We start from the raw sequence: 144,179 nt of genomic DNA on the forward strand, positions 1-144,179 counted from the left end.
TGATTCCATAGCTGAAAAGTTCTGAACTTCCACTGGCATTAATGTAAGCTCAAAAACTGTGCGGCGGGTGCTTAATAGAATGGGTTTCCATGGCCGAGCAACTGCATGCAAGCCTCACATCACCAAGACCAATGCCAAGCATAAGATAGAATGGTGTAGAGCACACCGACACTGGACTGTGGAGAAGTAGAAACGTGTTCTGTGGAGAGACAAATCACGCTTCTCTGTTTGGCAGTCAGACGGGCGAGTCTGGGTTTGGCGGATGCTGGGAGAACATTACCTGCCTGAATGCATTATGGCAACTGTGAAGTTTCCTATCTACAGAGGTAAATACCCCAGGCTATCCACAAAGTTTACAGTTTCCTCTTCATTTCATCAGGATCTGGATAAGATAAAGAACATATTCTGCCTTCTATATACACAGGGACCACTCAAGCATCTTATCCATACCCAAGGTGGGGCGTGTGCATCACATGGCCAAGTTGTTGCTCTGGCTACAGACACACCTTATTTGCTATATTAATTATATATGAATTCTCTGTATCCTTTACATTTGAAAAATTAAATGTCCTTATCTTTTGACATATTTCTCTCTTCTTACTGCCATAACGTATATACCTGCAATAATACTTATTCAAAATGTTTTTTAAACTGTCCCATCTGGCTAGTGTGATTTTCTTTGAAATAGCAGTATCTCAGTCTGTCAGCTTTAATACCTGCCTGTAATATTCAAAATTGATCTTGCTAAAATAACATAATTTGTCATAACACACTTGCATATGTTTTTTTTTATTTAAAGACAAAGCAAACGTTAGGTCATGTTATGTTATGTTATGTTATGTTTTGAATACTATTTCCTAAAAGTTCCCTTACCTAAACCGGGCCCCTAGGCGGTGGGTGTGGGCTAATAAATGTGTTTAAAAAGAGAATAATAATTAATTAAACACTATTTTACATTGGTGAACTACAGGTCCCAGCAAGCCCAGGCTGCCATTAACAGTCTGTACATGCTGGTACTTGTAGTACTACAAGTACCAGCATGCCCATGGCTGCCAGGGCATGCTGGTACTTGGGGAACCACAAGTGCCAGCATGCCCTGACACCCTAGGCTGTGTCCTGTTGTGCACCAATGTAAATAAAAGACACCCTCGTTTCAGCCACCAACTTTATTAAAATATAAAATGAAGCCAATTCCTATATACCAACTCTGTTCTTCTTTCTTCTTTACAATTCAGTTTTTTAAGCTTTTAATCCAAAAAAAACTTTTAAAAATCCAAAATATCACCAAAAAATAAGTGTGAGAGCAACACTTTCCCAATTGCACTAGTTTTCTCCTGACAACACTCCTGTTCTTCCACCTTCTCAGAGAAATGTGAATAACCTCTGATGTGAAGAACATTGGAAAAGCTGGATGCAGCAGCAATGAAGTTTAAGAAGCCATAGTGCATATTTAATCTTGAAAAAGAGACATTTTTGCATCCCAAAATCCATGATCTTGTCTCCACTCACAGAAAAGTACTTTTTTTTATAGTACATTTATTGTTACCTTGAAGCACATTAAATCAATGGCATCTACTTTCTTCAGATCATATATTTGTCAAGACCATAAAATCCACCTCACATTTTATATACTGGAGGGGTCTGTGAAGATACCGGGTTTATCTGGCCCAATGCTACCCACTTCATACTAGCTGACCACCCACGGGTGCCTTCCTATGCCAGGAAAGTCTACCCAGTACCTTCTAGAATTCGTATAGTCACTCAGGCAAATGCAGTTATAAAAATACAACAGTATATTTATTGTCATACAAACAACACTAGAATATTATGTACACACAGTAAATAAATACCAAGCAGGTTTAGCACATTATCTGTCCCTTACACCAATAGCTTAAGGAGTTATAGTCACCTGGCTGTCCAGACTTCACAACCCATGGATCTCTCTCAGCTGCATATATATATACTAGTAGAGAACGACAACCCAAAAACTAGATCTTGCAGTCTTCATGAATGAAATCCCAGAAGGAACACCCTTCCCCCCTGGAGTCGTTCCTTATATCACAGGTCTAATTTCCACAGTCTTTCCCCTCCCTGGGCAAACTCCTGGGTCTATTCTTCTTAACCATTGGTCAGTGCAGGACTAGGGGGTTTGGACAGGGCAGTGAAGATGAGCTGTCCTTTCACAGAAGCCTCCTGCTGGGATGCAGAAAGAACGTCTGGACTAGTCCTAAGGAGAACAATTGATGCTAATTGGCTTCCCCTACTTCCAAGGAAAAGGTAGCAGTGAGCCCCTCCTAAAATTAACCCCTTACACTACTTTGTGATGTCACAGGGTCCCCAGCTGTTCCATGCTTCCTGTAGAGGAAGGAGGGGGGAGAATGAATGCAGCTCCAGCCATCTTACCTGTATCCTGGACACCACCTGATCTTTACAAATAATCCTCCTGGCTTCAGTTTAAGGACAATGAATAACATTACTGCAAGTCATCAATATATAATACACAATATACATATTTACATTGAACTACAATGTCCCCTTAACCACATGTAATTGGACAATGCAGTTGTAGTCTGGTGAGCTGGGGAACAAAATCAAGGACTATAAAAAGTACTATAATCCACATTATGTGAGAAACGAGACACAGAATGGTTAGCGTATCACACTCGTTTCGTCACAGGGTCTTAATGACTTTCTAGTTAAAACGGATTGCACAAACAAACCTGTTTTGAGAACAATGAACTGGCTTACTAAAAACCCTGGCATTTATAATTAATACTAGTAAATTAACATTTGTTATAGGCTCAATTGTGAAAGTAGTTGTATTGTCTGTGTTCTATAATACCCCTGTGTTCTGTTGCATGTAAGTAAAATGACACAAAAGCTCTAGGAGCAATATGTCCAGCAAAGGGTATCCATCAAAAAAGTAAAGACTGCTGATGGCCATAATTTACACCAACTCAAATGTAGCCCTTCTGACCATATACCTTCTCTAAGGCAAGGTTGCAATTGGATCTCAAATGGATTCCTAGTTTTAATACACTTGTCGATAACGGCCTTAATGAAGGCATAAAAATGAGCTGTTTCACCTAACTTGTTAACTTGAATGTACAAAATATGTTGAAAGTTCTCCAGTTATTAAATTAGAGAGTTATGTTTGCACTTCTAGTGATTCTCTTGTTTAAAACTTTCCCCCTTATTTGTTGCAAATGTGATGCTTGGTAATTGCTTATTTCAATAGTCCGTGCCTCAAGTCTTTTTCTGTGTAGCATTAGATACTAGCAAGTTTGGACACCTTATGAGATGTAATTTCCATCAGTTTTCTGATGAGCACTATATTAAGGATAAGTTTTCCACTGCAATTTTGCTAGTTGCATTTTCCTGATGTTGTAAATTTAAGTTAATATACTGTTTTCTTTATTATATGAACTATGCACACTCGCCAAGCTTTCCCTCTGAGACTGGTGGTTTTGGCTTTGATTAAACTGTATGTCTTGCTGTATGCCAATCAGGGTTTATTCTCTTATGATATTCTATATTGGCAGAAACCTATTATCAGGTCAATTGTGCTGTTATATGTAATACAACTATTGTGTCAGCGGCCTTGGTGACAGATGTTAAACCACAATAAGCTTTTATTCTTAATCAATTTGTTGGTTTTATTTTAGAACTTGTTGTAACAGATGATATATGCATGTATACAGATGATACTGACTATAATAGACAGTGGGGGTATTCAATTGTCAGCAAGGTTTTTTTTGCCCCGCAGCCTTAAAAAAAAAAATCTCCTGCAGATTTTTGACGGCAATAGTGTCACGAGCCGCAGCGGTACTCACAGCCGCCGTGGCTCGCTTCCTGTGCCCCCTGGCGTCCCGGCCGTCACTTTGACGACGAGACGCCATTTTCGCCTACTACCTGACCATTGCCAAGGCAACAGTAGGACGCTTTTGCACTGTAGCCCTGCGCCCCGGCAACAGGGGACAGCCAGGAGCGTGCGCAAAGCTAGTTAATAGCCTGGAGGCTATTAAGGTTGATTTAATTATCTAATAGGGGCCTGTGTGTAATACCAGAGCTAGGCTCTGATTGGCTGTGTGGAGTATTTAGGGCAGTGAGGTCTGCAGCCTCACTGCCGATTATAGCTTTTCTGCCAGTCTTGCTGACCTGCTCCTATTATGCTACTGCCTGTCCTGTGGATACTCTGTTTGATTCCCTGTGTATGACCCCCTGCTTGGATTATTAGACTCTGTCTGTTTTGCTCGTGATCCTGGCCCTTCTTGCCTGTAATTTGGACCTTGCTACCGTGCCTGTGACCCCGACCTCTGGTGTGTTTATCGATTACCCTGCTTGCCTGTGACCCTTGACCTTGGCTATCGTTTTGACTACCCGCTGCCTTCTACCAGTCTCCTGGCCTGCTGCTCTGGTCCTGCATTATCAACCCACACTACACTTGCTAAGTCCTGGGGGCATCCGAGTACCGGTGAGCGCGTCAAGCTCTAAGGGAAAGGCGGCTGCTATAGGTGAAGATCTCCACCATCCAGTTTGTGGGTTGGTGATCAGGGCCAGCAGCCTAACAAATAGCGACCGTTTTGAGCTAGCGCAGCGGGCAAACTCGTGCAATTCAAGTGAAAAAAGGGAACGCTGCCCACGCGCGTTAAACGTTGTTTGCGAGTTTTTAGGGGAGTGAAGGGGAGTTTTAACGCGGTCATGTATAACACAAAAAAAAGGTTTTGCATACATTTACATGCATTAGATTGCATTACACATTGATAATATCTACATTACAGTACTTTCTTTAGCATATTTATTAATTGAACTATATTTTTACCATAGAATCATCTATACCATGTTAAAACACATTACTACTTCCATATTTGTACCAAAAACATACATAAATATAATTAATTAGTGATTTTATTTATTTATTTTTTTCGTTCAATTTATTTCATTATTTTTTCACAAGAAAATGAACTTACACAAGTTAGGCATTAGTGATAAACATAAGTTTACATTTTTTTTCCACATTATTGCATGATTTAAAATACTTTTAAGAGTTTTTTTTATTTTTAACACACCCCAAAGAGGTGCGAGATAAAAGAGCATATTTTCCTGTGTAACTCGCCGCGTTAAAAAACCATTGAATAGCTTTTAACGAGGCTGCCTCTCGCACAACCTATACATTCAATAGACCTTCTACTGCAGCACGAGAGGACTGTTTCATGAAAAAAAACTGAGGGTTAAAAATGGAATTGAATCCCGGGTAAAGTTAACCTGCTTGAAAATGATAAAAAAATAGTGTTAAAATAACTTAATGCGGTCAAAAACAAAAACTTACTGACCATTGAATATCCCCCAAGGAGTATGACAAGCTTACGCAGTTAATGTACTTAAAATTATTATAAATAGTACCCCATAGATTGTAATCTTGCGAGCAGGGCCTTCTCACCTCTTTGTCTGTTTTACCCAGTTAGTTTCCTGTGTTTGTCCCCAATTGTAAAGCGCTACGGAATATGTTGGTGCTATATAAATAAATGATGATGATAGTTCATTGTGTATGCCCTACTTCCCATTCACTAGATCTTTTGCATACTCCACTATCTTATCTAAAATAAAGGCATGGAGACATATATAAAGTGGCTAAAGAAGGTCACAGTTTTATTAATTAAATTTGGTGGCGGAGAAAGAGCACTGCGGGACAGCCCCCAGACTGATACCCAAAATCAAGAGTGGAAATGGCAAACCGCTGTGCATCCACTTAAAACTGAACTAGCCCTTAAATGCCTGGCCGGTGCTAAGCTGGCTTCAGAGTGACTGCACTCAGTCTAAATTCACAATGCCCTCCCTTACTGAGCCGGACAAGGCACCTCCTCACTGAAGGTCTAAGAGCTACCGTTGCCTCAAAGGGGACAGAGACCTGCGGCCAATCAGGATAGTGCAGTGTGCATCAGCCGCTGATTGCAGTGCCTTCCTACCACGCTGCAACCCTACGGGCAATCAGCCCACCACCATCCATGACAATAAGACTCCTCAACTCGGACAATATCCTCTCGATGAAAATATCTAGCTACCCCATCTCTCCTAAAGATGTTCCCTGTCTACCGTTATTGCTGTGTGATCTAAAATTAATCACCCCCTAGGGACCTAGTCACTTTGCGAATGGCACTATTGAGTTTTCTTGCCATTTTTAGAATAGTCTTTTGTGGGATTGCTCACCTACAAGTTAGTCATGGGATTAAAGTGGACCAGTCTATTGTAGTGGCCAGCCATCTTATTCTAATAAGCTGCAAGCCCTCTCTAATTCGAATAATAAGATACAGACAAGGATTTTCCTTTGTCTGGATCATTACCGCCCAAATGAATAACCAAAGTGTCGGGGACACCCCACCTGTTTACTTTCTGAGTTAACCAAGGTAGGATATGGGGCCAAGAGAGACCCCGTCTACCTAGCCAAGTAATCTGGACATCATCTAATCTATCAAACCCAGCCTTAACCCTTGCATGCTTGGCCGACGAACATATGTATGAATGTTGAATGGCCGATGATCCCAATGCTTTTAGCAGCCGAGGTAAAACCTGCAGGAAAAGATAACGTGTTATACACAGGAACTTAGCCATTGAGGGTTGACCATATGTGCCCTCACTTAACACGACGAGCGGAGGAGCCTTGGGTAAGCAGGTGGGTGAAGGCAGGATGACGAGGGAGGGGGAGTGTAAGAGGAGAGGTGTGGAAAATAGGTGACTTGAGTAAGCGAGGTGAATAAAAAAAACAAAGTAGAGGGCAATTAGAACAAAAACCCAACACAGCACTTAAACTTTAGGCATAAAGTAAGTGTCACTCACCGGACCGTGAGTGCCTCTACACTGGTGCGAGGTTCTCCATATTTTCTACCTACACCTGTGTGGAATCGTGGCCACTCGCTATCCTGCCATCTGCGCATGCGCAGGACCCGCTATTAACTTCACCTGTCCATGGAGGTGATTGACAGATCAATCACCTCACCCTATTTGAGGCACCTGCAACCCTAGTTAGGGTCCTGATCTTGAAGTCTCATTCCCAGTGAACTTCTATAGGTGTGTGCAGATCCCAAACTGCTTCCAGCTTTACTCGTTTGTACAGTTTCCAAACTGTTTCCAGCTTTCTCATACTACAGCTTCCACGCTGCTCCCCGGCTTAACTCAGCGGCGGTTCCCACACCGCTACAACACTATCTCCCCGCTGATCGTGTCACAGCTTCCACGCTGCTCCCGGCTCCACTCAGCAGCGATTCTCTTACCGTTCCAACACTGGCACCCTGCTGATCGTGTTACAGCTTCCACGCTGCTCCCCTGCTCAACTCAGCGGCGGTCCCCATACCGCTACAACGCTTCACTTCTCAGCTGATTCCGGATCTACACAACTGGGTATGCTCTACTGACTATTGACTATTGCCTATTTTGCTCACATACCAGTTGCATCCATTGTTGTTTGCTGCACAGGGTACAGGTACCCATATAGACTGTGTTACCGCATTGCTTCATTTAGGACAAGCTTTCACTCAAGCTCGATATCTCCTCACGCTACTACTTGGCGTCATTGTGCATATCTGCTGTGACCAGCTTCTCCTCACTGCAAGGCACCTACTTTATACAGACTATTCATTGTACCTTCCATCCCTGCCTCTCAAGACATTGCTCTACTCGCGCTGTTCCCATACAGCCACAGTTTGCCTTTCAACTTCACTCTCCTGCATCTGGACAAGTCCTCACTCCTTCACACAGCAGTGGTACAACTTGCTGCACGCAGACCACTGACTTCCCTGCTACCTACCCGCACCTGGACAAGTCCTCCTATCACAGCGGTGGTACAACTTGCTATACGCAGACCACTGACTCTCCTATTACCTACCTACACCTGGACCCGTCTCCTCACCATAGCGGTGGTACAACTTGCTGCACGCAGACCACCGACTACCCTGCTACCTACCTGCACCAATTCTATTCTTCCCATCACAACAGTGGTACAACTTGCTGTACGCAGACCATTGACTCCTCCTCTACTTACCATCACCGATCCACGTCCACTCCTCGTGTCTACATTATCTTCAGTCTCCAGTTTACAGCTCCAAGTCATTGACTTCCTCAGACTATCTCTACTCTCCTGCTGTTGTGTCGCTCCAATCATTCACCTGCCTGCTTTGAGGTGCGTGCCATATCCCCGCCTCTCTAGCAGAGTTCCATCTGGTGAAACTCGGGTAGCAACTCCTAGTGCCCGTGACAGTAAGATCAGGCCATGACAGACCCAGGATTGGAACCAACAGCTAAGGAGATGCAGCAGCATCTGATCACTCGGGTAGAACAACAGGATGTTCGGCAGCAACATCTGTTCCAGTGTTTCCAGACTCTGGCCACCCGAGCAGTTCCTCCACAAAATGTTTCAGCAACTGTTGAACCTCCAGCGCCATCTCCTCCCCCAGTGCCATCCCAGGTGTCTACTGCTTCCATGCTACACCTGCCTACTCCCTCAAAATATGATGGAGACCCAAAAACTTGTAGAGGTTTCCTTAATCAATGCTCTCTCCATTTCGAGCTTCAACCTCACCATTTTACCACTCATCGTGCCAAAGTAGCCTACCTCATTTCCCTGTTTTCCGGACAGGCTCTGGCGTGGTCCTCCCCTCTGTGGGAGAGAAATGATCCCTTATTGGAGGATAGTGTCCTGTTCATCTCCGACTTCGCCAAGGATCACGCTCTGTGGCCCAGTACGTCATTCAGTTTTGAATACTTGCCTCTGAACTGCAGTGGAACACCGAGGCCCTGATAGCTGCCTTCTGGCAGGGTCTAGCAGACAAGATCAAAGACGCACTGACCACACAAGAGTTACCATCATCCTTGGACGACCAAATTTCCCTATGTCATAGGGTAGACATGAGATTCCGTGAGAGGGAGTCTGAAAGAACCAGCACCTCTTAAGGGTTCACTACTTCATCACCTCCAGTTCGTCATCTCCCTCCTCCAGTGGAACCCATGGAGGTAGGCCGCTCAAAATTAACATCTCAAGAGAGGGATCGACGAATTAAAAATACAATCTCTGCATCTATTGTGCTGACCCTTCTCACAGCTTGAACTCATGTCCCAAGAAGTCGGGAAATGTCAGGCCCTAACCTGTTCTGGAGAGGTAAGGTTAGGGGCCCTGGACTCCTCTCTATCTTCCATGGATGTCAAAGTGTGTGCGTTTGATGTGACTATTCTTTTTTCCTCCAAATCCTTTAGTTCCCAAGCACTTCTGGGCTCCGGCGCTGCCGGCAACTTCATCTCCAGTACTCTAGTGAACCAGTGGTCCCTACCAGTGGCCCCATTAAAAACCGCCATAGCTGTCACCGCTATAGACGGCTCTCATATTGTCAATGGACTTATCACTCACTGTACGTCTCCGTTGATCCTCCAAGTCGGAGTTCTACACCAAGAGAAAATCTCTTTTCTGGTCCTTCCGGTTACTACCAGTCCCATCGTCCTTGGTCTCCCATGGATTCAGCTTCACTCACCACAAATTGATTGGAATACTCCACAAGTCACATCCTGGGCTCCGGATTGTCATCACAGATGTCTAACCCGAGTGGTTCCACTTAAGATCAATAAATCTTCCTTAACACCTGGCCCTCCGGGCCTTCCTCCACACTACGCCCCGTTCACTGATGTGTTCGATAAGGCTCGGTCTGAACGTCTGCCAACTCATCAGGCATGGGATTGTCCCATAGACCTGCTACCTGGCAAAAACCCTCCTAGGGGTCGTGTATATCCTCTCTCATTACCAGAGACTCAGGTTATGTCTGAAAACATCAAGGACAATCTACATCGCGGATTCATCCGACCTTCCAGCTCTCCCGCTGGAGCGGGGTTCTTTTTCGTTAAAAAGAAAGATGGGACCTTAAGACCTTGCATTGACTATCGGGGGCTCAATGCCATTACCGTTAAAAACCGGTACCCGATTCCACTTATCACCGAACTCTTCGACCGTATCAAGGGTGCCCGGAAATTCACCAAACTTGATCTCTGTGGCGCTTACAACCTAATCCGGTTCAAGTCAGGTGATGAATGGAAGACAGCGTTTAATACCAGGGATGGCCATTACGAATATCTGGTGATGCCTTTTGGACTGTGTAATGCCCCTGCTGTCTTTCAAGGATTCGTGAACGAGATCTTCCGGGACCTATTATACGTATGCGTTGTAGTCTATCTGAACGACATTTTAATCTTCTCTCAAGATCTGTCCTCCCACCATCAACATGTGGCAGAGGTTCTCTCCAGGGTACGGAGGAACCTACTATTCTGCAAATTAGAGAAATGCTCCTTCGACTTATCCCAAATTCCATTTTTGGGATACATCGTATCCGGAGTAGGACTGGAGATGGATCCGGATAAAGTTAATGCCGTTCTACTTTGGCCTCAGCCAACTACTCTCAGGGCTATACAACGCTTCCTAGGCTTTGCCAATTATTATAGACGTTTTATCTTGAAGTTCTCAGCTATTGCTTCTCCTATTGTGGCCCTGACCAAGAAGGGCGCAAATACTAAACACTGGTCCTCTGAGGCCCTTCAAGCTTTCCAAAGCCTTAAAAAAGCATTTTCTACCGCTCCTGTTCTTCGGCAGCCTGACGTAAACCTTCCCTTCTTTCTCGAGGTGGACGCCTCCAATGTCGGACTAGGAGCTATTCTCTCCCAAAGATCTGAGCAACAGAAGTTCTATCCTTGTGGAACCCATGAACTGGAACTATTCAGGGCGGAGGGGTAACAGGCGAAAAGCTGACTCTATTTTGATTTTACCCATTGCTTTCTTGGGGACTACCCCTATTGGGGACACAACTAAATTGGGAATAGGTAGGTTGGAAAATGGACCTAACATCTGACCTAGCCTGAGTTCTTTAGCTTTTTTATTATCCAGGACCTCTAAATTCTGTGTAAATGGCTGCGAATATGCAGAAACCGTTGACCCATCTGGGGAATGATCGATAACTTTCTTCACCCATGCCATGTTTGTCGCAAGCTGCTGCAAAACTCTTCCTGCCTTCATCTGTAAGGGTGAACATATCTATGTGCGTCCCCATTTTAATTTGATCCTTGGCACTTTGCCTAATGTCACACATTATAGCTTCATTCTCAACTTGCCCTAAATCCCCAGCCAGTAGAACTATATCAGGGCCTAGAGCACGCAGGAGCTTATTGGTTTGCTTCCCCAGCAGTTGTGTCTACAGAATTTTAATCAGTTTACGTGGCCTTTGATCGAAACCGGGTGAGTCCTCACTAGTGGTTGATATAGGCGGGCTAGTGTTACAAGATTTGCGTGTAATAGGAAGGTTGCTTTCACTTACTGGCCTGGGTAATTTGACCTCGGACACCACGCCTCCAGCTGAATCACCAGCATTCGTCTGCTCTTCTGCTACCTCTGATGCCACTGGTAGGGCTTGAACTCCTTGGACAGATGAGGAAATGTCTGTTGTAGCACTCCGTTCATCTGTGTATAAGGCCGAGAGCTGAGGTAAAGCTGTCTCTGCAGGCGGATGCTGGTTCTACAAAATTGAAAATAAATGCATGTTAGTGTCGCTTCGTGTGTGGGTAAACTGTATTGAGGGAATGTAGAGGAGGTGACAGGTCTACTGCGTGCCAGAATAAGGGGATATGGTACATATCGTTCTGTGGCGGGACTCCATCCTCTCCTTGGAGTGGGGGGAATAATGGACTGCGATTGGGTCGAACTAATTTGGTGCCTGGGAGAGTCAAGGAAATCTACTGATGTAAAAGGCCACTGAGATGGGTTATCCACACTGTTGTGATGATAGTCAATGATATATTCTGCCGCCTAGTTATAGCGGGAACTGAAGCGAGTGTTGGTATTTACTGAATCGGTTTCCTGCCTTTTCGTAACCGCATTGCCCTGGCTGTGTTTGTTATTATGCCATCATTTATTTGAGACAAAGGAGGGGGCGATAATTGATGATGCTGACTATGGCTATAGGTTTTTCTGTTCGGGGGTGTAGGGGGCATTGTAGGGGGAATAATGCCTCACAGACAACTTCCTTTGTGGCATAAACCTTTGAGTGTCATACGTGGCATGTTCTTCCCATGTCGCTTGTCGCCTTCTTTTGGGGGGAAAAACCTCTGCAACACAAAGTTGTAAGTTATTGGCTATGGGACGGTTGATATAGTGCTCTATGTGCTTGAGGAGGACTCCTATAAAATTGTGCGCCCCATTCGGATCCACTGCTACTATTTGGCAAAAATAGGCTTGGGAGAAAAAACAACTGATGGGGGGCCAGCTGGGAAAGTACATTTAAATGTGTTTGTTGACAGCATAGGAGGGGCTAATGGCACTGCTAACACTGTGCCACCTGTGCTGTGAGGCTTACCCTGGTAGCCATGCCTGGCCATGATCACTGCAGTTGTTGATGTGATCAGGAGGGGTAGTGTGGATTAAAGGGTTGCCCAGTACATTTGTTAACCTAATGGGGGATAAACTGCCCCTCGCAGCAAACCTGCATCTGGTGCCAACAGCAGCTGGAGCTTCAGAGCTGGGGACCACTTCCCGCTCTGGTGAGCGTGATCTGAGGTTCTTTGTGAACCACCAGGTTGCTCATGAATGAAGGATCTGCAGCCTCTCCGACCGCTGACAGGTAAGCACTGGGTGGGGACCTCTCCAGGCGCTGTTTGCTGGTGAGGGGCACTGGGAATGTCCCCAAAAGCACCAATATGGCTAATAATGGGCTGGTTGCCTCCGGGGCTAGGCTGGCGGCCATTACCGGGGGGGAGATTGTCCAGCCTCACAAGACGGGAGGCCATTTGTTAACCACAAATTAGATATATCAACATTAATTAATTAATTAATTACTTATTCATTCCAGTCCAAATCTCGACAAGAATATGTTTAACAAATATCATGCCAGTCCTTTTGTTAACATGCCAACGGCATTATCCTCGCATGACTCACAATGATGTTGATAGTCTCAACTTGGTAAAGAACACCTAACTCAAATAAAGTCTATTTTAGCCCTAAAGGTTCCTTTGCCGTTTCAGTTAATGCCATATATAAGAATTAAGCTAGGGTCTTGTCAACGCCATTGCCGGATCTTAAGACTTTTCATTTTAGACCTGTTTGAGTCTCTACTAGGTTCTTATATTCCTCAATTATATTTGCAAAATCACTTTTAGCTTTAATGAGCACTCATGTGTCATCCTTGTGACATCATCGATAGGTGGAATGAAATACCTATAGCCACAAACAGATTTTACTTCCATTGGACACACACTCATCTCTATGTACTAGGGCTAGTGGTACTTCAGTCCTAGTTGCTGATTTTTGGAAAGGGACAACAGGTTTGTTTACCCTTTACACAACCCTCACATGCCAGTCTCTCAGGATTATTGACAGTGATCCCTGTGACCATTCCATCAGCTAGTTTCTGATTATTATTATTATTTCCCAAATGACCCAGTCTCTTATTGCACAGTTCCATGGATTGGTTTTTATCTGAAACCAAACATAGACAAAGAACAAGTATGTGTTTTAGGGGCACTCAAAGGATGATAGGGATATTATAACATTTAAATTTTATTAGATATACATTAAAATAATCTCACATAGTAAAACGATAATAGGAGTAGTGAAATAGTAAAAACTTGAAATGGAAAAAATGACCAAAATACACTATATCTGGTAAAACTAGCAGACGTACTGCCAGAGCGCGCTAACTCTCCTAGAATAATATATAAGTTCTCAACGAGTGCTGGGTTAGGGATCTACCTAAACATCTAACATTCATAATACAATGTAAGGATTAATAAACTCTAAAGGTTGATTTCATCAAAATAAAGTAAAACACTTTATAGGAATTCTCAAATCTTATAGCAGCAGAACTATATAATCAAAAAGTGATAGCAAAATCGAGCAGACTGGACCAATAATGGATTGAGAGTATCGTGGTATAAGGCAAAATACTCTCCAATCTCCCTCTAATGGAATGAGACGGCAGGGCAGCCTCTGTAAATTGTTAATATGTTACAGCTGGTCAAAGCACTACAGCTATCACAGCTGCAAATGCTTACTTAATGCATAAAGTGGTCCGTGAATAGCCCACTCTGTATAACTAAGGCACTAAATATTGCCTCGATCTAAAGATACAGAGAGTTACTTCACTTAGAGAAATATAGTGCAGGGTGACTGTTAAGCACCATAATAGGGGTTAATTATGAAACTGATCTGTAGTTCCCCAATTATAACTGTGAATGTATAATAGACTATCTTTTGTCATTAGATAACGAACCATTGGATGAGAACAAACCTCCCAAAAATAAAAAGAAATCTACTTTTACTCCCGATTTGGCTATTTGTCCTCAAGTTAAGACATACAAAGATCTTGTATCTAGGGATTTAAATCGATTGTATCAACAAAAACAATATAGAGTCAAGGCTAAATACAATCTTACTGAGGGTGAATGGAAGGCATTTAAAGAAATTGAGAAGTGGGATAACGTAATTATAAAACCATCCGATAAGGGCGGAAATGTAGTTCTATGGCCTAGATCACAGTACATAAAGGAAATTTATCGTCAGCTGAATGATACTGACTGTTACAAACGTCTCATTTTTAATCCGACAGCCGTAATTGGCTGAGCCGTAACAGTTGAGATATGATAAACTACTGCATGATGCATATGCAAGAGGAATTATCTCACGTACAAATTTTGATTTTTTTGACAGTATATCATCCTAGGGTAGCAACATTCTATGTTCTTCCAAAAATTCATAAGAACGAAAGAAACCCTCCCGGCAGACCAATAGTCTCCGGTATTGGAAATCTAACCGAAAATGCTAGTAAATTCATTGATGCGCAGCTAAGAGAAGTTGTCATCAGCCTTGATTCTTACATAAGAGACACTTCTGATGTTTTAGCAAAGATCAATAATGTCACTGTTAATGATACAACAAGATTGGCATATTTTGATGTGGAGTCTTTATATTCAAATATAATTCATGAACAGGGCATACGGGCAACTGAATACTTTCTGAATATGAGAACCATGGATGATATGAACGATTTCATTCTAAATCTACTAAGATTTGTTTTGACCTGCAATTACTTTATTTTTGAAGAGAAATTTTATCTTCAAATTAGGGGAACCGCTATGGGCAGTGCGTGTGCACTCACATATGCCAATCTTTTTCTGGGGTGGTGGGAGAGGGAGAAGGTTTTCACTGAAGAGAACCATTTTTATACTAGCCATATTGTTCTATGGCTTAGATATATTGATGATGTTCTGGTCCTCTGGGACGGTGAGGAAAGTTTATTTTCAGAATTTACTAGCATTTTGAACACAAATGATCTTAATCTTAAGCTGACATCGGAGATACATAAAGATCATATTAATTTTCTGGATTTAACTATCCACAAAACAACAGATGGACATCTTAGCACTGATGTCTTCAGAAAGAAAACCGCGACTAATAGCCTTCTTCATTCATCTAGCTCCCACTACCCGGCAGTGATTAGGGGTATCCCCAAAGGGGAGCTCCTTAGGATGAAGCGCAACTGCTCTGAAGAACAGACTTTTAATACAAGAGCGGTTGAACTCAAGAATAGATTGGTTGCGAGAGGATATAGCAAGCGTGTCATACATAGGGCCGAAGTATCAGTAAACAAAAGAAATAGAGAGGATCTTATTTACCCATCTTCCAAGAATAGGACTCAGAATTTAACAACTCGTCTTATAGGCTCATTCTGTACTGAATGGAGACAGATTGGAGAAATCTTTCAAAGACACTGGGCAGTACTTAAATCGGATGACGATCTTGACAAAATCATGGGAGATAAAATATCTATTTCATGGCGCCGCTCCAGGAATTTGAGGGATAGTTTTGTACATAGTGCCTTACCCCCACTACCTAGGATCTCTAATAGACCCACTGGATTTTATAAATGTGGTAAATGCCAGGCGTGTCAATATATGGTCCAAACTAAGGAATATAAAGATCGCTACTTGAAGATGTGGAAGATCAAGGAATTTCTTAATTGTGATTCCCCAAATGTGATTTATTGTCTTATCTGCCCATGCAATTTACGTTATATTGGCATGACTAGCAGACCCTTAAAAAGAAGGGTGCTGAAACATGTAGGGAATATTAGACGGGCAGAGAGAGACATACAAAATCTAAAACAAATCACAACAGTAGCAAGACATTTTAAAAAATGTCATAATGGAAAACCACTTGGACTTCAGGAATTCGCCATGGAACAAATCCATATGGGTCTAAGAGGGGGTGATCTTAACTTGGAATTACTAAAAAGGGAGACAAGGAAGATCTTCTTGATGGATAGTTTGGCTCCTAGAGGGCTTAATGACCATAATAACTTTTCAGTATTTTATAATACCTATAACCTTTTTTGTCATACTTGGTATTTATCTTGATGACTTAATTTACACATCTCTCACACCTTTCCACCAATGCATTATTTGTATTTCTTGGAGCAGTGAGAATGCTCCCTTACTATGCGTTATTTATGTTTCTCAATAAGAGACATACTCTATTAGGGTTTCACTTTAATCTTTATTATTTATTATATGAATTTACAGCCATTATAGTTTGAATATTTTTACTTAACACAATACACAATTTTTCTTGATCATTTTCTAGTTATTTTACAATGATCATTCACTCAACGCATTACTCAACACCTACTTGATCAATTAATAGTTTCTATTTTATAATGGATCTTATTTGATAAGTATTTTTGTTTTAATTAACAATATTTTTTTTATTTTTTTATTTTATTATTTTTTATGTTCTGTGCTGGTATTATACTTAATACATAAAAAATGATGGTTTATAGAATAAATTTACCATTTTATTCTTCTCTTATGACAATATAATCATCTCATTCTCCATGTTCATTCTGTGTCTGGGTTCTGCCTTTGTTTATATTGTTACCAACAGTCAATTACTTATTCATAATATCAACATCCTAATATCATACTTACCGTTAGAACAATGTTATCCCAGTTTCACAGTTTAATCCAATTACATTTTCTTTTGTTATGATAAAGAGACTCAGAACACGCTGTTATAAACGGGTGTCCTGTGTTGCCATAGTGATCAAACAACATGACGTCAGTGAATGGGTGGTCCTAACACTATAAAAACCCTATTGGATCATGTGGTCTGGTTGCCTTGAAAAAGCTGAGTCTAGTGAAACGCGCGTCGGCGATACATGCGCTGACTCTCCTCTTTTTCTATTATTAAACACATACTATGGGTGCTGACTTAATTTAACTTGGAATCTCTCTATAGCAGCCATTTGTGCCTGTTCTGATGTGCCTAATCCAGCGTGGCAATCTATTATACATTCACAGTCATAATTGGGGAACTACAGATCAGTTTCATAATTAACCCCTATTATGGTGCTTAACAGTCACTCTGCACTATATTTCTCTAAGTGAAGTAACTTTCTGTATCTTTAGATCGAGGCAATATTTAGTGCCTTAGTTATACAGAGTGGGCTATTCACGGACCACTTTATGCATTAAGTAAGCATTTGCAGCTGTGATAGCTGTAGTGCTTTGACCAGCTGTAACATATTAACAATTTACAGAGGCTGCCCTGCCGTCTCATTCCATTAGAGGGAGATTGGAGAGTATTTTGCCTTATACCACGATACTCTCAATCCATTATTGGTCCAGTCTGCTCGATTTTGCTATCACTTTTTGATTATATAGTTCTGCTGCTATAAGATTTGAGAATTCCTATAAAGTGTTTTACTTTATTTTGATGGAATCAACCTTTAGAGTTTATTAATCCTTACATTGTATTATGAATGTTAGGTGTTTAGGTAGATCCCTAACCCAGCACTCGTTGAGAACTTATATATTATTCTAGGAGAGTTAGCGCGCTCTGGCAGTACGTCTGCTAGTTTTACCAGATATAGTGTATTTTGGTCATTTTTTCCATTTCAAGTTTTTACTATTTCACTACTCCTATTATCGTTTTACTATGTGAGATTATTTTAATGTATATCTAATAAAATTTAAATTTTATAATATCCCTATCATCCTTTGAGTGCCCCTAAAACACATACTTGTTCTTTTTCTATGTTTACATTCAGTTTTATGTGTGGGTGCACCTTTTCCAGAGAGATAGACATGTTATTAAAAGTTTATCATTAAGTCCACCTCCTGGATAATATGGGATTGTCCTAGTGCGATATAACCGTTCTGCTATTATCTGAAACCATCATCGCACAATGCTGTTCAGCGTCTAGGACATATCATTGGTTGCACCAAATTGCTGTTGCAATAACAGTCCCTCTTTGGTTTTGCACCACACATTTGCTTTCTACAAATTTGACTCTGTTACCTTCTCTCTCAAGAACACTTATGGTAATAAGGTTGGTTTCACAAATCTGGTACATATGGAACATCTTGTCTCCTTTTCCTTTTACAAATATGTGTTCACATGATTTTATTGAAGTAGACCACTCTTGGTTGCAGCTGAAGCGTCTAGTCCTTTTTGTGACTGCCTGTAATGTTTAATGCTGACTCATTTGGCTTATCACCATTTTTATGCGTATTATTTTGCACCTCTCAGCCTGCATTCTGATGCTTTGTGTCCCATTTTGTGATATTTAAAGCATTTGTACTTGGGCTTTTTTGACTTTTATCTTTTGTGAATAATGCAGAACTTTCAGTATTAGTGTCAACAGCAATTCGTTGTTGGATTTGCAGCAGTTTAGTCCTTACAATTTCTGTAGTTAGCTTAGTATCATTTGACTCTAATGCTACCACCAGGAAATCGAACTCTGGTGTTAAATTCTACAGCTTTGCTATTGCAACCTCCTCATCATCCACCTGTGCTCCCACACAGAAGTACAAGAGAGTCCCCTTTTAGACGAACGCAAGTAAATAGTGACAGTGTTGCATTCGTGCTTGCACTTACCTGAAAGAGTTAATGTGGAGTGTGGGTCTGGCCAGTGATGCTGAGGGGAGGTCTTTGTGGCTTTGTAGGAGATGCAATTTCCTGGGTGAGTCACTCGGCTGGCAAAATCCGGAGAGAGAAGACGTCTGGAAAGATAAGGACATTTTTTTACTTTATCTGTCCCTGTCTTTAATGTCCTTTTGCTTTCTGGTATAGTGCTTTTTCTGTCTTTTTTCATTTCTTTTCGTATAGCCTTATCTTCATTTTGTTTTTTACCCCAATTCATCGTTATATATATATATATTTTTTGTTTTTTCTTTGCTTATATTTTTCTCTCGCTTTTCCATCCCCCTTCTCTGCCCCCCCTCCTGCTTTTGTAATCGGTGCCCATCTCTGTCCCTAATATGCCCCGTCCTAGAAGGACCGTTGTGAGGCCTGCACGCCTCCGCTCCCCCTCCCCAGGCGACGGCCGTCGCCATATTGGAGAGGAGGGCACGGTCTCGGGCAACAGCGGGTCTGCCGGGGGAGGCATGGCCAGTGCCTCCCGCCGGCGTCAGCCTGCATTGGTGGCCAGTGATTCCTCAGCCTGCCCAGGGACCCGAGGCAGACGGGGGTCCGTTGCGCGTGGTGCGGCGGTTCAGAATGATCCCGTCCTCCGGCGAGGGAGTTCATTCCCGTCGCCGGAGACGGGTTGTCGGGCGGGGGGGCGCGGAGTAGTGCTGCGGGGGTGGAATACATAGGCAGCAGGGTGGTAGACAGTGAGAGCGGTGGGGGGGGCAGTTACCCCCCCCCCCCCGCTGCGGCAGCATGAGGGCCTTACCCACGCCAGGGGAGCCATTAGCCCACCAGGGGGAGCAAGGGAGAATAGATTTTGCAGCACAGGGGTGGTATTGCCATTAACCCCCCCTGTGCTGGCAGCTAGGGAACAGGGTAGGGAAGTACTTTGTCAGGCCCCTCACCAGTTTTATTTCTCACCTAGCCCCTTTCTGACAGGCAGTGTTAGAGGGTCTGAATGGGGGGCTCAGTCTCAGACCCAGTCCAGGCCTGTACGCAGATCACTTTACACGTCCCCTTCGGGTCGGGAGGAGGCAGCCAGAGAGCGCAGAGCCTTTTTTGCCTGTAATAGGGAGGAGGACATGGGGGCTTGGAGTCAGGGCCCTATTGGTACACAGAGGGGGTGGGAAGCCCGGAGCCATCCGGGCCGGAATTTTAAAGCAGCGGGCCAGGTGGGCTCAGCCGGCACGGTCGGCGAGCGGGTTGATCCATCAACAGTCATCCCCTCCAGAGGATAGGCAGATGAGGGAGAGCAGTTACCAGAGGTCCTCGGGACCAAGGTATATGGGGGCGGACAATTTTGGCCATGGTCCCCACCCTGACGTGTGACCAGCCAAGTTTTTGATTATGGTCATGAAGATAGGGAGGTGGTAGCGCAGCGGTTGTTCCCGGCTGGGGGCAACGAGTCAGGGGGTCAGGGGCGCAGAGTTCGGAACCACTGGAAGGTAGCATTTTAGGAGGGGACTGGGGCCTGAGGCCTGAGACGGACGATTTAGGATACCGCGGTGGGACCCGATTTAGGCCTAGCGCTCCGGCGACTTTTGTTGATAGTAGTGTAAACACACCAGACGCAGGTTTTGTAAGGAATGTCTCTGTTGGTAGGCTCGAAACTAACAAAGGTGTTCTTTCAGCTTCACAGAACCAGCAGCCGGTGGTTCAAGGTACAGAAAGTCGTGCGGTGGAGTCGGGGTCAGCCGCTGGTGGATCTTCAACGGCCACGGTTGATCGGGCAACAGGAGACGTTTCAGCAAGTGTGGAGGAGCGGCCGGCGGTCGGGCTGCCGGCGGGACCCGGGCCGGAAGTGGAGGTCACAGAGGAGAGAGGTGAGAACATTTCTGCTAGTACACACAAATCACGTGGTGTTAGCCCCCCGAAGTCTACAACGAGCGAGGAAACCTCGGGTTCTGGTAGCAAGCCCCGCAAACTGATTAAACTATTTCAGACACAATTAGTGGGGAAGCGGACCGCTAGGCCCCGACATAGTGGCGCGAGCTGGGGACTCGGGAAGAGTGGAGAATGAAGCTCTACTTTATGGCATTAGGCCTAGTGTCAGAGACAAAATCAAAAAGGGGTATTACGTTGATATGTTTACCTTGACTGATGAGGGCAAAAAAGGTCTTGAGGCTGCGATGGACAGGAACGGTGAAGGCGAGGAGAGCTACAAAATATTCCCTAGGTGGGTTAAAGGTTTTTGTGTGTTTGCAACCCTTTACACGGATTTTAGGCCAGAAGAACAGGTTGAGGCATGGAAGTATCTACACCTAATTACAGACGTTTTTCTTAAAGGACGGGCCGGTTGTCTGGAGGAATTATGATGAGATGTTTCCTAAAAAGATGATGGGTCGGGAGAAGTTGCCGTTAGGTTTTAAAGACATAGATACGTGGATGGACCTCATGAGGCCAAGTAGTCAGCGACAAGGGGTTTCGCAAGGGAGGAGGTTTCCTGGGGTGGGGGAGGGCGCAACAAACCCTCCCCGGCAAAGGAAAGTGCTTCGCTTTCAATTCAGGGTCTTGTCAGAGGGGGGGGCGGCCTGCAGATTCCGCCACTCCTGCTCCACCTGTGGTGGGTTCCACCCCGCATCAGAGTGTGTTAGAACCAGAGTTGGGGGTGGGAGAGGACGTGGGGCTGCTACAGCAGCTCCGGGTCAAGGCCAAATCCCCATTTAAGCTTGAAGTTCTAGATAAGTGGCTGTCACTTTATAGTGACGCAGAGGCCGCAGCCATAATTCGGTAAGGATTTCATTTTGGATTTAGAATTCCTATTTTTAAAAAATTAAATTTACCATGGCCCCGCAATCTGAAATCAGCGTTTATATTCCCGGAGATTCTGGACGAAAAAATTGCAAAGGAAGTTCGGTGAGGCAGGATGTTAGGGCCTTTCTTAAACGTACCCATTCCAAATTTGGTAGTTTCCCCGGTGGGCGTAGTGCCCAAAAAAGCAGAAGGGAAGGTCAGACTTATTCAACACCTATCTTACCCATTAGGCGAATCAGTAAATGCCGCCATTGACGCGGCAGTCAGCGCTGTCCAATATCAGTCATTTGAGGAGGCCCTTGCCCTAGTCCAGGAGTGCGGGGAGGGGGCCCTAATGGCCAAGATTGACATAGAGTCAGCTTTTCGTCTGCTGCCGCTCCATCCGGAATCGTTTCAGTTTATGGGCTTTAGACACCGTGGCGGTTTTTATGTCGACCGCTGCCTGCCCATGGGCTGCTCAATTTCATGTGCCCTTTTCGAGAGGTCTGGCAGCTTTCTCCACTGGTGCATTCAGGCTGGAACGGGACACAGGGGGATTGCTCACTACCTAGAAAATTTCTTGATTATTGGTCCTGACAGGTCCAGCAGTTGCTTAGAGGTGCTGCAATCAGCTCAAGCCCTTTTTACGGTGATGGGAGTTCCCATTGCCAACGATAAGACCGAGGGTCCTTCCCATTGTTTAGCTTTTTTAGGCATTGAGATCGACTCACAAGTAGGTTGTTGTAGGCTCCCGGAGGATAAGTTGAAGAAAATGGGAGAGGCGATTGCGATGGCGCTTAGCTCTCCCTACATGTCATTGAAAAAAGTTCAGTCACTTCTGGGGCTTTTTAACTTTGCCTGTAGAGTGATTCCAATGGGCAGGGTGTTCTGTCGCAAATTGCAAAGAACCATAGTGGGTAAGCGTAAACCCCATGCAGCGGTCCGGCTGTCACAAGAAATTAAAGATGATCTTCAGTTATGGCAGAGGTTTCTTAAGGAGTTTAACGGGAAAAGGATTTGGCCCACCCCCCGGTAAACAACGCTACCCTTGAGCTTTTCACGGATGCTTCGGGTTCGCAAGGCTTTGGAGCTTACCTGGGCGGGCAGTGGTGTGCAGAAGCTTGGCCAGAGTCGTGGCATCATAGCGGATGGGTTAAAAACTTGGATTTGTTGGAGCTATTTCCGATTATTGTTGCCGTAGAGCTATGGGCTGTCGCCCTACGGGGCAAGCACGTTGTTTTTTGGTGTGATAACCTAGGAGTAGTTCAGTCCGTTAATAGCCAGAGCGCATCTTCCCCGCAGGCGATAGCGGGATGCAGTGATGGAGTTCATGTGGTTGAAGTTTTGTGAAGGAGCATCTAAGGCTAGTATGTCTTCTACACTGGCGGGCATTTCGTTTATGTCACGGCTGAATGGCACGGTAGACATAACTAAAGGCTTTTTGATATCTAAGGCTCTGAAAGGATGGGCAAAGGAGAGACCGACCTCTACTGACACGCGCCACCCGATTACCATGCAGATTTTAGCTCAGCTTATGAGGATTTTAGTGGATGTGGCTCGGGACGAGTATTAGGTCCTGCTTTTTCGTACTGCTTTTAGCCTTGCATTTTTTGGGGCTTTCAGGGTAGCGGAGCTAGTGGGGCAGGCGGCAGGCCATGTCTCCGCAGGTCTGCTTACTGAAGATGTGGTCATACGTAAGGATAATCTAAGTGTTAGGATAGCCCGATCAAAAATGGATCAGAGGGGGAGGGGTTGCTGGTTACAATTGCAGGCCCAAAAAGATAAAGAATTATGTCCAGTCGAATTAACCACCCAATTTATTCTAATTAGGCCTTCCGACTCAATTTTCCTGATACATAAGGAGAAAGCACAACTTACCAGATATCAGTTTAATGCGGTCCTGAAACAGGCGATAAAGTTGCTAGGCCTTAACCCTTCGTTTTTCAGCTCACATTCCTTTAGAATTGGTGTGGCCACCTCCGCGGTCTTGGCGGGGACTTCGGTGGAGGCTATAAAATCACTTGGGAGATGGAAATCTTCGGCTTATCAGAGTTACATTAGGCCTAATGGTTAAAGTTGATTAATGTTACATGTGAATGTTGTGGTTATTTGCCTTCTGTGTTTCTCTTGCCTATTTCTCTCTTTATGCTTTCATTATTATTGTTTGTCACTGTCAGATAGCGCTAGAACCTTATCTTCATGGTCGTTTGTTTGATCCTCTATCCCCTACCTTGTTACTCAAGGCTTATCTGCTCATCGTGTAGAGCAAGGGCGCGAAGGGCTTTCTCCCGTTTTTTTTCTCCAGATACCTGATTAGTGGTGTGCCTCTGGGGTTTCATCGGGTTTCACCTTCGTGTGAGTAACTTACCCTTACCCAAATCCATTCCTCCCCGTTTACTTTTCCTTGCCAGCTATTCTCCAGACCCGTTTATGGGCTGCCTTCGTCAAAATTCCTATGTGCACCTTTGTGCTGTGTGTGATGGTCCTGTAAGGATTGCAGTTATTGACTCTTGTCTCTTTTTTGGATGCTGGGGTTACTGCGAGAGATGTGTGGATCATCGGGCACTCTTATATTTTCTGGGCAGCTAACCAGACGGGGGTGCAGACGAGGTTTACCAGTATAGGAGATAGACGGATTTTTTGGCTAAGGTAAACGGGGTTTAGTATGGGGAGGTCTCTTGCCCTGGTTAAGACAGCTGATTGAACGGTGGGGAGCCCCTGACATATTAATTATTCACCTTGGGGGGAATGACCTGGGTAATGGTAAGTCCCTTGAGCTAATTATACAGGTGAGAGAAGACCTTCACTATATTAACAAGACATGGCCATCAATTACTCTAGGCTGGTCCGTGATGGTTTCCAGGGCTGTCGTGGCGATCACAGATCCTTTTAAAAAAAAGATCCTGATAATGGGGAGGAAGCTTAATAGTGTGCTGTGGAAGGTCATTAGGTCCCTTGGAGGTCTTGTGGTAGATCACCCTGAGATAACAGCGGATAGGGTGAATCTATATAGGAGAGACGGTGTGCACCTCTCGGACGAGGGTTTGCGTATTTTTATGGAGAGCATTTATTTGGAGGTGTGGAGAGTGCTCAGTTTTGGTGGTGGTGGGCTGCTTGGCCCTTAGGGCCAGCAGCGTGGGAGGAAGGCACTGCGATCAGCGGCTGATATAGACGGCTCTATCGTGATTGGCACAGGTATCTGTCCCCTTACAAGGCAATCGGTTACTCTTGTCCCTTCCGTGGGGAGGGGCCTCGTCCGGCTCAGTGAGGGAGGGGGAGTGAGTAGTGAGGTGTGGTGCAGTTTACTCTGACGTCAGGTTAGGGCCGGCCAAGCAGTGGGGTTATGAGAGAAGTGGGTGGACTTAAGGCTATATTGCCATGTCCACGCTTGGTTGGGTATCGCTGGAGCTGATCTTCAGTGCCCTTTCTCCGCCACCAGGTTTTAATAGGATATAATTAAATAGTTTTAGTGCCACTTTACTCAAGTCTCCGTGTCTTTATCTTATATAAGTTGTTTACATTATTTAAGTTATTGTGTAGGGCGAAGAGCATACACAGTGAACTATTTATGTGTCTATATATTCATTTATATTCTCACAGGCACTTGATTTTGTCCCATATAATGTACATCTCAAGTTAATACTTCTCATTAGACCTTTGTCCTCATATGCTAACTGCAGGGCGGTCCACATCTCATTCTGACACCTTTCCATTGATAATAGAATATACATGCTGGTCTACAGCTAAGCCTATGGTACCCATGGGTCTATCCACTTCATCAGCATTTGGACTCTCTTATTTGTGACCTTCCCTAACTTTTTACATAAATGATTTTACATATAGTAATTTACTATAAGTTACTATATGTAAAATCATCTTTCTTATTATTTTATGCAAAAACACTGAATGTGTTTATTAGGGGAAGGAGAGGCACAACAATTTGCATTGAAAGAATTCTCTTAGTATATGTAAACAGGAATCATATGTATAATTGTTGTTGTGATCAAATGTGCATATCATTCACACTAATTAAATCATTATAACACTGATTGAGTGGATACATAAGAGCAGATTAAGAACAAATGAGAATTTTTTTTGGGATAGATCATATTAACATGAAGACTCTTCATTTATCCCTACCTACCCTCTGCACCTTTTTTATGCTAAATCATGTGTTTGCAATCAGGAGCAACTGTAAAAATGTATATTATGCACAGTAGACATTAATGACATCCTAATAAATATATTTCATGTGACTATATCATTAACAAGTAAGATTAACAGTTTTTTTCTGTGTGATCTTTTGTGAGTTTATTTTCTACATATGTGTAGGACGTATCCGCAGTGTCCTGTCTAACAGCACAGCGGACCTAGAGCCCTATTCATCACCAGACTTATCTTCACATCCGCTCCTTGCTCAATACGGATGTGTGCATTCATCATTTTCTTGCGTTTTAAAAAAAATGTACGTTTGCGTTCCTTAATGAACCAGGCCCTAGAAGTGTTGGCTCCCTAATACATTATATAAATAGTAATGCCCCCTTTTTCTAAATAATAAATTAAAAATGCCCCCTTTATAATAATAAGCCTGATTGGCTTCTCAGCTATTAAGGGCTCACCAGAGATTGACTCAATTTGCATCAGGTACTCCTAGTGAGCGGTTTATCTTTTTCTGTTTTTTATTCCCCGTAGGGATTATGACGGATCAAGAAAGGAAGCTGATTAATAATAAATAATTGTTATGCACACAGCATTGGAAAAAAATGATGGAGCACAAAATATATATTTTTAAAAGCAGCTATATTAATTATTTGTTTTATGTGTTTTCACCAATCATTATTAAATATTTATAAAGGAGGCAATAATAATTTATTATTTGGCAAATAGGAACACTACTATTTATATAATATATTAGGGGGCCAATGATTTGTTCAAAAACCCTAGAGGACCAGGCCCAGATCTAAATAACAATGGGTATGTCTAATATGGATTTTCTTTATGTATTTTTTCTCATTCTAACAGGCAAGATAACTTAAACCACATGCAGTTTGAGATATCTCGCCTGTCCGAACCACTTCTTTTTCTATTTAGCTAATAAGCAGTGGTTATCATGTGGTTTATCAAATAGGGAAATATTCTTCAGAGGAAGAGAAATACTAGAGCACGAGGACATGCACTGAAACTGGAGGGAAGTAGTTCCAGAGGAAATGTAAGGAAAAACTACTTCACAGAAAGGGTAGTGGATAAGTGTACTAGCCTCCCATCAGATGTGGTAGAGGCTAATACAGTAGAGCAGTTTAAACATGTTTGGACTACACATAAGAATATCCTTTTAAAGAATAAGGGAAAAATTAGGGTTTAAGGTTACAATAGGTTAAAACAATGGGCAGACTAGATGGGCCAAGCTGTTCTTATTTGCTGTCAAATTCTATGTTTCAGTGTTTCTATGTTAACCACTGTGTTACAGGATTGACACTGAAGTATACCTGCTGGTGTTTGCATGGCTCTAGAGGGAGGTGCATAGTCTAACGCTCCTCCAGTCTTCTCCAGGGACACCCACAAGGGATTGTGGGTTTTGCTGCGGGAGACGCGCAGGTCATGGTCCTCCAACTGAGCCACCGGCGAGGTAGCGGAAGACAGACCAAGGGAAGTCAGACAGGCAGAGTCGGCAATGTGTAGACAGCGGTGGCACACTAGGATGATCCAGGAGGAGTGGTTGCAACAAGCCAGAGCGGCAATGTTCAGGCAGCAGTAGTACACAAGGGATATTCGGGAGAGTAAACAAGCAACAAACAGAGAACAGATACCTGCAAAACCAAACAGGGGGGAATCGGAAGAGTGGTCAGAAGTCAGCCGAGGTCATACACAGGGAATCTGAAGATGCAGGATACATCAAGAATGCTGAAACTGGGGGACCTAATACTCTGGCACCAGTATGGTGCCAAAAGCAGCTTTAAATAGAGAGTGTACACCTATGATTAGCTTTGGCAATGCAGCCGCTAGAGCCTCCAATAGCGTCCCGCTGCTAGGCAACCGGTCGCGTACGTAGGGTCGGTGCGAGAGCCGAAAGAGCCGCGTCTGGTTTGCAGGGCAACCAGATGCGGCAGAACAACTAAACGGCGGTCGTTCCGGCACGAAAGAGGGATAGCGCCTGACACACTGCTTAATACATGGGTTGGTTTTTATACCTATACCTCCCATATATATATATATATATATATATATATATATATATATATATATATATAGTCTTTGTTGTTTTAAATATTGTGGCTTAAATCCTGCATTTGGATGCAAAGTTTGGCCCTTAGTAAATCGAATGGTTTACATACCGCACATCAACTGCTCCATAAATTATTTTATTTTATTAGGTTTATTCCTTATTTAAGAAAAATGTTGCTTTCTTTTGAAATTGGCATTGGAGTCTGCTGTCATTAATTACATCTATAACATGATGCATGAAACTGTTTACCACTAGTGCATTGCTTGCTAGTCAACAAGAGCAGACATTGATTTAACTGAGGAACTGATGTGCAGCCATATGTTATATCTTCCCTGAGTACTTTTTCTTTAGTAATTAGTTAGTACAATACAATAATTAGTAGGTTATGTACAATTCTGTATCTTTAATGTATTGAAAATGATAGCTGCTTTACATATGTCATGTATAATGCTATATTCAATATTAATGAATTCACAATATTGTTCAGACATCAACAGATAACTTATTAATTAAGAATTCTGAAGTTATTCTCAGGATGATATTCATCCACAGTTAACTATGATGACAGCTTTGAGACAAAGTTTTTTTAATATTTTAAATGATGATGGACTTGTTGTAAGTGAGGTTGCAGTAACTGCAACATCCATCTGAATCACAATAGCAAGGTCTCCCTGGTATTTCATGTTACCTGTATGAGATATGAGTTAGACATCTAACAGCAAGCAAAGGAGAGACAAGATTTCTTTATTACACGAAAATTGTTTGTTAACTCCTCTCAATATGATGGGTTAGCTGTCAGTGGAAATGCGAGGGAACGGCTCTTGGAGGCAGCTGGCTATTCGTTAGCTCGGCAGTTAAGAGAGCGTAATGGACTCTCTGTCCAAGCTGCCGTATTTCCTCAGGACAAATGAGAGTAGGCGGAAAGTTTCTTCTAAGTAAATAAGCAAGATTCAGCCTGACCACAGAAGAAATTTGGAAGGTGACAGGAGAGGGATGGGAGAGCCATGAAGGCATAAGAGAGTTAAAAGCAAGGAGAACAAGCAGTATAGTGGTTTATTGCAGGAGAGAAGGGAGGGAATATCTTTTAACTAGCTCTGCTGTACTATAAATCTGTTTCTCCTGCAGCACTGCCTATTGCACATGTAATCATTAAGCAGGCTTTCATTATACAACTTGACTCTTCCAAAGCAGCTGCTGCATAGCAAATAGAATCATTTAATAGGGTATTTTTTCTTGGTATTTATTTAAACATGAGTCTTCTAGCTGCTTATTCCCTACGGTATTCTACAAATAAATGCCTCTATATGTATTTGTGTACTATTTTAAGAAAGATAATTATTGACACAATTAGGACACATGAAAAATTCACCGCAGATCCACCTCTCTTCAAATTGTAATATATATTGACTGATATTGAGCGTCCTAATAATGTTGGTGTTAACCTAAACAGTCAATGCTGACACATGTGCCTAGTGTATATTAAATCTGACTATTCCCTGTATTGTTGCCATGGAGTTAGGCTCTCTTCTTCATAAGAATGAAATTGTCCCTCTCTGACATTGTTCTAGGAATATATCCCCAATATATAACATTATTGTGGTGATCTACATTCTAATGTGAAACTTCAAAATTAAATATTTTATTTACAGGTTTTTAAACATTTTTGTAAAAAATAGTGGTCATGAAATGAGACTGACTGTAGTAAAAAGGGAGGAATTACACTTTTAAGGATTAACCCATAAAATAACTGTAGTGAACAAAGCATAATTATAAGGGAATGTATTCTAAATACTGTATTTCAAGTGAATCCATTTATAATTTGTTTTTCTGTGTAAGCTAGGGTGTAAATGACTTTGAAGCAAATCCTGCTCTCACACGGTTAATGACCTAACTCAATGTGTAAAATGTTAGGCCACAAATACTGCCCAGTGTTTATTCTGTGGCTCTGCAGATCCAAGGACTACAAGATAACATTGTCACCTTTAGGGGGAAATGAATAGCTTCTGAGACCTCATGTGCAGGGCTGCCAAGAAGAATTCAGGGCCCGGGTACAACAAATTCAGGGGGCCCCCCCTCATAGTCGAGTAAGCCCCAAAAAAAAAATTTTGTGTGTATGACTACACATAAAAATTTTTTTAGTGTGTAGTCATACATTCAGGGGCGTGGCAATGCGCCGTTAGGGCGTGGCTAGCCTAACGGCGGTGCAAAAATTTTCGGAGGTGTGGTCATGCATTTGGGGGCATGGCAAATGCGCCATTGGGGCGTTGCTAGCATCAAAATCACTTGACTCTCAATTCGCCGGAGCGTCACATATGTTCAAGCACTTCTGAATTTCAGGACATCTACCACCACAGTGTAGTATACAATGAATGCACACAAACAGTTCAGTCTTTGTCTACACCTTACATTGGGCACAACATTCACCAAAAATTGCCATTGTCCCTACTAGAATCACAACATTTCACACACTGTCCTGCTCTCTCCTACCTGTTCTTCTCACTTTCTCCACCTGTGGCTGCTGGTTTCTTTAGTTGTGGCTTGTCTGGATCCAGGAATGTTGAAGGACCTATTTTAGTAGAAGAGTAGTGAAGAGGGATGTCCTCTTCACTACTCCTTGAGAAAGTCCATAGGACGAAACGCGTCAGCGAGACACATCCCTCTTCACTACTCTTCTACTGATTGCCAAGTATTCTCTATTTTCCCTTAATTTCTTCCTCCGCGGGTCACGCATGCACGTTTGCAAGCGCTAACAGATCCCGACGAACACGTGACGTCACTCACGCGGCGCCTGCAGAATCCACCAACGGATGAGCGATACGGCGTCTCACAACCAGGACATCACTGACGAGGGAACCGCACACTGTCCCACAACTACAGTCAGCTGGCTTCAGAATTGCATCAGCACACGGCGGCATCAGGCAACAGACCATCGCTTCTAGATACATCCACTCACACGCGCTTGACATAGCGCTGCAAGGTAATTGCACAGCTATTCCACACTGCCACTCATCTCTGTTTAGACACACCAGTGCCACAGATCCAGAACTTTTGGTCATCAATCCCATTCCGCATCACAGACTTTTCACTGTATATTTGTATATTTGTTTATGCTTGCTTATATATACATATTTGCTATTCCCCGGAGAGGTCACCACACCTCACTTGTCCGCCATCATATTCTGCTGCTAGCAGTTTATCTCCTAGCGATCCATCATCATTACAGGGGTACCTTCTAAGCACCACACCCCCACTTCCAGACCAGTATTTGAGCGCATCAGGATTTCTTCAACTTACAAGATATTGTCAGACTTTTGGGAAATCAATCAGCAATGATAAGCTCTTCATCTTCACAGTCAAACTACATATCACCTTTATTTTGTCAGAAAACCGCTCCTGATCACCTTCACCTCTCATGCACTGTACTCTGCATACTCATGACTTGGAAGCTTACTGTAAGGGGACACACAGGATTCATGCCAAAATCTTGCACTCATCTTTCCTTTAGGTTACAGATTTAACTGGTCCCTTTCCCAACACAGGCACCCACTTCCACACCTCTCCCCAACTGCCACTGCCATGTATAAGGCCCATAGAAAACCTATGACTTAATTACCCAATTGTGCACATCTTGTGCTCTAATAGCTAGAAGAATTAACTCTGGTATTTAAAGGGTTAACACAAAAAAGCAATCAACCTTTTCTAAACAGGCAGTGAATTTGTTTAGTGTTCAGAACTTATTACATTTTGAATTTAATATAAAAAAAGTACAATGCTGACATTATAAAAACAATTAACAACAGGTGACAAAATATACAGCAAAACAGGTAAAAAGAAAGACAACTTTTTAGCGGGTAAACTTATACAAGTTGTATAACCTGCACCAAGGGTATTTGGCTTGGTAGATGGACAACATATCAATGTTAATTGATTTCCCAAAAGTCTGACAATATCTCGTAAGTGGTTTCCCCTTTTAAAGGCACTTTTTTCACCTATCCCTTCTTAAAGGGGTTTGTCTCCAGGGAGGGCCTGTGACACAGTTTTACAACCATAATTTACATATTCCCTGTTTAATCCCTAATGCTAAAATGTAAAATTTCTTTTCTGCAGAGTGTCACACAGACCCGATTTTTCATTAAATTAATCCAATACAAATTTACCAATCTACAGATACCAAACAGAGGTAAATCAAGTGTATTAGTTGAGTTGATACTCCTTTCCTCTTATTCCATGTGTGACAGACAGCTTTATTTGATCAGACCGAAATATTGCTCAGCTATTTAACTTGATCGAATTGTTGAGGCTTCTATTCACTTCATGGGGACCAGTTTTTATGAGTTACCATGTTAGCATTTTGAGAAATATATACTTAATATATTGCACATGTCTTTAACATAGTCTTGCTTTAACAAACTGTAATAGTGAATATGGGTATTTTAGAGGGCTTCACTATTATTGCTGCTAGAATTAATCCTGTTACAACCAAACACTAGTTGATAAATACAAGAACCTTTAGTATAACATTAACAGGAAATATTCAAGTGCTACTTATTCAAAAAGGATTGAGAAAACAAAAATACTTATATTTTTCTGAGATGAACACAAAGTTTTCAATAAATTCCACCAAAGCGATCCATAACAGTAAAATATAAAATACACAAATAATAGTGCAACACTGTTTATACAGGAAATGTCTAAGTTCTTATACAGTAATAAGGAAAACAATCCTGATAAGTTTCCAAGATGTAGATCCCCTCTTGTGGGAATACTTACAGAACACAAATTTGTGATTGTGCCTTCATAGAATAAATATGGAGCAACATATTCCTTTGTGATACTTCCACTCAAAGTATTAGGCTTACCGTATGGGATCTTGAAATTAGCGTTTATATAGGGTCTTTGTATCCTTAATGGTACCGATGTCATGCAGATGAATTTTCTCATAGATAGGTGAGTTACTAAAAATATAAGAAAAATTATCTAGTGCTACACGTTTCGTAATGAAAACATTATTATTTTATTTCAAACCCTAGACATAAAATCCTAAGTAGTATACAAAATGTTTAATAAGAGATGCAGGTAACCTCTGTAAATGTTTAGCATATCACAAAATATCGTAATTAAATCCTGGGATAGTAATGGTCACTAAGACTTTCTCCTAGATTTATATATTCCTGGTAGGTGGACCTATTGTACTTTCCTTGCACTGTCCGATGCATTGTGGCCCAATATGTGGGTCTTTGTCAAGGTAACCTTTACTATCCTGGTATCCAATTACAATCTTTTATGATTTTTTTTGTCAGTATCAATTAGGTAATGCAAATAGCCTCAACTTTTTATAACATAGCTTCATCACCAATTATTATAATTTATTTATATAGCACCAATGATGCACAGAGAATGTGTAATCATTCACATCAGTCTCAGCCCTAGTGGAGTTTGCAATCAATTTTCCCTACCACACACACAGGTCCATTACAGAGCTACAACTAAGCAAACCAAGTGATACTTAACTTGTGATAGAATGTAATTCATCCAGTGTCTTTATTTTCACTGCAACATGCCATCACTATGCATCAGCACTGATAAGAGAGGACAACAGCCGGAAGCTTCTTACCAGTGAAGATACTGCTGCTGCCCCTCCATGTGGGCAATGAGCTGGGAGTGAGACATTGGCTATAATATCACAGCCAGTGTGACACTCCCAAGTGGAGAGGATGACTCCGTGATGCTCCAAGTGCCTGTGTGGAATGGCTCTTAAGAGGAGGGGGGGACACTGGCTATGGGGCACTGGGCAAATATGCCAATAGTGGTACCGGTCCTTCAGTACCCGCAAAAGAGATGCGACTAAAAGATGTATGTTGAAATATACCTAAGTCCTACTGTTTCACAATTACATGGACATGCCCCTACTATACCCAGCCTATGTTTGCCCTGTCCACTCCCCAATTATCTCTCCTGGTGTAAGTGGATGCAAGTTTTTGCAATTTTGGTGCACATGTGTAGTACAATAATGCGTTTATTACACCAAACAATTGATGTCCAAATGGAAATGAGCCCCAATGTAGTTAAAAATCTGACTATATGCTGTGCTAATAAAAAAACATGTAGCCAAATGGGGCTGGGGGCTGGATTGCATCAGTTATAATCTCCAAACATAGAATAAATAAAACCATAGGGTGAACAAACCCTATTACTTTAAATAAATTGCACACTGCTGTGACTAAATATATAATACATTCAAAGGAGCAGGGGCATACATGAAAAAAACAATGACATATATAAAACACATATTGCTTTTTTGTATTGTAATTTTGAATATTTTAACATGGGTGAATTGATTTAATCAATTCTGAAGGTTGGCTAAAGTTCAGCAATTTGCAAAATTAATTAGCAAATCTGTCCAAATTTACCCAGAATAACTTATTTCCATTGAATAATCAGTCCAATCACAGTCCATTGTAGATAAATATGACAATTAGCTAGCATGAACAAATATTTTCCTTCCATAATTTAAATTAACCAAGTATAGGTTACAGGTTGTATCAGGTTGTGGTGTTTATGTGCCTAGTAACACATTGACAGGTGTATATAATTCTGAGTTATGGCATAGGTGGTGATCCCTGAGCACCACCTACTTTGTGTGGAAGCTCTCTGTATGACATATGGCAGGATGATATGTGTGAGATCATCACTTGGCTAATCTGCAATGATGGAAGCCACCTGTAGAGAAGTATCCACTTTAATATTTGTACAGGATGCATATAGATCTGCTATTCAATGGTGATAGAGGGTCTGGTCATGATACCTGTTTTGCTGCGCTGGGTCTGAGTAGCAGAGTCAGCACCTCACCTATAAAATAGATGTACAATCTTGTGATCACTAGTCACTTATCTACTGAACCAGAAAAAAAAATGAAAAAACTCTTTCTGATTACGCTCTGGCAGCTGGACAACTCAAACATTCAATATCCGGCTTTGGCAGCTCCAGCCATATTTTCAGTTTGCATAACCAGTAATGGAGAGGATTAGCTTCATTGATCAAAAAAGTAGTATCACTAGGCATCACTAGGTATCAGTAGGCATCACCCTTTACTGCACTACAATACTTGGAGCTAAGTGCTTCTGAAGGAGGATCTGCAAAACTGATATCTTGCATTAAGCCCCAAGTAGAAGTGCTTCTTTTGGCACCAAGCACTTCCCACAACATCACTGCTGCCACAGGCACTGCCAGCACCACCCATAGTTTAAGTACAACAAGGTAATCTTTGTTGGGATGATGAGAATGTAAATAATATTTGTGGGTCTTCTTTACGACTATCCCTGAAAAAGTATTTGGACGCTTGACCACTACACCAACAGGGATTTTAATGACATTGTATTCAAATACATATACTTTAATATGGAGTTGGTCCCCCTTTTGCTAGAAATAACAGCTTTCACTCTTCTTGGAAGGCTTTCCACAATATGTTGAAGTGTTTCCTGTGGGAATTTGTGTCCATTTATTCTGTAGAGCATTTATGAAGTCAGACACTGATATTGGACGAGAAGGCCTGGAAAGCAGTCTCCATTCCAGTTCATCACAAAGGTTTTCGATGGGGTTGAGGTCCGGGCTCTGTGCAGGCCAGTTAAGTTCTTCCACACACAACTCATCAAACCATGTATTTGTAGTCCTTGCTTTGTGCACTGGGACACATTAATGTTGGAATAGAAAAGGCTGTCGCCAAACTGTTGCAACAAAGTTGGAAGCATTGTACAAAATGACTTGGTATGCTGAAGCATTTAGTGTAGATAAAGTGCCTAGCCCAAACCCTGAAAAACAGACCCATACCATTATTCCTCCTCCACCAAACTTCACAGTTGGCATAATGCAGTGAGGCATGTAATGTTCTCCCGGTATCTGCAATACCCAGACTCACCGATTTGACTGTCAAACAGAGAAGTGTGATTCGTCACTCCACAGAACACATTTCCACTGCGCCACAGTCCAGTGTCAGTGTGCTTTACACAACTCCATCTAATGCTTGGCCATGATATTGGAGATGTGAAGCTTGCATGCAGCTGCTCAGCCATGGAAACCTATTCCATTAAGCTCCCACTACACAGTTTTTGTGCTTACATTAATATAATACAATCCAAAGGAGGAGAAGAAGAATAATGACCTAAATAAGCACTCCAGGTACGTATAGGTAGTGAATTAATACATATTATTTTTATTGGTATACATTAAAAATGGTACGTGCAGATATACCACACAAATAAAAAAGCGAAATATAAAAAAGAGATTATAGTGTTGAGAAATATAGAGTTTAAAAATAAGTTGACCCAGTGGTGGAGCCGATCAGAGTTTATGATATTTCCAAAAGGAAAGTCACTGATATAGAATCTCTTGTGGGAATATACAGCACAAATTAGTCCATAAGTGTCAAAATAGAGTGGCAGAGATTAAACGTATTCTGCCTAGTGACAGCGTATCGCTTATATAACTCTCAATATTTAGTGTTGTGTATAATATAAATGGTACATGGCAGTATTGGCCTAATATATTCCCCACATATAGAGATTTTGTTAGATTATCATGTATCTTGACAAGTATTAGAGATTCATAAAGCACGAGCCCTATTTAATGTATCACAAAGTAGCCAAAAGTCTAATGGCTAATTATCATTTCTGTGCACCTATTTAGGCTGATAAATAGTGGCTCTAAGAGTAATTGGGTAACTCGTATTTAATAAGTAATCTCTATGCCAATGGTCTCCTCATTAAGGCGCTAAATTGCTAATAATATGATATTTTATTAATCTGCTGTATTAGGATGGCGAATATAATAGCGCTGATGGAGTGTTTATGGAGGAATCTAGCTTAGACATGTTCTGCCTAGCAACAGCGTGTCGCCTGTACAGCCCTCAATAATTAGTATTGTGTATAGTATGAGCTGTAGATGGCAGTATTTGCCTAATATATTTCCCACGTACAGAGATTGTAATAGTCTCTATACCATCGGTCTTCTCATCAGAGCGCTAAGTCGCTAATAGTATGTTCCCTTATGCTATTACATTGATCTACTGTACTGGATAGCGAGTCTAATAGCGCTAATGAAATATTTATTGAGGAATCTGCATATCAGTTTATGGATCTGTGTTAGCGGCAGAACGCTGCGGTCGGCTCCACCTACTTCCGGGTCTGACGTCACACAGCGTGACGTCACCCCGACGTACGTTTCGCTATTGCTTAATCATGGAATTACTGGGCTACTGATAGTGAAGGATTTTTATACTACTGAGAACCAATCAGTTTCATTTATGGATTACATCACTCCCAACGGAAGTCTATTGAAAGAATGCATAGCATTATATTGGGATTCTATTCAGGACAATTAGGTGAGTTTAAAACATCATTATATCCAGTTATAAATTTAGTATATCACATATATAAACATCTTATATTATGATTAGTTCAAGTTGTTTGAAGTAGAGCGGAATATGTTATAATTATTATACAATATAGGACCACTTATGTGTATTTATTCCTATGTCATCATAGGTTACTTGTCACTCAAATCATGTATAAGTTACATATCAAGGGTTACCTGAATATTTATTGAACATTCGATAGAACATTAGTCTAATGGTGAGGGTGAAATGTGATGAAATATATCGATTTTTTGTGTTTATTTATCTTAATTCATTTTATATTTTTTTAGATTATATTATTTTCAATTTTCTGGTGAATAATCTTTTATATTTTATTATTTTTTATTTTTTATTATTTATTTATTTTCTTTTCTTATATATTATATATTTTTTATTTATTATTAGTGCAGAATAGCATGACCCACTAGATTGTATGGATATTGCCAAGTGAATTAGGGACCAATACTATTGGTCAAGTGAAAAAAGTATAAAAAAACATAGTATAAAAACAAAAACAAATATAAAAAGTAAAAGGTGATGTTTGTTGTGTATTAGGTCTGTGACGTGAAAAAATAAATAAAAATTATTTTTTTTAAAAAAAAATTATTAAACAGTTATGTGATTAAATTATTCATCAGGTTCGATTGACCATGAGTGCATTGTCTATATGTTTGTCCAGATTGTCTTCTGGTGTTCCTTCACAGAAAGGTCCAATATATAATATATAATAAAGATATTGAATATGTGATATACAAAATTGCTGATATCAAGATGAATATAGGCCAAACCCAATTGTACTGGGTTATTAATATGGGCATCATGAAATTGAGATCGGTCGTATTATGATTTCGAGGCATATTCTAGGAACAAAGTTCAGAATCCATTGTGCAATAAGGGTATTGCCTCATAAGATTCAAATACAGAGGCAGTGGCATTGCCTATTCCTACAGAAAGCTAGTGTAGCTGGTGTTCTCATTTAAACCAGATGGCATTATAGAGTTCAATAAAAATATCCATTGGCTTTCCCTCTGTAGGAGTTGTTTGGTAACGTCGCCCCCTCTGATGCCCATCTTAATTTGTTCAATCCCAAAGGCCTTCATGTTTTGGGGATTTCCTCCATGCTTGTGGAGGAAATGTCGTGCCACTGATGTCAGTTGTTTGAATTTATCTTTATCTGTGGATGCATTCCTAATTGAGCCAATGTGTTCTAATAGTCTATTTTTAAGCATTCTACTGGTCATGCCTATGTAGATCAAATTACACGGACATTTTAGGGCATATATCACACATTTAGTAGTGCAGTTAATAAACTGTTCAATTTGATGTTGCCTCCCATATCTATCAGAAATGTCCCTAGTTTTCTCCATATAAGGACATGCCTTACAGTGACCACATTTATGGGATCCTTTAACTGATGGAGTTGGGGTACCCATTGAAAAGTGGCTTCTCACCAACTTGTCACCTAAATTAGGTGATCTACGCCAACTAAAATCAGGTCTTGGTCCCAAGTTCTTGGATATATCTATATCTGATAATAGAATAGGCCAGTGTTGTAGTATAATATTTTGTATCTCCTTCCATTCATGGCAAAAGTTGCCTACAATTCTGATTTTCTTATCGTTCTTGGATCTAATCTTGCCATACATCAGTTTGCTCCTATCTTCAATATTAGCTTGGTTGAAGGCTCTTTTGATGAGTCTCTTACTGTAGCCTCGTTGCACCAGTCTCGAGCTCAATTCTACAGATCTTTGCTTGAAATCAGAGGGGTTAGAACAATTGCGTTTTAATCTCAGGAATTCTCCCTTGGGAATATTATTTATAACAGGTGGAAAGTGAGAGCTTTCGCTATGTAGTATACTGTTGGTTGCTGTTTCTTGCGGAATAAGTCGGTAGCAATTCTGCCATCTGGCATTTTCCTGATCGTCAAATCTAAGAAGTTGACATGTTCCTGGTGCATTTCATATGTTAATGTAAGTTATTAGGGGAAACTCAGAGATCCCTAGGGGAGGACACCCGTGGAATAAACGCATTAGGAGGGGACACAAGAAATCTACGCGATCGCTCACGAGCTCCCTGGAGGGGCAAATATCAATACAACAGAAAATACAGGGGCAAATAAATGATTCCTTACAGATAATCAACCTATCAGATAGAATTTTAAACGATTCCCATATAAGATTACTGAGCTATGGTTTGACATTCTCACCAGTGAATAATTTTGACCGTTTTAGATGGGAAAAAGATCTCCACCTTTTTACAAGGAAATTACGCCTTAATAAATTTTTTTAATTATTTTTTTTAACAACAATGAACCCACCAACTCACAAGAAACTATAAGAGATACCACATCTGCCTCTGTGGACATCAGAGAAGGTATTGACAGACTCCCCAACACTCCTATATCCATTCCAGAAGGAATGGATACTAGCACAAATCCAGTAATACCAACAAGGAATGTGAATTTGGAGGAGGAAGACAACACAGCTCTGTCTATTCTAGAACATCTCTTAGAGGAGCAAACTGACAGGGCAACTATATCCAACCCAATCCCTAGACCTACGTGTAAAAAAAGATCTACCTTCTGCCCTCATGATAATATCAGCCCACAAATAAAAGTTTTCGAAAATATGGTATCACGTGATCTAGATACCTTAAAACTCAAATCTATGAAGAACAAAAATAGAAAATGGGATAATTTAAAAAGAGATGAAAGACGAGCTATTCAAGAAATCCAATCTTGGCAAGACGTGGTCATTAAACCATCCGATAAGGGTGGAAATGTAGTGATTTGGCCTATTACCATGTATAAGGAAGAAATGCAGAAACAACTAGGAGACAAACAATGCTACAAATTACTTTTCTCTAATCCTTTAAATGATTTCAAATCTATATATGATCGAATGATCAAAAGAGCTCTAGACAGTGAAACAATCTTGAAATCAGAATTTGAATTCCTAAGTATTGACAATCCCAAAATACCAACAATATACCTACTGCCTAAGATTCATAAAAATGCTATGAAACCACCCGGAAGACCTATCCTTTCGGGCATAGGAGGCCTGACCGAACAAGCAAGCATCTTTATTGATCTACATTTACGTGACAATGTCACTTCCTTACCTTCCTATGTAAGGGACACCACAGACATTCTTAAACTTTTAGATGGTGTCTTTTTGGAACAAGATGTTTGGCTTATTACAATGGATGTAGAGTCATTGTATACCATTATCCAACACAAAGTGGGTATTGATGCTGTCAAGTTTTTCCTACAGGCCAATGACAATCCCACATTTAGCCTTTTCTTGATTGAACTTCTTGAATTCATACTGAAGAGAAACTTTTTCGTCTTTGATAATAGGTTTTACCTCCAGATACAAGGGACAGCAATGGGGGCAGCTTGTGCCCCCACCTTTGCCAATCTCTACTTGGGCAGATGGGAGAGGGAGACCGTCTTTTGTGATCAATTTAATAGATATACAGATAACATAACTGTTTTGATGCGCTATATTGACGACATCCTTATTATGTGGAACGGTAAGCAAGAAATGTTTGTAGAGTTCGTAGAAACTCTCAATAACAACCCTAATAACTTACGCTTAACATATGAAATGCACCAGGAACATGTCAACTTCTTAGATTTGACGATCAGGAAAATGCCAGATGGCAGAATTGCTACCGACTTATTTCGCAAGAAAACAGCAACCAACAGTATACTACATAGCGAAAGCTCTCACTTTCCACCTGTTATAAATAATATTCCCAAGGGAGAATTCCTGAGATTAAAACGCAATTGTTCTAACCCCTCTGATTTCAAGCAAAGATCTGTAGAATTGAGCTCGAGACTGGTGCAACGAGGCTACAGTAAGAGACTCATCAAAAGAGCCTTCAACCAAGCTAATATTGAAGATAGGAGCAAACTGATGTATGGCAAGATTAGATCCAAGAACAATAAGAAAATCAGAATTGTAGGCAACTTTTGCCATGAATGGAAGGAGATACAAAATATTATACTACAACACTGGCCTATTCTATTATCAGATATAGATCTATCCAAGAACTTGGGACCAAGACCTGATTTTAGTTGGCGTAGATCACCTAATTTAGGTGACAAGTTGGTGAGAAGCCACTTTTCAATGGGTACCCCAACTCCATCAGTTAAAGGATCCCATAAATGTGGTCACTGTAAGGCATGTCCTTATATGGAGAAAACTAGGGACATTTCTGATAGATATGGGAGGCAACATCAAATTGAACAGTTTATTAACTGCACTACTAAATGTGTGATATATGCCCTAAAATGTCCGTGTAATTTGATCTACATAGGCATGACCAGTAGAATGCTTAAAAATAGACTATTAGAACACATTGGCTCAATTAGGAATGCATCCACAGATAAAGATAAATTCAAACAACTGACATCAGTGGCACGACATTTCCTCCACAAGCATGGAGGAAATCCCCAAAACATGAAGGCCTTTGGGATTGAACAAATTAAGATGGGCATCAGAGGGGGCGACGTTACCAAACAACTCCTACAGAGGGAAAGCCGATGGATATTTTTATTGAACTCTATAATGCCATCTGGTTTAAATGAGAACACCAGCTACACTAGCTTTCTGTAGGAATAGGCAATGCCACTGCCTCTGTATTTGAATCTTATGAGGCAATACCCTTATTGCACAATGGATTCTGAACTTTGTTCCTAGAATATGCCTCGAAATCATAATACGACCGATCTCAATTTCATGATGCCCATATTAATAACCCAGTACAATTGGGTTTGGCCTATATTCATCTTGATATCAGCAATTTTGTATATCACATATTCAATATCTTTATTATATATTATATATTGGACCTTTCTGTGAAGGAACACCAGAAGACAATCTGGACAAACATATAGACAATGCACTCATGGTCAATCGAACTTGATGAATAATTTAATCACATAACTGTTTAATAATTTTTTTTTTAAAAAAATAATTTTTATTTATTTTTTCACGTCACAGACCTAATACACAACAAACATCACCTTTTACTTTTTATATTTGTTTTTATACTATGTTTTTTTATACTTTTTTCACTTGACCAATAGTATTGGTCCCTAATTCACTTGGCAATATCCATACAATCTAGTGGGTCATGCTATTCTGCACTAATAATAAATAAAAAATATATAATATATAAGAAAAGAAAATAAATAAAAAATAAAAAATAAAAAATAATAAAAAATAATAAAATATAAAAGATTATTCACCAGAAAATTGAAAATAATATAATCTAAAAAAAATATAAAATGAATTAAGATAAATAAACACAAAGAATCGATATGTTTCATCACATTTCACCCTCACCATTAGACTAATGTTCTATCGAATGTTCAATAAATATTCAGGTAACCCTTGATATGTAACTTATACATGATTTGAGTGACAAGTAACCTATGATGACATAGGAATAAATACACATAAGTGGTCCTATATTGTATAATAATTATAACATATTCCGCTCTACTTCAAACAACTTGAACTAATCATAATATAAGATGTTTATATATGTGATATACTAAATTTATAACTGGATATAATGATGTTTTAAACTCACCTAATTGTCCTGAATAGAATCCCAATATAATGCCATGCATTCTTTCAATAGACTTCCGTTGGGAGTGATGTAATCCATAAATGAAACTGATTGGTTCTCAGTAGTATAAAAGTCCTTCACTATCAATAGCCCAGTAATTCCATGATTAAGCAATAGCGAAACGTACGTCGGGGTGACGTCACGCTGTGTGACGTCAGACCCGGAAGTAGGTGGAGCCGACCGCGGCATTCTGCCGCTAACACAGATCCATAAACTGATATGCAGATTCCTCCATAAATATTTCATTAGCGCTATTAGACTCGCTATCCAGTACAGTAGATCAATGTAATAGCATAAGGGAACATACTATTAGCGACTTAGCGCGCTAATGAGAAGACCGATGGTATAGAGACTATTACAATCTCTGTACGTGGGAAATATATTAGGCAAATACTGCCATCTACAGCTCATACTATACACAATACTAATTATTGAGGGCTGTACAGGCGACACGCTGTTGCTAGGCAGAACATGTCTAAGTTAGATTCCTCCATAAACACTCCATCAGCGCTATTATATTCGCCATCCTAATACAGCAGATTAATGAAATATCATATTATTAGCAACTTAGCGCCTTAATGAGGAGACCATTGGCATAGAGATTACTTATTAAATACGAGTTACCCAATTACTCTTAGAGCCACTATTTATCAGCCTAAATAGGTGCACACAAATGATAATTAGCCATTAGACTTTTGGCTACTTTGTGATACATTAAATAGGGCTCGTGCTTTATGAGTCTCTAATACTTGTCAAGATACATGATAATCTAACAAAATCTCTATATGTGGGGAATATATTAGGCCAATACTGCCATGTACCATTTATATTATACACAACACTAAATATTGAGAGTTATATAAGCGATACGCTGTCACTAGGCAGAATACGTTTAATCTCTGCCACTCTATTTTGACACTTATGGACTAATTTGTGCTGTATATTCCCACAAGAGATTCTATATCAGTGTCTTTCCTTTTGGAAATATCATAAACTCTGATCGGCTCCACCACTGGGTCAACTTATTTTTAAACTCTATATTTCTCAACACTATAATCTCTTTTTTATATTTCGCTTTTTTATTTGTGTGGTATATCTGCACGTACCATTTTTAATGTATACCAATAAAAATAATATGTATTAATTCACTACCTATACGTACCTGGAGTGCTTATTTAGGTCATTATTCTTCTTCTCCTCCTTTGGATTGTATTATATGTTTGTACACATGACCTTAGCACCCCCCCACGTTATAGTATATCTATTAGTGATGTAGGGTACCATCCTGTGCGGAGCGGTTTTTCCTATTCCCCTTTCCCCATCTCTTTCCATGATACTACGTGCTTACATTAATGCCAGTGGAAGTTCGGAACTCTTCAGCTATGGAACCAGCAAAGCATTTGCGACTTTTACGCACCATGTGCCTTAGCAGTCGTTGACCCCGCTCTGTGATTTGATGTGGTCTTCCGCTTCAGGGCTGAATTGATGTTGTTCCTAAATGCTTCCACTTTCTAATTATATCACTTACAGTTGACTGTTTAATATCCAGCAGGGATGAAATTTTATGAACCATCTTATTGCAAAGGTGGCATCCTATCACAGTGCCACGCTTGATGTCACAGCTCTTCAGAACTACCCATTTTGTATCACAAATGTTTGCAAATGGACACTGCATGGCTAGGTGCTTGATTTTATACTCATCTGGCAACAGGTCTGATTGAAACACCTCAATTCAATAAGTAACAGGTGTGTCCAAATAGTTTTGTCCATATAGTGTAGTTGATTGCGTTTATTTGCACATTTAGTTGTACATGCATTTTGAAAGTCTTTATCAGGACTTGGATATCTGCCCTACTGCACTATTGGTGCAGTAACATACACCCACCTGAGGTGCAGGTGTGTGCTGAACTTTTGCCATTACAGCAATGCAATAGTTAATATAATCTGCAGCCAGTAATGAGTGCAGATGTACGGTGGTTTTATAACTCTGCCTCTCACAGCTATCAGTACTAGTTATAGGTTTTGGTCCTGGCTCCGGTTTCTGGCTGTATTTAGGTTGATTCACTGTTGCTGAACCTGTGCATGGACCTGAATATGTTATTTTCCTGACCCTTACCACTGAATCTGTGCTTGGACTTGGCTACACTATTAGCCTGTCTCTTGCCATTGCCAGTGTGCCTGGACCTGATTATTCTATTTGCCTATCGCCTACTACTAACCCTGTGCTAGGATATGACTATGCTACCTACCTGCCACTTACCCCTCCATTGAGTTTGGATCAGTTTACACTGGCTGTTACCCTCTGTCTGAGCATTTTTATCAGTCAGCATTTCCTTGATTCCTGAATGTCTGGACAACTATCTGTGAGTGACTTTTATATTTTAGTTTATCGTGTTTCTAAATTGGGTTGCACTGCAGATAAGATACTACTATGTTCTTAAGTCCTGGAGGCAGCTGATTACCATTGAGCAATTATGAGTTCTATGGAAAAAGGGAACATCATGAATAGCTTGGTTCTAATATTTTGTCTCAGCACATGTTGTAAAGTCCTATTTTATTTGGCGATACATTTCCAACTTGCGTAAATGTAAGAGTTGGTATTAATCTTAAGTTTATCTAACAGGTTCAATGCTGTGTAGAATTGATTAAATTGAGAACACACTTTGAAGGTCTGCAATGAAATAATTTGCAAATACAGATTAAGGACATGAACATGGCAGGGAGTTGGTCCTTTCAAAATTCAGCCCCAGCACTCATCCCAATTTTCCTCTGACTTAGTTAATGATAAATTACATTTTGTACAATTATGAAGACATCACTTTCTGTTTGGGACTTGTTCTTAAAACTTTGAATGCATAATATTGCCGACGTAAGTGTTACTGGTTTTGCTGATGATCACGAGAAAGATGACAATGGCTTGGTTATACGTTTTCTTTTACAATCTCTGCCAACCTTGCTGTTTGCTCGTTGAAGCTCAGTATCGCTAGCCAGTGACACCACCACCAAGCTCACTGTTCTGCATTTGTCAGTGGTTAAGTGGATTGCATGGCAGGTTGTTGTAGACAATACCAAATTGCTGATTGCAGTAAAAGGAAAATAATGTGAAGTTGTCAGTGTTGGTAGTGTATTGTCACCTGTCATCTGTAGCTGATATTTCAGCAGATCCACATATCCCTGAATGCACCATGACATAGTTGTTGATGGCTTTTATTTGCGCATTTAGCTGTACATGCAGTTTTAAAGTCTTTATCAGGACTTAGAGATCTGGCATTGTGCACTTTGGCAAAAATGTTCACTATTTGTTTGTAAAGTTGTATAATGGCTGCATTAGAAAAAATAGTGCCTACTGAGGACCTTTCATCTAAGCCTCTCATACTGCTGAGGATTCCGAAGGGAATCAGTTTCCAGGCTAACATTTTGGCTAACTTTCCGTTCACCAAGAGGGTCCTTTCGTGTGAGTGATTGAGTGAATAAACTCTTTCTCTCAAAATATTTAGTCACACAATGTTGGTAAATAAAACTGGCATGCTGGTTATACTATCATTAAAAGATGAGGCTATTGTCTTACAGCAGATCAAACCCAATGCTGTACCACCACCCACGCCTCCATCAGTAATGGTAATGTCACCCAGGGTAAGTTGTATGATGCAGCAATACTTATTTGGGACTGGGGGTAACTACAGTGACAATTGATTCTCCTTAAAAACATTTATTTTTGCAATCGGTTTTATAATTGCACAGTAGGTGCAAATGAGGTGCTGTTGGGCCTACTAACCAGATTTCCACAAACTTGGAAACATTTTTTTTACAAATATCCCAAAAACTCATACAATATATTTTCAATTTGTATTGGGAACAAAACATGATAAAGGACTGCATGATGGTTTTGGAGGGTTTAACTTTTGGTGCTGATGTTAGTTGTTGCAGCAGCATAGTTCCTTGTAATGAGAATTGTGAACAAGATTGAATCGGGCAATGTACTTCTTCATTTAATATTGACAAAATTGAAGTGGCTGAAGCCAACTTATCACCCAGATAAGGTTATATGCTTCTTAGCATGTGCCGTTGAGCAGACTTTATATTGAACTGAAAATAATTTGTGAAATATCCTCTTGTTTTCACTTTCTTTTTTGAAAGATTACATAGGTTACTTCAAGTACTTTTCTTGTTCTACTACCACTTCCATATTATCATTACCATCTTAAAATTTAGATTTTTAAATGAGGTCTTCAGAATTGGGTAATTTTACACTTTCACTGCCAGCCTTGTCAACTTTTTTTGTAATGCATTGTGTCTACACTAGAATTATAAATAAATAGATGCCTTGCTTTTCAATCAAATGCTGCTGTTGTTGGTGCTCATGAGTTGATGTGAACAGGAACAATACATGAAGACATTATATCCTTTTGATTTGCAATTGCTGCTGCTACTAATTGAACAGGATGTATTGTTCTTCATTTATTTAATGCTAGTGAGGCGCGTCAGCTAGTATGGCTCATGTCAGCATTTTCATCCTCATTTAATAATTAATACATTTATTTGAAGACTTCTCTTAGCAAACTTTTTGGGCCTGCTTTTTAACACAGTTTCTGTCTTGGTAAATGTAATTACTATTATTAACAATATAATAAACTAACAGAATATATACTGGAAAAGAGTTCTGAAACAATGAATAATAACTATCCAATATTGCACAATACCACCTAAATTCTCCTGAAATGGCAATACTAAATTGCAGGATGCTGCTCACACGGTCTGATTGATGATCACAAGTAAATTCAACTGATCTCAGATACTTCCTCATAAATTTGTGAAAGACAATTACTAATAGCATCAGGATACATAAATTATCAGTGATCCATTTCGGGCTAGCCAGTGGGCAACACATGAATAGCCAGTTGTATATTAAATTAAAATCAACTTTTTAAATTTCAGATGTAGTATTTAATCTTGAATGCTCTGATGTGCTAGGCCTAGTATTCGCAATGGCAAATCAGAACTCGAAAATTATATCACCCAAGCTATGCACCTCTGCAAAATGGCCTGTTCCACCTGGAAAATCTTTTTATACTAAATTTCTCCACAGCTTTACTATTCTCCAAGTCACAAATCATGGCAGTGACTTCTGTTAGTGGTGGGCAGTTTGGAGCCTCTTACATAGTGAAAAAAGCTTTCTATGTGAAACTGACTAATCATTACAACTCACATTGCATTTGTTGTACTGACATCTGGACTGGGGTAGCGAGGGAACAGAATAATGATAAATTTCTGCACTGATTCAAATAATGGAAAGCAGAGGTGATTTCCTGATGGGTGGCAATGTCATTACAGTTGCCAGGTGCATAGCTGAAGCTGTAAAGATCAGCCAATGCAGCATGTAAATGCCAGATTGAGTCATATCTGATCAAAGTCCATCATACTTCTTCTGTCATCATCTGTATACCAGGCCTTGGCTTACCTATTTTATTACTGTATTGCATGCCATCTGCACCTCTGACCCAAGCTATTTGTTTGATTCCATTTCTGACTACTGCCTGTCTTTTCTGATACTGCCTATAACTGTGTCCTCTATTCCATTTGAGAAATACTGTGAGACCTTTACTATTGTTCAGGCTATCGATACTCAAATCTAACTGCAAAACTAATGGAGGACAAGGTACTTGTTTTGAAATCCACACAGCAAACCACTGTTCACTACTCTTAAAGCAATGGGTTCCTGCTGAAGACTTCAATCATTATCTGCACTATGATTCAGCAGATAATTATTGTTATCACCATTTGTATTATCTATTACATCTTGCTGGGAACATTTGCAACTATCACTTGCCTCCAGAGTTCTATGTTCTTGTTGAGGATTTAAACTTTTGCCTGTGAAGTTATGTATATGTCTATTGATGCATCCTTCATGTTGGCATTGCTGCATAACATGCATCAACTAAGTATTCGTGTTGTAGACCAATTGTTGTTGAAGCTGATCACCTTTCAAGATTAACTTCAATCCTTGGAGCAGTTATGCCTCTTAATATTTGTATCTACTATATTTTAGACATATAGAACCTGAGTCATTAAGGAGAGCAAAGCATAAAAAAGAAGTAACTTTGAATCTGGCCAAAACCATGTTCCATTGGAGGGGGAGGTACATTTAAAATGTAGGCACAGATTTATATTTGGGGTAGGGCATGTCCTAGTTCAGCTTTAAATTTCAGTGTAAAATTAAAGCTATCGAGTATTTGTGTGCTAGATGAAAAAACAACCAGTATTTATCTTATGTGCAAAATAATAAACTAATTTGCACCCCATTGTAGCATGGTTTGTCCCGGAGTGCATTTACTTCTTTTTCTTGCCTTACTTTCCTTAATGACTCAGGCCAATAGAGTTAACCATATAGAGAGATCTTTTATTGGGTGTCAGCAGTCTCCAGTTGCTTCACATGAGAGGCACTAGATTATGACATTCTAACCTTACTTATATGAGTTGACTGGCATGAAACGTATTTTGGATGTAACTAATTTAGTAATTTACAATGTGTCAGCAGTTTCCAGCTATTTCACATGCAGGAAACTAGATTGTGATATTTTAGCCTTACTTATATGAGTTGCTGGCATAAAACGTGTTTTGAATGGAACTAGTTTACTAGTGTTCACCATTGACTGTAGAAGGATTCAGCCCAAAGCACACTACCGGTTGAACGTGGACAATGTGCTAACCCGTTGGTATTTGACTGTCGCTCTATGTTTCTTCTACATTAAATCTTTTATTTATACTAATAAAACATTAATCTATCTGGATCTTATTTAATGTAATTTAATCTAGTCTTTTTCCTCTCATCTATGTATATTAGTAAGAAACAAAACAAGCAGTAAACATTTATATTAAGTAATTAAATTGCAAAGGTGCATTTCAAATAGTCAAATTTTGAGTAGATTAATGCACACTGTAGATATCTACATAAACGTGTACACCCGACAAATAATGCAAATATGTTTTCAGTGCATCTCAAAAACATGCAAGCAGGACAATACAACAAACCAATATTACTTCCTTATAATGAAATGTTCTTCTCTAGTCCTCTGCAGGCAGGGCTGCCACCAGAAATTGTGGGGCCCAATACAAATGTAACAAACAGGGCCCCCCTCCATCCTTCTCTCACCCCACCTCCATTTTTAAGTTATCCTCTACCTAACATTTGCATTCTTCCCACCCCCTTTCTCTTCTGTCACTGCTGTCCCCATATCTATCTAAACCCTGCAGTAGTTTACTTACCCTTCTGCTTCTTCTTACTGGCTCCTTTTGACTCTCCATTGACAAAATTGTAACGTTATTAATTATATGATGTTAGCGATGCTGCAGGAGATTCTCTGCCTTGTGGTTCTCTTTCCAGGAGTCAGGCACCTTTCTCTTTGGAAGATATGCATCTGGGTGGTTGTGACTGGAGCAAATGGCAGCAGTCATGGGGCCTTGAATTCCTGGGAGTGGAGACAGACATGCTTCCTACAAGGGGGCCTATTGTAAAATCCTTAACTTATCATAAACGCCTCTTCCTTCTATCACATCTCAGGAGCAACAGCTGCCTACAAATGAAGCCCGCTACGTCCCTTAATTCACTGCCGAGGCCCAGGGCTGGTGGGCACCATATTGCTTTAAAGCCCCATACTGCTGTACTCCCTGTATCCCCCAGAAAGCAAGTTCTGTCTCGGTGTACTACTGAGAGCCTTTTTCTTCCTGAGCCACCTATGTTCCTGTAAATTGGTGACAAAAACTTCTTTCAGTTAAGAATAAGGACTGATAAAGAGAGATTACTTCTCAGAGAAGAATTCAATATATTCAAATTATTTTATTTATAAAGCAATAACATATTCAGCAATATTATAAAGCAAGAAATGTAAACAATGTATATTTGTTTTAATGCAGGAAACCTAACTTTTTTTATTTTAAAGCAGAAAATGTGGATGCTACACAAGGGTACACGCTTCTGTCATATGTGTTATAGTGGAAACCAGCACAGGCTGTTTACTACTATGGCTGATTGAGAAACTGGAGAGGAGGCATGTTACCTGTTCTTAATGTAAACAGTGCTGGTGCTCTGAAATCAGGACTGGCACAGCGATCAGCGAGATCCTATTCCTTGTTTTAATTTGTGGTACTAATTGCGATATTGCAACATTTTCCAAGATTATCAAATTGAGCCAAAATTTGGCTGAATTGTGAATAATCATCATCATTTATTTATATAGCGCCAACAATTCAGCACTTTACAGAGAATATTTTGTCATTTACATCAGTCCCTGTCCCATTAGAGATACAGGGCCTGATTCATTAAGGAAAGTTAAGCAAAAATAAGTAAGGTAAAACCATGTTGCATTGGAGGGGGAGGTAAATTTAAAATGTGATGGCAAATTTATATTTGGGGTAGGGCATGTCCTAGATCAACTTTCAATTTCAGTGTACAAATAAGCTATCAAATATTTGTGTGCTACATTAAAAAACATACAGTATTTTCCTTATGTGCAAAATAATAAACTGATTTGCACTCCTTGTATTGCAACATGGTTTTGTCCAGAAAACGTACTCATGTTTTTTAACTTTCCTTAATGAATCAGGCCCACAGTCCCTAACAAACATGTAATGTTAATTTTCTATCAGCAGCCAATTAATCTACAAGTATGTTTTTGGCATGTGGAAAGCAGAGCACCAGGAGGAAATGCACACAAACATGGGAAAACATACAAACTCCACACAGATAAGGCCCTGGTCGGGAAGTGAACTCATGACCCCAGCGTTGTGAGGCAGAAGTGCTAACCACTGAGCCACTGTTTCATACAACCCGAACACTTCTCATGGTGGCCATATACATTGTATTCATAAATTTTCATTTAGAGTTAGGAGCAAATTCAGCTGAAACCATGTTGCAATGCAAGGGGTGCAAATGCAAATTTTGTTTTGCCTGTAGGGGAAATGCTGTTTGCTTTAGTATGGATCACACAAATACTGGGCAGCTTTAACTTTAAACTGCAATTTAAAGTTGGCCTAAAATGAACTCCCCTCACTCCTCTCATAACTTTAAATCCATTCACACATTTTAAATTTGCTTCCATGCATCACAGCATGGTTTGCCAAGGTGTAAAATTGGATATCATCATCATCATCATTTATTTATATAGCGCCAACATATTCCGTAGCGCTTTACAATTGGGGACAAACATAGGAAACTAATAAACAAACTGGGTAAAACTGACAAAGAGGTGAGAAGGCCCTGCTCGCAAGCTTACAATCTATTAGACAATGGGAGTTTGACACATGAGGTTAAGTCTACATGTGCAGTCGGCCCAGCCAGACTGCAAAGGTAAAAGTGACTCATAAGCTAAATGATCCTGTCACACAACAATGTTGGTCAAGGGGTAGTTGTATAACAGGTGGTAATAGTGTAATGTAGTGAGGTTAAGAGGGTGGTTGAGGAATAATATAAGTGTCACGGGCACTAGGAGTCTTTACCCAGTATCACCCGCTGATGGTCTTATCAGAGCAGTAGAGTTGGAAGCGGCAGGTAGGTGCAGCGCACTGTAGGTAGGCCAGCAAGGATGACAAATACTCAGGAAGCAGTAGTATATTGAATAGAACAGCAGGAGACCACGGGAGAGTTGAAGCGATGTAACAAAGCTGGAAGCCGAGGAGCGTAGACTCGATGCAACAGGCAAGTTGACACAAATGGACACACTGTAGAAGCAGTAGGCAGCGGGTCAGCTGACGGCAGGTAGAATGCAGACTGGAGCGCTGAGACGAGCAGACTTTGTAGACACGCTGAAGTAGCGAACAGGAATCAGCTGCTGGAGTCACGATGAAACACAGGAAAGTTTGCAGTAATCTGTAACTGTAGATACACGGAGGCAGCGGATAGGAATCAGCTGCTGGAGTCACGATGAAACACAGGAGAGCTTGCAGTAATCTGTAACTGTAGATATACGGAGGCAGCGGATAGGAATCAGCTGCTGGAGTCACGATGAAACACAGGAGAGTTTGCAGTAATCTGTAACTGTAGATATACGGAGGCAGCGGATAGGAATCAGCTGCTGGAGTCACGATGAAACACAGGAGAGTTTGCAGTAATCTGTAACTGTAGATACACGGAGGCAGCGGATAGGAATCAGCTGCTAAAGACACTAGGAACACGAGGAATAGAAGTGGTCTGGAAACCACAATCGGCAAACAGGAATCAGCATAAGCTGAACACACGAGCAGGCACTGGAACACCTTCAGAGACTCATGAGGAATGAGACTCCAAGATCAGGCAACGTGGTATTGACCACAGGTGCTTAATATAGGGAGTGTTGCCTGATCAGCCAATTAAGTTAAAGGAACAGAACTGAAGGTTAAAAGGGACTGCACATGCGCAGTACCTCATAATAATGGACGGACACGGTTCCTAGCTACCTTAGAAGTAGCACTCACAGTCCGGTGAGTGACAGTACCCCCCCTTTTAAAGGTGGGCACAGAACACCTGGAACCGGGTTTGTCCAGAAATTTGGTATAGAACTTTTTCAAGAGAGCTGGAGCGTTGAGATCTTCAGCTTTGATCCATGAACGCTCCTCAGGACCAAAGCCTTTCCAATGCACGAGGAAACGAAGAACTCCTCGCGAAATTTTAGCATCCAAAACCTGAGTAATCTCAAAGTCTTCCTCCTGATGGACTTGAAGTGGCCGTGGTGCTGAAGGAGGGACCGAGAAACGGTTGATGATGAGAGGTTTGAGCAAGGAAACATGGAAGGCGTTGGAAATACGAAGACTCTTGGGAAGTAAAAGTTTGAAGCAAACTGGATTTATAACTTGAATGATCCTATATGGACCAATAAAACGGGGAGCAAATTTCATGGATGGAACCTTCAAACGAATATTCTTAGTAGATAGCCACACCCAGTCTCCGACTTTCAATGGTGGAATAGCCCGTCTCTTTTTGTCCGCAAAAGACTCATATCTGGCAGATGTCTTCTTTAAACAGGTTTTTACCTGAGCCCAAATATTTTTGAAGGTTTGACACAAAGTCTCAACAGCAACAACTTGGGTGGGCGGGAGGGCAGGAAATTCCGGGAAAGACGGATGGTGACCGTAAACCACAAAGAATGGAGTTTTAGATGATGACTCATGGTACATATTGTTATGAGCAAATTCAGCCCAAGGAAGTAATTCTACCCAGTTGTCTTGATTGGCTGACGAGAACATCCTTAAGAAAGTCTCAAGATCTTGGTTGACTCTTTCAGTTTGTCCGTTCGATTGGGGATGGTAGGAAGATGAGAGTGCCAATCGTATGCCCAAGGTCTTGCAAAGGGCCTGCCAGAATCTGGAAAGGAATTGTACTCCTCTATCTGACACGATCTCGGACGGACATCCATGGATACGGAAAATTTCTCTAATGAAATGTTCAGCCAGGGTAGAAGAAGAAGGTAAACCAGACAAGGGAACGAAATGCGCCATCTTCGAAAATCTATCCACCACTACCCAAATGGTGTTGCAATTCTAACTAGGAGGAAGCTCAGTAACAAAGTCCATACTAATATGGGTCCAAGGCTTAGATGGAATGGGTAGTGGCTGAAGCAACCCCGCTGGAGTTCTGCGGGAAGTCTTGAACTGGGAGCATAAATCGCATGCCGTGATAAACTCTTTGACATCTCTCCTCATAGAAGGCCACCAATAACTTCGAGAGAGGATTTCAAAGGTCTTGCGTTCACCAGCGTGTCCAGAGAAACGAGAAGAGTGAAACCATGAAAGGATTTTTTTCCTAAGAGCAGGAGGCACGAGGGTCTTCCCAAATGGTAGCACTTTCGTGGAAGAAGCAGCCAGAGAAACACATTTGGGGTCTAATATAAAGTGGTTAGGATTCTCTTCAACGTCTGAGGACGCCACGAAGGCTCGAGATAGAGCGTCTGCATTTTTATTCTTTGCAGCTGGTTTGAAGGTTATGATTAGATAAAAACGGGAAAAGAAAAGAGACCATCTTGCCTGACGAGGATTTAAACATTGAGCAGACTGTAGGTATGACAAATTTTTATGATCCGTAAAAATTGTCACCGGATGACGAGCTCCCTCTAACAAATATCTCCACTCCTCCAATGCTACTTTAATAGCCAGCAACTCCTTGTCCCCGATGGTGTAATTCTTCTCCGCAGGCAGAAGACCCCGAGAGTAAAAGGCACAAGGATGGAATTTTTGTTGCTCCGATTTCTGGGAGAGAATGGCTCCTAAACCAACATTAGAGGCGTCTACTTCTAGGAAGAAGGGAAGCGTCACATCAGGCTGTCGAAGGATGGGAGCAGAGGAGAAGGACTCTTTAAGAAATTGAAAGGCTTGGAGAGCCTCAGATGACCGTTGCTTAGTATTGGCCCCTTTGCGAGTTAGAGCCACAATGGGAGATGCAATTGAAGAGAAGTCTTGAATGAAGCGTCTATAGTAGTTGGCAAAGCCTAAAAAACGCTGAATGGCACGAAGAGTAGTTGGCTGAGGCCAAAGTAACACAGCATTCACCTTTTCTGGATCCATTTGTAGACCCACTCCGGAAACAATATAACCCAAAAATGGAATCTGGGGCAACTCAAATGAACATTTTTCTAATTTACAGAATAATGAATTTTTCCGGAGTCTGGAAAGAACTTCGGCCACTTGTTGGTGATGTGAAGGCAGGTCTTGGGAAAAGATGAGTATGTCGTCCAGATATACTACGACACATACATATAACAAGTCCCGAAAGATCTCATTAATGAAGCCCTGGAAAACAGCAGGGGCATTACATAACCCGAAGGGCATTACTAAGTATTCATAATGCCCATCTCTGGTGTTAAAAGCTGTTTTCCATTCGTCACCGGACCTGATTCTAATCAAATTGTAGGCACCACGAAGATCCAACTTAGTAAAAATCCGGGCTCCCTTGAACCGATCAAACAACTCAGTAATCAGAGGAATGGGATACCGATTTTTGATAGTGATAGCATTAAGTCCACGAAAATCTATGCAGGGGCGTAATGATCCATCTTTCTTCTTCACGAAAAAGAACCCAGCTCCAGCGGGAGAAGTAGAAGGTCGAATAAATCCTCGCTGGAGATTCTCTTGGATGTATTCAGCAGTAGCCTGAGTCTCAGGTAATGAAAGTGGATAAACACGACCCCTAGGTGGAATCTTGCCAGGTAACAGGTCAATCGGACAATCCCATGAACGATGAGGGGGAAGACGTTCAGACTGAGCTTTATCAAAGACGTCGGCAAATGAAGCATACTGAGGAGGAAGTCCCGGTGAGGAAGGTGAAATGGAGGTTTGCTGTATTCTACGAGGAACAACACGAGAAAGACAATGTTGGTGACATTCATGTCCCCAAGACGTAACTTGAGGAGTGCGCCAGTCAATCTGGGGAGATTGACATTGAAGCCATGGAAGGCCTAAAACAATCGGACTTGTAGTAACAGGAAGGATTAAAAACGAAATTTCTTCTCGGTGTAGGACACCAATCTGAAGGGTCACTGAAGACGTACTTTGGGTGATGAGACCGTTGATAATACGTGATCCATCGATAGCCGTCACCGTAATAGGAGTCTTCAGGGTAATCACTGGTAGGGACCATTGATTTACAAGGGATTCAGAAATGAAATTTCCCGCAGCTCCTGAATCAATTAGAGCTTGGGACTCAAAAGACTTAGTAGCAAATGAAATGGTAACGTCAAATGCACAGATTTTTGATTTCGTAGAAGATGGAGAGGACTCCAGGGACCCTAACTTCACCTCTTCAGAACTAGTTAGGGCCTGGCATTTCCCGATTTTTTGGGGCATGACTGGAGCATATGTGTGGCATCAGCACAATAGATACAAAGTCTATTCTTAATTCTTCGATTCCTCTCTGCAGAGGTTAGTTTGGAACGTCCAATCTCCATCGGTATTACCGGAGGTGAAGCAGGACGAATTTGAGCAGTGGAACGAAGAGATGTCTTAGCTGAAGTAGTTCTCTCAGAGTCCCTCTCACGAAATCTGAGATCCACACGATGACAAAGAGAAATCAAATCTTCTAAAGACGTAGGGAGTTCTTGAGTAGTCAGTGCATCTTTAATTTTGTCCGAGAGCCCTTGCCAGAAGGCGGCAATTAACGCTTCAGTGATCCACTGAAGCTCAGAGGCTATGATCCTAAATTGAATGACGTACTGTCCTACTGTACGTGAACCCTGTCGTAAACGTAGAATGCTGGAGGCAGCGAAAATAACACGACCTGGTTCATCGAATACATTACGAAACATGGAAATAAATTTGGCACTATCCTGTAACAACGGATCATTTCTTTCCCACAGAGGGGAAGCCCATGCGAGAGCTTGTCCGGAGAATAATGAGATGAGATAGGCCACTCTGGAACGATGAGTCGAAAAGTTTTGAGATTGGAGCTCAAAATGTACTGAGCATTGGTTGAGGAAACCTCTACATGTTTTGGGATCTCCATCATACTTTGACGGAGTTGGCAGGTGAAGCGTGGAAGCCGTAGACACCTGGGAAGGCACTGGGGAAACGGAGGAAAGCACAGGAGCATCAACAGAAGGTGTAATATTCTGCCCAGACGTTCTTTGGGAGACTTACGTCTGGTAACATTGTAGTAATAGTTGTTGACGAACATCCTGTTGTTCCACACGGGTGACCAGATGCTGCAGCATCTCTTTAGCTGTGGGTTCCGAATCTGGGTCTGTCATGGCCTGATCTTACTGTCACGGGCACTAGGAGTCTTTACCCAGTATCACCCGCTGATGGTCTTATCAGAGCAGTAGAGTTGGTATATGATACTCTGATGGCAGGGTGATAATGGAACTGGAAACAGCAGATAGTTAGAGAATGCTCAGAAAGTCTATGACTAGCAGCACTGGTAAACAATAGGTAACTGAACACGAGGATCTGGATGGACAAGGACACATGAGGGTAGTCAGTGGTCTGTGCACGGCAAGTTGTACCACTGCTATAGTGATAAGAATGTCCAGGAGTAATAAGGAGGTGGAAGTCAGCGGTCTGCGTATAGCAAGTTGTACCGCTGTCTGTAGTGAAGGAATGGAATCCAGGTGAAGGTAACGGGGAAGTCAGTGGTCTGCGAGTAGCAAGTTGTACCACTGCTTATGTGAGAGGATATATGCAACTGGTGACACAGGGAAACAGGAATTAGTGGTCTGCCTCTAGCAAGTTGTACCACTGAATATATATGTGAGGAAGGACACGAGGAGATAAATGCTATGCAGAGTCTACACGGGTACACTGAACTTGATCCCACGTTGAACTGCACACAATGATAATAATGAATGAACAGCACTGCACAGATAAACAAAGTCACTCAAATAGTCCAGCAAAAGGAAACACAGTCAATAATAGCAATAGTCCCAGAGGATGGAAACTCCTGGGGAGAACAACTCAGTCCAGATGGATATGCAATACACCAGCACAGTCAATGAGAAGTATGCATACCGTGGTTCAGATGAGCAGGCTGTTAGAGATAGCTGCAGGGATACCTGAGCGGCCGGGAACAGACGAGATGAGAAGTCCTTGCAGAATGGAAGCGGCAGGTAGGTGCAGCGCACTGTAGGTAGGCCAGCAAGGATGACAAATACTCAGGAAGCAGTAGTATATTGAATAGAACAGCAGGAGACCACGGGAGAGTTGAAGCGATGTAGCAAAGCTGGAAGCCGAGGAGCGTAGACTCGATGCAACAGGCAAGTTGACACAAATGGACACACTGTAGAAGCAGTAGGCAGCGGGTCAGCTGACGGCAGGTAGAATGCAGACTGGAGCGCTGAGACGAGCAGACTTTGTAGACACGCTGAAGTAGCGAACAGGAATCAGCTGCTGGAGTCACGATGAAACACAGGAGAGTTTGCAGTAATCTGTAACTGTAGATACACGGAGGCAGCGGATAGGAATCAGCTGCTGGAGTCACGATGAAACACAGGAGAGTTTGCAGTAATCTGTAACTGTAGATATACTGAGGCAGCGGATAGGAATCAGCTGCTGGAGTCACGATGAAACACAGGAGAGTTTGCAGTAATCTGTAACTGTAGATATACGGAGGCAGCGGATAGAAATCAGCTGCTGGAGTCACGATGAAACACATGAGAGTTTGCAGTAATCTGTAACTGTAGATACACGGAGGCAGCGGATAGGAATCAGCTGCTGGAGTCACGATGAAACACAGGAGAGCTTGCAGTAATCTGTAACTGTAGATATACGGAGGCAGCGGATAGGAATCAGCTGCTGGAGTCACGATGAAACACAGGAGAGTTTGCAGTAATCTGTAACTGTAGATACACGGAGGCAGCGGATAGGAATCAGCTGCTAAAGACACTAGGAACACGAGGAATAGAAGTGGTCTGGAAACCACAAACGGCAAACAGGAATCAGCATAAGCTGAACACACGAGCAGGCACTGGAACACCTTCAGAGACTCATGAGGAATGAGACTCCAAGATCAGGCAACGTGGTATTGACCACAGGTGCTTAATATAGGGAGTGTTGCCTGATCAGCCAATTAAGTTAAAGGAACAGAACTGAAGGTTAAAAGGGACTGCACATGCGCAGTACCTCATAATAATGGACGGACACAGTTCCTAGCTACCTTAGAAGTAGCACTCACAGTCCGGTGAGTGACAATAAGCTTGTCTGAAGAGGTGGGTTTTCAGAGAACGCTTGAAAGCTTGTAGACTAGAGGAGAGTCTTATTGTGGGAGGGAGAGAGTTCCATAGAGTGGGTGCAGCCTGGAAAAAGTCCTGTAATCTGGTATGGGAGGATGTAATAAGTGTGGATGAGAGACGCAGATCTTGTGCAGAATGGAGTTGCCGAGTTGGGAGATATTTTGAGACAAGAGAGAAGATGTATGTTGGTGCAGCTTTGTTGATGGCCTTGTAAGTTAGTAAGAGTATTTTGTATTGGATTCGGTAGAAAACAGGCAACCAGTGTAGAGACATACAGAGTGATTCAACAGAGGAATAATGATTTGCAAGGAAAATCAATCTTGTCGCAGCGTGCAAAATAGATTGTAGGGGTTTGAGTCTGTTTTTGGGAAGACCAGTAAGGAGGGAATTGCAATAGTCAACGGGAGATGATAAATGCATGAATTAAGGTTTTTGCATTGTCTTGTGTGAGATATGTGCGAATTCTGGAAATGTTTTTAGATGTATGTAACATGATTTAGATATAGAGTCAATGTGGGGAACAAAGGATAGGTGTGAGTCAAGGATTACACCTAGGCAGCGAGCTTGTGGGGTGGGATTTATGGTCATGTTATCAACAGAGATAGAAATGTCAGGTATGCTGTTGTTGGTGGGTGGGAATATTATTAACTTTGTTTTAGAAAGATTAAGTTTGAGTTGTCGAGAGGACATTCAGGATGATATGGCAGAAAGACAGTCCAGGATATACTCCTAATTATAAACAATGCCTACTATACAGTATGTATTCATAGTAATTGTAATTTCAGGGACAACAATGAATGTGGATTGAAGCTGTGAATATACACTATGTTATCTATATTCTTCCTAGCTTTCTGCATGCTGGTGTAATCTATTGAGAGTTGAGCAGTTTCTCTGGTATACTTCCAGGTCAAGACCTATTCAAGTTTACTTATCAGTAATGTTCATTATATTTTGGCACAAAATCGAGCTGAATTAAATGATACCAATTCAAAATGTTTTATAAGGAAATGTTTTATGAGATTTATGTAGTATCTTCCACACAGCAAACAGCCACAGCCATGGTGACAATGCAAGCTCTGTCAGTGTCACTGGTTAAGCACTTCTAGTGCATGCATGCACATACACTTTGAAAAAGGCATTAAAATATTTTCCCTTTTTCCCTTAAATAAAATATTTTAATAATAATAATAAGTAATATTTTTTTTTATCATAGAGTACTAAAGATAAAATGGGGAAAAAAAGCAAAAAAACAGACTCAGCTGGTGACACCCCCTCTCTTCGTGCCATGCTTCCAGGGACATGTCAAATCAAATCAACATCATGCTCACTGAAGATGGTTTGGCTGGCAGGCTGGATAACTGCTAAAAGGGCACAAACATATCCTAGAGTCTGCAACACAGTAGCAAGCTGATGTGGTTAATATAACAAGAGTACTATACAATCTGGAAGACAGATTTCTGTATGCAAATATTTTGCATTTCAGTTTTCTGACATTAAGTAAGTCTATGCAGTGTATAGTAAATGTATTATGGCCCCAAGGATTGTAATAACACTATTACTTACCTTTTCCTTAGGAAGTGTGCTTTGCAGATGTTCCTGATGTGAGAGTCACCATATTGTTTTGCAATAAATGTATGCAGTCTTCTCTTTCACAGTACTGCGCAGAACTCCTCCTTATAGTGGCTTCATTGCAAATCTTTGCAGACAAATGCAAATTCGTTAAAGAGTAAAGATATGCCTATTTTTTAAAATGTATTTTCAATCTGTGCCCTTGTAGTATATGAGCCAAGCCATATGATTTACTGTAATGCTACCTATTTATATACTAAATAATTTACATGCATAACAAGATGTTTTGTGACATGTTTAAAAAAGTTAATTTAAGTCCCACCAGTCTGGGCCTACTGTTTGCTATCTTTATTCTTTTGGATTGTTTAAGCACAGGTTAAATCGTACATACTATTCAGTGAACTCACAAATACACATTTGAGAAGTGTAAAACACCCAAGGCTCAGCTGAAAATGTCTTTCGGGGTGCAAAGTGTTTTGATTTGTGGAAGCGCATATAGATTTCTGATGAAGAGCAAATTCAGTGAAGCAGAACGTTTGCACAGTCTGATTGGAGATGGCTATTTTCCCAATTGTAAAAACAAGATTTCTATTTGTAGAGCAAGAGTATTGAAATTGGATAAAAGGTTGGAGATTGTGCATTTTTAGGGGTGTTCTTTGTTGTGCAGAGGGGTGCAAAATGACTTCAGTTTTGTAACAATTCAAAGCTAGTGGTTTTTGGGTCTTGTCCTTTACCTTTATTAGGGTTCATTTTGTACCTCCACGAGGTACTGTGACATAGAAGCAATATTTCCAGGTACACTCTGAGCAATGTAATAAACAGTTTTAGAGTTTTTCACTGTGCATTAAATGTGCTTCTTTTGTGTGGTCCACAGTATTCACATGTTCCTTCTACTTTCTTAATGTGATTTTTAATTGATTTAAACTAGAGATGAGCGCACTCGGATTTCGTGAATCCGAGCCCACCCGAACGTTTCCGATCCGAGTCGGATCCGAGACAGATCCGGGTATTGGCGCCAAATGAAAACCTGAAACCGAGGCTCGGAGTCATAATCCCGCTGTCGGATCTCGCGATACTCGGATCCTATAAATTCCCCGCTAGTCGCCGCCATCTTCACTCGGGCCTTGATCAGGGTAGAGGGAGGGTGTGTTAGGTGGTCCTCTGTCCTGGTAGATCTCGTGCTGTGCTGTTTAGTTCTGTGCTGTTCTGTGTTCTGCAGTATCAGTCCAGTGGTGCTGTGTGCTGTGCTCTGTCAATTTTGAGTTCAGTGGTGCTGCTGGGTCCTGCGCTGTGTCCTGTTCAGTCCAGTGGTGCTGTGTCCTGTGCTCTGTGCTTCTAAGGGCATAGTTATTTCCCCATTATTCCCAAGTGTTAAAAAACTTATAAAAAAAAATGCAAAAAAAATAATTTAAAAAAAAATTAATTACAACCAATCACCCACAGTGCAGTTACAGATTTGGCTAATGAGGGTGTCAATGTTGTACACCGGGAGGAGGCTATTGATGATGTAGCTGGCGCTGTGGAGGAACTTGATGATGAGGATGGTGATGTGGTTATTGAAAATGAGGCACCAGGGGGGGGGAAACAGCTGATGTCCATGGGATGAGAAAGCCCATCGTCATGCCTGGTCAGAAGACCAAAAAATGCACCTCTTCGGTCTGGAGTTATTTTTATCCAAATCCGGACAACCAATGTATGGCAATATGTAGCTTATGTAAAGCTCAAATAAGCAGGGGTAAGGATCTTGCCCACCTAGGGACATCCACCCTTATACGTCACCTGAATAACCTTCATAGTTCAGTGGTTAGTTCAGGAACTGGGGTTAGGACCGTCATCGGTACAGGGACACCTAAATCCCATGGTCCAGTTGGATACACACCAGCAACACCCTCCTCGTCAACTTCCTCCACGATCTCCATCAGATTCAGTCCTGCAGTCCAAGTCAGCAGCCAGACTGAGTCCTCTTCAATACAGGATTCATCCGAGGAATCCTGCAGCGGTATGCCTACTACTGCCACTGCTGCTTTTGCTGCTGTTAGTCGGTCATCTTCCCAGAGGGGAAGTCGTAAGACCGCTAAGTCTTTCACAAAACAATTGACCGTCCAACAGTCGTTTGCCATGACCACAAAATACAATAGTAGTCACCCTATTGCAAAGCGTATAACTGCGGCTGTAACTGCAATGTTGGTGTTAGACGTGCGCCCGGTGTCCGCCATCAGTGGAGTGGGATTTAGAGGGTTGATGGAGGTATTGTGTCCCCGGTACCAAATCCCATCGAGATTCCACTTCACTAGGCAGGCGATACCAAAAATGTACAGAGAAGTACGATCAAGTGTCCTCAGTGCTCTAAAAAATGCGGTTGTACCCACTGTCCACTTAACCACGGACATGTGGACAAGTGGTTCTGGGCAAACGAAGGACTATATGGCTGTGACAGCCCACTGGGTAGATGCATCCCCTTCCGCAGCAACAGCAACAGCTGCATCAGTAGCAGCATCTACAAAATGGCTGCTCGTGCAAAGGCAGGCAACATTGTGTATTACAGGCTTTAATAAGAGGCACAACGCTGACAACATATTAGAGAAACTGAGGGAAATTATCTCCCAGTGGCTTACCGCACTTAGACTCTCATGGGGATTTGTGGTGTCAGACAATGCCAGTAACATTGTGCGGGCATTAAATATGGGCAATTTCCAGCACGTCCCATGTTTTGCACCCACCATTAATTTGGTGGTGCAGCATTACCTCAAGAGTGACAGGGGTGTGCAGGAGATGCTTGTGGTGGCGCGCAAAATTGCTGGACACTTTCGGCATTCAGCCAGTGCCTACCGCAGACTAGAGGCACATCAAAAACCATGAACCTGCCCTGCCATCACCTCAAACAAGAGGTTGTGACGCGCTGGAACTCCACCCTCTATATGCTGCAGAGGATGGAGGAGCAGCAAAAGGCTATTCAGGCCTACACAGCCACCTACGACATAGGCAAAGGAGTGGGGATGTGCCTGAGTCAAGCGCAGTGGAGACTGATTTCCGTGTTGTGCAAGGTTCTACAGCCGTTTGAACTTGCCACACGAGAAGTCAGTCCCGACACTGCCAGCTTGAGTCAGGTCATTCCCCTGATCAGGCTGTTGCAGAAGCAGCTGGAAAAACTGAGGGAGGAGCTGGTAAACCATTGCGATTACACCAAGCATGTAGCTCTTGTGGATGTAGCCCTTCGTACGCTTTGCCAGGATCCGAGGGTGGTCACTCTTTTAAAGTCAGAGGAATACATTCTGGCCACCGCGCTCGATCCTCGGTTTAAAGCGTATGTTGTGTCTCTGTTTCCGGCGGACACAAGTCTACAGCGGTGCAAAGACCTGCTGGTCAGGAGATTGTCCTCTGAAGAGGACCGTGACATGCCAACAGCTCCACCCTTATTTTCTTCCACATCTATGGCTGCGAGGAAAAAGCTCAGTTTTCCTAAAAGAGCCGCTGGCGGGTATGCTGATAACATCTGGTCCGGACTGAAGGACCTGCCAACCATTGCAGACATGTCTACTCTCGCTGCATTGGATGCTGTCACAATAGAAAAAATTGTGGATGATTACTTTGCTGACACCATCCAAGTAGACATGTCAGACAGTCCATATTGTTACTGGCAGGAAAAAAAGGCAGTTTGGAAGCCACTGTACAAACTGGCTCTATTTTACCTGAGTTGTCCCCTCTCCAGTGTGTACTCGTAAAGAGTTTTTAGTGCAGCGGGGAACCTGGTCAGTGAGCAGCGAAGGAGGTTGCTTCCTCACAATGTTGAAAAAATAATGTTTATAAAAATGAATAATCAATTCCTCAATGAAGTACAGCACTGCCCTCCAGATAGTACAGAGGGACCTGTGGTTGTGGAGTCCAGCGGGGACGAATTGATAATGTGTGAGGAGGAGGAAGTGCACACTGTAGGGGGAGAGGAATCAGAGGTTGAGGATGAGGACGACATCTTTCCTCAGTAGAGCCTGTTTAGTTTGTACAGGGAGAGATGAATTGTTTTTTTGGTGTGGGGGCCCACACAAACCAATCATTTCAGCCACAGTTGTTTGGTAGGCCCTTTCGCTAAAATGATTGGTTTGTTATAGTGTGCATGTCCTATTTCAACAACATAAGGGTGTGTGTGAGGGCCCAAGGACAATTCCATCTTGCAACTCTTTTTTTGGCATTATGTGACCATTCAACAGTCGTTTGCCATGTTCAAAAAGTAAAACAAAATGTCAACAAATTCAAAAAATTAAACCAAAAGTAAAATGCCCTGTCATTATTTAAAACAAGAGGTATTGACGTGCTTGAATAACTGTAGTGTTTATATGTTATAAACACTACACTTGGAAGTTGGAGGAGGTATTGTGGCACCGGTACCAAATTTAGTACCGGGGCCACTCCACTATGCAGTCCAGATAAAGGTGTATCAGATATTAAACAACGTTGACTGTTGCTGCAAAATTTTTAAATAATATTGTGGGGAACACTACACTATGCAGTCCATAAACTTCTTTGGTGGAATTCAGACCCGTGGAGGGTTTTTTAATTATATTGTGGTCCCGGTAAAAAATTGTGTACCGGGGCCACCCCACTACGCAGTCAAGAAACTTTTTTTTTGGAATTCAGACACGTGGAGGGTTTTTTAATTATATTGTAGGGATCACTCCTCTACGTAGTCCATGTACATTTTTTGGTGCGATTCACACCAGTTGAGGGTTGTTAAATTATATTGTGGTGACCACTCCTCTACGCAGTCCAGGTAAATTTTTTGGTGATGATTCAGACCAGTTCAGGGTTTTTAAATTATATTGTGGTGACTACTCCTCTACGCAGTCCAGGTACATTTTTTGGTGCGATTCAGACCAGTTCAGGGTTTTTTAATTATATTGTGGTCACCACTCCTCTACGCAGTCCAGGTACATTTTTTGGTGCGATTCAGACCAGTTGATAGTTTTCTTATTATATTGTGGTGACCACTCCTCTACGCAGTCCAGGTACATTTTTTGGTGCGATTCAGACCAGTTAAGGGTTTTTATATTATATTGTGGTGACCACTCCTCTACGCAGTCCAGGTACATTTTTTGGTGCGATTCAGACCAGTTGAGGGTTTTTAAATTATATTGTGGTGACCACTCCTCTATGCAGTCCAGGTACATTTTTTGGTGCGATTCAGACCAGTTGATGGTTTTCTTATTATATTGTGGTGACCACTCCTCTACGCAGTCCAGGTACATTTTTTGGAGCGATTCAGACCAGTTGATGGTTTTTATATTATATTGTGGTGACCACTCCTCTACGCAGTCCAGGTACATTTTTTGGTGCGATTCAGACCAGTTGAGGGTTTTTAAATTATATTGTGGTGACCACTCCTCTACGCAGTCAAGGTACATTTTTTGGTGCGATTCAGACCAGATGATGGTTTTCTTATTATATTGTGGTGACCACTCCTCTACGCAGTCCAGGTACATTTTTTGGTGCGATTCAGACCATTTGAGGGTTTTTAAATTATATTGTGGTGACCACTCCTCTACGCAGTCCAGGTACATTTTTTGGTGCGATTCAGACCAGTTGATGGTTTTCTTATTATATTGTGGTGGCCACTCCTCTACGCAGTCCAGGTACATTTTTTGGTGCGATTCAGACCAGTTGAGGGTTTTCTTATTATATTGTGGTGACCACTCCTCTACGCAGTCCAGGTACATTTTTTGGTGCGATTCAGACCAGTTGAGGGTTTTTATATTATATTGTGGTGACCACTCCTCTACGCAGTCTAGGTACATTTTTTGGTGCGATTCAGACCAGTTGAGGGTTTTTATATTATATTGTGGTGACCACTCCTCTACGCAGTCCAGGTACATTTTTTGGTGCGATTCAGACCAGTTGAGGGTTTTTATATTATATTGTGGTGACCACTCCTCTACGCAGTCCAGGTACATTTTTTGGTGCGATTCAGACCAGTTGAGGGTTTTCTTATTATATTGTGGTGACCATTCCTCTACGCAGTCCAGGTACATTTTTTGGTGCGATTCAGACCAGTTGAGGGTTTTTATATTATATTGTGGTGACCACTCCTCTACGCAGTCCAGGTACATTTTTTAGTGCGATTCAGACCAGTTGAGGGTTGTTAAATTATATTGTGGTGACCACTCCACTATGCAGTCCAGGTACATTTTTTGGTGCGATTCAGACCAGTTGAGGGTTTTTAAATTATATTGTGGTGACCACTCCTCTACGCAGTCCAGGTACATTTTTTGGTGTGATTCCGACCAGTTGATGGTTTTCTTATTATATTGTGGTGACCACTCCTCTACGCAGTCCAGGTACATTTTTTGGTGCGATTCAGAGCAGTTGATGGTTTTCTTATTATATTGTGGTGACCACTCCTCTACGCAGTCCAGGTACATTTTTTGGTGATGATTCAGACCAGTTCAGGGTTTTTAAATTATATTGTGGTGACTACTCCTCTACGCAGTCCAGGTACATTTTTTGGTGCGATTCAGACCAGTTCAGGGTTTTTTAATTATATTGTGGTCACCACTCCTCTACGCAGTCCAGGTACATTTTTTGGTGCGATTCAGACCAGTTGATGGTTTTCTTATTATATTGTGGTGACCACTCCTCTACGCAGTCCAGGTACATTTTTTGGTGCGATTCAGACCAGTTAAGGGTTTTTATATTATATTGTGGTGACCACTCCTCTACGCAGTCCAGGTACATTTTTTGGTGCGATTCAGACCAGTTGAGGGTTTTTAAATTATATTGTGGTGACCACTCCTCTATGCAGTCCAGGTACATTTTTTGGTGCGATTCAGACCAGTTGATGGTTTTCTTATTATATTGTGGTGACCACTCCTCTACGCAGTCCAGGTACATTTTTTGGAGCGATTCAGACCAGTTGATGGTTTTTATATTATATTGTGGTGACCACTCCTCTACGCAGTCCAGGTACATTTTTTGGTGCGATTCAGACCAGTTGAGGGTTTTTAAATTATATTGTGGTGACCACTCCTCTACGCAGTCAAGGTACATTTTTTGGTGCGATTCAGACCAGATGATGGTTTTCTTATTATATTGTGGTGACCACTCCTCTACGCAGTCCAGGTACATTTTTTGGTGCGATTCAGACCATTTGAGGGTTTTTAAATTATATTGTGGTGACCACTCCTCTACGCAGTCCAGGTACATTTTTTGGTGCGATTCAGACCAGTTGATGGTTTTCTTATTATATTGTGGTGGCCACTCCTCTACGCAGTCCAGGTACATTTTTTGGTGCGATTCAGACCAGTTGAGGGTTTTCTTATTATATTGTGGTGACCACTCCTCTACGCAGTCCAGGTACATTTTTTGGTGCGATTCAGACCAGTTGAGGGTTTTTATATTATATTGTGGTGACCACTCCTCTACGCAGTCTAGGTACATTTTTTGGTGCGATTCAGACCAGTTGAGGGTATTTAAATTATATTGTGGTGACCACTCCTCTATGCAGTCCAGGTACATTTTTTGGTGCGATTCAGACCAGTTGATGGTTTTCTTATTATATTGTGGTGACCACTCCTCTACGCAGTCCAGGTACATTTTTTGGTGCGATTCAGACCAGTTGAGGGTTTTCTTATTATATTGTGGTGACCACTCCTCTATGCAGTCCAGGTACATTTTTTGGTGCGATTCAGACCAGTTGAGGGTTTTTATATTGTGGTGACCACTCCTCTACGCAGTCCAGGTACATTTTTTAGTGCGATTCAGACCAGTTGAGGGTTGTTAAATTATATTGTGGTGACCACTCCTCTATGCAGTCCAGGTACATTTTTTGGTGCGATTCAGACCAGTTGAGGGTTTTTAAATTATATTGTGGTGACCACTCCTCTACGCAGTCCAGGTACATTTTTTGGTGTGATTCAGACCAGTTGATGGTTTTCTTATTATATTGTGGTGACCACTCCTCTACGCAGTCCAGGTACATTTTTTGGTGCGATTCAGAGCAGTTGATGGTTTTCTTATTATATTGTGGTGACCACTCCTCTACGGAGTCCAGGTACATTTTTTGGTGCGATTCAGACCAGTTGAGGGTTTTTATATTATATTGTGGTGACCACTCCTCTACGCAGTCCAGGTACATTTTTTGGAGCGATTCAGACCAGTTGATGGTTTTTATATTATATTGTGGTGACCACTCCTCTACGCAGTCCAGGTACATTTTTTGGTGCGATTCAGACCAGTTGAGGGTTTTTAAATTATATTGTGGTGACCACTCCTCTACGCAGTCAAGGTACATTTTTTGGTGCGATTCAGACCAGATGATGGTTTTCTTATTATATTGTGGTGACCACTCCTCTACGCAGTCCAGGTACATTTTTTGGTGCGATTCAGACCATTTGAGGGTTTTTAAATTATATTGTGGTGACCACTCCTCTACGCAGTCCAGGTACATTTTTTGGTGCGATTCAGACCAGTTGATGGTTTTCTTATTATATTGTGGTGGCCACTCCTCTACGCAGTCCAGGTACATTTTTTGGTGCGATTCAGACCAGTTGAGGGTTTTCTTATTATATTGTGGTGACCACTCCTCTACGCAGTCCAGGTACATTTTTTGGTGCGATTCAGACCAGTTGAGGGTTTTTATATTATATTGTGGTGACCACTCCTCTACGCAGTCTAGGTACATTTTTTGGTGCGATTCAGACCAGTTGAGGGTATTTAAATTATATTGTGGTGACCACTCCTCTATGCAGTCCAGGTACATTTTTTGGTGCGATTCAGACCAGTTGATGGTTTTCTTATTATATTGTGGTGACCACTCCTCTACGCAGTCCAGGTACATTTTTTGGTGCGATTCAGACCAGTTGAGGGTTTTCTTATTATATTGTGGTGACCACTCCTCTATGCAGTCCAGGTACATTTTTTGGTGCGATTCAGACCAGTTGAGGGTTTTTATATTGTGGTGACCACTCCTCTACGCAGTCCAGGTACATTTTTTAGTGCGATTCAGACCAGTTGAGGGTTGTTAAATTATATTGTGGTGACCACTCCTCTATGCAGTCCAGGTACATTTTTTGGTGCGATTCAGACCAGTTGAGGGTTTTTAAATTATATTGTGGTGACCACTCCTCTACGCAGTCCAGGTACATTTTTTGGTGTGATTCAGACCAGTTGATGGTTTTCTTATTATATTGTGGTGACCACTCCTCTACGCAGTCCAGGTACATTTTTTGGTGCGATTCAGAGCAGTTGATGGTTTTCTTATTATATTGTGGTGACCACTCCTCTACGCAGTCCAGGTACATTTTTTGGTGCGATTCAGACCAGTTGAGGGTTTTTATATTATATTGTGGTGACCACTCCTCTACGCAGTCCAGGTACATTTTTTGGTGCGATTCAGACCAGTTGAGGGTTTTTATATTATATTGTGGTGACCACTCCTCTACGCAGTCCAGGTACATTTTTTGGTGCGATTCAGACCAGTTGAGGGTTTTCTTATTATATTGTGGTGACCACTCCTCTACGCAGTCCAGGTACATTTTTTGGTGCGATTCAGAGCAGTTGATGGTTTTCTTATTATATTGTGGTGACCACTCCTCTACGCAGTCCAGGTACATTTTTTGGTGCGATTCAGACCAGTTGAGGGTTTTTATATTATATTGTGGTGACCACTCCTCTACGCAGTCCAGGTACATTTTTTGGTGCGATTCAGACCAGTTGAGGGTTTTTATATTATATTGTGGTGACCACTCCTCAACGCAGTCCAGGTACATTTTTTGGTGCAATTCAGACCAGTTGAGGGTTTTTAAATTATATTGTTGTGACCACTCCTCTATGCAGTCCAGGTACTTTTTTTGGTGCGATTCAGAGCAGTTAATGGTTTTCTTATTATATTGTTGTGACCACTCCTCTACGCAGTCCAGGTACATTTTTTGGTGCGATTCAGACCAGTTGAGGGTTTTTATATTATATTGTGGTGACCACTCCTCTACGCAGTCCAGGTACATTTTTTGGTGCGATTCAGAGCAGTTGATGGTTTTCTTATTATATTGTGGTGACCACTCCTCTACGCAGTCCAGGTACATTTTTTGGTGCGATTCAGACCAGTTGAGTGTTTTTATATTATATTGTGGTGACCACTCCTCTACGCAGTCCAGGTACATTTTTTGGTGCGATTCAGACCAGTTGAGGGTTTTCTTATTATATTGTGGTGACCACTCCTCTACGCAGTCCAGGTACATTTTTTGGTGCGATTCAGAGCAGTTGATGGTTTTCTTATTATATTGTGGTGACCACTCCTCTACGCAGTCCAGGTACATTTTTTGGTGCGATTCAGACCAGTTGAGGGTTTTTATATTATATTGTGGTGACCACTCCTCTACGCAGTCCAGGTACATTTTTTGGTGCGATTCAGACCAGTTGAGGGTTTTTATATTATATTGTGGTGACCACTCCTCTACGCAGTCCAGGTACATTTTTTGGTGCAATTCAGACCAGTTGAGGGTTTTTAAATTATATTGTTGTGACCACTCCTCTACGCAGTCCAGGTACTTTTTTTGGTGCGATTCAGAGCAGTTGATGGTTTTCTTATTATATTGTGGTGACCACTCCTCTACGCAGTCCAGGTACATTTTTTGGTGCGATTCAGACCAGTTGAGGGTTTTTATATTATATTGTGGTGACCACTCCTCTACGCAGTCCAGGTACATTTTTTGGTGTGATTCAGACCAGTTGAGGGTTTTTTATAATTATACTGTGGTGACCACTCCTATATGCAGTCCAGGTACATTTTTTGGTGCGATTCAGAGCAGTTGATGGTTTTCTTATTATATTGTGTTGACCACTCCTCTATGCAGTCCAGGTACATTTATTGGTGCGATTCAGACCAGTTGATGGTTTTCTTATTATATTGTGGTGACCACTCCTCTACGCAGTCCAGGTACATTTTTTGGTGCGATTCAGACCAGTTGAGGGTTTTTAAATTATATTGTGGTGACCACTCCTCTATGCAGTCCAGGTACATTTTTTGGTGCGATTCAGAGCAGTTGATGGTTTTCTTATTATATTGTGGTGACCGCTCCTCTACGCAGTCCAGGTACATTTTTTGGTGCGATTCAGACCAGTTGAGGGTTTTTATATTATATTGTGGTGACCACTCCTCTACGCAGTCCAGGTACATTTTTTGGTGCGATTCAGACCAGTTGAGGGTTTTTAAATTATATTGTGGTGACCACTCCTCTATGCAGTCCAGGTACATTTTTTGGTGCGATTCAGACCAGTTGATGGTTTTCTTATTATATTGTGGTGACCACTCCTCTACGCAGTCCAGGTACATTTTTTGGTGCGATTCAGACCAGTTGAGGGTTTTTATATTATATTTTGGTGACCACTCCTCTACGCAGTCCAGGTACATTTTTTGGTGTGATTCAGACCAGTTGAGGGTTTTTAAATTATATTGTGGTGACCACTCCTCTACGCAGTCAAGGTACATTTTTTGGTGCGATTCAGACCAGTTGATGGTTTTCTTATTATATTGTGGTGACCACTCCTTTACGCAGTCCAGGTACATATTTTGGTGCGATTCAGACCAGTTGAGGGTTTTTATATTATATTGTGGTGACCACTCCTCTATGCAGTCCAGGTACATTTTTTGGTGCGATTCAGACCAGTTGAGGGTTTTTAAATTATATTGTGGTGACCACTCCTCAACGCAGTCCAGGTATATTTTTTTTTGCGATTCAGACCAGTTGAGGGTTTTTATATTATATTGTGGAGACCACTCCTCTACGCACTCCAGGTACATTTTTTGGTTCGATTCAGACCAGTTGAGGGTTTTTAAATTATATTGTGGTGACCACTCCTCTATGCAGTCCAGGTACATTTTTTGGTGCGATTCAGAGCAGTTGATGGTTTTATTATTATATTGTGGTGACCACTCCTCTACTCAGTCCAGGTACATTTTTTGGTGCGATTCAGACCAGTTGAGGGTTTTTATATTATATTGTGGTGACCACTCCTCTATGCAGTCCAGGTACATTTTTTGGTGCGATTCAGAGCAGTTGATGGTTTTCTTATTATATTGTGGTGACCACTCCTCTACGCAGTGCAGGTACATTTTTTGGTGCGATTCAGACCAGTTGAGGGTTTTTATATTATATTGTGGTGACCACTCCTCTACGCAGTCCAGGTACATTTTTTGGTGCGATTCAGACCAGTTGAGGGTATTTAAATTATATTGTGGTGACCACTCCTCTATGCAGTCCAGGTACATTTTTTGGTGCGATTCAGACCAGTTGAGGCTTTTTAAATTATATTGTGGTGACCACTCCTCTACGCAGTCCAGGTACATTTTTTGGTACGATTCAGACCAGTTGAGGGTTTTTAAATTATATTGTGGTGACCACTCCTCTACGCAGTCCAGGTACATTTTTTGGTGCGATTCAGACCAGTTGAGGGTATTTAAATTATATTGTGGTGACCACTCCTCTACGCAGTCAAGGTACATTTTTTGGTGCGATTCAGACCAGTTGATGGTTTTCTTATTATATTGTGGTGACCACTCCTCTACGCAGTCCAGGTACATATTTTGGTGCGATTCAGACCAGTTGAGGGTTTTTATATTATATTGTGGTGACCACTCCTCTACGCAGTCAAGGTACATTTTTTGGTGCGATTCAGACCAGTTGATGGTTTTCTTATTATATTGTGGTGACCACTCCTCTACGCAGTCCAGGTACATATTTTGGTGCGATTCAGACCAGTTGATGGTTTTCTTATTATATTGTGGTGACCACTCCTCTACGCAGTCCAGGTACATTTTTTGGTGCGATTCAGACCAGTTGAGGGTTTTTAAATTATATTGTGGTGACCACTCCTCTACGCAGTCAAGGTACATTTTTTGGTGCGATTCAGACCAGTTGATGGTTTTCTTATTATATTGTGGTGACCACTCCTCTATGCAGTTCAGGTACATTTTTTGGTGCGATTCAGACCAGTTGATGGTTTTCTTATTATATTGTGGTGACCACTCCTCTACGCAGTCCAGGTACATATTTTGGTGCGATTCAGACCAGTTGAGGGTTTTTATATTATATTGTGGTGACCACTCCTCTACGCAGTCCAGGTACATTTTTTGGTGCGATTCAGACCAGTTGATGGTTTTCTTATTATATTGTGGTGACCACTCCTCTATGCAGTTCAGGTACATTTTTTGGTGCGATTCAGACCAGATGATGGTTTTCTTATTATATTGTGGTGACCACTCCTCTACGCAGTCCAGGTACATATTTTGGTGCGATTCAGACCAGTTGAGGGTTTTTATATTATATTGTGGTGACCACTCCTCTACGCAGTCAAGGTACATTTTTTGGTGCGATTCAGACCAGTTGATGGTTTTCTTATTATATTGTGGTGACCACTCCTCTACGCAGTCCAGGTACATTTTTTGGTGCGATTCAGACCAGTTGATGGTTTTCTTATTATATTGTGGTGACCACTCCTCTATGCAGTTCAGGTACATTTTTTGGTGCGATTCAGACCAGTTGATGGTTTTCTTATTATATTGTGGTGACCACTCCTCTACGCAGTCCAGGTACATATTTTGGTGCGATTCAGACCAGTTGAGGGTTTTTATATTATATTGTGGTGACCACTCCTCTACGCAGTCAAGGTACATTTTTTGGTGCGATTCAGACCAGTTGATGGTTTTCTTATTATATTGTGGTGACCACTCCTCTACGCAGTCCAGGTACATATTTTGGTGCGATTCAGACCAGTTGAGGGTTTTTATATTATATTGTGGTGACCACTCCTCTACGCAGTCCAGGTACATTTTTTGGTGCGATTCAGACCAGTTGAGGGTTTTTAAATTATATTGCGGTGACCACTCCTCTATGCAATCCAGGTACATTTTTTGGTGTGATTCAGACCAGTTAATGGTTTTCTTATTATATTGTGGTGAGCACTCCTCTACGCAGTCCAGGTACATTTTTTGGAGCGATTCAGACCAGTTGATGGTTTTCTTATTATATTGTGGTGACCACTCTTCTACGCAGTCCAGGTACATTTTTTGGTGCGATTCAGACCAGTTGAGGGTTTTTATATTATATTGTGGTGACCACTCCTCTACGCAGTCCAGGTACATTTTTTGGTGCGATTCAGACCAGTTGAGGGTTTTTAAATTATATTGTGGTGACCACTCCTCTACGCAGTCCAGGTACATTTTTTGGTGCGATTCAGACCAGTTAAGGGTTTTTATATTATATTGTGGTGAACACTCCTCTACGCAGTCCAGGTACATTATTTGGTGCGATTCAGACCAGTTGAGGGTTTTTAAATTATATTGTGGTGACCACTCCTATATGCAGTCCAGGTACATTTTTTGGTGCAATTCAGACCAGTTGATGGTTTTCTTATTATATTGTGGTGACCACTCCTCTACGCAGTCCAGGTACATTTTTTGGAGCGATTCAGACCAGTTGATGGTTTTCTTATTATATTGTGGTGACCACTCCTCTATGCAGTTCAGGTACATTTTTTGGTGCGATTCAGACCAGTTGATGGTTTTCTTATTATATTGTGGTGACCACTCCTCTACGCAGTCCAGGTACATATTTTGGTGCGATTCAGACCAGTTGAGGGTTTTTATATTATATTGTGGTGACCACTCCTCTACGCAGTCAAGGTACATTTTTTGGTGCGATTCAGACCAGTTGATGGTTTTCTTATTATATTGTGGTGACCACTCCTCTACGCAGTCCAGGTACATATTTTGGTGCGATTCAGACCAGTTGAGGGTTTTTATATTATATTGTGGTGACCACTCCTCTACGCAGTCCAGGTACATTTTTTGGTGCGATTCAGACCAGTTGAGGGTTTTTAAATTATATTGCGGTGACCACTCCTCTATGCAATCCAGGTACATTTTTTGGTGTGATTCAGACCAGTTAATGGTTTTCTTATTATATTGTGGTGAGCACTCCTCTACGCAGTCCAGGTACATTTTTTGGAGCGATTCAGACCAGTTGATGGTTTTCTTATTATATTGTGGTGACCACTCTTCTACGCAGTCCAGGTACATTTTTTGGTGCGATTCAGACCAGTTGAGGGTTTTTATATTATATTGTGGTGACCACTCCTCTACGCAGTCCAGGTACATTTTTTGGTGCGATTCAGACCAGTTGAGGGTTTTTAAATTATATTGTGGTGACCACTCCTCTACGCAGTCCAGGTACATTTTTTGGTGCGATTCAGACCAGTTAAGGGTTTTTATATTATATTGTGGTGAACACTCCTCTACGCAGTCCAGGTACATTTTTTGGTGCGATTCAGACCAGTTGAGGGTTTTTAAATTATATTGTGGTGACCACTCCTATATGCAGTCCAGGTACATTTTTTGGTGCAATTCAGACCAGTTGATGGTTTTCTTATTATATTGTGGTGACCACTCCTCTACGCAGTCCAGGTACATTTTTTGGAGCGATTCAGACCAGTTGATGGTTTTCTTATTATATTGTGGTGACCACTCCTCTATGCAGTTCAGGTACATTTTTTGGTGCGATTCAGACCAGTTGATGGTTTTCTTATTATATTGTGGTGACCACTCCTCTACGCAGTCCAGGTACATATTTTGGTGCGATTCAGACCAGTTGAGGGTTTTTATATTATATTGTGGTGACCACTCCTCTACGCAGTCAAGGTACATTTTTTGGTGCGATTCAGACCAGTTGATGGTTTTCTTATTATATTGTGGTGACCACTCCTCTACGCAGTCCAGGTACATATTTTGGTGCGATTCAGACCAGTTGAGGGTTTTTATATTATATTGTGGTGACCACTCCTCTACGCAGTCCAGGTACATTTTTTGGTGCGATTCAGACCAGTTGAGGGTTTTTAAATTATATTGCGGTGACCACTCCTCTATGCAATCCAGGTACATTTTTTGGTGTGATTCAGACCAGTTAATGGTTTTCTTATTATATTGTGGTGACCACTCCTCTACGCAGTCCAGGTACATTTTTTGGAGCGATTCAGACCAGTTGATGGTTTTCTTATTATATTGTGGTGACCACTCTTCTACGCAGTCCAGGTACATTTTTTGGTGCGATTCAGACCAGTTGAGGGTTTTTATATTATATTGTGGTGACCACTCCTCTACGCAGTCCAGGTACATTTTTTGGTGCGATTCAGACCAGTTGAGGGTTTTTAAATTATATTGTGGTGACCACTCCTCTACGCAGTCCAGGTACATTTTTTGGTGCGATTCAGACCAGTTAAGGGTTTTTATATTATATTGTGGTGAACACTCCTCTACGCAGTCCAGGTACATTTTTTGGTGCGATTCAGACCAGTTGAGGGTTTTTAAATTATATTGTAGTGACCACTCCTATATGCAGTCCAGGTACATTTTTTGGTGCGATTCAGACCAGTTGATGGTTTTCTTATTATATTGTGGTGACCACTCCTCTACGCAGTCCAGGTACATTTTTTGGAGCGATTCAGACCAGTTGATGGTTTTTATATTATATTGTGGTGACCACTCCTCTACGCAGTCCAGGTACATTTTTTGGTGCGATTAAGACCAGTTGAGGGTTTTTAAATTATATTGTGGTGACCACTCCTCTACGCAGTCAAGGTACATTTTTTGGTGCGATTCAGACCAGTTGATGGTTTTCTTATTATATTGTGGTGACCACTCCTCTACGCAGTCCAGGTACATTTTTTGGTGCGATTCAGACCAGTTGATGGTTTTCTTATTATATTGTGGTGACCACTGCTCTACGCAGTCCGGGTACATTTTTTGGTGCGATTCAGAGCAGTTGATGGTTTTCTTATTATATTGTGGTGACCGCTCCTCTACGCAGTCCAGGTACATTTTTTGGTGCGATTCAGACCAGTTGAGGGTTTTTAAATTATATTGTGGTGACCACTCCTCTATGCAGTCCAGGTACATTTTTTGCTGCGATTCAGACCGGTTGATGGTTTTCTTATTATATTGTGGTGACAACTCCTCTACGCAGTCCAGGTACATTTTTTGGTGCGATTCAGACCAGTTAAGGGTTTTTATATTATATTTTGGTGACCACTCCTCTACGCAGTCCAGGTACATTTTTTGGTGCGATTCAGACCAGTTGAGGGTTTTTAAATTATATTGTGGTGACCACTCCTCTACGCAGTCCAGGTACATTTTTTGGTGCGATTCAGACCAGTTGAGGGTTTTTAAATTATAGTGTGGTGACCACTCCTCTACGCAGTCAAGGTACATTTTTTGGTGCGATTCATACCAGTTGATGGTTTTCTTATTATATTGTGGTGACCACTCCTCTACGCAGTCCAGGTACATATTTTGGTGCGATTCAGACCAGTTGAGGGTTTTTATATTATATTGTGGTGACCACTCCTCTACGCAGTCAAGGTACATTTTTTGGTGCGATTCAGACCAGTTGATGGTTTTCTTATTATATTGTGGTGACCACTCCTCTACGCAGTCCAGGTACATATTTTGGTGCGATTCAGACCAGTTGAGGGTTTTTATATTATATTGTGGTGACCACTCCTCTACGCAGTCCAGGTACATTTTTTGGTGCGATTCAGACCAGTTGAGGGTTTTTAAATTATATTGTGATGACCACTCCTCTATGCAATCCAGGTACATTTTTTGGTGCGATTCAGACCAGTTGAGGGTTTTTAAATTATATTGTGGTGACCACTCCTCTATGCAATCCAGGTACATTTTTTGGTGTGATTCAGACCAGTTAATGGTTATCTTATTATATTGTGGTGACCACTCCTCTACGCAGTCCAGGTACATTTTTTGGAGCGATTCAGACCAGTTGATGGTTTTCTTATTATATTGTGGTGACCACTCTTCTACGCAGTCCAGGTACATTTTTTGGTGCGATTCAGACCAGTTGAGGGTTTTTATATTATATTGTGGTGACCACTCCTCTACGCAGTCCAGGTACATTTTTTGGTGCGATTCAGACCAGTTGAGGGTTTTTAAATTATATTGTGGTGACCACTCCTCTACGCAGTCCAGGTACATTTTTTGGTGCGATTCAGACCAGTTAAGGGTTTTTATATTATATTGTGGTGAACACTCCTCTACGCAGTCCAGGTACATTTTTTGGTGCGATTCAGACCAGTTGAGGGTTTTTAAATTATATTGTGGTGACCACTCCTATATGCAGTCCAGGTACATTTTTTGGTGCGATTCAGACCAGTTGATGGTTTTCTTATTATATTGTGGTGACCACTCCTCTACGCAGTCCAGGTACATTTTTTGGAGCGATTCAGACCAGTTGATGGTTTTTATATTATATTGTGGTGACCACTCCTCTACGCAGTCCAGGTACATTTTTTGGTGCGATTAAGACCAGTTGAGGGTTTTTAAATTATATTGTGGTGACCACTCCTCTACGCAGTCAAGGTACATTTTTTGGTGCGATTCAGACCAGTTGATGGTTTTCTTATTATATTGTGGTGACCACTCCTCTACGCAGTCCAGGTACATTTTTTGGTGCGATTCAGACCAGTTGATGGTTTTCTTATTATATTGTGGTGACCACTGCTCTACGCAGTCCGGGTACATTTTTTGGTGCGATTCAGAGCAGTTGATGGTTTTCTTATTATATTGTGGTGACCGCTCCTCTACGCAGTCCAGGTACATTTTTTGGTGCGATTCAGACCGGTTGATGGTTTTCTTATTATATTGTGGTGACCACTCCTCTACGCAGTCCAGGTACATTTTTTGGTGCGATTCAGACCAGTTAAGGGTTTTTATATTATATTTTGGTGACCACTCCTCTACGCAGTCCAGGTACATTTTTTGGTGCGATTCAGACCAGTTGAGGGTTTTTAAATTATATTGTGGTGACCACTCCTCTACGCAGTCCAGGTACATTTTTTGGTGCGATTCAGACCAGTTGAGGGTTTTTAAATTATAGTGTGGTGACCACTCCTCTACGCAGTCAAGGTACATTTTTTGGTGCGATTCATACCAGTTGATGGTTTTCTTATTATATTGTGGTGACCACTCCTCTACGCAGTCCAGGTACATATTTTGGTGCGATTCAGACCAGTTGAGGGTTTTTATATTATATTGTGGTGACCACTCCTCTACGCAGTCAAGGTACATTTTTTGGTGCGATTCAGACCAGTTGATGGTTTTCTTATTATATTGTGGTGACCACTCCTCTACGCAGTCCAGGTACATATTTTGGTGCGATTCAGACCAGTTGAGGGTTTTTATATTATATTGTGGTGACCACTCCTCTACGCAGTCCAGGTACATTTTTTGGTGCGATTCAGACCAGTTGAGGGTTTTTAAATTATATTGTGGTGACCACTCCTCTATGCAATCCAGGTACATTTTTTGGTGCGATTCAGACCAGTTGAGGGTTTTTAAATTATATTGTGGTGACCACTCCTCTATGCAATCCAGGTACATTTTTTGGTGTGATTCAGACCAGTTAATGGTTATCTTATTATATTGTGGTGACCACTCCTCTACGCAGTCCAGGTACATTTTTTGGAGCGATTCAGACCAGTTGATGGTTTTCTTATTATATTGTGGTGACCACTCTTCTACGCAGTCCAGGTACATTTTTTGGTGCGATTCAGACCAGTTGAGGGTTTTTATATTATATTGTGGTGACCACTCCTCTACGCAGTCCAGGTACATTTTTTGGTGCGATTCAGACCAGTTGAGGGTTTTTAAATTATATTGTGGTGACCACTCCTCTACCCAGTCCAGGTACATTTTTTGGTGCGATTCAGACCAGTTAAGGGTTTTTATATTATATTGTGGTGAACACTCCTCTACGCAGTCCAGGTACATTTTTTGGTGCGATTCAGACCAGTTGAGGGTTTTTAAATTATATTGTGGTGACCACTCCTATATGCAGTCCAGGTACATTTTTTGGTGCGATTCAGACCAGTTGATGGTTTTCTTATTATATTGTGGTGACCACTCCTCTACGCAGTCCAGGTACATTTTTTGGAGCGATTCAGACCAGTTGATGGTTTTTATATTATATTGTGGTGACCACTCCTCTACGCAGTCCAGGTACATTTTTTGGTGCGATTAAGACCAGTTGAGGGTTTTTAAATTATATTGTGGTGACCACTCCTCTACGCAGTCAAGGTACATTTTTTGGTGCGATTCAGACCAGTTGATGGTTTTCTTATTATATTGTGGTGACCACTCCTCTACGCAGTCCAGGTACATTTTTTGGTGCGATTCAGACCAGTTGATGGTTTTCTTATTATATTGTGGTGACCACTGCTCTACGCAGTCCGGGTACATTTTTTGGTGCGATTCAGAGCAGTTGATGGTTTTCTTATTATATTGTGGTGACCGCTCCTCTACGCAGTCCAGGTACATTTTTTGGTGCGATTCAGACCAGTTAAGGGTTTTTATATTATATTTTGGTGACCACTCCTCTACGCAGTCCAGGTACATTTTTTGGTGCGATTCAGACCAGTTGAGGGTTTTTAAATTATATTGTGGTGACCACTCCTCTACGCAGTCCAGGTACATTTTTTGGTGCGATTCAGACCAGTTGAGGGTTTTTAAATTATAGTGTGGTGACCACTCCTCTACGCAGTCAAGGTACATTTTTTGGTGCGATTCATACCAGTTGATGGTTTTCTTATTATATTGTGGTGACCACTCCTCTACGCAGTCCAGGTACATATTTTGGTGCGATTCAGACCAGTTGAGGGTTTTTATATTATATTGTGGTGACCACTCCTCTACGCAGTCAAGGTACATTTTTTGGTGCGATTCAGACCAGTTGATGGTTTTCTTATTATATTGTGGTGACCACTCCTCTACGCAGTCCAGGTACATATTTTGGTGCGATTCAGACCAGTTGAGGGTTTTTATATTATATTGTGGTGACCACTCCTCTACGCAGTCCAGGTACATTTTTTGGTGCGATTCAGACCAGTTGAGGGTTTTTAAATTATATTGTGGTGACCACTCCTCTATGCAATCCAGGTACATTTTTTGGTGCGATTCAGACCAGTTGAGGGTTTTTAAATTATATTGTGGTGACCACTCCTCTATGCAGTCCAGGTACATTTTTTGCTGCGATTCAGACCGGTTGATGGTTTTCTTATTATATTGTGGTGACCACTCCTCTACGCAGTCCAGGTACATTTTTTGGTGCGATTCAGACCAGTTGAGGGTTTTTATATTATATTTTGGTGACCACTCCTCTACGCAGTCCAGGTACATTTTTTGGTGCGATTCAGACCAGTTGAGGGTTTTTAAATTATATTGTGGTGACCACTCCTCTACGCAGTCCAGGTACATTTTTTGGTGCGATTCAGACCAGTTGAGGGTTTTTAAATTATAGTGTGGTGACCACTCCTCTACGCAGTCAAGGTACATTTTTTGGTGCGATTCATACCAGTTGATGGTTTTCTTATTATATTGTGGTGACCACTCCTCTACGCAGTCCAGGTACATATTTTGGTGCGATTCAGACCAGTTGAGGGTTTTTATATTATATTGTGGTGACCACTCCTCTACGCAGTCAAGGTCCATTTTTTGGTGCGATTCAGACCAGTTGATGGTTTTCTTATTATATTGTGGTGACCACTCCTCTACGCAGTCCAGGTACATATTTTGGTGCGATTCAGACCAGTTGAGGGTTTTTATATTATATTGTGGTGACCACTCCTCTACGCAGTCCAGGTTCATTTTTTGGTGCGATTCAGACCAGTTGAGGGTTTTTAAATTATATTGTGGTGACCACTCCTCTATGCAGTCCAGGTACATTTTTTGGTGCGATTCAGACCAGTTGATGGTTTTCTTATTATATTGTGGTGACCACTCCTCTACGCAGTCAAGGTACATATTTTGGTGCGATTCAGACCAGTTGAGGGTTTTTTATATTATATTGTGGTGACCACTCCTCTACGCAGTCCAGGTACATATTTTGGTGCGATTCAGACCAGTTGAGGGTTTTTATATTATATTGTGGTGACCACTCCTCTACGCAGTCCAGGTACATTTTTTGGTGCGATTCAGACCAGTTGAGGGTTTTTAAATTATATTGTGGTGACCACTCCTCTATGCAATCCAGGTACATTTTTTGGTGCGATTCAGACCAGTTAATGGTTTCCTTATTATATTGTGGTGACCACTCCTCTACGCAGTCCAGGTACATTTTTTGGAGCGATTCAGACAAGTTGATGGTTTTCTTATTATATTGTGGTGACCACTCTTCTACGCAGTCCAGGTACATTTTTTGGTGCGATTCAGACCAGTTGAGGGTTTTTATATTATATTGTGGTGACCACTCCTCTACGCAGTCCAGGTACATTTTTTGGTGCGATTCAGACCAGTTGAGGGTTTTTAAATTATATTGTGGTGACCACTCCTCTACGCAGTCCAGGTACATTTTTTGGTGCGATTCAGACCAGTTAAGGGTTTTTATATTATATTGTGGTGAACACTCCTCTATGCAGTCCAGGTACATTTTTTGGTGCGATTCAGAGCAGTTGATGGTTTTCTTATTATATTGTGGTGACCGCTCCTCTACGCAGTCCAGGTACATTTTTTGGTGCGATTCAGACCAGTTGAGGGTTTTTAAATTATATTGTGGTGCCCACTCCTCTACGCAGTCCAGGTACATTTTTTGGTGCGATTCAGACCAGTTGAGGGTTTTTAAATTATATTGTGGTGACCACTCCTCTATGCAATCCAGGTACATTTTTTGGTGCGATTCAGACCAGTTAATGGTTTCCTTATTATATTGTGGTGACCACTCCTCTACGCAGTCCAGGTACATTTTTTGGAGCGATTCAGACCAGTTGATGGTTTTCTTATTATATTGTGGTGACCACTCTTCTACGCAGTCCAGGAACATTTTTTGGTGCGATTCAGACCAGTTGAGGGTTTTTATATTATATTGTGGTGACCACTCCTCTACGCAGTCCAGGTACATTTTTTGGTGCGATTCAGACCAGTTGAGGGTTTTTAAATTATATTGTGGTGACCACTCCTCTACGCAGTCCAGGTACATTTTTTGGTGCGATTCAGACCAGTTAAGGGTTTTTATATTATATTGTGGTGAACACTCCTCTACGCAGTCCAGGTACATTTTTTGGTGCGATTCAGACCAGTTAAGGGTTTTTAAATTATATTGTGGTGACCACTCCTCTATGCAGTCCAGGTACATTTTTTGGTGCGCTTCAGAGCAGTTGATGGTTTTCTTATTATATTGTGGTGACCGCTCCTCTACGCAGTCCAGGTACATTTTTTGGTGCGATTCAGACCAGTTGAGGGTTTTTAAATTATATTGTGGTGACCACTCCTCTATGCAGTCCAGGTACATTTTTTGGTGCGATTCAGACCGGTTGATGGTTTTCTTATTATATTGTGGTGACCACTCCTCTAAGCAGTCCAGGTACATTTTTTGGTGCGATTCAGACCAGTTGAGGGTTTTTATATTATATTTTGGTGACCACTCCTCTACGCAGTCCAGGTACATTTGTTGGTGCGATTCAGACCAGTTGAGGGTTTTTAAATTTTATTGTGGTGACCACTACTCTACGCAGTCCAGGTACATTTTTTGGTGCGATTCAGAGCAGTTGATGGTTTTCTTATTATATTGGGCTGACCGCTCCTCTACGCAGTCCAGGTACATTTTTTGGTGCGATTCAGACCAGTTGAGGGTTTTTAAATTATATTGTGGTGACCACTCCTCTATGCAGTCCAGGTACATTTTTTGGTGCGATTCAGATTGGTTGTTGGTTTTCTTATTATATTGTGGTGACCACTCCTCTACGCAGTCCAGGTACATTTTTTGGTGCGATTCAGACCAGTTGAGGGTTTTTATATTATATTTTGGTGACCACTCCTCTACGCAGTCCAGGTACATTTGTTGGTGCGATTCAGACCAGTTGAGGGTTTTTAAATTTTATTGTGGTGACCACTCCTCTACGCAGTCCAGGTACATTTTTTGGTGCGATTCAGACCAGTTGAGGGTTTTTAAATTATATTGTGGTGACCACTCCTCTACGCAGTCAAGGTACATTTTTTGGTGCGATTCAGACCAGTTGATGGTTTTCTTATTTTATTGTGGTGACCACTCCTCTACGCAGTCCAGGTACATATTTTGGTGCGATTCAGACCATTTGAGGGTTTTTATATTATATTGTGGTGACCACTCCTCTACGCAGTCAAGGTACATTTTTTGGTGCGATTCAGACCAGTTGATGGTTTTCTTATTATATTGTGGTGACCACTCCTCTACGCAGTCCAGGTACATATTTTGGTGCGATTCAGACCAGTTGAGGGTTTTTATATTATATTGTGGTGACCACTCCTCTACGCAGTCAAGGTACATTTTTTGGTGCGATTCAGACCAGTTGATGGTTTTCTTATTATATTGTGGTGACCACTCCTCTACGCAGTCCAGGTACATATTTTGGTGCGATTCAGACCAGTTGAGGGTTTTTATATTATATTGTGGTGACCACTCCTCTACGCAGTCCAGGTACATTTTTTGGTGCGATTCAGACCAGTTGAGGGTTTTTAAATTATATTGTGGTGACCACTCCTCTATGCAATCCAGGTACATTTTTTGGTGCGATTCAGACCAGTTGATGGTTTTCTTATTATATTGTGGTGACCACTCCTCTACGCAGTCCAGGTACATTTTTTGGTGCGATTCAGACCAGTTGATGGTTTTCTTATTATATTGTGGTGACCACTCTTCTACGCAGTCCAGGTACATTTTTTGGTGCGATTCAGACCAGTTGAGGGTTTTTATATTATATTGTGGTGACCACTCCTCTACGCAGTCCAGGTACATTTTTTGGTGCGATTCAGACCAGTTGAGGGTTTTTAAATTATATTGTGGTGACCACTCCTCTACGCAGTCCAGGTACATTTTTTGGTGCGATTCAGACCAGTTAAGGGTTTTTATATTATATTGTGGTGAACACTCCTCTACGCAGTCCAGGTACATTTTTTGGTGCGATTCAGACCAGTTGAGGGTTTTTAAATTATATTGTGGTGACCACTCCTATATGCAGTCCAGGTACATTTTTTGGTGCGATTCAGACCAGTTGATGGTTTTCTTATTATATTGTGGTGACCACTCCTCTACGCAGTCCAGGTACATTTTTTGGAGCGATTCAGACCAGTTGATGGTTTTTATATTATATTGTGGTGACCACTCCTCTACGCAGTCCAGGTACATTTTTTGGTGCGATTAAGACCAGTTGAGGGTTTTTAAATTATATTGTGGTGACCACTCCTCTACGCAGTCAAGGTACATTTTTTGGTGCGATTCAGACCAGTTGATGGTTTTCTTATTATATTGTGGTGACCACTCCTCAACGCAGTCCAGGTACATTTTTTGGTGCGATTCAGACCAGTTGATGGTTTTCTTATTATATTGTGGTGACCACTCCTCTACGCAGTCCAGGTACATATTTTGGTGCGATTCAGACCAGTTGAGGGTTTTTTATATTATATTGTGGTGACCACTCCTCTACGCAGTCCAGGTACATTTTTTGGTGCGATTCAGACCAGTTGAGGGTTTTTAAATTATATTGTGGTGACCACTTCTCTATGCAGTCCAGGTACATTTTTTGGTGTGATTCAGACCAGTTGATGGTCTTCTTATTATATTGTGGTGACCGCTCCTCTACGCAGTCCAGGTACATTTTTTGGTGCGATTCAGACCAGTTGAGGGTTTTTAAATTATATTGTGGTGACCACTCCTCTATGCAGTCCAGGTACATTTTTTGGTGCGATTCAGACCGGTTGATGGTTTTCTTATTATATTGTGGTGACCACTCCTCTACGCAGTCCAGGTACATTTTTTGGTACGATTCAGACCAGTTGAGGGTTTTTATATTATATTTTGGTGACCACTCCTCTACGCAGTCCATGTACATTTTTTGGTGCGATTCAGACCAGTTGAGGGTTTTTAAATTATATTGTGGTGACCACTCCTCTACACAGTCCAGGTACATATTTTGGTGCGATTCAGACCAGTTGAGGGTTTTTATATTATATTGTGGTGACCACTCCTCTACGCAGTCCAGGTACATTTTTTGGTGCGATTCAGACCAGTTGAGGGTTTTTATATAATATTTTGGTGACCACTCCTCTACGCAGTCCATGTACATTTTTTGGTGCGATTCAGACCAGTTGAGGGTTTTTAAATTATATTGTGGTGACCACTCCTCTACGCAGTCCAGGTACATTTTTTGGTGCGATTCAGACCAGTTGAGGGTTTTTAAATTATATTGTGGTGACCACTCCTCTACGCAGTCAAGGTACATTTTTTGGTGCGATTCAGACCAGTTGATGGTTTTCTTATTATATTGTGGTGACCACTCCTCTACGCAGTCCAGGTACATATTTTGGTGCGATTCAGACCAGTTGAGGGTTTTTATATTATATTGTGGTGACCACTCCTCTACGCAGTCCAGGTACATTTTTTGGTGCGATTCAGACCAGTTGAGGGTTTTTAAATTATATTATAGTGACCACTCCTCTATGCAGTCCAGGTACATTTTTTGGTGCGATTCAGACCAGTTGATGGTTTTCTTATTATATTGTGGTGACCACTCCTCTACGCAGTCCAGGTACATATTTTGGTGCGATTCAGACCAGTTGAGGGTTTTTATATTATATTGTGGTGACCACTCCTCTACGCAGTCCAGGTACATTTTTTGGTGCGATTCAGACCAGTTGTGGGTTTTCTTATTATATTGTGGTGACCACTCCTCTACGCAGTCAAGGTACATTTTTTGGTGCGATTCAGACCAGTTGAGGGTTTTAATATTATATTGTGGTGACCACTCCTCTACGCAGTCCAGGTACATTTTTTGGTGCGATTCAGACCAGTTGAGGGTTTTTAAATTATATTGTGGTGACCACTCCTCTACGCAGTCCAGGTACATTTTTTGGTGCGATTTAGACCAGTTGAGGGTTTTTAAATTATATTGTGGTGACCACTCCTCTACGCAGTCCAGGTACATTTTTTGGTGCGATTCAGACCAGTTGATAGTTTTCTTATTATATTGTGGTGACCACTCCTCTACCCAGTCCAGGTCCTTTTTTTTTATTGCGATTCAGACCAGTTGATGGTTTTCTTATTATATTGTGGTGACCACTCCTCTACGCAGTCTAGATACATTTTTTGGTGCGATTCAGACCAGTTGATGGTTTTCTTATTATTTTGTGGTGACCACTCCTCTACGCAGTCCAGGTACATTTTTTGGTTCGATTCAGACCAGTTGAGGGTTTTCTTATTATATTGTGGTGACCACTCCTCTACGCAGTCCAGGTACATTTTTTGGTGCGATTCAGACCAGTTGAGGGTTTTTAAATTATATTGTGGTGACCACTCCTCTACGCAGTCCAGGTACATTTTTTGGTGCGATTCAGACCAGTTGAGGGTATTTAAATTATATTGTGGTGACCACTCCTCTATGCAGTCCAGGTACATTTTTTGGTTCGATTCAGAGCAGTTGAGGGTTTTCTAATTATATTGTGGTGACCACTCCTCTACGCAGTCCAGGTACATTTTTTGGTGCGATTCAGACCAGTTGAGGGTTTTTATATTATATTGTGGTGACCACTCCTCTATGCAGTCCAGGTATATTTTTTGGTGCGATTCAGACCAGTTGAGGGTTTTTAAATTATATTGTGGTGACCACTCCTCTACGCAGTCCAGGTACATTTTTTGGTGCGATTCAGACCAGTTGAGGGTTTTTATATTATATTGTGGTGACCACTCCTCTACGCAGTCCAGGTATATTTTTTGGTGTGATTCAGACCAGTTGATGGTTTTCCTATTATATTGTGGTGACCACTCCTCTACGCAGTCCAGGTACATTTTTTGGTGCGATTCAGACCAGTTGATGGTTTTCTTATTATATTGTGGTGACCACTCCTCTACGCAGTCCAGGTACATTTTTTGGTGCGATTCAGACCAGTTGAGGGTTTTTAAATTATATTGTGGTGACCACTCCTCTATGCAGTCCAGGTACATTTTTTGGTGCGATTCTGAGCAGTTGATGGTTTTCTTATTATATTGTGGTGACCGCTCCTCTACGCAGTCCAGGTACATTTTTTGGTGCGATTCAGACCAGTTGAGGGTTTTTATATTATATTGTGGTGACCACTCCTCTATGCAGTCCAGGTATATTTTTTGGTGCGATTCAGACCAGTTGATGGTTTTCTTATTATATTGTGGTGACCACTCCTCTACGCAGTCCAGGTACATTTTTTGGAGCGATTCAGACCAGTTGATGGTTTTTATATTATATTGTGGTGACCACTCCTATATGCAGTCCAGGTACATTTTTTGGTGCGATTCAGACCAGTTGATGGTTTTCTTATTATATTGTGGTGACCACTCCTCTACGCAGTCCAGGTACATTTTTTGGTGCGATTCAGACCAGTTGAGGGTTTTTAAATTATATTGTGGTGACCACTCCTCTACGCAGTCCAGGTACATTTTTTGGTGCGATTTAGACCAGTTGAGGGTTTTTTAAATTATATTGTGGTGACCACTCCTCTACGCAGTCCAGGTACATTTTTTGGTGCGATTCAGACCAGTTGATAGTTTTCTTATTATATTGTGGTGACCACTCTCTACGCAGTCCAGGTCCTTTTTTTTTATTGCGATTCAGACCAGTTGATGGTTTTCTTATTATATTGTGGTGACCACTCCTCTACGCAGTCCAGATACATTTTTTGGTGCGATTCAGACCAGTTGATGGTTTTCTTATTATTTTGTGGTGACCACTCCTCTACGCAGTCCAGGTACATTTTTTGGTTCGATTCAGACCAGTTGAGGGTTTTCTTATTATATTGTGGTGACCACTCCTCTACGCAGTCCAGGTACATTTTTTGGTGCGATTCAGACCAGTTGAGGGTTTTTAAATTATATTGTGGTGACCACTCCTCTACGCAGTCCAGGTACATTTTTTGGTGCGATTCAGACCAGTTGAGGGTATTTAAATTATATTGTGGTGACCACTCCTCTATGCAGTCCAGGTACATTTTTTGGTTCGATTCAGAGCAGTTGAGGGTTTTCTAATTATATTGTGGTGACCACTCCTCTACGCAGTCCAGGTACATTTTTTGGTGCGATTCAGACCAGTTGAGGGTTTTTATATTATATTGTGGTGACCACTCCTCTATGCAGTCCAGGTATATTTTTTGGTGCGATTCAGACCAGTTGAGGGTTTTAAATTATATTGTGGTGACCACTCCTCTACGCAGTCCAGGTACATTTTTTGGTGCGATTCAGACCAGTTGAGGGTTTTTATATTATATTGTGGTGACCACTCCTCTACGCAGTCCAGGTATATTTTTTGGTGTGATTCAGACCAGTTGATGGTTTTCCTATTATATTGTGGTGACCACTCCTCTATGCAGTCAAGGTACATTTTTTGGTGCGATTCAGACCAGTTGAGGGTTTTTATATTATATTGTGGTGACCACTCCTCTACGCAGTCCAGGTACATTTTTTGGTGCGATTCAGACCAGTTGAGGGTTTTTATATTATATTGTGGTGACCACTCCTCTACGCAGTCCAGGTACATTTTTTGGTGCGATTCAGACCAGTTGAGGTTTTTTATAATTATACTGTGGTGACCACTCCTCTACGCAGTCCAGGTACATTTTTTGGTGCGATTCAGACCAGTTGATGGTTTTCTTATTATATTGTGGTGACCACTCCTCTACGCAGTCCAGGTACATTTTTTGGTGCGATTCAGACCAGTTGATGGTTTTCTTATTATATTGTGGTGACCACTCCTCTACGCAGTCCAGGTACATTTTTTTGTGCGATTCAGACCAGTTGAGGGTTTTTAAATTATATTGTGGTGACCACTCCTCTATGCAGTCCAGGTACATTTTTTGGTGCGATTCAGAGCAGTTGATGGTTTTCTTATTATATTGTGGTGACCGCTCCTCTACGCAGTCCAGGTACATTTTTTGGTGCGATTCAGACCAGTTGAGGGTTTTTATATTATATTGTGGTGACCACTCCTCTACGCAGTCCAGGTACATTTTTTGGTGCGATTCAGACCAGTTGAGCGTTTTTTATAATTATACTGTAGTGACCACTCCTCTATGCAGTCCAGGTACATTTTTTGGTGCGATTCAGAGCAGTTGATGGTTTTCTTATTATATTGTGGTGACCACTCCTCTACACAGTCCAGGTACATTTTTTGGTGCGATTCAGACCAGTTGATGGTTTTCTTATTATATTGTGGTGACCACTCCTCTACGCAGTCCAGGTACATTTTTTGGTGCGATTCAGACCAGTTGAGGGTTTTTAAATTATATTGTGGTGACCACTCCTCTACGCAGTCCAGGTACATTTTTTGGTGCGATTCAGACCAGTTGAGGGTATTTAAATTATATTGTGGTGACCACTCCTCTATGCAGTCCAGGTACATTTTTTAGTTCGATTCAGAGCAGTTGAGGGTTTTCTAATTCTATTGTGGTGACCACTCCTCTACGCAGTCCAGGTACATTTTTTGGTGCGATTCAGACCAGTTGAGGGTTTTTATATTATATTGTGGTGACCACTCCTCTATGCAGTCCAGGTATATTTTTTGGTGCGATTCAGACCAGTTGAGGGTTTTTAAATTATATTGTGGTGACCACTCCTCTACGCAGTCCAGGTACATTTTTTGGTGCGATTCAGACCAGTTGAGGGTTTTTATATTATATTGTGGTGACCACTCCTCTACGCAGTCCAGGTACATTTTTTGGTGCGATTCAGACCAGTTGAGGGTTTTTAAATTATATTGTGGTGACCACTCCTCTACGCAGTCCAGGTATATTTTTTGGTGTGATTCAGACCAGTTGAGGGTTTTTTATAATTATACTGTGGTGACCACTCCTCTACGCAGTCCAGGTACATTTTTTGGTGCGATTCAGACCAGTTGATGGTTTTCTTATTATATTGTGGTGACCACTCCTCTACGCAGTCCAGGTACATTTTTTGGTGCGATTCAGACCAGTTGATGGTTTTCTTATTATATTGTGGTGACCACTCCTCTACGCAGTCCAGGTACATTTTTTGGTGCGATTCAGACCAGTTGAGGGTTTTTAAATTATATTGTGGTGACCACTCCTCTATGCAGTCCAGGTACATTTTTTGGTGCGATTCAGAGCAGTTGATGGTTTTCTTATTATATTGTGGTGACCGCTCCTCTACGCAGTCCAGGTACATTTTTTGGTGCGATTCAGACCAGTTGAGGGTTTTTATATTATATTGTGGTGACCACTCCTCTACGCAGTCCAGGTACATTTTTTGGTGCGATTCAGACCAGTTGAGCGTTTTTTATAATTATACTGTAGTGACCACTCCTCTATGCAGTCCAGGTACATTTTTTGGTGCGATTCAGAGCAGTTGATGGTTTTCTTATTATATTGTGGTGACCACTCCTCTACACAGTCCAGGTACATTTTTTGGTGCGATTCAGACCAGTTGATGGTTTTCTTATTATATTGTGGTGACCACTCCTCTACGCAGTCCAGGTACATTTTTTGGTGCGATTCAGACCAGTTGAGGGTTTTTAAATTATATTGTGGTGACCACTCCTCTACGCAGTCCAGGTACATTTTTTGGTGCGATTCAGACCAGTTGAGGGTATTTAAATTATATTGTGGTGACCACTCCTCTATGCAGTCCAGGTACATTTTTTAGTTCGATTCAGAGCAGTTGAGGGTTTTCTAATTCTATTGTGGTGACCACTCCTCTACGCAGTCCAGGTACATTTTTTGGTGCGATTCAGACCAGTTGAGGGTTTTTATATTATATTGTGGTGACCACTCCTCTATGCAGTCCAGGTATATTTTTTGGTGCGATTCAGACCAGTTGAGGGTTTTTAAATTATATTGTGGTGACCACTCCTCTACGCAGTCCAGGTACATTTTTTGGTGCGATTCAGACCAGTTGAGGGTTTTTATATTATATTGTGGTGACCACTCCTCTACGCAGTCCAGGTACATTTTTTGGTGCGATTCAGACCAGTTGAGGGTTTTTAAATTATATTGTGGTGACCACTCCTCTACGCAGTCCAGGTATATTTTTTGGTGTGATTCAGACCAGTTGATGGTTTTCTTATTATATTGTGGTGACCACTCCTCTACGCAGTCCAGGTACATTTTTTGGTGCGATTCAGACCAGTTGATGGTTTTCTTATTATATTGTGGTGACCACTCCTCTATGCAGTCAAGGTACATTTTTTGGTGCGATTTAGACCAGTTGAGGGTTTTTATATTATATTGTGGTGACCACTCCTCTACGCAGTCCAGGTACATTTTTTGGTGCGATTCAGACCAGTTGAGGGTTTTTTATAATTATACTGTGGTGACCACTCCTCTACGCAGTCCAGGTACATTTTTTGGTGCGATTCAGAGCAGTTGATGGTTTTCTTATTATATTGTGGTGACCACTCCTCTACGCAGTCCAGGTACATTTTTTGGTGCGATTCAGACCAGTTGATGGTTTTCTTATTATATTGTGGTGACCACTCCTCTACGCAGTCCAGGTACATTTTTTGGTGCGATTCAGACCAGTTGAGGGTTTTTAAATTATTTTGTGGTGACCACTCCTCTATGCAGTCCAGGTACATTTTTTGGTGCGATTCAGAGCAGTTGATGGTTTTCTTATTATATTGTGGTGACCGCTCCTCTACGCAGTCCAGGTACATTTTTTGGTGCGATTCAGACAAGTTGAGGGTTTTTATATTATATTGTGGTGACCACTCCTCTACGCAGTCCAGGTACATTTTTTGGTGCGATTCAGACCAGTTGAGGGTTTTTTATAATTATACTGTAGTGACCACTCCTCTATGCAGTCCAGGTACATTTTTTGGTGCGATTCAGAGCAGTTGATGGTTTTCTTATTATATTGTGGTGACCACTCCTCTACACAGTCCAGGTACATTTTTTGGTGCGATTCAGACCAGTTGATGGTTTTCTTATTATATTGTGGTGACCACTCCTCTACGCAGTCCAGGTACATTTTTTGGTGCGATTCAGACCAGTTGAGGGTTTTTAAATTATATTGTGGTGACCACTCCTCTACGCAGTCCAGGTACATTTTTTGGTGCGATTCAGAGCAGTTGATGGTTTTCTTATTATATTGTGGTGACCGCTCCTCTATGCAGTCCAGGTACATTTTTTGGTGCGATTCAGACCAGTTGAGGGTTTTTATATTATATTGTGGTGACCACTCCTCTACGCAGTCCAGGTACATTTTTTGGTGCGATTCAGACCAGTTGAGGGTTTTTAAATTATATTGTGGTGACCACTCCTCTATGCAGTCCAGGTACATTTTTTGGTGCGATTCAGACCAGTTGATGGTTTTCTTATTATATTGTGGTGACCACTCCTCTACGCAGTCCAGGTACATTTTTTGGTGCGATTCAGACCAGTTGAGGGTTTTTATATTATATTTTGGTGACCACTCCTCTACGCAGTCCAGGTACATTTGTTGGTGCGATTCAGAGCAGTTGATGGTTTTCTTATTATATTGTGGTGACCACTCCTCTACGCAGTCCAGGTACTTTTTTTGATGCGATTCAGACCAGTTGAGGGTTTTTTATAATTATACTGTGGTGACCACTCCTCTATGCAGTCCAGGTACATTTTTTGGTGCGATTCAGAGCAGTTGATGGTTTTCTTATTATATTGTGGTGACCACTCCTCTATGCAGTCCAGGTACATTTTTTGGTGCGATTCAGACCAGTTGATGGTTTTCTTATTATATTGTGGTGACTACTCCTCTACGCAGTCCAGGTACATTTTTTGGTGCAATTCAGACCAGTTGAGGGTTTTTAAATTATATTGTGGTGACCACTCCTCTATGCAGTCCAGGTACATTTTTTGGTGCGATTCAGAGCAGTTGATGGTTTTCTTATTATATTGTGGTGACGGCTCCTCTACGCAGTTCAGGTACATTGTTTGGTGCGATTCAGACCAGTTGAGGGTTTTTATATTATATTGTTGTGACCTCTCCTCTACGCAGTCCAGGTACATTTTTTGGTGCGATTCAGACCAGTTGAGGGTTTTTATATTATATTGTGGTGACCACTCCTCTACGCAGTCCAGGTACATTTTTTGGTGCGATTCAGACCAGTTGAGGGTTTTTAAATTATATTGTGGTGACCACTCCTCTATGCAGTCCAGGTACATTTTTTGGTGCGATTCAGACCAGTTGATGGTTTTCTTATTATATTGTGGTGACCGCTCCTCTACGCAGTCCAGGTACATTTTTTGGTGCGATTCAGACCAGTTGAGGGTTTTTATATTATATTGTGGTGACCACTCCTCTACGCAGACCAGATACATTTTTTGGTGCGATTCAGACCAGTTGAGGGTTTTTAAATTATATTGTGGTGACAACTCCTCTATGCAGTCCAGGTACATTTTTTTGATGCGATTCAGACCAGTTGAGGGTTTTTATATTATATTGTGGTGACAACTCCTCTATGCAGTCCAGGTACATTTTTTGGTGCGATTCAGAGTAGTTGATGGTTTTCTTATTATATTGTGGTGACCACTCCTCTACGCAGTCCAGGTACATTTTTTGGTGCGATTCAGACCAGTTGATGGTTTTCTTATTATATTGTGGTGACCACTCCTCTACGCAGTCCAGGTACATTTTTTGGTGCGATTCAGACCAGTTGAGGGTTTTTAAATTATATTGTGGTGACCACTCCTCTATGCAGTCCAGGTACATTTTTTGGTGCGATTCAGAGCAGTTGATGGTTTTCTTATTATATTGTGGTGACCGCTCCTCTACGCAGTCCAGGTACATTTTTTGGTGCGATTCAGACCAGTTGAGGGTTTTTATATTATATTGTGGTGACCACTCCTCTACGCAGTCCAGGTACATTTTTTGGTGCGATTCAGACCAGTTGAGGGTTTTTAAATTATATTGTGGTGACCACTCCTCTATGCAGTCCAGGTACATTTTTTGGTGCGATTCAGACCAGTTGATGGTTTTCTTATTATATTATGGTGACCACTCCTCTACGCAGTCCAGGTACATTTTTTGGTGCGATTCAGACCAGTTGAGGGTTTTTATATTATATTTTGGTGACCACTCCTCTACGCAGTCCAGGTACATTTTTTGGTGAGATTCAGACCAGTTGAGGGTTTTTAAATTATATTGTGGTGACCACTCCTCTACGCAGTCCAGGTACATTTTTGGGTGCGATTCAGACCAGTTGAGGGTTTTCTTATTATATTGTGGTGACCACTCCTCTACGCAGTCCAGGTACATTTTTTGGTGCGATTCAGACCAGTTGAGGGTTTTTATATTATATTTTGGTGACCACTCCTCTACGCAGTCCAGGTACATTTTTTGGTGCGATTCAGACCAGTTGAGGGTTTTTAAATTATATTGTGGTGACCACTCCTCTACGCAGTCCAGGTACATTTTTGGGTGCGATTCAGACCAGTTGATGGTTTTCTTAATATATTGTGGTGACCACTCCTCTACGCAGTCAAGGTACATTTTTTGGTGCGATTCAGACCAGTTGAGGGTTTTTATATTATATTGTGGTGACCACTCCTCTACGCAGTCCAGGTACATTTTTGGGTGCGATTCAGAGCAGTTGATGGTTTTCTTATTATATTGTGGTGACCGCTCCTCTACGCAGTCCAGGTACATTTTTTGGTGCGATTCAGACCAGTTGAGGGTTTTTATATTATATTTTGGTGACCACTCCTCTATGCAGTCCAGGTACATTTTTTGGTGCGATTCAGACCAGTTGAGGGTTTTTAAATTATATTGTGGTGACCACTCCTCTATGCAGTCCAGGTACATTTTTTGGTGCGATTCAGACCAGTTGATGGTTTTCTTATTATATTATGGTGACCACTCCTCTACGCAGTCCAGGTACATTTTTTGGTGCGATTCAGACCAGTTGAGGGTTTTTATATTATATTTTGGTGACCACTCCTCTACGCAGTCCAGGTACATTTTTTGGTGCGATTCAGACCAGTTGAGGGTTTTTAAATTATATTGTGGTGACCACTCCTCTACGCAGTCCAGGTACATTTTTGGGTGCGATTCAGACCAGTTGAGGGTTTTCTTATTATATTGTGGTGACCACTCCTCTACACAGTCCAGGTACATTTTTTGGTGCGATTCAGACCAGTTGAGGGTTTTTATATTATATTGTGGTGACCACTCCTCTACGCAGTCCAGGTACATTTTTTGGTGCGATTCAGACCAGTTGAGGGTTTTTAAATTATATTGTGGTGACCACTCCTCTATGCAGTCCAGGTATATTTTTTGGTGCGATTCAGACCAGTTGATGGTTTTCTTATTATATTGTGGTGACCACTCCTCTACGCAGTCCAGGTACATTTTTTGGTGCGATTCAGACCAGTTGAGGGTTTTTATATTATATTTTGGTGACCACTCCTCTACGCAGTCCAGGTACATTTTTTGGTGTGATTCAGACCAGTTGAGGGTTTTTAAATTATATTGTGGTGACCACTCCTCTACGCAGTCCAGGTACATTTTTGGGTGCGATTCAGACCAGTTGATGGTTTTCTTAATATATTGTGGTGACCACTCCTCTACGCAGTCCATGTACATTTTTTGGTGCGATTCAGACCAGTTGAGGGTTTTTAAATTATATTGTGGTGACCACTCCTCTATGCAGTCCTGGTACATTTTTTGGTGCGATTCAGACCAGTTGATGGTTTTCTTATTATATTGTGGTGACCACTCCTCTATGCAGTCCAGGTACATTTTTTGGTGCGATTCAGACCAGTTGAGGGTTTTTAAATTATATTGTGGTGACCACTCCTCTACGCAGTCCAGGTACATTTTTTGGTGCGATTCAGACCAGTTGATGGTTTTCTTATTATATTGTGGTGACCACTCCTCTACGCAGTCCAGGTACATTTTTTGGTGCGATTCAGACCAGTTGATGGTTTTCTCATTATATTGTGGGTCCACTCCTCTACGCAGTCCAGATACAATTTTTGGTGTAATTAAGACCAGTTGATGGTTTTCTTATTATATTGGGGTGACCACTCCTCTACGGAGTCCAGGTACAATTTTTGGTGTAATTAAGACCAGTTGATGGTTTTCTTATTATATTGTGGGGACCACTCCACTACGCAGTCCAGAAAGATACCTCGTTGCAACGTTTTGGACTAATAACAATATTGGGAGGTGTTTAGAATACACTGTAAATTAGTGGAAATGATTGTTATTGAATGTTATTGAGGTTATAATAGCGTAGGAGTGAAAATAAGCCCAAAAACTTGATTTTTGAACTTTTTATGCTTTTTTCGAAAAAAATCCGAATCCAAAACCTTAAATCCGAACCAAAACCTTTCGGCAGGTGTTTTGCGAAACAAATCCGAACCCAAAACCTCAAGAAAATCTGAATCCAAAACACAAAACACCAGACACCAAAAGTCGCCGATGCACATCCCTAATTTAAACAAAGTAAAAACAAACACATATCGCTTTTTCCACAAAAAAAGGACGTGTACCTATAATAAAAAATATGTCTCATTATGATTGGTAAGGTGGATGCTCTCAGAATTAAGAAGTAGATCCAAGTGAGCGTGCCCAACATTTCAGTTTCATTTTCTGAATAAAATAGTTACTGAAAAAAAAATAATTTAAGGGGCGGATAAACAAAACTAGCACAGAAAGTTCTCAATAATTGACATTAACAATAACATTTATCAAAAAGATAAGGGACTTAATTTATTATTAACAAATTTTAATCGTTGTGCTTAGTTCAGCTTTAGTTAAACAGCTGAGTAATAAAGAAAAGTGAAAAAAAATTGACAATATCTCCCTGTTCCTAATTGTTCTCTACATAAAACATCACTTACAGATAATTATTTCTTTGAAATTAAAAGTCCTTTAGAATATTCACAGATAATAATCTCTACAAAAAGAAAACAGTCAGACGTCTCCCTTTTTTTACAAGGATAGTAGATATCCTATGACAGATGTGTAAATGTCTCCTTCCTAAATATGGATGGTTATTCAGCTTACTGGTATTTGTTAGAGATGGTCACTGACCCCCGTGTTTTGGTTTTGTATTCGGTTTTGGATCTGGATTACCTTCGTGTTTTGGTTTTGGTTTTGGTTTTGCAAAACCGCCCTTGTGTGTTTTGGTTTTGGTTTTGTTTGGTTTTGTTTTGCTATTTTCGAAAAAAATACAATTTTTTTTTTGTCTAAAATAACCTAATTTAGTGCTCCACCAGTTTCTTAGATAAGTGAGGCAATTCTAAAGCTAATAATTTATGAAAAAAACAGTTTAATCCCTGGTAGGCCGTCCTTAATTCGAACACTTGTCTGCAAATTATACAGACAAACCTGGTTGTCTATCTCCTCCATCTTTGATTATTGGCAATGTAGCCATCGTCTACACTTGTAGTTGAATATAAAAAAAGCAGCCTGCACAGACTGTGGAACTAGAAAGTAAAATTAAATGGACCACAGTAGTTTGGTGGCTATTTATGCCCCCCCCCCCACCCTCCACTTGTAGTTGAATATAAAAAAAGCAGCCTGCACAGACTGTGGAACTAGAAAGTAAAATTAAATGGACCACGGTAGTTTGGTGGCTATCTATGCCCCCCCCCGCCCTCCACTTGTAGTTGAATATAAAAAAAGCAGCATGCACAGACTGTGGAGCTAGAAAGTAAAATTAAATGGACCACGGTAGTTTGGTGGCTATCTATGCCCCCCCCCCCGCCCTCCACTTGTAGTTGAATGTAAAAAAAGCAGCCTGCACAGACTGTGGAACTAAAAATTCGAGTATACAAAGAAATGGACAAAGGCAGTTTGGTATCTGTCTGCATCAGCCCCCCTCCCCCCATCCACTTGTAGTTGAATAGAAAAAAAAGCAGCCTGCATAGACTGTAGAACTAGAAATTCGAATATACAAAGAAATGGACAAAGGCAGTTTGTCTGCATCAGATCCCCTCTCCACTAGGAGTAAAATAGAAAACTATTCAGCCGTTATATAATCTAGAATATAAATAGAAATTGAGAAAGGCAATTTGGTATCTGTCTGCATCATAATCATCAACATCCTTATTAGCGCCCTTGTCACCTCCACAAATCTCCCCCTCATCCTCTTCTATTTCCAAAGTGGCATCCTCAATTTGTGTATCACCGGCTACACTCGGGCTGTTCAGGTACACATCAGCAGTACTGCTGAAAGGGCCCTTCTTTATGGGTACACTAACAGAATGCTCACGATTAGACATACCACTGTTGGATGGACTCTCCACAGGGATTGGTGTCATTTGTGAATCAGAGCAAACATTATCCTCTAATGCCTTACTGTTATCTTGCAGCTCGGCTTTGACGTGTAACAGTAGTTGTGCACCAATTGTAGGCTCGGTAACTTTTTGGGATCTGCCACTAATAGCCAAAGGTGAAGGCCTCATTCTCTCTTTGCCACTGCGTGTGTAGAATGGCATGTTGGCAATTTTTTTTTATCGCCACTTAACTTTTGCTCAGTAACACTTCTTTTTCGCTTCAACAAAGTAAAACATTTTTTTTGTTTTTGTTTTTGACTGATTTCGAAACACTGTGTAGTTTGACATCGCCTTGCCCAGATGACGTACTGGGAACACTAACATCAGGACTGGTGACAGAACCTGGTTGCTCATTCTGCTCATATGTGGACTGCTTTGAATCCATTCTCAGCCCAAAGCACTTGTAGTGCTAAAAATTATTTGGTAAGATACTGCTGACAGATAGTAATTTTGACAGCCAGAAATATTTATGCACAATTATGGGGGACACCCCAAAAGCACTGGGGAGTGCTAAAAAGTATTTGGTAGATACTGCTGACAGATAGTAATTTTGACAGCAAGAAAGATTTATGCACAATTATGGGGGACACCCCAAAAGCACTGGGGAGTGCCAAATATTGAAAAAAAAAAAATCCTCTATCCTCCTCTCTTCTCTAGCGCTTTTTGATAGCTCAATTGGAATAAGAATATTGTATTCTCTGACCCTGCTCTAATCAGCCTGTGACTACACCCTGCTCTCTCCCTCTGTCAAATGGCGATGGATTGCTGTGGAGGCGTGTATTTATAATCTTAAAGTATCGCGAGAACCGAGCCCCGAGATCTGACGACGTCACGATGACGTTCGGCCTCAATTTGGATTCCGAGCGGGCGGGAGAGTACTCGGATACCCAAAGCTCGGGTGGGTTCGGTTCTCGGAGAACCGGACCCGCCCATCTCTAGTATTTGTATGTGCATTTGTTCCATTGAAAAAGCATAGCCTATGCTCCATATCCTAAACATGGGGCAAAATAAATTGACGTAGATACAAATTATACTAATATATTTTTAATTTTATATTTTATAATTTTCTTTCTCAGTAGGCAACAAGCACTCAAGTATGTCTGCTCAAGCTACTTGTCTTTATTGAGGTGGAGCACAATTGTTGAGAAAAACCACTGGATGTCTCATCTGACCATATGTTTTAAGTTGCTCCACAGACCTTAACTTGTATTCTTTGTACCACTATAATCACACAAAACATTCTAAGATGTTTTAAGGAGTTTATGCACAATACAATGTTCATCATCTGATCACGTTATACCTTGCTGTAAAGAGCTTAATGGACTGTAATTAATGACACTGCCAAATGTTACTTCAGTTTGAGATTTTAAGTCAACTTATTTTGATTAGCGAGTCTGTTATGCCTTGTATGTTGAACTAACATACAAACTTCACAGCTGATTAATATACACTGTTGCTTACAGCCCTCCTAGTTGAAGATGCCCTTCCCTTAGACTTCCATGGTTCCAGTATCACTATAGCTTATAACAGATGTTGTGCTGCAGCAGAATGAATGAATGAAACGGCTGGCATTTATCACTATCTGCAACGCTGACCGTGTGCTTGCTCGCTGTCTCCGTTCTCCTTCACTAAGGATACAGATAGTGCAGATTTACACTGAACTGTCAGCAGCTGCTGACAGTTCACTAGCTGCTAAACGACAAAATAAAAACAGTACGACCAACCAAATGAAGCGATAATCGGCACTTTGGGATGACTTTGGATCATGGGGCAAGTATACACACTCACAGATCAGTCGTATATCGTCTGATTGGCTCGATTATCAGTGTAGTGTGTACCTAGCTTTATACAGTGGAAAATAAATGCACCTTAAAAGATTTCTTTTTGCCTTGCCCCCATGTATGGCAGCAAACTAGCTCAGATCATCTCCAAATATTCAGCAGGCAAGATCCCTTGTTACTTTCAGCCAAAATGGCTTAGAAGGTCTGGAACCCGAGTTAAAACATCAAGCAAAGCAGACTGGATAGAACATAAAATAGGCAACCTATAATATAAGATTATTGTTTTTTATATTTTCAAAACAAAATGATTAAGTTCATGAGGAGGAACATGATGAGGAAAATTTTTAAGCAACAATAGTTCAGAAGGGAAAGGTTCCGAAGTACAAAATTAATCAGAAATAGTACAATTTAAATATCAAAATCACTACAAGGTAGACTGGCACTTGCCACTATTCATCTTGTTATTTTAATCAATGATGGTATTGTGAAAGTGCGATCCAAACAAGTCAGGAAAGTCTACTTATGCCTTCTTCCTGATCTTTTTTTTTCTAACCATCTGAATTTTAGTAATGTCAGATCTAAGATCAACTTGTCTGCAGATGAACATTCCTTCAGGCTGCAAATGATTCTTAAGATATTAACTTCACAAAGAATAGGAGGCTGCCTTTTGAACATCTATGTCAATGATATTTAATTCTGCATACGGGTTATCTCAGAACATTAGATATTTCTGAATTTTGACACATATACATAAACACACTAGTGTGTGTGTGGGTGTGTATATAAAAATATATACATTGATCAGCCACAATGTTAAAATCATCTGCCTAATATTGTGTAGGTCCTCCTTGTGCCACCAAAACAGCTCTGACCCGTCGAGGCATAGACTCCACAAGATCTCTGAAGGTGTCCTGTGGTATATGGCACCAAGATGTCACCAGCAGATACTTTAAGTTCTGTAAGTTTCGAGTTGGGGCCGCCATCGTTCTTACTTGTTTTTCCAGCACATCCCACAGATGAGATCTGGGGAATGTGGAGCCAAGTCAACACCTCAAACGCTTTGTGATGTTCCTCAGAGCATTCCTGAATAATTTTTGCCGTGTGGCAGGGTGCATTATCCTACTGAAAGACTGAAAGATGCCACCGCCGTCAGTGAATACCATTGCCATGAAAGGGAGTACTTGGTCTGCAACAATGTTTATATAGGTGGTACATGTCAAAATAACATACACATGAATGCCAGGACCCGAGAATTCCCAGCAGAACATTGCCCAGAGTATCATACTGCCTTCACCACTTTGCCTTTTCCCTATAGTGCATCCTGGTGCCATCTCTTTCCTAGGTAAACAATGCACACGCACAAGGACATCCACATGATGTATAATAAAACATGATTCATTAGACCAGGCCTTCTTTCATTTTCCAGTTCTTGTGATACAGTAGCTCTTCTGTGAGATTAGACCGGATGGGTTATCATTCGCATCCTATGCACATCAATGAGGGTTGGGTGCCTATAACCCTGTCCCCAATTCAGTAGTTGCCCTTCCTTGGTCATATTTTGGTAGATACTAAAAACTGCATACCGGGAATACCGCACAAGACCAGCCATTTTGGAGATGCTCTGACCCAGTCGTTAAGTTATCAAAATTTGGCCCCTGACAAAGTCACTCAAAACCTTACACTTGCCCATTTTTCTTGCTTACAACACATCAACTTCAAGAACTGACTGTTCACTTGCTGCCCAATATATCCCACCCATTCACAGGTGCGATTGTAACAATATTATTAATGTTATTAACTTCACTTGTCAGTAGTTTTAATGTTGTGACTGATCGGTGTATAAATATAAAAGTTTTTACCAAATGATGGTAGTGGCTGTAGCCATGCCATGTCTGGAAAATCCAAATGTTTGCATAGCTGAATGATATCCTGGAAAATATATAAGATCCAGAGATACTGGGTATTTATTGGTTTATTTCTTCACAAAAGCATTATGGCTGCTCAGTCAATTGAAGATAGACTCCAGGATAGACTCCAGGAAAGTTAGTAAACTTTTCTATATGTTTACACATTTTATGCTTTTATTGTTTCTTACATTAGCAGTATATTTTCCAAAGTTCTTGGGTGAGATTTTTAAACTCTGAAGCTGTGCCTTCCATTGTGTTGGAGACAATTCCATAACTATTTCTATAATTTTGAGTGTGAAAAACCTTATCAAGGCTCCCATTGTTTTTGTTCTAAGACAGCCTAATGTTCATATAATCCTTTCAAATGTAGGTCTAGCAGATGCATTTCTTCACCTTCCAATGAATCTCACAGTAATTACCGTATTTCCCCATGTATAAGACGCACCTTTTTCCCAAAAATTTTGGGTCCAAAACCTGGGTGCGTCTTATACAGGGGTAGCGTTACAGGGGCAGCGGGGGGGGTGATCCAGGAGGAGGGGGACAGGCAGCGTGTCAGCGGGGATGCAGCAGGCAGAGTGTCAGCGGGGATCGAGCAGGCGGGGACAGGCAGCGTGTCAGCGGGGATGCAGTAGCCAGCAGGCAGAGTGTCAGCGGGGATCCAGCAGGCAGAGACAGGCAGCGTGTCAGCGGGGATGCAGTAGCCAGCAGCCAGAGTGTCAGCGGGGATCCAGCAGGCGGAAACAGGCAGCATGTCAGCGGGGATGCAGTAGCCAGCAGGCAGAGTGTCAGCGGGGATCCAGGAGGAGGGGGACAGAGGCACAGTGGCAGCGATTGCAGGGAGAGTGTGCTGCCCGGCTGCTCTGATCACTATCAGAGCAGCCGGCCATTACACTCTCCCTGCCTTTTTTGACAGCTACCGTAATATTTTTTTTCCAAATTTCGGGGCCAAAAGTAAGGTGTGTCTTATACATGGGAGCGCCTTATACATGGGGAAATACGGTAGATAGGAAGATGCAATTGTCATTAAAATTCTTGGTGGCCAATGAGGCTGTAGTTTTCACAGTTAATTACAATAGTGGTGGATGCTACAGTGCATTCTCAGATGCTTTTCAGAAGACAGCATTTGACTAGAATTCGCATAAACTAGACTTGCAGGCTTATGGTTGATGGCGTCATAAACACCTTCTTTTGTATATAAAGTTTCCCAGCACAAGAATCTACAATCATGTCTGAGCTTTCACAATCCATCTCACATAACTGACTTGGAAAACCTCTTTTCAGGATATTATTCTGCACTCTTTTTCCTCTTTCCTAATAAAGAGGAAAAAAATGTAATACATCTAAGGAGATGCTTTTTGACTTATTTGCAAAGGGTTTGTAAGTTATAAAATTTGAATAGATTGTTAATGTTCGGCGACCAGATGCAATTTGATAATTACAGGTGATTCAGTTATCCCAAAGTAAGTGGTGTAGGCCAATAGTTCTTGTTCCAAAAACGGACAGGGGTGAGAGACTTTCTATTGACTTTTGGAAGGTCAATGTAGTGTCACAAGATCAGGGTACAGATGCCGTCTCTTGGGGTCGATAAGCACTTTTCCCACAGCCATAAAAAGTCACAGCAGTCCAATGTTCTGCTACAACTAGCCTCAGCTAATTTTATTAAAGAGGAAAGCAAAATAAAACAACAAATAAATGATTGGAGAATTCCCCTCAAAGTGTAGATTCCGGGTGCAATTATGCATTTGCCTGTTGTCTGACTGGCAGGTCAAAGACTCGAAATGGACCTGATTCATAACAGGAAACCCATTATTATTGGAAAATTGTCTTTTCGAGACTAAAAAATTTCCCTGGAGTTTAAAACCCATAGGTCAGAAATATGGAACTTACCTTCAGTCCATTAATGACTATGCTAGTTCTACTGTCACAATAGTTTTATATTTTGATGCTTCATTCACTGACATAAGTAGTTTTTACAGTCAACATGAAAAATGAGCGTATCACGGAAAACACAGGAATGGTTGGAATTCTTTGTAATTTGCCTGGTTTAGCTCCATCCACCATGGTGGTGTGTAGTCTTAAGGGGTGAAGGGGTTTATTAGAGAAAGGAGTTTGGGGTTTCTCTGCTTATATCCCCAGGTCGCTTTTCTCCGGATAGGTACCAGGCAAGATTGACAGGAAAAGATGTTGTTAGCTGACAAGGAGAAATCAGAATAGAAATGGACAAAGGATACCAGGATACCAGTATTGACTGAGAAACATTTATAGCTGGATACCAGGATCTGCAGAATAGGAATAGATACAGAATACCAACAATACACAGAAGCCAAATAATCCAGTAGCCTAGCAGGCTACAGGACATGAAGATCTGACACCATATTGCCCCAATATGTGACCTAAACTGTCTAGAGGATGAGGAAGTGTTAAAGGTAAGCAGCCAATAGGTGAATAGGGAAATCTATAAAGGACAGTTCTGCGCATTCTCAGACCCGAAATCGAATATGGCGCTAACCATCGGAAGAACGCAACGTTACAACTGTGGAAGGGGAGTGAGTAGGAGGAGGCCAGGCCTGTGCACCAGTCCTTGGTAAGTCAGCTGAAGGGTCTGATGCGTGACAGTACATTTGCAAATCAAGAAAATATGTATTTGAGAAAAGTACTAGTTAATTGTATGAATGGTGCTGTAGAGCTGCATATAGAGTAGAAAGAAACTTTGAATAAGACCCCTGTCCCTAAGACAAAAAATAATCTATGGTTGTTCATAAGTATGGCATGGCTCATTACTCATTTCTGAAGAATGTTAAAGGAAAAAAATCCATCATTTGTTGAAGTGAACCCTGTAATCTCAGAAAACATTTATCTTGAGGTCTTATTTGAAAAAAAATTGATTTATCACTGCCCTTCTTGCAGACACAGGCTTCATTTTCAAGTTTAGCTCCAGTCCTATCACAGATCTAGAATGGTGTACTGCACCCAGTGCGCTATGTTTGCAGGATGCTCTTCATAAGGTAGACAAAATATTCAGTAAGTGTAGAGGAACACCTACCAGTAAAGTAGGCCATTAATGCTTTATTTGTCATTAGTTTTATTTCAGCTAGTCTTGAATGACACTCCACTTAAATGGTTAAACTCCATGAAAAATGTTAAAGCAATGTTAAACAGATTGTACTTGGTTCAACAGACTGTCTATTTTGAGTTAGTTAATCAGCCACAATCATTTTATTTGAACACAGATTTCTATTTTCCAGGCTATCGACCATGAGCACCAATGTACTGATTGCTGGAAACAAATTGTAGACAATGGACCTGATGGTTAGTGGCTGCATATGGGTTAAAGCTCTTGATTAGTAGAATAAAAAAATATATACATGTACAAAATGATATACATATATATGTAGACCTCATGTGCTGATCATCAAAACACACAATACGTTTAGACACTGGTCAAACAGCTGAAGGTCTGAATAACTTTTTATTCATTGACTGAACCAGGAGCATGTTTTTAAAACTGAACCTGGGTCTCATTTGTCTATGTTCTATTTGTATCTACTAATATACCTCAGTCCATGTATGGGAGATTGCATTTATATGGCATTAATTATCTACTAACATCACTACATCTTTCTTTTTTTCCAGTGGAACGAACACCAGGGGGTAAATGTATCAATCTCCGGTTTTGTCAACTGGCGGGAGTTCGGCGAGACGACAGCTAAAATTTAAAGCGGCGCTGCCTTCTAAAGGGAAGTTTCCTTTTACTAGGCAGCGCCGCTTTAAATTTTAGCTGTCATCTCGCCGAACTCCCGTGAGTTGACAAAACCGGAGATTGATACATTTACCCCCAGATTAGTGGTGCTAAGCTGATTACTATTTTGGAAACAAAAAGACATTTCAAATGACAAGATCATTAGAAAAAATGTTTGTTCCATGTATATTTATATTTTGAAACAGGCACGCTTTAGATGATGCACACATGACAACATCTTGTTTTTTTACTTTTTTGTCAGGATGGCAAAGTACCTCCTAACACAAATTTCCTCACACTTTCTTGTGACCCCAATGTTGAGTTAACAGATAAGAACTTCCTAGTCACCAAACAACTTGCTCAACATCTGTCACACTGCATAATAAACAACTCAGGTTTAAATACTTTACACTCCTCCTACAGCCCTAGCTTGATGGACAGGTGACATTCCCACCTGGTCTTTATAGAGTAGTCCTCTTCAGGTGCTCTGCTTGATCAGTCTCACTGCAGACACACCCTGCTGCTGTTAGCTGTGGAAAAATACCTCTAAGCCACTTCAAAATATGTAAGTTTATTTATTTATTTGAACATTGCTCTTAATATTTCCTTCAATATACTGGTACATAAATATACATGTATACATATTTATGGAACTTGGAATATACAGTCCTGTGTATATGAGCAATTTTGTTTTATGTCAATGATGTGTTAATCATCATCATCATTTATTTATATAGCACCACTGATTCCGCAGTGCTTTACAGAGAACTCACTCACATCAGTCCCTGCCCCATTGGAGCTTACAGTCTGAATTCCTTAATATACACACACAGACAGACTAGGATCAATTTTGATAGCAGTCAGTTAACCTACTAGTATGTTTTTGGAGTGTGAGAGGAAACCGGAGCACCCGGAGGAAACCCACGCAAACACAGGGAGAACATACAAACTCCTCACAAAAAAGGCCATGGTTGGGAATTGAACTCCAGCACTGTGATGCAGAAGTGCTAACCACTTAGCCACCGTGCTGTTAATAAACATTCCTTTTTAGAATGATTATTTCTTGATTAGTAAACTCTACCGACTCAGGAATATCTACAGGAAAGGGCCAAAAGGAGTTTGTATAGTATTAGTTGCTATAGTTGGCATTGAAATTAGTATTGGAAAATCAGCACCAAGAATTGGGATCCCTTTCTTTAATAAGATATCTTATCACATGCAAGATTTAATGCCAGTGATTACGCAGGAAACATTATGGTCAGAGTCAAAGCCATGGGTGTGGTTCACAATATAATTAGAGATATGAACTTTGGTTAGTACATGTGAGGATACCGGGTTTAACATAACTTTCTGGGCCGCACAGCTGGCCTATCCGGTACCTATTCAAGGTTCAACATCACCCAGGCAAATATCCGAAAATAACACAAATAAGTTTATTTAACAAAATGGTAGCACAAAACAGCAATAAACAGATGTACATAAAAACTTGAAACACATAACACTACACTACAGTCTGGCACAGACAACATACAGGGTATAATGAAAACACCTCACCCATATCCTTGTTACTTTCAGGGACTGCTGCTTCTCTCCTTTAAGACTACCAGCAAACGTAGTGGCCTTAAGTCACTGTCACTCTGCTTTCGGCGGACACACAGCTCCCCAAGACCTGGAGAGGTAGATCAGGGCACGGCAGTACTCAAGGGACCAATTGTCCCTTTCCTGTCAGGGGCAGACCTTAATACAGCTAAATGCTAGCCTGACCTCAGCTATCACTCTTAAGTGAATGCCAATTTGCTGTCTTCTCTAGCAGTATTTTAAGCACAGAAATGACCTCATCAGCAATTCCAGGATCGGCCTGTTTGGTCCTTTTTCTATGTTTACCTTTTCACAAGTAAATATACATGCAAGATGATAACAGATGATTAACTCCTGATTTAATTAGGACAGGTATTGTTATGCGACTATACAGCAGGAAAGACCACACTCCAGACACTTACATTTGAATACACAATGCCTTCCTCTGTAATTAAACATAGAGCTCTGTTTGTGGACACATTTCCTATGCTCCCACACATAGATCAAAAGCTAAAGGAAGACAGGAGACCCCCTGGTGTGATGTACATTCATACAGGACTGGTGGACAATAAATCCTTTTGCCTAGACTGAAACACCTCATTACCTCACAGTACACAAGTACAGGTTGTAACAGTTACTGGAGACAAAGAGGCTATGTTCAACATACATAAGGATGAAAACATGGACTTCAAACAAATACATAATAACAAATAACACATAAACATGATCGACTGCAATCTAAGGGTCTGGTAGATTAAGAGACATCAAAAGCACACATTTTGGTAGACACTGGAGCAGGCACACAATAATCTGCAAACTGGATGTTCAATGAACCTTGCTGATAGAGCAGCTACAGATTGCCTCAGTTTGTGACAGTTAAGTCCTATTAACAGGGAAAGAATGTAATCGGCTGTTAGGGGTTAATGATAATATTTCCACCCTGGGGGTTAGATAAGCTTAGTACACCTCCTATAAAGGCTTATCATTTTGGTTCTTTTCCCAGCCACGGGTAGGTCTTTTTGTTGGTGCTTGTCTGCTTTAACACTTTTGATCTGATCGCTTCTCTTCCTTTTGGCTAAGATCAAGTGTAGTATCTGTTCTTATCAGTTTACCAACTACCCGGTGGAGGTTATGCTGATTGTGGCTCATCCATAGCGCATTCTAACATCGGTGAGGGGCTGATGTAGACTCTGCTGCATGGTGCACTTGTCTCACTCCTGCCCAGTAGACAGAACCTGATTGGGGCTCATCGATAGCACAATCTAACCCTGGTGAGGAACTGTTTGAGACTTGTGTTACCCGATCGAAGCCGGCCAGGAGCAAGAAGACGACTGCGAGGAAGATCGACTCCGGGGAAGAAGCGCTGCTGACCCCTTCCTGCCGGGAAGAAGATGCCGGGAGCAAATCCAGCTGAAGAAGCCTTCCTCTCCTCGGGACCTGCTCCAGCGGAAGAAGCGCCTCCTCTTCAGCGGAAGCCCCTGCTCCTCTCTGGCCAGCGGGAGGATACCTGCACTGCTCCATCCACCCCAAAAGAAGATCGCCCTCCAGACCAGCCTCTCTGCCCCAGGAAGAGCCAGGAAGATGGCCTCAGCTGCTGCAGCTCCTGCCTCCACCCCTGCTCCTGCCCCTGGGAAGAAGGGAGGAAAGACCACCGCACCAAAGCCTTTTTCCGTGGCCGGAACCTCTGCCTCCACTGCCCCTGCTACTGCTGGACAAGGGAAGCTCAGCCAGGACACCCCCCAGAAGACTCCCACTCTGGAACCCTGGATGAGGCAGACCATCGTCCTGAAGTTGAAGGAGGTGGAAGGAAGGGTCCCAGACATGACAGCTGAGACTTTCGGGAAGATGATCCTCGACTAGGGCTTCTCCAAGGCTGAAACCCTCAGCGTGCAGAACTACCTGAAGGGGATCTGGTACATCACCTTCGCCTCCATTGCCATCTGTAACAGGTACTGGGAGGCAGTGAAGACTGCGAGGCCGGAGTCTCCCTTCTCCCGCTTCGTGGGGAACTGCCCCATCCAGAGAGAGGAGAGAAGAGTCACGGTCTCCATGAGGAATCCTCACACCCCTGGTAAAGACATCGCTACCTTCCTGAGCCGCTTCTGCTCCATGATCAAGGACCCCTCCAAGATCCTGGATGCCAACGGTTTCTGGACAGGCAAGTGGTCCATCATTATCAGGCTGAGGAAAGACAACTCTGCAACTGACGGTCTCCAACCCCTGCCATCATGCTTCACCCTGGGCGGCTCTGCCGGCCTTCTCCACTATGCAGATCAGCCTAGGAACTGCAGGAAGTGCAGTGAAGCTGACCACATGGCGAGAAGCTGCAAAGTTTCAGCCTGCAGGAACTGCAAGGTGGTGGGGCACGAGACCAAGGACTGCCCACAAAAACTGTCCTGCAACCTCTGTGGCTTGGCCAGCCACATCTACAGGGACTGCCCCCAGAGGGCCAGAACCTACGCTGCAGCTGCCGGGAATGGACTGTCGGAAGGTGGGCCTGCCCCTGCACTGCAGCCAAAGCCAGCCCAGAGGAAGCAACAGAAGCCCATACCGCAGCCACGAGTTGGTAAGAACGCTTCCACCCCTCCTCTTCCCACCCCCTTTTCAACTTCCCTTCCACCTCCTTCCCTCCCTACCCCTGTTGTGACAGCACCTCCCTCCTGTCCCGCTGTCACAACACCCCCTTCCTCCCCATCCCGCTCCCACCCGCTTCCTACCATCACCCCTCCCCCTGTCGCAACCCTCCCCCCTCACTCCCCTGTAGTAGCACTAACCCTCTCCACCGCTACTGCAGCTCCCTCCCTTTCCCTGGAATATTTTCACCCTCTTGTCTCTGCAGGTAAAGAGAACAAGCTAAGGAGGAAGCGGAAAGAGCTAGACAGCCCAGCTGGCGACTCTGACCCTTCCAAGTAAAAGGCGGTCGAGCTCTAAGAGGAGGCCCTTGAAGAGATGGTGGATGAGTTGCTGGATTCCGAGCAGGAGGAGGAAAGGGAGGAATACCTACAGCTGCCCCACATCTGCCTCTATGACCAGCTTAAGGAGAGAGGTCTGCTCCCACCCGATGGGGACACGGGCAGACCGGACCAAGTCCCATCGGACAAGGAGGGTAACTAATGTATTGACTGTGCTAACATTCTTTTTACTCCAAACTAATGGCTAATTTTTCCTCTTTTTACCATTAATGTGAGGAGTGTGAAGGATAAGATTAGACGTCAGTCCGTGTTCACCTTTCTTGACAGTCAGAAATTTGATGTTTACATGTTACAGGAATGTTCTCTCCCTTTCTCTAGTTCCTACAGGCATCTGGGTAGGCAGTGGTCTCACGGGCCCTCCTATTGGTCTGGGGGGGTGACTGTAAGTCTGCAGGGGTCGCCATTCTTATCAGGGGAAGCCTCTTCACTCTAGATTCCGTTCAGGAGTTTGTCTGCGGCAGATTGCTTATCGTAGATGGCTCTTGGGTGGGTGAGCCTATCAGGCTTATCTGTGTGTATGCATCCCCGGGTAAGAATGAGCATTTGAAGCTTTTCCAGACCCTTCAGGCCCAGCTCGCAACCACCAGGGCAGTAGTGATGGCTGGGGATTTTAACTGTCCTATAGAGGAAGACGGAAGGAGTTCTAACAACAATGCTAAACTTGATGTTTCTTCCAGGTTGTTGCAGGAGATGGTAGCCGAAGCATCCTTGTGGGATGCAGTGGGATCCATGAGGGCCGACTCTGTGAATTATACTTGGAGCCGCCCCGATGGCTCAGTGCGTTCCCGGATTGACTTTGTGTTTACCTCGAGAGCGGTAAGACAAAACAGGCATGTCATGGTTCCCTGCTTCTTTTCTGATCATAGGGCCATTCTCTTTGAGGGTGTTCTGGGCCACGGTTTTCCTCCCGCTCCTGGCGCCTGGAAGTTGAACTGTGCTCTGCTGGAACGAGAGGAGGTGATGGTTGAGCTGAGGGATGCCTATGTAATGTGGAAAAATGACAAAATGTATTTTGATTGTATGACTAACTGGTGGGAGTATGTCAAGTGCAAGTTTCGCAGTTTCTTTCAGGCTAAGGGCCGACAACAGGCGTGTGAGAGGAAGAGAAACTTCAGGAGGCTTCAGCGTCAGCTGCATTCCCTGCTGGATCTCCAACTTTGCAGCTGGGACGTGAAGGATGATCTGGCTGAGGCCAAGGGGGGCCTGAAAAGGCACTTCGAGGAGGAGTCCAGATGCATCATCTTCCGTTCCATGGTGGAGAATCTGGAGAAGGGTGAGAAATGTAACTTTTTCTTTTTCAGAAAACTCCACTCCGGCCACACGCCCCTGACTGAACTGCGGGACGAGACTGGCACCCCCAGGAAAAGGAAGGAGGGTGTCATGGGAGTCGTCACAGACTACTACGGCAAACTCTACTCCCCTAAGACTACAGACAACAATGCGGCTGAATCGTTCCTGTCAGGTATCACTAACCCTATTTATCCTACAGGTAGAGCAGCCATGGATGCCCCCCTCACCTTGGGGGAGCTGCACTTTGCTGCTAAATCCTTTAGGCCGAGCAGGACCCCGGGCAGTGATGGCCTCCCAGCGGAGCTTTATGTAGCGCTGTGGGACCTCATTAGGCTGCTAGAGCTGTATGAGGAGATGGTGGTGGAGGGCAGAATGCCTCCGACTCTGAGAGAGGGCTTGATCACGATTTTGTATAAGCGCAAGGGAGAGAGATGCGACCTCAAAAATTGGAGGCCCATCTCCCTCCTGAACGTGGACTACAAGATCCTGGCCAAGGTACTGGCCAACAGGCTAAAGGTTGTCATTGGGCAAATTGTTCATCCTGACCAGACTTGTGGCATTCCTGGTCGCAGGATTGCAGACAGCCTTGCGCTGCTGAGGAACACGGTTCATTAAATCAAAGACCGCCACGCACATGTGGCCCTGGTCAGTCTTGATCAGGAGAAGGCCTTTGATCGTGTTTCTCATGATTTTATACGTAAGGTTCTGTGCAGGTTTGGATTGGGTGATATGTTTTCTACTTATGTTAAACTGATGTACCTTGATATTTGGGTAATAGAGATGGAGGTAACCGCACTAAATGAGGTAATAATAGGATTTGTACTTAACCCCACTATCCTTATTCCAGATTATTTCTTATAATGTTATAGCTGGAGGGTGCTCCCTTATACTTATATATTAGGATAAGAGCCAAGGAAAAGAGAGTATATGTAGAGGCACTCCGGGGTATTTGATTAAAATAACTTATTTTTATTGATATACATTAAAAGATATTGGTACAACTTGCGAAAATATAAAACCAGTGCTGAGTGAAAAATAAAATGCAGATTTTAACTGCAAAATCGCTGTGTTCTCATGCCATAATACAAAATTTGGTTGGCATAATGTTATTATTTGTGTGTTGATATTTTAATTATTATGCTGATTACAATACACCTAGTTGACTTGTTTGCCAATAATATTAAAGTATACTAGTGCCTGATAGCATATATATGTAGTAGGAAAATCAGTATAGAAGGTGTATCTCAGTGTCTCTGTCTAGGATATCCAGGCAGAGATAGAACTGGAACTATGTCAATTGGTATTATATGTCTTATATTATTGAGACATATCTATACCACTCCTATGGCTAATGAGTCTAAACTAAAGTATTAAGAATGGATTGTATAATCAGCAGGGCATGAGAAACACAGCGAACGCCGACGCGTGTTTTACTTGTGTGCTTTTTCAAGGCAAGACGAGCTGCAGCTGTCATTGGCTATTTAAGCTGTGTACAGACCATCCCCTTATTTACGTCATTGCGCAGGATCCAATCATATGGTACACATCACGGAGATGATAGACAGTTAAGGCTGCCTATCATTTGTCTAGTTCAAGATGTTCTGGATTCTTATTGGTGTTTGAAGTGAAAAGCAGGAAGAATTCATTTAAACAGTACAACGGAGATTTTATTTTATTTTAGCGTTTGCTGTCATAGCTGAATTTGTGCCATAAATTCTAAAATTATTAATGGTGTTGTATTACAGTCAGCAATTTACAAAACGCCTATTGTTAGAGATAGATATCAATTTATCACAACTAAGGATATAAATAGACCTTTATTGGGAAGTAGAACCTCTGGTCTTATCTATGTAAGTATTCATTAAAAAATATCTATTAATACAGATATTATCCTGAATTGTATATTACTTGTGATACGTATGTGAGGGATATAAATTATTCTTATGTAAATTGTTCATGTGATCCCTGAAGGGAATGATAATATTCTATATTTACTTAATAAATTGCCATATTTTATATCTACTGATGTTGTGTCAGTATAGTAATAAGCACATTGAAACTGTTATTGATAGTTCTATTAAGAATCATCATTAAGAGTGATATTACTACAAATAGAAATATTACATTATTCAGAGTGATTAAAAGGCGTGCTGAGGTGAAGGGATAGTAAAATTCAAAGCAATGTACAAAGTGTTAATAAAAGTGTGTCAGACCATCATTCATGTGGTATATCACATGATTAGATGGATGAAAATACATAAACTCTCGTGTTAGCTATAGCTGGTGAAAAATTATCTTTAACAAGGGAGGGAAAAAAAGGAAAGAGGGAAGTGGGTGAGGAAGGGAGGAATGTTTTCAAAAAGGTTTTTGGATCACATTAGTGCATATTTATATTTAGATGTTTATGCTAATGGTAATAGCACAATAACATCTTGAGTTTGAACATGTTTATTGGAGAAAGGCCAGATAACTATTATAATCATTAAGGCCCTCTGGTATCATACTTCCCATAATAAAAATCTTCTTAGTTTCTCTTCTCAGGAGTTCCCCTTGTAAGTCTCCTCCACGAATCCCCATATGTACTTGTTCCATATATATATATTTTACACTGAAAAGAAACAAAACTAAGGTCTTTTACCCATGTGGGTCATGTAAAGCATGCCAATATACAGTCATGACAAAAGAATATAAGGATAAATATAATAAGATCTGGGAAATTGATGATTTCTTGAACTGTAATTCTTCAGGGATAATATACTGTCTAGCATGTCCCTGTTCCAAAAAATATATTGGAATGACCAGTCGTCCCTTTAAAAAAAGACTCCTAGAACATGTGGGAAATATTAGAAACGCGGAGAAGGATCGAAATAACAACAAGAAAATAACATTGGTTGCAAAATATTTTTTATTATTTCATAACAGCAACCCAAAACATGTGAAAACCTATATTATGGAACAAGTACATATGGGGATTCGTGGAGGAGACCTACAAGGGGAACTCCTGAGAAGAGAAACTAAGAAGATTTTTATTAATGGAAGTATGATACCAGAGGGCCTTAATGATTATAATAGTTATCTGGCCTTTCTCCAATAAACATGTTCAAACTCAAGATGTTATTGTGCTATTACCATTAGCATAAACATCTAAATATAAATATGCACTAATGTGATCCAAAAACCTTTTTGAAAACATTCCTCCCTTCCTCACCCACTTCCCTCTTTCCTTTTTTTCCCTCCCTTGTTATAGATAATTTTTCACCAGCTATAGCTAACACGAGAGTTTATGTATTTTCATCCATCTAATCATGTGATATACCACATGAATGATGGTCTGACACACTTTTATTAACACTTTGTACATTGCTTTGAATTTTACTATCCCTTCACCTCAGCACGCCTTTTAATCACTCTGAATAATGTGATATTTCTATTTGTAGTAATATCACTCTTAATGATGATTCTTAATAGAATTATCAATAACAGTTTCAATGTGCTTATTACTATACTGACACAACATCAGTAGATATAAAATATGGCAATTTATTAAGTAAATATAGAATATTATCATTCCCTTCAGGGATCACATGAACAATTTACATAAGAATAATTTATATCCCTCACATACGTATCACAAGTAATATACAATTCAGGATAATATCTGTATTAATAGATATTTTATAATGAATACTTACATAGATAAGACCAGAGGTTCTACTTTCCAATAAAGGTCTATTTATATTCTTAGTTGTGATAAATTGATATCTATCTCTAACAATAGGCGTTTTGTAAATTGCTGACTGTAATACAACACCATTAATAATTTTAGAATTTATGGTACAAATTCAGCTATGACAGCAAACGCTAAAATAAAATAAAATCTCCATTGTACTGTTTAAATGAATTCTTCCTGCTTTTCACTTCAAACACCAATAAGAATCCAGAACATCTTGAACTAGACAAATGATAGGCAGCCTTAACTGTCTATCATCTCCGTGATGTGTACCATATGATTGGATCCTGCGCAATGACGTAAATAAGGGGATGGTCTGTACACAGCTTAAATAGCCAATGACAGCTGCAGCTCGTCTTGCCTTGAAAAAGCACACAAGCGAAACGCGCGTCGGCGTTCGCTGTGTTTCTCATGCCCTGCTGATTATACAATTCATTTTTAATACTTTAGTTTAGACTCATTAGCCATAGGAGTGGTATAGATATGTCTCAATAATATAAGACATATAATACCAATTGACATAGTTCCAGTTCTATCTCTGCCTGGATATCCTAGACAGAGACACTGAGATACACCTTCTATACTGATTTTCCTACTACATATATATGCTATCAGGCACTAGTATACTTTAATATTATTGGCAAACAAGTCAACTAGGTGTATTGTAATCAGCATAATAATTAAAATATCAACACACAAATAATAATATTATGCCAACCAAATTTTGTATTATGGCATGAGAACACAGCGATTTTGCAGTTAAAATCTGCATTTTATGTTTTATATTTTCGCAAGTTGTACCAATATCTTCTAATGTATGTCAATAAAAATAAGTTATTTTAATCAAATACCCCGGAGTGCCTCTACATATACTCTCTTTTCCTTGGCTCGTACCTTGATATTTACCTCCTCCTTACTGGCCTCCCCCACTCTCAGCTCGCTCCCCTTCAATCTGTACTTAACGCTGCCGCTAGGCTCATCTTCCTTTCTCGCAGCTCCTCTTCTGTCTCCCCCCTCTACCAATCCCTTCACTGGCTCCCCTTACCCTACAGAATCCTGTTCAAGCTCCTCACTCTTACATACAAGGCCCTCGCCAACTCCACAGCACCCTACATCTCCTCCCTCCTCTCTATTCATGCTCCATCCCGCCCTCTCCGATCGGCCAATGACCGTCGCCTCTCTTCCTCCCTGATCACCTCCTCCCATGCGCGTATCCAAGACATCTCCCGTGCTGCCCCCCTCCACTGGAACCAGCTCCCCCGCTCCATCAGAACTTCCCCTAATCTGTCCAGTTTCAAACGGTGTTTAAAAACCCACCTTTTTCTTAAAGCTTTCCAGTCTCCCACTTAACTTCCTACCTTTTCTTCTGACTCTTCCCCCTCATTCCCCTTCCTCTATCCTTATTCTCCGTTCCTCCTTCTCTCTCTCTCTCCCCTGTGTCTCTCTGTCAGTCTTCCCCTCCCCTTAGATTGTACGCTCCTTCGAGCAGGGTCTTCTCTCCTCCTGTCTTCACCACTTTTACTCTGCTCGCCAGCTACCTTGCCTTACTCCTTGAGGTCCCTCTTCCCCCATCCCCTCTCGCTTCCTCCTCTTCCCCTGGGGGTCTCCTTCTAATCCGTGCCCTCCCTCCTTGGTGCCGTTGTTGGCTGACCTTCCCCCGCCCCTCTAGCTGTGCCTTGAGCTCACTGAGTTATTGTGATTATTGTTTACTGTTCTGTGCCGTCTCTCCTCGTATTGTTATTTTGTTTGTCTCTGTACGGCGCCGCGGACACCTAGTGGCGCCTTATAAATAAAAATTAATAATAATAATAATAATAATGTTTTGTTCTTATGTTAACCTGATGTACCTTGATATTTACAGCTCAGTGTTGGTGAATGGCTGGAAGACTGACCCCTTCTCTGTAATGTCTGGGGTGAGACAAGGTTGCTCTCTTTCACCTCTTCTTTTTGTCTGTTGTATAGAGCTATTCGCGATGTCCATCCAGAGATTAGAGGCATCACCGCACCGGGTCCAGACCGACTAGAGGCCAAGTGTTCGCTCTACATGGATGACGTCACTGTCTTCTGCGCTGATCAGCGTCCGGTGGCAGCACTCGTCCAGACCTGCGAGAACTTCGGCCGAGCTTCAGGAACAAAGGTCTACTGCGGGAAGTCAGAGGCGATGCTGTTTGGTCAGTGGCACCTGTCATCCCCCGCTGCATTCCCCTTCACAATCAAGCCGGACTTCATCAAAATCCTTGGAGTTTGGTTTGGTGGAGAGGAGGTGGCCCTGAAGTGTTGGGAAGAGAGACTGGCGACAGTCAGACAGAAAGTTGGACTGTGATGCCTCAGAGACCTTACCATCGAAGGGAAAGCACTGGTGCTGCGCAATGAGATTCTTTCCATTCTGCAGTACACGGCCCAAGCTTGGCCACCTCTTGCTGCCGTCTGTAAGACCATCATGAGGACAGTCTTTCAATTCATGTGGGGCTCCAAAATGGACAGAGTGAAGCGGTCAGTGATGTACCAGGATCCCCACAAAGGTGGGAAAGGGATCTCTGATATCCCCACTATGCTGCGGGCCTTCTATGTTTGCAACTGTTTCCGCAGGACACTCCTTGAAAAGAACATTTGCTCTGCTGGGAAGTCCATGTCCCGCTTTTTCCTTCTGCCTCTTTGGAGGAACCTTGGTTGGGACAAGTGGGACAGCTCCTTCCCTTACAACTGGACTACACCTTGGTTTTACCTCAAAGTTGGGTGAATTTGTGAGGGAGCACCATCTGGAGGGACTTAAACCAGACTTGTGGAAGCCAAAAACTATCCACAAGCTCATCAGAGCAAAGAACATTATGAAGCCTGTTCCAGGGCTCCCTGTGGCTACGGCCAAACATGTTTGGGAGAATGTGGCCTCTAAGAGGTTGACTAATAGACACAAGGATATTGCATGGATGGCTATACAGAGGGGTCTGCCTCTCAGGACATTCATGCACTCCCGGAACCTGTGCAGATATGTTCACTGCCCCTTTTGTATCACCAGAAGGGAGACTGCTCAGCATATCTTTTGGGATTGCCCCACTGCACAGGCATTGTTGGATGCCCTGGAACATGAACTTAAGGACAATGTGCCCAGGACTTGCAGTTCATACCATTCAGTATTTTATGGATTATTACCTGGGACACACACCGTTGGGGCAATCCAGGAGGCCTGGCGCCTTATGAACTGTTTTAAGGACGCTATGTGGCTTGTCAGGAATCGCCTCATCTTGAAGCGCGAGAAGATGACCATCCAGGACTGTCGCAGGCTGATCCACAGCCTGCTAAGAGACTATAACACCCTTGACAGTCCTGAGGAAGATGAAGATGACGATTGATTGTTATTGATTGTTGTCTCCCTCTTCTCCTTCTCCCCATTGTGTCTATTTTCAATAAAAACTTTGGTTTGTGCTCCCCCTCCCTTACCCCCCTCCAACCCATTCCCCTTTCACAGCATGAAGTATTATTGAATGTCATGTCTATTTATGCACCCTTCCCTTTGTGTCTGTCCTCAATAAAAACTTTTTGCTCTGGACTCCATCACCCTACCCCACTCACCTACCCCCCCCCCTAACATTCAATGTATTTTTATTGTACTGTGGTATGGTTTAAAGTTTGAATGGTTAGTGCAGTACTTGATGTATATAGTGTAGGATGTTATGTCTTGTACTTTATGCCCTGTATTGTACTAAAATGTATGCATGATCATGTATTACGGTGTACTGTGTACACTTGAATGAAACGTATGACCTGTGTTTTTTGCACTATATACAAATAAAACTACTTTTTCAATCAAAAAAACACTTTTGATCTGGTCTAAACTCCATTGTGAAAACCAGTGCCTTCTTATAAAATATTAAAGCAAACAAGACTTATCAATGTGTTTCCATCCTGCTGTATCCAGACTTCTAGATTTACAAAACTTAATGCTGAACACCATTCAACTCAATATCCCAGCATATCTGTTTACTAAGCTATGATAATTACAGTGAAAACCCATTTGTCTCTATTACTAAAATTCAATGTCAACCTGACAGGTGCAGAGATTCAGTTGTCATGACCAATGCCTACTATGTTTTAAAACAATGTAGCTCGGATACCTTTTTTGATTGAAAAAGGTATCGGACTGCCTCTCCGCCATCTCCTCCTGGATGTACGAGCGCTTTCTCAAAATCAATATCTCTAAAACTGAACTCATTTTCTTTCCTCCGCCCAGACTTCCATCCAACCATGACCTTTCTATTGTCGTCAACAACACCACCATCTCCTCTGTCACCCAACTAAGGTGCCTGAGTGTCACCCTCAACTCCTCTCTCTCTTTTGCCTCCCACATTCATTCCCTTGCCCAAGCCTGACGCTTCCAACTACGCAACATCGCCCGCATCCGTCCTTTTCTCTCTCAGGATGCCACCAAAACTATCATCCACGCACTCATCATCTCCCGCCTCGATTATTGTAACCTCCTCCTCACTGGCCTCCCCCACTCCCATCTCTCCTCCCTCTGCTCTATACTCAATGTGGCCGCAAGACTCATCTTCCTCTCACGCCGCTCCTCCTCTGCCTCCCCTTTCTGCCTTTCCTTACACTGGCTCCCCTTCCTCTACAGAATTATTTTCAAACTCCTCACCACCACTTACAAGGCTCTCTCCAACTCTACTGCCCCTTATATCTCTAACCACCTCTCCATTCACACTCCTGCCCGCTCCCTGTGCTCGGCCAACGACCGTCGCCTCTCCTCCACTCTTATCACCTCTTCCCACTCCAAAATCCAAGACTTTTCCTGTGCAGCCCCCCTTCTCTGGAACGATCTCCCTCGTTCCATCCGTCTCTCTCCTACTCTATGCTCCTTCAAACGTGCACTCAAAACTCATCTCTTCCTCAAAGTCTACCAACCATCTACTTAACCCCCATCTCCTCCCTTTAGCTCGTCCTCCCTTCTCTCCTCTTGCCTCAACTGGCTCCTCTTGTGCCTGGTCTGTTTACCCTCCCTTGGGATGTAAGCTCGTATGAGCAGGGTCCCCTCCCCTCCTGTCTCCATACCTGTTCTTCCGCTCCGTTTTTACTGCATATGACTAGCCGGAGTTTCTGAAGTATTGGTACTTTTTGTTAATTGTTCTGTATGGTTTCACCCTGTATAGTCTACTGTTAGTACTGTGTGCGGCGCTGCGGATACCTTGTGGCGCCTAACAAATAAATGATAATAATAATAATAATAGCTTAATAATGCTATATGAAATTTGACACTTTTTCTTTTGGGGATTTCATGGTTTCCTATTGGAATGCTCGAACTGCTGAAGTAGCGATCACAGTGTTATGAGCGCTGCACTTTCCCTGGCCACTGCGACTCACTGCCCCCAGCCTGTCTATGTCCTGGCCGTCTCCATGACGACCGGGTCGTCACTTCTGCCTCCTCGTCAAGGTTGCCTGGGCAACAGTCGGGACGCTGTCCTCTCTCTGCCAGCGTGTCCGGTGAGCTGAAAAACAGCCGGACGCGCGCACACAGTTATCCTTAAGTTATATTTAGCCTCCTGTGGCTCATTGTGCAGACGAGATTCTGCATTTGCATTGGGCAGCCTAGCACATGCACAAATATGTTTTAGCCTGTGGGCTAATTAATGAATGAATTATTTATCATGCAGCTTCTGGGGCTCATTAGTTCCATCTCTCCTCTTTTTCTATTGGTGACCTAGTGTATTTAAGGCAGGGAGGGCTTAGCCTTCCTGCTGGTTATTACTTTCAGTTTTCTGTTAGCTTGCTTGCTCCTGTTTGTTTTGCTGAGTTTTTGATTGATGTCCTGTGTATGACCCTTTGCTTGAACTTCCGGATTTTGGATTGGTTGCCTGTTGCCCTGACCTCTGGTCTGTTACCTGGACTCCCTTTGATTGCTGCCAGTCCTGAGCTTTTGCCTGAACCCTAATATGTTTCCTGCTTCAGACCCTAGATCTTGGCCTGTTCCTGATCGCTTTACTTGTCATCACCTGCTATTCCGGGCTGCGCTACATTCATAAGCTTGTACTAAGCTCAGTGTAAGACCTGTTGGCATCTGAGTACCTATGAGCGCAACAAGCTCTACAGGAAAGCCGGCTGCTTTAGATGAAGACCTCTACATCCTGTTCTACAAGCTCGTGGTAGTAGTCGGCAGCCATAACACACAGCACATAGATTTTGGCTGTTGGATGGGAAATAATTAGTATTAAGGGTCAAACCCCCCCATGGCAGTGTGTTTGTGTTTGAGTGAGAGCAGGTCCTTGGCCTCAAGCCTAAAAGCATAGGTACAAGTTAAAACAAATAAATAATAAATATAGACACAAACACCACATTAATTTTTCTGGTTTTTTTTAGACCTTACTGACTCTTGTTATCAGATTAGTCTTTATGCATTCTTTATCTTGTTGTGAGGCATAATGCATATTCACAAGTAGGGTGGCTCAAAGCTTTTTCTTTTTCATTTCTGTTTTTCTTTCCTGACCTCTCTTGCTTAAGAGATCTGGGGAATTTTATGAGAGTGTTGGGTACACTATTGCAGTGGTCCCAAGACTCATTTATGACATAATTAAACCAGCACTTCACTGGATGGTCAGTTTTATTTAGTGATATATATCTGCAGTGTCCAAGCAGTAGATGTCATTGCAGCTTACTAAACAAGAATTAGGAGTTTGCAAGTGTAGTGCATTCAACCCACTTTGCATTCTGGGCACTTTTTTGCTGTGAAACATTGGCAATCTTCTAAGGTGTATTTTCATACTTGCCTACTCTCCTGGAATGTCCTGGAGATCCCTGAATTTCTGGGAGTCCTCCCGGACTATCGGGAGAGCAAGGTAACCTCCCGGATTCTTTCCATTTAATTAGTTAAGTGGTGGGGGGCTTCAAGCATCATTGTGGCCCCACCCCTGCTGATATAGGCTAACGGGACAGGCCAAATAACATTTCACTGAGTTCCGCCGCCTGAAGCCCACCTGCCTCCCAAATCCACCCGGAAGACAAATTGCCAAAGTTGGCAAGTATGATTTATTTAATAACATAGTATTTAGGTGTAGCGTTTGCATTAAACCAGAGCAACCAATTGGACACTTGCTATCATTGTCTATCTTTCTGTGTCTAATTGTTGGTTGGTTGCTTTGGTCAATTGTTAAGTTCAATGTTTTTCCCTAAATGCACTGTATATGAGCTCTACTGTATTGCAGCTCACTAAGAGGTGGATGGTTAGTTTCACTATTTCCTGTGGGAGGTATTAAAGTAATTCTATTGTTTTCAAATAAGCATTGCATAGGCGATTGTATTGTGTTTCTAACACACAAAGTGATTTATTTTAGCAGATGTAAATAGTCAACAATTCAAGCCAATACTAAAAGATACATACATACCGCTGCTATCGCATGCGCTCGCTGCGCTAACCACGGGCACCCCTGGACAGTGATTCACCTTTGAATACTGTGATCAGTGAAGACTGAGGGCCGTGGGGGTGCAGCTATGATTATATACAGTACAGTGTTACACAGTGAACAATAGAGATGACGTAGCTTGCTACCATAGGTCCAGACAAGGGTGGTTCCAGGGTAAACAGGTCATAGGCTGATTCAATCTAAGGAATCCAAAGGTGGGGGTCGTCTCTCCAGGGGATGTGCTCCAGTTACAATGCATTCATTAGCATTTCACATTATGATATCACTCTGGCTATTTATTCCCTAACATCAATAACTAGAGTATGCAATATGCGATCTCTTCGGCAATGGAACTGGACAGCTGCTGATGAATAGGGGATTAGTATGATATCAGACATGAAACATTTCCCATAACCTGAACCTTAGATAACACTAAAGTGTACATATAATCATAATATATAAACTAATAATAAACCAAATACTGTCTGCTCATAAATTACTGTGTAATGGATCCAATATGAATATGAGTTACATAAATACCTAAATGTTGTCATGCGAGTGTTTGCGTGCGTATTTTACCGTGCGATCGCCATATGCCACGTGTAGCGTGGCATACTGAGTGCAATCGGCCAATAAAACAATATTAACCAATATACTTTCGTTCATCCAATTATACAACTTCGACAGTTCCACCCTTTGATAGTCCAATAAACTATCACCTTAAAGATGTTATATGCAGGATCTCAGTACCACGTTTCATTGCTATGTAATGCAAATCCCCCTCGGGGTATGACCACGCTGTTTGTAGATCAAAACAAGTTATCATAAGAGAGAGTCTTAATCCTCAAAACGATTTCTTCTTTTACTTTAGACCGTACATTTCTGGAAATTGGAGATAACCTTTTGTATGCCCTTCAAGGGTGCAATAAAACACGTAATACATTATTTGGAAAGGTACAAGGTACAATAGAACATGTATCAGCTATACAGAATACTCTACTACAGTTTTTCAAGTTTAACAGGTTCATCTGTCCAACGCATGTCTTTAAGCTCAGAATACATTTAAACACTTCATGTTCATCGATAGCATCATCCTATGTCTATCAATAATGTCATATGCAACCTCCTTCAGCTTGCATTAATATACACTCTCCTAATAATGTCATCAGTTCTTTTCATCAACACTTGTGGGCGGGCTATTGTCTGTTCATTCTTCCCAGTCTCCCGATACTCAGATTTAACAGTGATCGGCTGGCAAAGCATTGGGAGACTTCAGACTAAGGGACCTAGGTATCGTACTTTTTCCCCTAGTGACCTCCCACCCATAGTTCGGGTACCTCAAGAATATTTAGTGGGAAAAGAACTAGTCCTACTTGATATAATCACTGAGGTATGTGAGAGCACGCCCAGCACTTTGTTTGGTCTAAAACCTTACCCTCCCAAGAATAATAATCATTCTCAAGGATGCCTGCTCAAGTCCGAATATTACTGGACTGGCATGGCTGGGTGTATCTCTTTTTTAACTATGGGGTCACCGTACTTACGGACGTAATGCTACTCAGACAACAGCCCCTCGCACTTTCTCCAAGCTCCAGGGTTTCCAAATTTTCCTTTATCCCTGAATTGAATAGAGTAATTGGCTGGACCGATTATGCTACTTACTTCTCCTTGATCCCTAATACCTCATTATCATTACCTGAACCAGCCTCTGTCACCTGCTAATAATTAAAAGAATTGACCGTCCTGAGAAGAGAATAATATGAAAGAACACAAAACAGGAAAAACTACAACTTCATGCTGGACAACTGTCTTAGCCTTTGGCTCAGGTGCTACTAACTGCATTCGAGAACAGACTCATGAGTGCCCTTGAACCCTTCTCTGAGTGTTGGCTCCTCTGCAGTGGGTGGAATGGGCACCAGTGTGTCTCTGCTATCCTTGAAGCCGTGATGCTGGTAGCCTACACCTGGTACCTGTCTGTCAAATAACCTGAGCCTAAGAAATTACTGCTCCACAACTTACTCTCCTGATCCAACATCCTGACAGTTAGTGTGACTTTTCAGGAAACAGTGTTTTGGACGTTCTTGGTTGCTGTCTCACTATTTACCTTTTCTCAAGGTCTAATCTAGTTTTTTCAGTTACAATCTCATCCCAAGAGGGGTCAAGAACATCTAAAAAATCGTCAGGTTGAGAGGCTACCCAGGAGTGATCTTTTGGTAGTGGGGAAGGACTAGTGGCCGAAGCTATCAATCACTTCAATCAAGTTCTAACTCTTATTCTATTCAATTCGTTCTACCTAGTACCACTACTTTATGTTCACACTGGTTTGTGGCTAATTGAAAGTATGTGAGTTGTTACCACTACTCATACAGTATACCTCTATTATCAATAACATGAATACCCCTATCATCTATTATAACTCTAGGACTATCACATTGAATAACAAAAGCTTTGAGTATGACACAGTAATACATTAGACACATTTCAATACACCTTTACCCAGACATATTTCATTGGTACACCACTGTATACTTGAGAATCCTTAATGGTGGTAATTGTATGACGTGAATTTGTTTCACCTGGAGAAATTCTTCAGGTAACCCAAATCTTTATATATTTACCAATCTGTGTATGTGTGCATGTGTGTGTGTAAGTGTTCACATTTTAAAACTAAAACAATTCAACGAAAAACAAAACAAAACATAGATTTGTTAGCTGTCACATAAAACCCTGCTGTCTATTTGACAGCTATGTTCGCCCTGGTGTGACAGCCATGTATGGTCGTGTGTGTAAGTGTGGACTTTACCAGAAGTTACTTCAGTTGGTAACTGTGTCACTGTATAAAGTCCTCTATGTAGTGTCCTACTCATGTGCTGGTACTGTTATAAAAAGATTTTTCAGTTAACTCAACATCGTCCCCTAGACTAGAAAAATGCTGAAGACCAATGTATATCAATCGATTTTTTTTCTCTGCCAACTCACATGTCATTCTCAGTACCTCACATTCAGCTACTTGACTATGTGAGAAAGACAAAGGAGTCTATTTCTATAACACTTTCTTCAAATATAACAGTATCCAGTACATGTCTGTCTAACAGTAAAAAAATATAAAACATGAAAATTCTATATTTTCTAGGGTTTCACATTATGTCGTATCTTGTGGTAAAAATCCTACTCTAATGTTCTATACAGAGATGCATATCTGTATGCCTATACTATAGCAATCGCCTGCACCCACCCTTTTGGCATCCATATAAAGGCACATTTTTGTACAGGAGGCACGAACCAAAGCAAAAGCAAAAAAATCAAAACAGATATGCAATCTATAAAACATGAATCGTATTTCCACAGCAGAACCTTTCTGCTCAAAATCAGCAGTTTCTATACACATGAAAACAAAACCCCTGACTGTTTCTGTAACTCATGTCAATCTAGTGTGTGTATCCCTGAATTTGTCTTATGTAAAAAATAAAAAAAAATATGTCTTAGCCCCATTGATGAGACTGTGTCTGTTTTTATCTCTACCAGAGCAGAGAGAGAGAGAGAGAGAGAGAGAGAGAGAGAGAGAGAGAGAGAGCAAGAGAGAGAGAGAAAGAGAGAGAGAGAGAGAGAGAGAGAGAGAGAGAGAGAAAGAGAAAGAGAAAGAGAAAGATAGAGGGGTACTAGCATTTGTGTAAAGAATGAGAAATAAGAAAGCAATGCATAATGGGAATACAAAGATTTGAATACAAACATACATGCAGAAAGGGAAATTTTTACAACACAAATGACAGCTGGATTGGACTCTATGGGAAAATGGCTGTATTCATTCCACTAATCCCCTTAGCTATTTGCTAACTATGACCCCTCCCCATACTTGACTAGGGGATCTTAACCGTGCAATCCAGTGTCGTCCGTCATTTGTTCATTAAGAACTTGGTATCACATTAACTACATACCTTTTCAACGGACTTTCCTAGCTTATGATAGAGAAATGGAGAAATTTACTGTTGATGGCTCATCTGAGATACATAAAACGATATTTTGGAGCAAAGTATGTACATACTTCATTGTTGGATAATGATTCTCAGCCAAACAAATTATCATGAGACACTGCAGCTTAAAACAAAGAGTGTTCCAATTGTCTATTGTTACTTTGTCTTTCAAGAGTGATTTTTCCTATTTCTCTATCCCACCCTTGTAAACACTAAGTCTATATTTCCTTCGTGTACCCTTTATCTGTAAGAGGGAAACAAGATAGTTATCTCAAAACAGCAAACAAAACAAACATTTCCATTCTTTACCATCGGCCAGCGATTAGGAAAACAAGCATTTGACAACATAAAACAAACAAACAAAATCAATAAAGATTACCTTTTAAAGCAGTTTTTTTTTCTTTCTAAACCTGCTCACCAATACTTACCACAGATTAACTCTAGGGTCGACTATAGGTCTCCCCCAAAGTATTAGTTGCTATGGGGTGTGCAATCAATTGTTGGGGAACCTCTGAGACTTGTGTACGCCTCCTTTGTGGGTGTCTATATGATTTCCAACCCAGGTATCCCTTTTTCTCTCTACACAGTTCCTACTCCTGTGTCCCTTCTTAAGGCAGTAAAAAAAACACGTCCTTGTCATGTCTGCACAATCTTTTGCTAGGTGTCCTATTTTATTGCATTGAAAACACTTCCTCAACTCATGTTGTTTCTTTTCCTTAACCCAGGTGATATTACACTGTGGTCATGTGTGCAATCCCTCTAGTGCTGGGATACTTACCATCATTACCCTATCACTTATTGTCTCTTTCTGTTTATACTTTTATCATGTCCTATAACTGACTCCCTGAGAGCACTTACAGTGATTCCTCTCCAGTATGGTAATGAAGTTTGCACCCTTCTTTTCAAGTTTTCCCTGAGGCCATCCATTAGAACTTTAACAGCAACCTCTCTGTAGTGTACATTATCCTTTATGTCTGATACCCCCAGTATATTTGGCCATCGCTATCAGAGCCCTGCAAAAATAGTCTGTTGCATTTTCACTATCTTTTTGCTTGATAGTAAAAAATTTACTCCAGTCCACTATCACTGGAAAATATATGGCCAACCGTGTGATTATATGTCTAATATTGTCCTGATTATCATCCTCGGTTAAGGATTCATCCTCCTCCAACATACAATCCTTAATGAACTTTTTTATATCAGTATTGAGAGGAAGACAGGTCTTCAATAATACTCGCCAATCGTTATTAGTTGGCTCGTACACATTACCATAATATCTAATAAACTTCTGACATTTGGTCAAATCCTTCCTAGGATCAGGAAAATCAGACAAAATTTAAAATGTTTCAGACCTAGTGCATGGATCATGCTTTGCTACATGTTTTAAGGGAACGTTACCATCTCTGTCCGCTTTCCCATTGGGAACTGCTGTTGTGCAGACAGGATGTAAGTCTACCAAATCACTATGTTCTGAACTAGTTGCTGAAATTGCTGTTGCAGTACAATGAATGTCTCCCCCTGTGTTTACCTTTACATTATTCTCACCACTTTCAGCCGCTGCCCCTGCTGGTGGGATCGTTCCTTTTCTTTGTCCTGAAACATTACTTTTAACATTACTTAAAACAACATACAAGTTACTAGTTACAGTTTTTACATTTTTGGTATTGGCTGTACTTTCCGCCCCAACCGAATTTGTCGGGGGCATGTTTGCGCTCAGTTCGCCACGCTTTGCATCGCACACTTCCGGAATGATTTTTTCCAGTACGCTTACTTCCGCTGAACACGCGCTTCCTTACCACGTTTACCCTTCTTGTTGCCACAATTTTAAACAGCTATTATGTTCAATTCTCGTTTTTGTTGATTTAATCAACCGCACTTTATTTCTAACAATATTTAACACCTCTGACTCAAAACTACCCATGTTTGGGAAAGGTCTTTCACAATCCTTGGTCATTTTGACCCACTTGTCGCAATATACAGTTGCGTATGCACTATATTTATTAAACATGAGAAATCTTGCTGAACTAACCGGCCATTCATTAGGCAGCACAACACAAACTATCTCTAGCGTTTGCTTCACATCCATTGTGAAAACAACCTATTTCTCAATGCTACGCAAAAAGACTTTTTACCTGTTCTCCTTTCAAACAGAACCTACTAGAGATTTCTATCCGTGGATGGTTTCACAGGCTACGCCCACACACCTCCTAACACAGAAATATCATTGCGGACTAAAGGGCTATCAGCTTCTCGATACCCTTGACTCTACCACAAAATCTGTTTTCACCGTATACCCTGTATACTACTTCTTCAAATCATGTGCTTCTTCAATCCACATACTACCATATCACTGCACCGTATGTTAGATAAAAAATCCACATACTACCTATTCCCACACCATATACAGCTTAGAATACTGTATATTACCTATACAACCGTATGCTACATAAAAATCCACATACTACTTGAACCCACACCATATACAGCTTAGAATACTGTATATTACCTATAACACCGTATGCTACATACAAATTCACATACTACCAATATCACCGTATACCTTGTATACTACTTATAACACCGTATGCTACATAAAAATCCACATACTACCATATTAAACTGCACCGTATGTTACATAAAAAATCCACATACTACCTATTAAAACTGCACCGTATGTTACATAAAAAATCCACATACTACTTATTAAACTGCACTGTATGTTACATAAAAAATCCACATACTACCTATTAAAACTGCACCGTATGTTACATAAAAAATCCACATACTACCTATAATAGTGTTCTTATTTCAAACACAACCATTCAGTCCCCCTGGTCAGGCAGCAGCCGATATCTCTGTCTTTTCAATAGTAAATCACCTCTTTGTCTTCAGCAGTATGCAAATTCTTCCCTTATCTATCTCTTTTCAGCAGTATGCAAACTCTTCTCTTATCTTTATGCATACCATTCACATACAACCTTTTGTTTTCTGCACAGAAAATAGATTTCCCAAACAATGGTAGTTTTACAGAGGTTTTAACAAATGCTTATATAACAGACAATGAACATATTAACACATATGTAGACAATGTTACATATATAACTGACTATGAACATGATTGTTTAAACACGTGGTAACAATACCGGAAGTTCATACACGCTAAACAGGAAGCACACATACACTAGGCAATGCAATACCCTTTAAAACGCAAAACGACAATAAAAAGAAATATTTTTCTTTCTTGTCCCTAGATTCTAGTTAGAATTCCTTCAGATTACGCAACTGCGGACATTCGGCTTCTCAACACAAAATGGACAACAGGTTTTGAACACATTGCGTTCTTTCCCATATGAGACGCGTCCGTCAATATCCACCCTTTGTTGAGGAACCGAATTCCGTCAGCGTTGCATACCTTCTGGCAACGTAACCTCCTAACTCAAGAGCCCCCAAATTATTAAAGTAATTCTATTGTTTTCAAATAAGCATTGCATAGGCGATTGTATTGTGTTTCTAATGCACAAAGTGATTTATTTTAGCAGATGTAAATAGTCAACAATTCAATACATTATTATATTATGATACAGTACAGTACAGCCAATACCAAAAGATACATACATACCGCTGCTATCGCATGCGCTCACTGCGCTAACCACGGGCACCCCTGGACAGTGATTCACCTTTGAATACTGTGATCAGTGAAGACTTAGGGCCGTGGGGGTGCAGTTATGATTATATACAGTACAGTGTTACACAGTGAACAATAGAGATGACGTAGCTTGCTTCCATAGGTCCAGACAAGGGTGGTTCCAGGGTAAACAGGTCATAGGCTGATTCAATCTAAGGAATCCAAAGGTGGGGGTCGTCTCTCCAGGGGATGTGCTCCAGTTACAATAAATTCATTAGCATTTCACATTCTGATATCACTCTGGCTATTTATTCCCTAACATCAATAACTAGAGTATGCAATATGCGATCTCTTCGGCGATGGAACCGGACAGCTGCTGATGAATAGGGGATTAGAATGATATCAGACATGAAACATTTCCCATAACCTGAACCTTAGATAACACTAAATTGTACATATAATCATAATATATAAACTAATAATAAACCAAATACTGTCTGCTCATAAATTACTGTGTAATGGATCCAATATGAATATGAATTACATAAATAACTAAATGTTGTCATGCGAGTGTGTGCGTGCGTATTTTACCGTGCGATCGCCATATGCCACGTGTAGCGTGGCATACTGAGTGCAATCGGCCAATAAAACAATATTAACCAATATACTTTCGTTCATCCAATTATACGACTTCGACAGAGGTTACTATTTTCTATGGGAGTTGGACCTGCAATAATAACATTACTTGCTATTTGCTCCATGGCTTGTAGCCACAGACACTGGTTGTGTTCTAATTGTAGGACCAACACTACTAAATAAGCAGTGTGAAGGATCTCCAATACCGCCATGCATTTTTGCTGAATGACGGGTACACAGTATCACCTATGCTGTGCACATGTGCCGGACAGCGCTTGCACAGGACAGGATAAGAGCTGGCCGGAAGTCAGCTTATTCCTAAAAGAAATGTAGTCAAAACCAGGAGCGAAGTATCATCAATCCTGGCAACAAGTAATTGTGGTGGAATTACAAGTGTAATTCCCTGCAATTCACAGGTATCTTACTGTATGCCCACATACAGAAAATTATAGTTCCCTAGAGTGGCTCTGGAAAGTTAAATGTAAATTGTGTCTGCCATTTTGGGGTGGACAAGCTGCAAACTACCGCCCAAGCTGCTATCTAAAGGCCAAGAATGTACTATATGGCTTTAGGAGATTCTTGGTAAAAAAAAGCGGAGGAGCCAAAAACAGATTGAAAGAGACTAATCAATGTTTTGGTGTGAAGTGTGCTATGAAATCTGCCTGTGATAATGAAGAATCTTCCCACAAAGAGCCTCTATTGCTTTGTCCTTAGGAAGTTTTAAAGCTAGAGTTCTATAGGTATATTTACTATGCGTTGGTTCTGTAGAACTGCCAATTCCCCGGGGGCGTGGCTTGGAAGCCAAAGTGGTTGGCAGCAATCTATAGGAGCTCCGTGCACTGACTTGCGAAAACACCCTGTTTACTGAGATTATCGCATTTTCTGCCAGCCAAATTGGGTTCTGGTGAAGCCAGGAACCTAAAGAGTACAGCTGGGCTTGAGTATACCCTCTAAACTGCTGGTTCGGGAAGCAGGGGGCTGCAGCCGTCGCTGTCCGGCCGAGGTGCCCTTCTTCCTATTGACCCTTTCCTTAATACACCTTACCTGTGGGAGAGTCCTTGACGGAGCCGGGGCATCGCTGGCAGCCTTGGTCCGAGCGGGGGCCTACTTCCGGTTCGGAGGCCTCGGCCTCAGGTAACTGCCACACCGCCGACAAAGTACTTCCGGAGGGGGCGGAGCTACGCAGGTGCGACTGAAGTCCCCAGTTCTGCTGATCTCACTAAGCGATCAGCAGGGTACAGAGGACATATCTCCCTGAGCTTGTGGCCGCATGTTGACTCCCCGGAGGACCCTTGCCCAGCGAAGTACTGAGGTAGGAGCCGCAAGCTAACTGCCATCGGTGTACCGACACCCCCGCCGGGCCCTCCTACCATCTACCTTCCGCCCAGACCACTTGGGCCGCCTATATCACCCGCTGGTGCTTATTACTGGACCCCATCTCGCTGAGGCCTACTTCTGGCCCTGATGACTCGATATCCAGCCCTACAAGCCCCACAGAAACCACACTTCCAGTGAAGGTGGAGCCACACCACCACCACCACGACTTTAGCCAGCACAGCTATCAGATCTGGAGACATAGTCGTGCACTGGGAGTTGGCAGCCCTGGCCGTACATATCATTGACAGCAATAAGGTGGCTGGAGAAGATTTACCCAACACCTGATCACCAGTGGTGCTGGCTGTGTTATTGAAGATCCTGCTTCAAAGACGAACTACTTCACACCCCTGCTCTAAGGGTCCCACTGAAAGCTGAGGTGAGAGAAATTGTCGTCAGCCACTGTGGGTTTTCTTTTGCCTAGACTGTCTTAAATTCTCAGCAACACCCTGCCATCTGGTGGCAGTTTACGCAACAACATCTGAAATATTCTAATACTCCTGAATACCTAGGAGTTAACGGCTAAGAAATGGCTCGTCTTACAATTACTAATCCACAGTCTTATCTATTCAGCCACCAATCGCAAATAATGTAACAACCAGATGAGTTCCTAATTTAGTCGCACACAAGGGAATCCATGGCTCTTTAACTCAATAATACATGTCTGCAAACGCAAGAGGGTCAAACCTCTATAACCGATAATTGAATCCTGAATATACAAAAAACAAAAAAACCAACAAAAAAAACCAACAAAAAACAGCGGTTCTCAGAATAAGACAGCGCTATGTCTCACAGAAATCAGAAAAAAAATGCACCTCCAGAAGCAACTTCCTTTTTTACTCAAGCTAGGAAGAAGAATGCCTCTCAAACATCTGTGTCTTCTTCGCTCCACCAACTTGATTCAGACCAAGAAGATGCCAACGCATCTACTAATACCTCTATTGCCATTGAACTGAGAAACATCATCAAATCCACTATGCAAACGGAGGTCCGAACGGTTATTCAAGAAGAAATAAAAAAGGGAATGGCGGAGCTTCGCCAAGAAATAGCTGCTATTGGTTCAAGAACAACAGATCTAGAGCAGAAAGTTGATGAGGTTTGTCACTTCCAAGAATTCGTGTCCACAGAATTATCTGACATCCGCGCAGATATGGAATCATTTAAGGATCACTTGGAAGATACTGAAAACAGGAACAGAAGGAATAATCTCCGCATCCGGAATGTCCCGGAGACAGTAGACGGAGATCTACTACCCAAATATCTTGAGAAACTTTTCCTTCATTATTTACCAGATGCCTCTGCGTCGGATGTACAGACAGATCGAGCTCACAGAGCATTACGTCCGAAACATCCACTTAATCAACTGCCTAGAGACGTCATTGTTAGGTTCCATTACTACAAATATAAAGAACAATTTGTTTTGGCCACCCGAGCGGCATCCTCGCTTCAGTTCGATGGATCTGACCTTCAAGTTTACCAGGATCTCGCTCCCTCTACGCTACAGAAAAGACGGGATCTCGCACCAATCACTAAGCTATTAAGAGATCACAAAATTCGATATCGATGGGGGTTTCCGTTTCACCTGCTGTTCGGCCAGGAAGGTCAACCCCATAAGGTTAAGACGCCAGATCAAGGAATCACCCTGCTATGGAATAGCGATACCTCCGTCACTGTTATCAAATACAGCAGAGGTTGTGAGACCAGCAGCTCCCACGGCTTCATGGACACAAACATGAAAGATTTGGTCTAAAGTTTCCATCTCTGCTGATAGAGAGCTCAGAAAATCTGTTTGTGATACTTGGAACAGGTTATCGGCAATTGTTCTGAAACAAGCCTCTACAGAGACGTAAGTGTAGGAATTTCTAATCAGACTGGTTCCTGAGATCTTGCCGGCAAACAAGTGGACTCAGATTGCATCCACGATACAGTAATGTTGTTATTATTTTTTGTTTGCTCTCTGACTGATGCCACTCAACTGTAGTCTGATGTTAACACTGTTAGTAGTTCTGGTAGTAATATTGCACTTCGCATCATCGATCGGCCGCTGCCTTGCGACCCGGGAGGTATGACCCATAGTTTCTGGGATTTTCTAGATTCCTCTTTGGGCTGCGGAGCGGTTATTTCTAGTTTAGTCACAAGCTAACTACCTAAATTCATTATCATGGCTAAGAATACATTATCCAGTTTAAATTTTGATATCATTTGATGGTTCTTATTTACTGTTACTATTACTGTTACTATTAGCCAAATGACCACACCTATTTGGCTAGGCTGATGTTCTTTAAATGCACTTCATAGTATCACTCTTCTACTTATCTATTCCTCTTAAACGTTTCTAAGTTGCACACATGTATACTTTTCCGCTTCTATTTGTAATGTCTAGGATTCCCCCTTCTCCCTGAGCAAGTGTACCCACTGCTACACAACCACCCCCCACACTTTCCAAGTACACAGGATGTACTGGTCTCAACTTTCAGAAGACATGACTTGCCAGTCAAGCTGTCTTCTGTCCCCTCACTTTACGTTCATCCCCCTACTAACCCATCTTTTCCCCTCCCAATCCTCTACACCTTGGCCTGCAATCAAGCTGCTCCTTTTATACTACCTAAAATCATCTTGGCATAAATTCCACTGGTACCAACCATGACATTCTCGGTTCTAACCATAAATGCTAATGGTCTTAATACACCACAAAAGCGTACTATTTTGTTCCAGTACCTGAAACGTCATTCTTCTCAGATCGTAATGCTGCAGGAAACGCATTTCCAACATATACATCCAAATCTACAATGCAAAAATTACCCCCAGGTTTATTATTCCACATCTTCCCAAAAAGTCAAAGGCACAGCTATCTTACTTCACCCTACTCTTCCTTTAACAATCGATACATTCTATACAGACCCCCAAGGGCGATATATTATTTTAACAGGTTCTCTCATCCGCACACCAATTACTCTAGCTACACTATATGCTCCCAACACCTCACAAAACACATTTTTTTCTCAATTTTTTGCCAGACTCTCACGAACTGGGACTGGAAGGATAATAATAAGGGGTGACTTTAATACCATCTTAATCATTCGATTAGACCGTTCACCTCCAACATTACGAGGTAGTCAAATAGCACGTGAAAGTCTTAAACTACAATCCTTGCTCGCTCAAGCTAACCTTTATGATACATGGCGAGTGCTATACTCCAATGACAGAACGTATACACACTATTCGGTACCACAAAGAACTTACTCTAGATTAGATATGGTATTTGTAGACGCTTCTACGACGCAATCCCTGAAATCGGCTACTACTACACAAGTTCCCTGGTCTGACCAATCAGCTGTGTTAGTGCGACTTGACGTTTTGCCACCCTTTACACCATGTTATTGATGGAGACTAAATGACCATCTTTTTCTGAAAAAAGACAATATTAATATGATAAGGCAGGCTATTCTTGACTTTCAAACAGACAATGCCCAAGAAGATACTACTTCTACTGTAAGATGGGAAGCTCATAAAGTGACCATCAGAGGACGCCTGATCAGTTTAGCCTCCCACGAGAAAAAACTATATCAAAAAGTGGTTACTGACCTAGAAGCCCAAATCAAACCCTAACTAGACAGCATCAAACATATCCCAACTGTAAAACTTATTTAAAACTTCTGGCTCTGCGAGGACAACTAGGTAAACTACTAGCTTCAAAGGCGGATAAGACTCTTCAATGGCTCCAACAGCGACACTACGAAAAAGGGGATAAAGCTGATACATTGCTCGTTCATAGGCTTCAAAACAAACGGACCCCGTAATCGCATAATATCCATTAAGGATCAAGCACAGCAATCACTAAACGACCCACAATCTATAGCTGATCGATTCAGTGACTTTGCTGTATAATCTCTCCCTGACAACAGACTCCCCAGATATACTTTATACCCAGATACGAGACTTTCTACAGACTTGCTCCCTCCCCCGCCTCACTGCAGCAGAGCTCTTAATTCTAAACGCTGTCATCACGATAAAAGAGATCAAAACGACCATTAAGACCCTAAGAAACTCAGCAGCTCCAGGCCCAGATGGCCTTACGGCAATCTATTATAAAAAATTTGCCTCTGATCTGGCACCTATGCTTCTCTCGCTTTTTGAAACAATTTTGAAGGGTGGGTACTTTGAAATGGACACCAGCAAAACAGACGTTATTGTTATAGCTAAAGAGGGACGAGACCCTAATCACTGTGAAAGTTATCGACCAATTTCGCTACTAAATGTCGACCTAAAGCTATTTGCCAAACTACTAGCGAACAGACTAGCCAGAGTGATTCCCGCCCTGGTCCACCCGGATCAGGTGGGCTTTATCCCTATTCGACAAGGTGCCGACAATACTAGACGAGCTATTGATCTAATTGAAATAGCAAATCGGGCCCAGGTCCGTGCTCTGGTGGTGTCTCTTGATTCAGAAAAGGCGTTCGACAGGGTCTCATGGCCCTTCATGAGAGTCACTCTGGGCGCAATGGGGTTCAGGGGCCGTTTCCTATGCGGACTAGCGTCCCTCTACCATAATCCTTCAGATACGGTTATAGCCAATGGCGCCGCGTCGTCTCCATTTCATATTACAAACGGTACTCGACAGGGCTGCCCACTCTCCCCCTTGCTGTTCGCTCTCACGATGGAACCACTGGCGTTGCGTATACGCAAGAACCCGTAAATGGGGATGACTGATTATAAGAAATCTATGTACGCAGATGATATTCTTCTTACAGTCACCAATCCCCTGACCTCCATTCCATCTCTTCAAAAATAACTTGATGAGTATGGTGCAGTATCTAACTTCAAGATCAACAGGGACAAATCGGAAATTCTCCCTCTTAATCTACCTCCCCACCTATTAGATACCCTGAAGAACCAAACAAATTTCCGATGGCAACAAGATAAACTTAAATACTTGGGAATTTACTTAACAACCCATTATAATCAGATATATGCAGCTAACTTCCCCAAGCTTTTAGACTCACTCAAACGTGATCTTGAAAAATGGGATAAGCTATATATCTCTTGGCTCGGCCACATGGCGGCGGTAAAAATGAACCTCTTGCCACAAATTCTTTATTTGTTTCAAACCCTACCTGTTCGAGTACCCTCTCTTGCGCCACAGACCCTCCAAAAGCAAATCACTAGATTTGTTTGGGCAAGCAAGCGACCCCGAATAAGAGCCTGCATGCTCTTCCGACGAAATTCAGAAGGAGGGGTGGGCCTCCCAAACATCTCCAAATAGTATAATGCTGCACACATGACCCAGCTAGTTTTATTTCACTCTCCACCTTCCACAAGGCTCTGGGTAGACATTGAGGCTACCTTTTTGCAATTACTCTCGCCCTATACATTACTTTGGATTTCAATCAAACATAGACCGCCACTCCCGTTACTCTTATCCACCACCTGTTTCTCCCTCCAGATGTGGGACTACATTACTCGCCCGTTTCAGCTAATAAAATACTCGGAAGCTATATTTCCACTGTGGAACAATCCAGCTTTTCCACCAGGACAACAGCACTCCTCTTTTCACCATTGGTCCCGACGAGGTCTTAGATTCATTACTGACATAGCGCCCATGCGGATATTCCCCGAATTTGCTGACTTACAACGACGATATGACATTCCCCATGACCGTTTCTATCAATACCTTCAGTTGAGACACTTATATCAATCGATCCCAACGCTTAAGCTTATATACCAGCTTACACCTTTAGAAACTTTTGCAGACATAAATCCCTCCCTACTGGTTTAATCTCTACTTTTTACAGCATCATGGTGGCATTTCGTCAACCTGCCAAAGACCGTTAATGAGCTGAAGTGGGAAGAAGACCTTGGCGTGGAACTAGAGGTAGAAGAGTGGGCTAAGATCAGGTCACGAGTCATTAAGAGCTCTATCTGTGTACATACCAAAGAGAACTCGTATAAGCTCTTATATAGATGGTATTTAGTCCCAACCCACTTGAAAGCCATATATCCTGACTCCTCTAGTCAATGCTGGAGACTCTGTGAGCAGGAAAGCTCATTCCAACATATTTGGTGGCCGTGTCCGAGACTTGTGGAATTCTGGCGGAAAATTCACAATTTAATTGATAGAGTCACCTCAGTAAAACTCCCCCCCTACCCCTTATACTCACTATTGCATAGGCCTATACCGGACGTTAACAAATATACAATGGTGCTTATAGGCCAATTACTCAATGCAGCTAAATACGCAATAGCAGCAAATTGGAAACACCCAGAATCCCCATCGCTGCCTGAAATTATCAACAGAATTTGGCAGACCTATAGTTGTGAACACATTACAAGCATTCTCAATGACCGTCCCAATAAATTTCGTGCGATTTGGGATCCTTGGCTCACCTCCTGTGGGGCAGAACAGCCAAGACCTGATTATAATGGAGACTAATGTACACAGCGTCAGAAGACGTTCATTATATGGTATGTACCTGTAATACATTTAGATGTCAAGTCAGGTGTCCCTTCTCCTTCCCCCTCTTACCATACTAACATTTTTTCCTTCCCTTTCCCTTTTCCCTCCCTCCCCCTGCCCCCTGTTCTCTTTCTTTTCTTTCCCTTTCTCTGTTTTTACTTTTATTGACAAAGTTCACATTGTTTTTCTCATTCGCAATGTACTTGTTTTTTGATCAATGTAACTTGACTTTTACACTGTTTTGAAAAATTGAAAAATCTCCCTAATAAAATATGTTTAAAAAAAAAAAAAAAGAACTGCCAATTCCCGGCGCTTTGAAGTCATTTTCGTCAAACAGCAATTTTATTAAAGATAAAACCCTATGGGACCATTTTGTGCAAATCAATGATGACTGCACGTGAAGAACATTGTTTTCAAGCACCACCCTTCTTTTAAAGCATCCAGTCTGTTATTCTAACTCAATCAGCATGACAGAGTGATCTCCAGCCTTGTCCTCGTCAACACTCTCACTTGTGTTAACGAGAGAATCACTGACCTGATGTCAGCTGGTCCTTTTGTGGCAGGGCTGAAATGCAGTTCAAATGTTGTTTTTGGGATGTAGTTCATTAACATGGCAAAGAGGGAATATGAAATTCATCTGATCACTCTTCATGACATTCTGGAGTATATGCAAATTGCCATCAAACAAACTGAGGCAGCAGACTTTGTGAAAAATAATATTTGTGTCATTCTCAAAACTGTAGACTGTAGACCTACGTACACAGAGATGAAAGACTGCACAAACACAAATTGTCTATCTTTATGTATACACACCCATACACATGCACATAGGTACACACCAACTAAAGTCTCTCTGTATTATACACACATAAAGGATTGATAAAATATGGAGGTAAGTGACATAATGGGTTAACACATTACTGGGATTTAAACGTACACTCACTTTAGAGTTTAGTAGCACCTTATAATACCTTGCCTGGCAAGCTATAAGGTAATGTGTGTTAAAAGTATACTGTATGTACCGTATATATTATCTGAGTTATCTCTGTTAAAATAAAATATTTTTATTTGTCTGTGCCTCTGATAACTCGGAGAAAGGGTAAATGAATGGTCTGTCTATATGTGTAATACATTACAGTGGGTTCAATAGCAAAACTGTTGGGATTTAGCGACTAAAAGGGAGTTGTGTGCTACTTTATGTGAAGGTCAATAGCTATGTGATACTTGGGTGGTATAGAACCCGGACAAAAAAATGGAAACACGTGAGTAGCTTTCACAGATTCTTAGTTGGGACACTTTAGTGTCAGAGCTGGGACTCCCTGTCTATGGTTGTAGTGGTACATGGTAACAGTTAAAAGGTTGAGCAAAAAGATGGCTCCTTAGAACATCTGAGATGTCACGTGTTTTGTATGTAGTTTTTAGCTGACATTGTACATTATGTCTTAATAATTAATGCCACAGTATAATTATGGCACTTGTCTTTTTCACTATTAGGATGAAGACACATTCCCTATTACAAGTAGCCCCAAGAGTAGCCAGTTTGGCTGATTATCACAATAATGGAGAAACTAACCGGGTGTTTTTCCCCATTATGATATTCAGCTTCCAGGCTAGTCAGCACAGTGATGTACTAATCTATTATAGGAATAGAAGCAAACAATTGGCTCATTGAATACTTTTAATGTCTCTGTCACAGCACTATGGCAGCTGACATGTTGGAGCTGCAGCAAGCAGCTTCTTAACTGTGAAGCTGCTGATGCTCCATGTCTGTGATATGCTGGTAGTATGGCACTGGCACTGAGTTATGATGTCACAGCCCAGCACTACACTCCATGTCGAATCATAGGATGGTGCCCCCCCCCACCTAACATGCGTCTTCTATGGTAAGAAAGAGCAGGAGAGTTGTGGAGCTGCCTCCAAGGGGTGAAGGATGGTTCCATCTCCGAGGTGGAGGAGCACTACCAAGGGCATCCAGAGAGCTTTCACCTGTCCTACATTCTAGAGATATCTGATGTTTCACAGAAGTATGGTGCTGAACCAGCTGCAACATCAAGCAGTGAAATTAACGGTGTTGCAGAATCCACTGCTCGCACCTATCACTCTGAGCCAAGGTTTGGAAACATTGCTTTGAGTCACATGCTTCAACTTGTTCAAGAAATAAGGCCATAAAGCATAGTAAAATAAAAAAAAGAAATGGACCCTTATAGTGTAGTAGTTATAGATACAAATGCATAAAATCAAGTAATGGTGCTCACAACCAGATAAGGGTAAATAGAGATGCTCAAATTATTCAAACAAGTCAGAAATTAAATTGAATTAGGGTAGCTTGAGAGTCTCAAACTTGTTCTTTGCATGATTGTAATTTTTGGGCTGATTTGATTTGAGATTGATTCTGTGGTTTGAAGTTCAAAGTTTACTGTTACAAGTCATTAAAAAACAATATATATATTTATATATATATAAAATTGCATCTGTTCAAGATTAAATGGCTTCTTAGTATGTTTAACTTTTTTTTTTGGAAAAGTAAACATTACTGTGTTCAAATTCCACTGTTCACATAGAAAACTATTATACAATAAATACTATTAAGCTATTAAACAAGCTCAAACACATTAGAATGGTTTTGCTCAAAATTTTATCTGATCTAGTGATCTATCTAAAGTTTGAAAATGTATTTTACATTTTGAAACTGACACTCTAGAAACATATGTATAAGTACTGTGAGTGGGAAAACTTGTCCTCAGACTCTCTCTGGGCCATCCCAATAGGTATTACTTTTCCAAAATTATAGAAACAGATGTGAACGCGCTTATAATCTGTCAGTGTATACTGTATACAAACATCACAGAATAGTCGTATTCCTTTAAAATTTCTAATATTATTTATTCAAAAATAAAATTTAAAAGCCACAATATAGAAGCACATAAGTTAATATGCAATATGTTAAACACTAGGATTAGTATGTGGTGTGCAAGAACGGCTATGGGGTCCAGGCTCACCCTGAGCTTCGTCAACCTCTATATGGGTCTCTCTGAAGAGCAATACATGTCATCATTAACATCTACATTTATTTATATAGCGCCAACACATTCCATATCGCTTCACAATTGGGAGCAAACAGTAATAAAACAATACTTTGTAATACATATAGAGAGGTAAGAGGGTCCTGCTTGCAAT

General features: G+C 41.6%; 2 pseudogenes; both read left to right on the forward strand.

The window, feature by feature from the left end:
• The first annotated feature begins 12,470 nt into the window (after positions 1 to 12,470).
• Positions 12,471 to 112,469, forward strand: LOC142106613 (uncharacterized; annotated as a pseudogene).
• LOC142108046 (U2 spliceosomal RNA) lies at positions 110,612 to 110,721 on the forward strand (annotated as a pseudogene).
• Positions 112,470 to 144,179: the final 31,710 nt, after the last annotated feature.

The sequence above is a fragment of the Mixophyes fleayi genome, chromosome 11 (genome assembly GCF_038048845.1).
Source record: "Mixophyes fleayi isolate aMixFle1 chromosome 11, aMixFle1.hap1, whole genome shotgun sequence".
NCBI lineage: Eukaryota > Metazoa > Chordata > Amphibia > Anura > Limnodynastidae > Mixophyes > Mixophyes fleayi.